At 42.5% G+C, this 143,127-nt stretch overlaps 9 protein-coding genes and 2 long non-coding RNA genes across 22 annotated transcripts in view; 5 read left to right on the top strand and 6 right to left on the bottom strand.

Moving 5' to 3' along the window:
* LOC137608594 (spindlin-1-like) overlaps positions 1–7,449 on the top strand; it is an 11,396-nt gene extending 3,947 nt beyond the window's left edge. For all 4 annotated transcript variants that reach the window (XM_068335087.1, XM_068335090.1, XM_068335088.1 and 1 more), the window contains exons 2-8: positions 608–704; positions 1,789–1,894; positions 2,284–2,332; positions 2,466–2,601; positions 2,830–2,947; positions 3,728–3,961; positions 4,293–7,449. In XM_068335087.1, coding sequence (XP_068191188.1) covers positions 1,855–1,894; positions 2,284–2,332; positions 2,466–2,601; positions 2,830–2,947; positions 3,728–3,961; positions 4,293–4,492 — 777 coding nt within the window. In that variant the 5' untranslated portion in view covers positions 608–704; positions 1,789–1,854 and the 3' untranslated portion in view covers positions 4,493–7,449. The remainder of the gene's footprint in view (positions 1–607; positions 705–1,788; positions 1,895–2,283; positions 2,333–2,465; positions 2,602–2,829; positions 2,948–3,727; positions 3,962–4,292) is intronic.
* Positions 7,450–13,215: 5,766 nt separating this feature from the next.
* Positions 13,216–20,398, bottom strand: dnajc25 (DnaJ (Hsp40) homolog, subfamily C, member 25). Its single transcript, XM_068334714.1, has 5 exons — positions 19,222–20,398; positions 15,714–15,866; positions 14,783–15,153; positions 14,573–14,672; positions 13,216–14,304 (listed from the first exon to the last, which is right to left on the bottom strand). Exons 1-5 carry the CDS (start codon positions 19,549–19,551, stop codon positions 14,182–14,184), a joined length of 1,077 nt encoding a protein of 358 aa, XP_068190815.1. The 5' UTR covers positions 19,552–20,398; the 3' UTR covers positions 13,216–14,181.
* A 3,485-nt stretch (positions 20,399–23,883) lies between these two features.
* On the bottom strand, positions 23,884–29,556 carry LOC137608370 (uncharacterized). The gene is made up of 4 exons (XR_011038181.1): positions 29,481–29,556; positions 26,293–26,830; positions 25,565–25,746; positions 23,884–24,657 (listed from the first exon to the last, which is right to left on the bottom strand). It is a non-coding gene; the product is annotated as an uncharacterized lncRNA (long non-coding RNA).
* Positions 29,557–29,682: 126 nt separating this feature from the next.
* On the top strand, positions 29,683–31,603 carry LOC137608369 (GTPase IMAP family member 7-like). Its single transcript, XM_068334711.1, has 2 exons — positions 29,683–29,727; positions 29,818–31,603. The coding sequence occupies exons 1-2, from the start codon at positions 29,700–29,702 to the stop codon at positions 30,579–30,581; spliced, it is 792 nt and encodes a 263-aa protein (XP_068190812.1). The 5' UTR covers positions 29,683–29,699; the 3' UTR covers positions 30,582–31,603.
* Positions 31,604–45,988: 14,385 nt separating this feature from the next.
* Positions 45,989–89,256, bottom strand: LOC137608364 (uncharacterized). The gene is made up of 7 exons (XM_068334698.1): positions 88,745–89,256; positions 75,806–76,343; positions 75,255–75,330; positions 75,033–75,177; positions 48,914–49,451; positions 48,147–48,322; positions 45,989–47,334 (listed from the first exon to the last, which is right to left on the bottom strand). The coding sequence occupies exons 1-7, from the start codon at positions 88,815–88,817 to the stop codon at positions 46,700–46,702; spliced, it is 2,181 nt and encodes a 726-aa protein (XP_068190799.1). The 5' UTR covers positions 88,818–89,256; the 3' UTR covers positions 45,989–46,699.
* LOC137608368 (GTPase IMAP family member 7-like) lies at positions 52,295–54,464 on the top strand. The gene is made up of 2 exons (XM_068334710.1): positions 52,295–52,339; positions 52,430–54,464. Exons 1-2 carry the CDS (start codon positions 52,312–52,314, stop codon positions 53,191–53,193), a joined length of 792 nt encoding a protein of 263 aa, XP_068190811.1. The 5' UTR covers positions 52,295–52,311; the 3' UTR covers positions 53,194–54,464.
* Positions 57,442–62,598, bottom strand: LOC137608366 (uncharacterized). 3 transcript variants are annotated; one of them, XR_011038180.1, is made up of 3 exons: positions 61,704–62,598; positions 58,776–58,986; positions 57,442–58,699 (listed from the first exon to the last, which is right to left on the bottom strand). XR_011038180.1 is itself a non-coding variant. In XM_068334707.1 (3 exons), exons 1-3 carry the CDS (start codon positions 62,593–62,595, stop codon positions 58,687–58,689), a joined length of 1,005 nt encoding a protein of 334 aa, XP_068190808.1. In that variant the 5' UTR covers positions 62,596–62,598; the 3' UTR covers positions 57,442–58,686. The 3 variants fall into 3 exon arrangements, 2 of the variants coding, with proteins under 2 accessions (XP_068190808.1, XP_068190809.1); XM_068334707.1 differs by having other exon boundaries at positions 58,887–58,986; XM_068334708.1 differs by having other exon boundaries at positions 57,442–58,986; positions 61,676–62,598.
* LOC137608367 (GTPase IMAP family member 7-like) lies at positions 79,186–81,122 on the top strand. Its single transcript, XM_068334709.1, has 2 exons — positions 79,186–79,231; positions 79,322–81,122. Exons 1-2 carry the CDS (start codon positions 79,204–79,206, stop codon positions 80,083–80,085), a joined length of 792 nt encoding a protein of 263 aa, XP_068190810.1. The 5' UTR covers positions 79,186–79,203; the 3' UTR covers positions 80,086–81,122.
* Positions 89,257–95,723: 6,467 nt separating the features above from the next.
* LOC137608365 (GTPase IMAP family member 8-like) lies at positions 95,724–113,094 on the bottom strand. 7 transcript variants are annotated; one of them, XM_068334705.1, is made up of 6 exons: positions 113,023–113,094; positions 99,485–100,022; positions 98,934–99,009; positions 98,712–98,856; positions 97,602–98,075; positions 97,242–97,377 (listed from the first exon to the last, which is right to left on the bottom strand). In XM_068334705.1, exons 1-5 carry the CDS (start codon positions 113,072–113,074, stop codon positions 97,642–97,644), a joined length of 1,245 nt encoding a protein of 414 aa, XP_068190806.1. In that variant the 5' UTR covers positions 113,075–113,094; the 3' UTR covers positions 97,242–97,377; positions 97,602–97,641. The 7 variants fall into 7 exon arrangements, with proteins under 7 accessions (XP_068190800.1, XP_068190803.1, XP_068190801.1 ...); XM_068334706.1 differs by having other exon boundaries at positions 97,602–98,072; XM_068334699.1 differs by lacking the exon at positions 97,602–98,075 and having other exon boundaries at positions 95,724–97,377.
* Positions 106,298–110,781, bottom strand: LOC137608793 (uncharacterized). Its single transcript, XR_011038240.1, has 8 exons — positions 110,424–110,781; positions 109,869–109,952; positions 109,308–109,405; positions 108,729–108,849; positions 108,077–108,644; positions 107,761–107,919; positions 107,349–107,444; positions 106,298–107,087 (listed from the first exon to the last, which is right to left on the bottom strand). It is a non-coding gene; the product is annotated as an uncharacterized lncRNA (long non-coding RNA).
* Positions 113,095–113,224: 130 nt separating the features above from the next.
* On the top strand, positions 113,225–114,500 carry LOC137608714 (GTPase IMAP family member 7-like). Its single transcript, XM_068335259.1, has 2 exons — positions 113,225–113,269; positions 113,360–114,500. Exons 1-2 carry the CDS (start codon positions 113,242–113,244, stop codon positions 114,121–114,123), a joined length of 792 nt encoding a protein of 263 aa, XP_068191360.1. The 5' UTR covers positions 113,225–113,241; the 3' UTR covers positions 114,124–114,500.
* Positions 114,501–143,127: the final 28,627 nt, after the last annotated feature.

Below are 143,127 nucleotides of genomic sequence, written 5' to 3'. Positions count from 1 at the left end.
CACGGGGAGAACATGCAAACCCCACGAAGAGACTTGCTGTGAGGCAACACTCAAGAAGGTTCTGACATGATAGCTAAAGGCTTACAACCTTTACTGAAGGTTATATATGTATATAGGTTATATATGGTTTTGCAGTATATCAATTTGTGTGAAGGGGATGGAGCATCATAACCAGACAGGAGGTGCAGATGAAGTTAGGGCAAAACTTTAACCCTCATCTGGGTGTCAGGAGTGAATGACTCGTTTTCTCTTAAAACTACAGAATTATCGAACAAAACTTTTGCACAAAGTACGAACTAATCATGCAGCCTGCAGTTAGCTGAAGACAGTTACTACATGTCAGTCATTGTTTACAGAACTCTGATGCATCAGACACATCAAAGTTGACGTGTCGCCCCCTGCTGGTTATTGCAGAAATGTTTACGGAATGGTGTGACAGATCAGTTTTTGTTTTAGAAATAAAATCATTCTCTGATTTTTGATTACCAGCGTTTATAGATCTTTATGCCACTCATTTAACTACCTATACAAATGCAGTTTTGTACAATTTTGATGTCTTTTATTTTACTCTATATTCCCTCATCTTCCTTTTATCTTCTTGTCATAGGTCTGATCCTGGTTTCGTTCTTCAGATGAACTTCCTGAATTGTGTAACTCCAGGAAACATTTAAAAACTTTGTCAGGACTTCTGAAGATCAGCCTGGGTAAATACTGCTAAACCTGTAATATACGTGATGTACTTTGATTGATTGGCAACTTTGCATGAAATAGTTTAAAATACTGATGTATTTTAAGATAGTGATGTATTTTAAAGTATAGTATTTTCTACACTATAAGGCGCACCTTCAGTGAATGGCCTATTTTAAAAAAAAAAATCATACATAAAGTACACGGGATTATAAAGCACACTGGATTATAAAACGCATCTGAGAACTCATCTTCAATGAATGGTCAATTTTAAAACTTTTTTCATATATAAGGCACATTGCATTATAAGAAATCAAGGCTTTTTGGTGCCTTATACTGCGGAGAATACTATAATTTTTTAACCGTTATAGCAGCTGTGGGAATGTTTTCTTTTTTTGATCGTACGGTATATCTTACACACGTTAACACACCATTTGAATTTGTCTTACATTTGAGGCCAACAGCATTTGACACACAGAGACATTGAGGTTAGACTTGACTGCTAGTCCAAATGTTATTGGTGAAGCTGGAGTCTGAAAAAGGGTTTTACGTTCAAACTGTTTCAAATTGTTAGAAGAAGAAGAGGAAAGACAAGTTAATGTTTCTTTGCCTTAACTGGACGGGATGATGTGCTTGACTGGTATCTGTGTCGTTACGTCCCGACATGCAGCCGTCTCAAAATCAGACGCCTTTAAGGTTTAAGGTGGGTTTTTAACTTGTTGATGGTTAACTAATAAGACGGCAATGCCGACTTTCATCATCATCATCGCTGGGACGTCATGGCGTTCAATGAGTTGAAAATCTGCAGCCGGTTCACAGTCAACATGATATAATATAACGGTGAACGTGGCAGCAGTGAGCATTTCAATGCTTTGGGAGCAAAACCTTGTCTTTCCAGCACAGTTTGTGATCACCCAATGGGGAAAATATTGATCATATTGACCAATGAGACAAAAACAAAGTCAGTGAGCGCTTGTTTATCTGTGTTTATCCTGTGTTTATCTGGCTGGTAGTCCTGTAGTTCTTCACAGGAGATGAGGTACCTGATGTGTACCTGTGTGTGTGTGTGTGTGTGTGTGTGTGTGTGTGTCGTTGTTGAAGCTCTGACCAGGTTGGTGGTGTAGCTGTGTGGCCGGACAGCCTGGCTGCCTCCTTGCCTCCAGATGAATGAAGAGCGCTCCGGGACACAGAGACACAGCTGATGCAGGTCAGAGGTCACCACACTGTGGTGTCATACACAGCTATTTAGCGTCTAACTTGCTGAATATGGTAGTGCTTGTTTTACCGTTGGATTAGTTGAATCTCTATGGCAACCAGCTTGCGTTTCCTTCTATCTTTAGTCAGCTCTTGTTGCCAAGGATTCCTTATTGTCACATGACGGCGCTGACTGCAGCATTGAAAATTTGAGGCTGCTCAGTCGACCTTTTTCTCAAGCTGTGACTGAAGGTTGTTGTTGTCCACGGCTGCTTTTCCCACTACAGAGCAACTGGTGAACTTGTGTGTTAGCAGTCACCAATGTCTGAGGATTTTCATTTTGCTCACAAGTTGAATGAAGTTGGGATGTCACGAGTTAGAATAATTGTGTTCTGCCTTCAGGACATGCTGGCATTTCTGCAAATATGATGAAGAAAAAGAATCCCCACAAGTGAGTTGTGATGCTTTGCTGCTTGTTTACAAGATTATTTGACTCATAGAAAAACTAAATGACAAACAGTTGGATGATATACAGACGCTGCTTGCGATCACAAAGCTGATGACTGTCTCTCATCTCCTGGAAGGAAGCACAAGAGCAGTTTGGGTCCGACCACCAAGGTTCTGTCGCAGCCTCGACGTAACATCGTCGGCTGCAGGATCCAGCATGTGTGGAAGGAAGGAGGAGGACACGTGGTGTGGAAGGGAACCGTGCTGGATCAGGTGAGAGAAGAGCTCCAGATGATGTCTGATCTCATGTCTTAGAGCTGCTACCTGAGAGGTGTCTCATGTTTAGAGTGTGTGTGTGTGTGTGTGTGTGTGTGTGTGTGTGTGTGTTTGTGTGTGTGTGTGTGTGTGTGTGTGTGTGTGTGTGTGTGTGTGTGTGTGTGTGTGTGTGTGTGTGTGTGTGTGTGTGTGTGTGTGTGTGTGTGTGTGTGTGTGTGTGTTCAGGTGCCAGTGAACCCATCTCTCTATCTCATCAAGTATGACGGTTTCGACTGTGTTTATGGTTTGGAGCTGCATAAAGATGAGAGGGTCCAGGGGCTGGAGGTGCTTCCTGACAGACTTGGTAGGAGTGACATGATGACATGCTATAACATATAACACTATTCACTAGTGAGAGTATAAGCAAACCTTGGTTTTCGAACGCTTTAGACATCGAACAAATCGGAATTCGACCAAAAAATTCAGGATTTTTTTGTCTTGGAAGTCGAACAAAATTTGGAAGTCGTACACGGAAGAAACGCAGTAACATCCATCCTTCTCACAAAATAAGAGGATCGTACTTAACACAACTGCTCACCACCACAAAGGTAAAAATTCTAATCTTTATTGTTCTTATGCTTTAACTGTAATGTGCTTTTTATTTTAGTTTACTGTATTCAATAATTCTTCACTTAATCTGCGTTCCGTTGCCTATGGTACGAGTTACGGTACCGGAAACTTCTGTCCAAAAGACGACGGTAACTCGTACCTCAGGCTAACCTGATTACGGCCATGTTTTTTTTTCTTTCTTTTTTCTTTTACATTTCTTTAATATGTTTCATTACTATACGATTTGATAGATAAATGATATTATGAAATAACATATGTTGAAAAAAGGTAGTTTTCTAGCGTCTTGGAACGGATTAAGACCATTCACATTATTTGGAATGGGAATAATGTATTTGGAATTCGAACAAATCGCTATTCGAACAGCCTTCAGGAACGAATTGTGATCGGAAACCGAGGTTTGCCTGTAGTAACAGGTATGTACTAATACTGTCCTCTAGGCCAGACTTTTGAAATTCACAACTACCTCGTAACTATTTAAGTTCTATTGTCTGGATTTTGATTCTCTCATCTGCAGCCAAATCTCGTCTAACGGACGTCAGCCTAGCGGACACCATGATAGGTAAAGCTGTGGAGCACATGTTTGAGACAGAGGAGGGTCCCAAAGAGGAGTGGAGGGGGATGGTTCTGGCCCGGGCTCCCATCATGACCACCTGGTTCTACATCACCTATGAGAAGGACCCCGTCCTCTACATGTACCAGCTGCTGGATGACTACAAAGAGGGAGACCTCCGCATCATGCCCGACTCCAGTGAGTTGGTTTTGTTTCAATCCACCTGGTGGGAAAATTTCTTACCTCCTCTTAGATTCTTAGACACACATGGTTTATTACTGTATTAATACGCAAAATAAATAATTCCAACACTGACAGAGCTGAAAATCTGTGGTCTATTTCAGTGTTGGAATATTTTAGCAAACTTTCGAGGAGTTACGGTATTGAGAAGCCGTGTGATGATCTCAAGATTCTTCCAAATTGTGCATCTTGAAGCGCAAATAAGCGAGAGATTACTTTACACTACTTAATTTTGAATAAATTTATTATATCGGCGCCATCCGTAATGCTTACACGTCTCTTTCTCTAGATGACAGCGTTCCGGCAGAGCGGGAACCCGGTGAGGTGGTGGACAGCCTGGTGGGTAAGCAGGTGGAGTACGCCAAAGAGGATGGTGGCAAACGAACGGGCATGGTCATCCACCAGGTGGAGGCCAAACCGTCCGTCTACTTCATCAAGTTCGACGACGACTTTCTCATTTACGTCTACGACTTGGTGAAAACATCATAAAGACCTTTGGATGTCCCCTCGCCTTCAACAGAAACACAATGCATCACATGTTGAATCATCTGAAGAATTATGATCAAGTGTTTGTTCTCCTGAACCATCAAAGACAAAAAAATACCGCCTTGGAAAAATGAGTTCTCACAAAGGAAAAAAGAAAGAATTGCCTTTTTTGTGTTCTGGAACATTTAAGCCCAGGAAAAACAACTTCATAGTGATGTTGAAGACTCATCTACAAGCCTCTTAGACCCATGGAAAAAAAAAGCCCTCGGAAAATACATTTTTAATATCTCTTAATAATGTCCAAAAAAAAAGAAAAGAAATTAAGTCGTCAAAGTAATTTTCAGTGTCTGACAAACTTGAAATTGTTCCTAAATAACTTTACACTGTGTCCACAGTAAAGAGTCCGACTGACGATGTGGAAGAGAAGAGAAAGGACAGCATCACAAACCATTAAGAGCTTTTTGGTTGTGTTTGGGGGGATACTTCAACACAAATTTGTGTCTTTTGATTACTTTTGTTTTAATCGTCATCTCTCCTCCAGCTGGACGACCGAGGAAGACCATTTTTGCAAAAAGAAAAAAGAAGATGCCTAGTTTGTAGCAAGTAATTAAGAAGGTAATTAAGTATAAGTAATTAAATGCTTACTTTTTATTTACGGTCATTCTCAAACAAAAAAATCTCAAAAGCTTAAGTGATTTATTTTTTGAAGAAATCAGAATTTGACTCAGTATTGACAATTTTGACTAAGTTTTTTGTATTTTCACATTTCTATTTTACTCATAAAATGGCATTTAAAGCCTCTTTATCAAACTCCAGAGTGGAGTGGAGGATCCTGGGTTACCGTATCGATCAAAGCAGAGATACGGCATACATCAACCTCCACTGAACATTTATGAAGGGGGGGGGTCAACAAGCCTGAGCAGGTGAAAAGTAATCCTGAAAGAAGACGGGGAGAGCTTGCTGTTGCTCTTTGCTTCAGAGTAGAGTGATTGTGATTTCACTCAAGCCTTTGAATTTGGTCTGCGTCATCGTTTCTGATTCACCAGTGAAGGAGGACGAGGATGCAAAGTGAAAATCCCGACTCGGCCAAAGCCCTCTGTGTTCTAAGCAGACTGTTTTAATGTTTGACACCTCATTTCGGGTGGAAAAAATCCAATCTGTGGTTTCTTTTTTCCTCTATTCAGAACACAGCAATGGATTCTAAATGTCACACAATTTGATTTAAGATGTGGACGACATGTTTAAATGCACCTTAAATCCTGTGAATACTATTACCTGGACCATTCATGTGTGTTGGGACAAGAGAAAACAAATCTAACGTAGTGATTCAATCTCATTTCAGAGAAGCTGAAACCTGATTCCAGGTTTCCTTGGGCCAAAACTATTAGTGAATCAAGTGTTCTAGTTTGTATTCACACATAAAGTAAAGGATTATTGCTGGTGCAGATGGGCTGCTCCTGGACCTCTGAAACAGGAAGCAGGGGTTTGTGTTTGCGGCCCCACATGACTTGTATGCAGTACGATAGACACAGCCAGCTGTGTCCGTTATATGAAGAGATTAACCACCAGTAGATGATTGAAGTTCCTTTTTCAAAAATGTACATTTTATATTTTATCTGGATTTACTCAAGACTGAAGGTTTTCCGTGAACATGATCTGTACAGATGTTTGACATGTAGTGTGTAAGTGTAAATTGGAATTATTCATGTGTGAAGTCATTTTTGGAAAACTGTTGATTTGATGTGCGTGTGTCAGTATGTGTCACATTTTTGTGTTCAAAAATTATGGCTGGCACTTTTGGCCAGATAAAGCTACTTAGTAAAGTTGTTTATTTCAAACCAGAACGAAAAGGAAAGAAATTAGTACGAGTATATGAGTCATGTGTTACATTTTTGACCAATCATATGGCTCAACTGAATCGATGTACAGAACAGTCGTGTTGCTAAAACCTTCAGTCTTTGTACTTCCTGTGATGTAGCTAGTTGTCGAGGTGGATTCCATCTCCTGTCATGGCTGCACAAAAAAAAAGTCCCTAAGATCTGTTGATTTCTGCACTTACGTATCTTGTTTCCATTAAAGATAAGTATGATCATCTCAGCAGGCGCTATTTAATCAGCTAAAGAAATTGTGTTGCAAAGACTCGATTTGTCTGAGGTTGTGTCAAATCCAGTCACAGCATATCGCTGTTACAGTAACAGATTATTGTTGTAATATTGGAATGACACAGGCCTTCTATCGTCCTTCTGCCTTGTATTGTTTGTTTTTGTATGTTTTAAAATGTATGTTAATAATTTTTATTATTGGGAAATCTTGACCTGCGTGTAGTTTATTGTCTTGCCAGCAGGGTTTACGGTCAGGTGTTTTAAAATGTGAGCAGGAGGGAGCTGAATTCATAGTTTAAATAATAATAACGCTGTCACTTTTCATCCCCTAACTGAAATGAGAAATACAAAACATCCAAAAAATAAATCCAGCATCAATCCGGCTTTTCTCCCAAATCTACAAACAACTTTCTGATTCGCCTTGAACATAAATGACCTAGAGGGTGAAGGGTTACGAGCTGATCAGGTGTCTGATGGACGCAGTCATCGTTTTCATGTCCAGCACCCTCCATCCATTTGGAGCGTTGGTGTTAAAATGAGCTGTGGTCAGGTGCTTTGGCGGTGTGTTGCCTTTATCTCTCCATATTAGATTCAGTTGTGTCGGGAAATTAACTCATTTATGAAGTTAAATGGACGTGCCTCATGCATAAATGGCACAGACACTAAAAACTATAATTTCTAGAGCTGGGTGGTCTTGGCAAATAAACATCAGAACAATCATTTTTACGACCTGTCCCTCCTGAACGGAAGACTGTCAAACAACCATTTATTAGCTAAGGATGCACAATAGCACACAACTTACTCTGATCACGTGTGTTTGTTCATTTATTCTCAGTACTAAAGATGATTTTGAGCCTGCTTAATTCTCTTCCCTTTTTTGGACCTGATCCACAGGACGTCTGTGATTTTCAGGGACGAACTGTGTCAGATTGAGAGTCGTTGAAGTGGACCTATTCGGGCGGGGATTGGTTGTCCATGTCTGTGCAGAAATTTGTTTCACATTTAGCTTAAGCTTTAATATAATTTACAAAAAAAAAGATCAGAAGAAAAACCATGAATCAGGAGAAAAACAAAGACTGATAAACATAAAAAGTTATCAAAGGAATATTATTGAAAAGAGCAATTTAAATTTTGTACTAAGTAAAATAACAAATTCTAGAACTCTACGTAAGAATGATGCGAACCGTACCTCTGCCAAGTACCAACACCCCAACTCTCCTGTCCAGCAGGTCAAACATCCTGATCAAGGATTCAGGAGTCTCATGGTTACCGTTTCTTACAGCATGGACAGGATTATTACCTGACAAACTGGGGAGATGTCAGCAGAGACTTCTTAAGCTCTGTCCTGTAGTTTGCCTGATCTCTATGAAACAAAATGCAACTAGAAATGAACCCAGAACCATATTTTTCGCACTATAAGCCGCACCTAAAAGTCTTTAATTTTCTCAAAAACCGACAGTGCACCTTATAAACCAGTGCGCCTTTTATATGAAAAAGGTTTAAAGTAGGCTATTCATTGAAGGTGCGCCTTATAGTCCAGTGCGCCTTATAGTGCGAAAAATACTGTACTTAGTAGTAAATTCTTTAGGATATCCTGTGTCTACAAGAAAATGATTCTTCACTTCAAGCAATTGATGCCTTTTCTCTTTTAGTATGAGACAGCATAAACACAAAGAACATGTCCTCTTTAACCAATATGAAGGTGTCAGGTATACGGAGCCCCTTAGGGGAGATGGAGAGAAAAAAAAGGTCCATCTTTGCGAGATTTTGCAAAACATCTGCGAGATCCTGCAAAACTTTCCGAGATCCTGCAAAACTACTGCGAGATCCTGCAAAACTTTTGCGAGATCTCGCAATAACTTTGCGGGAAAAGAATGGCGAACACCCACCCGCGTGGTTCAGTTTTATGGGATGCTGTGAATCATAAACACAATGGCAGACGGAGGAGCTGCTGTGGAGGAGGATTTGGAGAATTTCCTGCGGTCAAGAGACGTCCCTCAGGAGGACATACTGCACATGAGAAGAGACAAGGTGGGCGGAAAACATAGAATGTCCCGGTGACTTCAGCTTAGGAGAGCGCTCATCACTCCCATGCTTTAACATCAATACGTGATGCATTTATTCATTTTGTTGATTATCAGATTACAGTGTGCCATAATCAATAATAAAATAGAACTGGAAGTCCCAACTGTGGTTGTAGTATGAGCTATGAAATTGTGGATAAAGTTGTGCGATTAACTGATGTAATTTATGATCCAACGTTTCATGTTGGCAAAGCCCAGTATAAAGTACATTATTCACTGTAAATTTCTCAAAACTGTAAACGAACTGAAAATAGTTCATTACAATGGAATCTTATTGAATTACTTTGGACTCAATCTGCACCTAAATATTTATTGTTTCATTACAAAAGAAGTAGGATAGTTACAACTGCAACACAGAAAGCATCTCATGACAGGTGTTTTCAAACTTGGATGATAAGTGTGTATTCACCATTTATGTTCAATGTCAAATTTTTGTTGTGTTTACAGGTCAACAAAGCTGTGTTGTCTGTCATGACCGATGGACCGATACATCACCTCTTATGGAGACCGAGTCGCTGTTCTCTCCTTCTGCATGATGAATGTAACTCTAAAGATGAATTTGGTAAATGAAAAAGCTTTTGATGATGCCTGTGTGTCAAGAGACATTTACACAGCATTGTGGGAGCGATTTCTTTATCAATGTGAGGGTAAAACGGAGCGAGGTCCCGGTCTGAGGCCAGATTTTGGTGAGACTCTCAAAAGCTTTTGTTTTAGTCTGCATCCACTGCGTCGATACCATGGATGCATTTATGGGTCGTACCCTGAATTTTGCACTGAGTTTGACAACATCCTGTCCAGCAGCTACCTTGAAATGGATATTCTATGCATTTTTGAGAGCTGTCCTTATAAGGGCTGAATATAAACAGGCATCATTGTATGATTTTTTTATTATTAAATTTTTTGTTACTGCTTTTTTCTTTCATCATGGAAACATAGTGTGATGGCTGTCTTGAATTGTCTGTTTGTGCAATAGTAGTACTGTGTATAAAAGGCATGTTTCATTTTAAATCACCCAAATTTTACTTTCCTCAACACGTTTATAAGCAGAACAACTCCGAGAACAACAGGAGAGAGGACCGGGACGTGGGAAATTCATGTTGTTCCTCCTGGAGAACAATCTCCATCATAGAGTTCTCCACCAGCAGACAGCGCGTCCTGGTGTGACCCACAACTGGCATCTTAGGCGAGAAACATGAATGACTAAATAAATATATAAACTTTAAACTTTACTAAACTTTATGACTAAAAAAAGAAACAGACGAACAAATATTCTAGTGTCAAGCATGTTTATCAATGCATCTTCGACGTGGAGCTGTTATACTTCAGAAAATAGCCAGTTTTAACTCCGTTCCTTCTGTGTGTACATGTAGACACGGGTCACACACACTGACGTCACAGCGGTTTTCGCCTCAGGGACACGCCCCCCGGATAGAAAAAGTTGCGGATACAGCGTCCACATGACAATGCAGACCTGCAGTTTTCAAAAAATTTCACTTAGGACAGCGTTTTCAAAAAGTTGCGTTTTCGTCCCAGATGTCTGCATTGTCCTGTCGACGGAAGGCGTAACCGCAACAAAAAACTCGAAGGGATCCGACACCGTGTGGACGAGGCCCCAGAAAACGTGTTCATCACCACAGAGTGGAATGTCTTTGTTTTCTTTGTCTGTCTTGTTAAAATGTTGTAAAGAGTTTGTTTTGATGTTACCTTTGTTTTGGAGGAAGGGGCGACATCTACTGGCTAAACTTTTGTGTTGTACTGAGCAGCTGCACTACTCACCTGCCTAATTGTTAGTTCACCTGCCTAATTGATATAAAGGTGTAGCAAGGTTTGTTCTGTAACTCTTTTCACCAAGGGCCACATCAGCATAATGGATGTCCTCAAAGGGCCAGATATAACTTATATATGTAACTAAATGTAAAGTAAAATAAGTGTAACTACTCCTTAATGTTAAATAACTCTGAATTTATTACTTATTTAAGTTACAAACATTAGTTTTTTGCTCTGTTATAACATTAATTCTTTTGTTAGGTTATTAAACCCACAGAACTCCATCAATCAAGGATCAAACTATCCAAGTGAATAAAGAAAAATAACATCAAACACAAGTTAAGAGATTAACTTTGTTCAAAGCGTTTTTTGTCAAAGTTAAAATGGGTTGAATTACTGCATTGTGGGAAATGTAGTTTTGGTCAAAGAACCATTTTGACGTATTTATTTTTAGCCACTGACCTTTTATGCTCTCGCCACATAACATTATGTGGCGGGCTTCATTTGGCCCCCAGGCCTTGAGTTTGACACATGTGCCATATGGCTTCAGTTTATCATAGGACTCGATGTGCCAGATGAAGTTGGACCCTTGAGAGAAGTAGTTCCACCTTGCCCCCCTCAGGGACATTCCTGTGGGATCCAGCTCCTTCAACACCAGGTGCACATCCTCCTTCCTCACTCGTGTTCCCTGCATACATACAGCAGTACCCGTAAAGCATCCCAGACGACTGTATTTCACTGCGTATTAAGTCTATCAGTACGGGGCCCCTTAGGGACCATGGAGAGAAAAAAATAAAAGGTCCACCTTTGCGAGACCTCACAAAAGTTTTGCGAGATGTCACAATAACTTTTGCAGGATCTACAGGTATATACTGTATACTTCCGGGCCATTTTAGCTTTATGGAGAAAAAAACTCACCCATATGAGGACACCCACCCATATAAGCAGTTTATTGCATTTTATTTTGAAAATCGGCCTAAAATATAAGAAAAATCAAGTAGTGCATAGTAGGCGAAACAATTTTCGTGTAACTCAGAGACATTTGAAAAGGATTCTCACTGCAATGGGATGGGTGTCCTCCATTGTTTTCTCCATAAAGCCAAAACAGCCCGCAAGTATATACAGTGGTACCTCTACTTAAGAAATTAATCGGTTCTGGAAGAAATTTTTTACGTAGAAAATTTCGTAAGTAGAGACGCATTTTCCATGCAAATGCCCTAATCCATTCCAAGCCCCCCAAAATTCAGACGTTTTATAAAGCATAAAAATGCTTCAAAACATGTAACAAATACTTTTTACAATTATATTATTACACAATAAGTGAGAGTCGTGCATAATGTAAAAAAACAAAGAATAAAGAATAATAATGATGGTCATTTACCTTTTAACTGCTGTCCTCATTGTTTTTTACCCTCTTTGGTTCATGCCCTCTTGCCCCACCATGAACAACAGAGTGAATTCCAGTCCTCCTCCTGCACTTCTCCAACCACCCACGCGATGCCTTAAACTCCTTAAACTTCCTTTTGTTTTAATAACATGGCGATTGTAGATGCATTACGGCCATATTCTTTGGAGAGATCAACCAAACGCATCCCTTTTTCATGCTTTTCTATGATCTCTTTCTTTGTTTGTACGGACAAAAAAACTCTTTTCTTCGTCTTTTCTTTCCCTCTTTTCTCCGTCACTCTCTTGGGGTCCATAGTGAATACTCTAAAAGTTAATATATTTACGTAAAACTATCATAACACCTCATGGGTCGAGGGCCGAATGAGGTGGACCCTTCATAGACACCTATCTAGCTACACACAGAGGTCCCTCTTAGCCAATGGGATGCCAGGATGCTAAGTAATAGCGAATGGCAGAACAGCTATTTGAATGTTGCGTTCAGGAACATGCGGGAGCTGCGAGTATCAGCCCATACTGTATTTTTACCTTTCGTAACTCGAAATTTCTCTCGTAACTAGAGGCAATATTTTCCTGTTGAGTCGTTTCGTAAGTAGAAAATTTCGTATGTAAAGAAATTCGTAAGTACAAAGTACACTGTACACCTGTAGCTTTGCGAGATCTCGCAAAGATGACCTTCATTTTCTTTCTCTCAATGTCCCCTCAGGGGCTCCGTCTGTACAGTTAAGGGATAGAATGGTTGATCTTTATTTCTCTATTAGCTCAAATGAGAAACTGTAATGAGTGATTGAAATGTGATTAGTAATACTGGAGATTTGCAGAAAGTGTGTGGTCTGATGATGTCAGTTTAAGGAACATAACCAGACATGAAAATTACACCCTACACACTGTAGATTGGCCGATTTCCTTACAACGTAAGTTTAACAGTGGGTTGAGGTGGTTTTGGGCCCCAGACAATCTAAAACTGTGAGACTGAAGGCAAGCAATCCCGAGGGCTGCTGTAGAGGAACACTGGAACTACACAGTTCCATTAGTTTTGACCACCGTAACGAGGTCTGACCTGCTGTTTACACCAGGACCTTTTCCCATCCCTCCTAGATGGACCAATGCCGGTGAAGCACACATTTACACAAGACATCCAATGAATGTACCAACAAAGATTTCACCGGACAAACTACCTATAATATACTGTCATTGTCATTGACATCGGATGTTGATGTCATCAATTAATTTCCAATCATGTTGGTGTGTCCTACCGCCATCAGTTGCGTTGGACATTTTTGATCACTATATGCTTTTAATGACTACACTCAGTTGACCACGCTTAAGCAAGAACAGATTTATTTAGGACTCCATTAACCGTAAAATTTGACCTTTCAATCAGATTAGAGGAACTCGCAGATCAGATGTTATCTGTCTCGTGGTGATCCGACTGGAATTCCTGTGGCTTTCTGCATTTACTCATCCAACAGCAGCAGTACGTTCAAATGACCAGAGAGATGACGAAAACAAAATAGAGTTGACGAGTTGTCTATCATGAGTTGTCTCAAGGTCGGTTTTTTTAGCTGACATAGATCAAAACAAAACAAACTGAACATTTAGAAAATTCCTAAGTTTTGTATTTATTTAAAATATTTTTTTGGGTTCATGTAAGACTTTTACAGTATTCATTTAATGATCCATTCACACCAAAGTCAAATGAATTGGTGAAATGTGAGACAATAAATAATATTCAGTCACATCGGTGGACAGAGAGCGACTCCTGAACCCCTGAAGACACGATGACAACCTGCCTCAGGATGTTTGTTGCACGTGACTGCTTTGGTTTCCTGTTTTACACAGACTATGATTTGCAAAAACAAATGAAAATGTTTCCTTTTGCTTTTTTAGTTTCCCCCTGAATGCTCTGAAACAGCATACAGCGTGAGCCGGCGGGGAGCAATGTCTTGCTCAAGGACACTTTGATGGTGATGTTAACTGTTACAGGAGTCAGACTGGCTCCGGTTGCAAGATGGATGATGTCAGGTACGCAAGGAGAAAAAAACAACACTTCCACAAAAAAGCATTTGGCTGTTTTTCACCAGCAGGAAAGAATAACAATCAAAATTCTTTAAAATGAAATTTTTGTTTACAAAACATAGCAACATGTAAAAAAAGAGCTCACAGTTTATTCCATTTCTTCATCTGCTTCGTGACGCCTGATCTCTATAAAATATTTCTAAACAGGCGCAGTTGATCTGTCTGTACGGACGTATCTCAACAGCGTGGTGCCCGTTGTCTTTGTTTTTTTGGCACTGAGGCAGATGTGCATGTTTTCGGCGGACCTCAGCGGCCATCAGTCGTCAATGAACGTAAGCCGGCCTGGTCCCTCGTTCTTCATCCAGCGGCGATACCTCTTCATTCTCCAGTTGGTCGCCATCTTTATCTTCAACTCCTCCTCCTGCTCCTTTCTAAACACCTTTGGGACACATCGACAAACGTTAATGCCCTGGTCACATTAGCTGTGGCTCAAATCAAGTTGATCATTATTAAAACTTGTCGTAGCTTCTGTTCTTAAGTGCGTAAAAAGATGAGGACAAACTAAACCAAAGTAATCAGAAGTGGTAATGGCAGTAGACATCCACCCCCCTTCATATCTTTCTACCCTGCTTTAAGCTGGGTAGAAAATCAGTTCAGTAGTTCTTGTATAATTATGGAAACCAAAAAAATAGAAAGGGGATTCTGACCTTGTAGTTTTCTTTGATCCAGAGCTGTTTTTCCAGGAAGGACTGTTTGATGCTTTCATCCAGACTGTCAAACTGAGACTGGGACATTTTCATGTACCTCCTGAAAATTGAAGACACAAGCCTGACACTGTGGCGATGCTGAGGCAAGACAAGCGCAATTTTCTATGATTCATCCAGATCACACATACTGTGTCTAAGACAGGAGCTGACCTGATGATGTAGAGTTTCTCCTCGTCTCCGTACTCTTCCCTGCAGATGGTGAAGCGGTAAACCCAGGAGACATACCAGGACACGTAGATGGTCAGGTAGTAGGGGAACAGGACGATCTGACACAGCAGGATGTCGGACAGGCTGGGCTTCTGGCAGCCTCCTTTGATGTCGATCTTGTTTTTGATGATATCGCGGATCACTTCCTCCTCCTGCTCCCGGACCTCCTCTTTAGAGCGCCGGTTCTTGCCCTTTTCCTTGCTGCCTTTGAGGAGGCCCTGCTGCTTGGCGATCTCCATGGCTTGGATTCTGTACTTGGGGCGTGTCATCAGGTAGCTGATAGTCTCGTTGTAGCTGCTGTGCCAACTGTAGTACTGGACGGGAGACGGAGAGAGGTCTGTGATTCCTGAATCACACCACGGTTAGAGATGGACAGACCCTTGATTTACTGTTCAAGTCTTCGTCTTCTCATTTCTACTTTTCCCTTCAGGGGTCACCACAGCATATCAATTGCCTCCATCTACCCCTGTCTTCTGCATCCTCTTCTCTCACACCAACTACCTTCATGTCCTCTTTCACTACATCCATAAACCTCCTCTTTGGTCTTCCTCTAGTGCAGACTTTTCCCAACTAGGAATCATGGGCAATATCTGGCAAACAAATGTTGCAGTATGACCACAACCTTACAGACATACTGAAGCTGCCAATCACGTAGTACCTTTACTGTACAGCCACATGTACAGGAAGAAAACCACCAGAATCCAACCCACACGCCCACATACTGAAAAGCCTTTCACAGTTTACTATCTTCATAGTCTCTGTGAAGATAGTCTCTGTCCTACTCTCATTAGGAAGTATATAAAATCAGAAACTTGGTTGGGGGGCCATTTGTATCAAAGCTCCTCTGTGAAACTCTAGGAGGCAGCGGACCTACCTGAAAGATGGAGATGGCACAAATGGTGACCAGGATGACGATTCTGACGTCCACTTTGGGGGTGAGTCGTCTACGGTAGTAGGTGTAGTAGTGCTGGTAATACTCCTCAGGATGGTCCAGCATGTAGTCGTAGTCCCGCCGGGTGTCCTCATCCTAAACACACAGGACAGAACTTATGAGATACAACTGACTTGGTCCGGAGCTGGGCTTACACTATAGGACAGGGGTCATCAAATGGCGGACCACGGTCCAGATCCGGACCGCATGATGGTTGTGACAGCTCCATGATAAATTCACGAGACTAGATTTTCTTGGAGCATTTTTACTGACGGTCGAGGCTACAGACGGCGGGCGCTGCTGCTACAGTTAATACGGTAATAGCTTGTTCAGCCAATCGAATCGTTTGTTTACCTGCGCTATCAGCGCACCTGGAAGTGAGACAGCTCGCTACCGCTTTGAGTTTACCGCTACAGGAGCACAGAGGAAGGGAGACGGTGAGGACAGCATAGCTCCGAAAGAAGGGAGGTCAATGAGGAAAACCGCTGGTTAACAATGAGTGGACTGAGAAATTTATGTTTATTCCTCTGTCAGGCAGTTCAAACCATTTTACCTCATATAGTCTGAACACGTAGCATGAATTAATAAATGACGTGAAAAGCCACTACGAAACAAAGCACAGGGCCTTTGGGCAGAATTATCCCCTGAAGTCTGAGCTGAGGGCAAAATATTCGAGAAAAATGTAAACGAATGTTCACTAAAGGCATTGTGGATTTGGGGTCAACAAAAAAATTTTTTTTTAGTAAAGGGACAGTTGTGAATAAGTGCTTAAAAGCTGTTGTTGACACACTGAAGGAAAACACAAAGATGAGATGTGTTGAAAAACTCCTAATGTCAGCTTCAACAGCAACCAGAAAATCAGAAATATTAACATCTTGATGAGTTGTAGCTTTTGTGTGTGTGTGTGTGTGTGTGTGTGTGTGTGTCAGGTTCCTTCACAAAAGATACGGAGCTCTTTGCTGAGTGTAACACCACTATGAAACACACACAAGAGGAGAGGATGCAGTAATAAGAGATGCAATAAGAGATGCTGATCAAGTCCAGTGGTCTCTGTCACCAACATTACAGAGACCACCACCCTCTCTTTTCCCACCACCTTGTCATGGTGGGAGAAGGGGGGGGCTGTGCCAAACAGTCAAGGTGTGCCTGTGCAATGATCGGGTGCGTTCGGGTCACTTCGGCTATTTTCGTCGGCATGCGTGACGACGAAGAAGAATAAGAAGACGAAGAATAAGAAGACGAAGAAGAAGACGACGAAGAAGATGCGCGCCGCCTAGCGAGAGAAAAAGTTTGTCTTCTTATGTTATCGCTCGGGGATTTTCCAAAAAAGTTGTAAGTTTTAGCCTTTTTTTCCCTGAAAATAAGAACGCCACTCTGTGTGGCTACACAGGCTAAAAACCTTGTAGCCATTCTGGAATTTACTTCGCCTATGGCGAAGTGGCGAATGGCTAGCGCAAGCCCAGTGGAGGACGTCATCAGAGTTACTACTCATTCTTTCATTTATTTTCTGATGTTCTCAATCAATAATATAGATTCATTTTTAAACACGGAACCAGCGTGCATTCATTTGCTAATACAGAAATTAATTTACCCTCCCATCTACTTTAAAATTTACCAAAGCGTGAGCTTTACTGACAACATCCTTTTTACTCAATATGGGCAAAAATCCTTAAAAGCACTCAATATTTTTTCCTGAATGTTGGCTCCGGCTCCAGCCTCAGGCCATTTGCATTTTCATCCATAGAAAAACACGGATGGACTGTGACCAGAGGGGTTTACAGGCTTCCTAGTCAATGCCCTGAACGCTGTATTTTTAGCTACGTTTCAGACATGAAACTTCTCAGATGTATTTTGGGGACTTCGGGGCCATATTGTCAATAGGAGTACAATAATGGACGTTCAATGTTTACCACAAACTCTTTGTTTTGGAACAATGTCCAGTAAAAGGAAATCATGCATCAGATGTAGGTTTTTATAGGAAAGTAGAGAAAACATGAAGCAGAACGTCCAACTTAACAAAACGTTCCCTCAATGTGATAGATCATGACCCCGCTCCTGAGTTCTGTGTGTTTTTCCAAACTAAACTGCTAAAGGTGGAACAACTAGTTATGAAGTTAAGGCGATCAAATACTTTTTTACCCTGGTGATTTGTACATTACATAACCTATTTATCATATTGATTAAAATTTGGATAATTTTTTGTGTTTTCTTATGTTGCCTTTTGTTTTATGTTAATCTGAGTTGGAAAACGTGACACAGACCAAGAAACGACCAGAACTTTTTTACACCTTGCTACTTATAGTCTCTAATTGCAGTCCTTGGTTTTGCTGAGTCAAGTCAAGAAAAAAAAGCTGCACATTGTGTGACTGGTTTTGTATAATTGTGAGATTCCAACATTAAAAAAAACAGAAAAACAAAATACTTTTCCATAATAATACAGAAACAAAGTTAATGTTTCTGATTTTTACTGGTTTCGTTCATGTTATTATCTTGTACTTCTTGTTCCACTATAGCTAACGAGACTAATAATAAACGAACCCAATCTGTCACCTGAACCCCCGGTCCACCTAACTGTTCAAAAATAGATGTTACCAGCAAACTTAACAAAAAATAATGGTTTTACTTTCAAATGTAAACAATGCACTATACATAAAAGATTTTATGTGTAGTGCAATGGCACCGAAGTGCAATTTTTATATAACAGAGGGAGGATTTTTTAACTACTGAAAAAATAAGCATTTAAGAGGCCAAATTCTTTTTTTAGAGTATTGGTAGGACGTATGAGACTAAATTCTGAACACTTATATTTAATACAAACTCAAAAACACATGAAACACTTAATTTTCTGTGCCGACCACAATGTGGAAGATGATCTAATTAGGGTGAAGGTTACGGATGGAGGTAAAGATGTAAAATCCGGGTGGATGATGCTCTCACCAACAAACCGCACCATTAAAAAGTTGACTTATGAAACATTACTTCATGTAGGTAAATAGACAAACTATACAGGAGGCATTTAGGAACATAAAAACTGACTAAAAAGAAGCAGCAGCAACTTAAGGATTAGTGCAAATAGATGGTAAGCACAAGTATCAATCCCATATGAAACACTTATCGAAAGAATTTAATTTAAAAAAAAAAGATTATTGGAAGACATCACAAAATTTTGTACAAAGTTTTTTTTTTTTAAATCAAATGTCAAATTCAAATTTTTTAAATCAAAAATAAATAAAGATCTGTCAATATGAGGACAACGGTGACCTGAGGTTAACGGGTTACCAGGGAAACAACCATTGTGGTGAGTTGACGTGACGCTGAGACGCGGTGACTTCCAGACACCTTGTGAACAGTTCTGTAGTCACAGCATCAGAAAACTTTAACCATGGAACCGGACTGAGGAGAAGAAACCTCCTCTACCGCGGACCAGCCTTTAACCAGCACGACCACCGACCTTTAACGTCTCGTACGCGGTCGCCACAAGCAGGAACTTCCCCTGTGCGGACTCTTGGGTCTCCCCCTCCAAGCCTGGCTCTCCTGGCCTGAACCGGTCCGGGTGGTACCGCCGCGCCAGCTGGCGGTAAGCCCGTGCAATCTCCGCCTTGGTGGCCTCCCGGGTGACGCCGAGGACGTCATAGCAGACTTCGGTGCCGCAATAAAGGCCCTCCACGAGAGAGGCGACCGTGGGTAGAGAGGACACGAAGAGGAGAAGCCCCACGAACCGCCAGCAGGGCTTTACCGGACACACGCTGGACCCTCGCTGGCAGGGCCCAGACACCTCCATGTGTGTACAGTACGGGACTCTGTAAAGTATGGAGCACGGGATGAGCTGTCGCACCTCGCATACGTCATCGACACGCGACGATATCCAAGATCATCTCTGAATCAAGAGAACGGACTTGTTTGCCCGGGACTTTAGTTAGACTTGCGTTAAAGCGTGGATGTTATTTTTCTGTAAATTGATAATAGATATATACACCCACTACGCTACCCACTACACTACTGCCGCCACTACCTTTAAGAGGTATATTATACGGTATTTGAAAACCTTGGTATTGGTACCACATAGTGATACCAATACCATATGATTTTAGCATGTTTTCGTTTTTTATTTCCACGAAGGAAAAGAGATTCATCACTAGTTCACTATTGTGAAACACGAGTAACTCCTCTGTCGTATGTACACGATCTTTGTACCCAAAACAGAATAATGACGTACCATGACGTGGCAGATTCATAGTCAATTTAGGAGGATTTGTTGGCATTCAGGGGGGAAGAGTTTTCAATGAGACAGGAATCAACTTTTGACCCCCAAAAAGGTATGACCTCGACTCATTCTTTTAAGAATGTAAAACTTATCAATTTTAAAGTTATGGTGAATTTTTGAAAAAAAAAAAAAAGGCTCATTTGATATGAACAAATTGGTATTTAAGGAGTTAAGATCCTTGAAAGAAAATGAAGTCTGATTGGAATGATCACTACTGGTCGTTACGAAACTGACTTAATGAATGTGGAAAATCACTATTTTATGGCAGGTTGATGAGGTCTATTTTGTATGTATTCAGTTTCTGTTTCACTACGCTAGATGTCGCTGTAGAACACCAGATGTCACTGAAATTTTGTTACTCCACTACACATTTCAGGTTATTTTTAGCATTTATGTTAACCCAATAAACATGGAGATTTTTTTAAAAGAAAATTATTTTTGGCATGTGAACTGGTTCACTATACCTATGACACTTTTTCCATATGCAAATAAGATGTCTTATTCTCAAAAGTTTGTGTTCCTTTCTAAATGTACCACCATCTAAGATAGATAGATAGATAGATAGATAGATAGATAGATAGATAGATAGATACTTTATTAATCCCGGAGGAAATTGCATATATCCACTGCTCAGGCATTACATAACAAATAACAAAGGAAACACTGACATCACAGGACATACCACAAGACATACATTACACTAACAGACAGGCACATGCAGCACTAACAGGACTTATATACTAAACTATAACTAAAATATAAACAGTATAAAATTTAAAAATATTACAGTATTAAAATATAAACAGTATAAAATAAAATCTAAACAGTATAAAATTGAATTAAAATATAAAACAGTATAAAAAAAAAAATAAATAAATTATATATATATATATATACAACAGTATAAAATTAAATTTAAATTAAATTAAATTAAATCCATTTTCAACCCCGTGCTGACCTCGCCACCTCCCCCCCGCTCCTCCTGAGAGAGTCATTGTACCCCCTGATGGCAAGGGGCACGAAGGAGGACCTCAGCCTCTCTGTGGAGGCGCTGTGTGACAGCAGTCTGCCGCTGAAGGTGCTCCTCTGCTGGGAGAAGGTGGTGTGTAGGGGGTGCCTGGTGTTGTTCATTCATTCATTCATTTTCCAACCCGCTTAATCCGCTGACGCAGGTCGCGGGGTATCCAGTGCCTATCCTGGCAGTCTCAGGGCGTGAGGCGGGGGACACTCCGGGCACGACGCCAGTGTACCGCGGAGCCACATAGAAACAAACAAACAACCACTCACACACACACACACTCCTATGGTCAATTTGGGACCGGCCAATCAACCTGAAGCGCATGCTTTTGGAGGTGGGAGGAAGCCGGAGAACCCGGAGAGAACCCACGCAGACACGGGGAGAGCATGCAAACTCCGCACAGAGCGGGACTCGAACCCGGGTCCGCCGTGTTGTGAGGCAGCAGCACTAACCACTGCGCCACCGTGCCGCCCGGTGTTGTTCATGATGGCCTTAATTTTAGACATGGTCCTGCTCTCCAGAACTGTCTCCACAGGCTCAGCCCAACCACTGAGCCCGCTCTGCGGATGAGTCTGTTCAGACGGTCCATATCTCTTTTCCTGGCCCCCCCACCCCAACACACAATGGCGTATGACAGCACACTGGAGACTACGGACTGATAGAACATGAAAAGGAGCTTAGGACAGATGTTGAAGGAGGCCAGCCTCCTTAGGAAGTACATCCTGCTCTGCCCCTTCTTGTACACACAGTTGGAGTTGAGTGACCAGTCCAGTCTGCTGTCTAGCTGCAGTCCCAGGTACTTATAGTTTTCTACCACCTCCACCTCACTGCCTTTGATGATCACCGGCTGTGGAGAGGGAGGTGCCCGCCGGAAATCCAGAACCATCTCCTTTGTCTTGGAGACGTTGAGCTGGAGCTGGTTCTGTTGGCACCACACCACGAAGTCAGCCACCAATGCCCTGTACCCCCCCTCATCACCCTCCCGGATACATGCCACTATCGCGGTGTCATCGGAGTACTTCTGTATGTGGCATGTATCCGAGTTGTGCTTGAAGTCTGATGTGTAGAGGGTGAAGAGAATGGGGGATAGAACGGTCCCCTGTGGCGCCCCCGTGCTGCTGGTCACCATAGAAGACAAACAGTCCCCCATACGGACGTACTGGGGTCTGTCCGTTAGGTAGTCCGTAATCCAGCTCACGAGGTAGGGGTCCACAGCCATGGAGGTCAGTTTATCCTGCAGGAGCTGGGGCTGGATGGTGTTGAAGGCATTCGAAAAGTCGAAGAAGAGCACTCTGACGGCACAGCCCCCGGCGTCCAGGTAGGAGAGTGTGCGGTGGAGGAGGTACATGACAGCATCGTCAACCCCAACCTTGGCCTGATAGGCAAACTGGAGAGGGTCCATAGCACCCTGCACCTGTGGACGCATGACTTCCAGGACCAGTCACTCTAGGGTCTTCATTACGTGATTACTTCATTACTGTATCTAGGTTTCCTTTTGATACTAGGGCAGCCTATCCTAACCCTGACCCGCAATTATACAAATGCTGCAAACTCTGTACTAGGCCTTTGAATCAGTTCATGTAACAAAAATAGAAATCAGAAACTTTTGGTATTGTGCCAGGAACAAAAATGAAACCAAAAACGAAAACCTGATTGCCCAAACTGGTTAAATCACAAGAATATACATTTGCGTAGACACCAGCTGGCTTGTAATATTCCATTCTCATTCTAAGTTTACATAGCTTACTGGTTGATTTTAAGCAAGAGAAACAGACATAAATCTACAAAATATCGATCTTATTGATTTGCAAAAAGATGCCAAGATGTGGGGGAGTCAGGTCTCAGAAATAAAGTTCTGGGGCCCACAGTGAAGAAGCAAACCCAGAAGATAAAAAAAACATTATTTTTGACAAATTCTATGTGTGACCAAGTACAAATTAAAAAATATTAAGAAATCTTAATTACAATCATAATTTTTATGGTGTTGGAAAACAGCAGCTTGAGGTTTAGATTTTTTAAATAGATTCCTAAATACAGACCAGCAGCTCCAGCACAATTAAGATCCAGCACCAGTATCCCAGGGAAAAATTGGTTGTTCACATTACTGGCTTTGCTAATGCAAAATTCTTTACTGGGAAATCAACAAGAAATATGACCAAAAAACCCCAATTGTGCTAATAACACAAACGTGAATTTAACGGAGCACAACAACATTTTGGACGGTCACCTTGATTTCTCCTTTCCTCAGAGACGGGACAGATGTCACATTAATCTTTGTGTTTGTTACAGAAGAAGTGCCAGACAGGTGTACCATACCTTAGCATAAAGAGTGAATACAGTCTGGAACTTAAATACAATAAACTTGTACCAAAGCATCAAATATTCTTTACATGACTATATAATACAATACAACATAATCACCAATTAAATCTGTGATTAGACCTAAAAATTAAGAAGTGGCTCACCACAAGTAAAGATCAAGAAAGAAGGAAGGACAACCCTTAGTTGTCCAGAGGAGACTGATTTTACATGTGTGTTCCTTATTGAACAGCTACATCAAAGCAGATGTCCTGATCCTTTATCGTAGACACAGGACTGACTCTCATCCTATAATTTGATTCCTTTCATCCATTCATGAATTGTTTTCTTTGCATAGTGAGTAACATGGAATGGTCAAAAAGAAAAAAGATTGGAATGGTATACGTATATGCATTTTCACATAGGAGGTAGCTAGTCTAATGATTACAATAATGTAGATCCCCAATGATTTACCATTCCACAAAGTGAAGTAACCCATAAACTGGTGCATAATTAAGGAACGAATTCATAAAGTTTTATTTCATTTCCTTTTACATTGCCAGAAAAGGTTTTCTATACTTTCTCTGTTCCCCTATGCAAAAACTCCATGGATGATTTCCAGTAGAGTAGTCTTTTAACACATTTCTGAGTATCCTTCTGAGTATAGCCAAATTAAACCACAACGCATTCTGAAGTTTTTGAAATTTTTGGGAAAATTATTTTATAACTTGAAATTTTTTTGATGAGCTGTATGACTTGTTTTCTGTCCCTACATTTGTTTCTGAACACATGGCAGCGGTTGCTACATGATTCAACAATGCTCTTGAGGGGGTCACATGAGTTAATATACTGCTCCAGAGTCCCTTCCAGGTCTTCTCCATGGGTCAGCAGAACAATTGTGCTGTCTCTGATGCTCCAGCCAAGTTTGTACTCCAGTTTTTCCAATATTCCGTGCTCTTTATCCGTAAATCTTCCCAGTTGCATCACGAGAAGCACAACACATTGTCCTGGTTGACAGTACCTCCTACACTTTTCTACCTCTTCATGGTTGTTTTGCAGTTGGTCGTGAAAGAAATCTGGAGTGTCGACCACTCTTACCGGCTCTCCAAAACTTTTATGCGCTATTTTGAACTCACAATTGGTGGTGACTGGCATGGAACTAGGATGAGATGTAAAAAGCTGGTTTGTATTCAGATAAGGGTTGTCAGCTATGAGGATGGTGTTTGCAGATGCACTTTTTCCAGTCCCAGTTATTCCCAGGAGGACGATACTAAACGTGACATGCGGCGTACATTTGTCATGGCCACCTAAGGGATGCAAAGTGATTTTTCATGCACTGGTCTTCAATAAATAAGATTTCAGTATTAAAAACACACAAAAATATAATGTGAAGGAAATGCTAAATCCTTAAAAACACTTCGGGTATCAAAACAGTATACAAAATATATTTAAAAAAATATGTGTGTATATATATATATATATATATGTATGTATATATATGTATGTATGTATATATATGTATGTATGTATATATATATGTATGTATATATGTATGTATGTATGTATATATATGTATGAATGTATATATATGTATGTATGTATGTATATGTATGTATGTATGTATGTATATGTATGTATGTATATATATGTATGTGTATATATATATATGTATGTATGTACATGCCCCTGTAATACACACACACACACACACACACACACACACACACACACACACACACACACACACACACACACACACACACACACACACACACACACACACACACACTAGGTGGTCTGTAAATTTGCAGTGGGAGGCAGCTTCAACATGGTGTGCCCCAAATGAGAAACTTGTAAAAGAGGACGGTGCCTTGCTCAAGGGCGCCCCTGCAGTGACCAAGAGGTGAGCTGACACCTTTCCACAGTCAGCTCACACTACGGGTGTTTTTGGGCGGGAGCGGGAATCGAACCGCCGATCTTGGAACATTGGACGATCCACTGCCGCCCCAGTGGCTCAGTTTTATCTTTACATTGCTACGATACAGTATTAATTTAATTGACCTAAATTCTGACCAATCCAGAACAGAATAGTGTCTTCAAATTATATACAAATTTATTTAAAACATTATAACAATATAAAAATAATTAAAGTCAGAGACGTACATGCTCCCAGAGATCTGTAGATTGTCAGGCTATTTTGTCTGGAATAGTTACCATAAGGCATCACGGCGGTGCAGTGGATAGCGCTGTCATTGCACAGCAAGGTGGTTCCAGGTTCGACTCCCACTCTGTGTGGAGTTTGAATTTTCTCTCCGTGTCTGCGTGGGTTCTCTCCGGGTTCTCTCTCTTGCGCAGTAATCAGAGGGTGGCGGATGCCAAAAGACTGATCTGCAGCGCTGGTTGAGACATTGTGGGAGTAAAATTACACCCTCTTACTGTAGTTTTAGAGAGGAGGACATTGTCCAAACTAAGGGCTGTCTTGGACAATGAGTTCCACCCATGGTACAGGACACTGATGGGACAAAAAAGTACCTTCAGTAGTAGGATGACCCTTCCTAAATACACTTCTGAACACCATAGGAACTCTTTTCTGCCAGTGGTCACCAGGCTACATAATTTCTCACATTAACTCCAGGACAATAGTTGGATATGACGGTGCGCGTTTGTTAGTATCTCTGAATGTTCGTAAGTTGGATGTTCATATCTTGAAGACTGCCTGTATCTAATGTACCATAGTGCCACCCAAGCAACAACAAGCTCATCTAGTCAACCCTGGCAGCAAAGCTATATTAAGTCTAGATTATATTAGATGTTGTTTCCATATTTATCTTACTCTTATTGAGATAATGTACTGACAAACACAATATACGCCTTAGACCTCTGTCCTCTATACATACTGTATGTATATTTTCAGAACTCTTATTTAGCGAAGAGGGTCTTACCTTTTTTTCTCTAAGGATGCTCGTCTTCTTTGAACAACATCTTCACTATAATTTGTGTAGGTAAACAGGTATGCTTGTTGACCATGGCATGATTTCCTGCATTGTTCAGCCAGGTTTTTATCAGTTGCCCAACCAATAGTGAACTGTTTCTTTAGATGAATGAGTGACTTGAAGCTGTTTTGGTCTGGTAACAAGACGGTCAGGTGCCTCACCAGATCTTCTCCAAATACTGTGTTGTGCTTGTACACTTCAGAATAGATTTCTTTCTTTTGGATATTTTCTGAATCTATAATAAGTATGAACATGTTGGGACCAGGATAGGATAATGCCATGAAATCAATGATCTTCTGGTCTGGGAAATTGCAGTCTTCATCAAAGAGGTGAAGGCTAAAGATTCTGAAAGATTCGTTCTTTGCCATGACAAGGCCATTTGGCAGGGTGACAAAAGGCGTATTATCTTTGAAGATGTTGTTTTTGATGGTGTTCTTTAACTTAGCACTCTTTCCGAATAGAGCAATAGTTAAGGGTTGTGGATATGCTGTAAGACAAGAGGGGTTTTTTGTTAGTAATGAAATACAGAACTTTAAAATCCTAAACTGACCAGGGAAACACATGAAGAAATGAGTTGTACGAAATATCTCCAAACAATGAGTCTAATTTTTAATACTGTGGAAGCAGAGTCCTTCAGGAGCTCCTGCTAACGTTAGCAATCCTGAACTAGCACAGCACTCAATGGAATGCATATCTACTATGTTTGAATACCTGTTGTGTTCACAGTCACCAGTTAACTTTGAATCCTGGATCTTTTGCTGTGTGGCAACAGCCGTCCTCTCAACAACATACTAATAAAAGTACAATGTTTCTCATTGCCTTAATATTTTATATGATATGAAATGAAGTTTCAGTTAGCAAGCAATGTAGTAGTAAAAACAACAAGACAAGGTGAGATAATCTGAAAAATACAACCAGTATTTGGATAATGACTCAGTGTTCTCGTTTGCGTGACACAAGGTCGTTTGCGTGCGACCTTGTGTCTTTGACGCACTTTTTTTGACACACGATCGTCAAAACTTGGGACCCAAGTTTTGAATGCACTTCCATTCAACAAAAATATTCACAATCGTTCCATTTCTCCTCTTCAATTTCAAACCTGCAAATTGCCAGTATGTTTTCATCTCACGCAAGAAACTTGCATTATTCTACCTTATCAAAATCAACTAAACGGCAACACGACATCTGCTCGTTTTACATGCTGCAGTGAGAGAGGAATTACTTAGATCTTCCAGAGCAATCATAAGCTGTTGCTTATGCTTGGAGAGTCCTGTTGGGTTTCTCTGTCTGTTAAAGGGCTTTGAAATGTCTGCTGATGTGAATAAGCACTATACGAATAAAAGTCGATTGATTAATTATCACATGCCTCCAAAAAAGATGCAAAAGTTGGAGAAAAAGCAAGTGACACTGAGTGCTGTCTTGAATAAAAATAATCAAAAATTAATGAAGAAAAAGAGACAGATATTACTGACAGATATTACTGAAATGTGTGTGGAGAAGGTTTTGTCAGCTTGGTGCAGTGTCCACAGGAGAATATATGAATTAAAGGCAAAGAAAACTTTTGAGTCTAAAGCACAACTAAAAAAAACTGTGATACATCTTTCTTTATTTCTAAAACTGTTTTTTTTTAAATGACAACCAGGTTTTAACATTTTGATAAAACTAATGCATAATTTTACTCTTTTTTCTTTCTACTGATACAGTTATGTTGTTAATAAAAACATTAAAATTGACAGTTTGTTTAATTTTTATATTGTACTATTTGCAAAACTCAATCCTTGCGTACACTTCTACCATATATTCTCATATTACTTTTGGGATGCAGAACCGTCATGTTGGGATGCACAAAATTTTCTTGAAGCTCATCCTAGGGATGCAATGCTTTCTTGAGGTAAAATGAACTCTGATGACTATACTGCATTGATGTATTACTGCCCTCTACTGTTATTAAAGATCCCTTGGAAATGTAAAAATATCAAGCTGATATTTTTTCTCATGTGGACACTCCTAACCTTCTAAACCTGCCAGCATTTAATGTTTTTTGAAAACATTGTTGCTCTTACGAAAAATAAATATCAAGCTATTGTAGCGTACAGTATAAACTAATCCCACAAGCCGATGATTCACAGAATGTTCATATATTCCACATTAAATATGCTATTTTTACTTTATGAACCAGTATGCCATCAGAGCTGACTTTTGTTTTAATCAGTGCTTAATGTGCATGTTGTAAGTAATAGTATTTGTTTTGTGTCATAATCAAATATTTTTGAAAGCATAAACTGTGTAATACGTGTAACGTTTTACATAAGACTATTTACCAAACCTCGCCAAAATGCCAGCTTTTTACAGAAGCACTTGCATTATTTTTAGACTGTTTTCCAGTTTGAGTGAAGTGCGCATGGCAAAAAATGTTTCTCCAGATTTTCAACAACAGCTTCCTTCTTTGTCACAGGTCTAGTGATAACAACATATTTGGTGACTTAGAGCCTCAGTAACTGAACGTAGTTTCTTGTTACTGCAAATTCTGTAAAGCAATGAAAAAACATACTGTCAAGTACCGTACTTTTCGATATCTGTTCAAAAGTGAACAGGACCCAACCCTAACAAAGAAACAGTTTATAGTCAGAAGTATAATAAAAGCTAGTTGAAATGAAAAATATCTTCATGCACATTGTGTACATTTAATTTTTGGTTTAGGTCTGTAAATATAGTAAAAATTCAACAGGTCATGTACTGTGTTACTGAACAAATTCTAATGAGTAGTAGAGAATTGAAAAAGTGAGAAACATGATTCAGTGAAATGCTACTGCACATAATATATGATTATCAAAACGAGGTTTAGATTATGAATGTATCATAAAGTCTTATTTATTTATATTACCTCATAAGACAGATCAAAATTTACCTCAAGGGTATTTATGGTTGGTGCAGCAAAGAGCAAATGTCTGTTCAAATCCCCCTTACTTCAATGTAAAGTATGTCGGGGACATAATTCTTTGTCTGCTGAAGTAAATATAATTTTTTTCTTTTACATTTTATAAACATTGAAAGCATAACTTCACAATCTGTATCTGTGTCTCCACAAAAAAGCTAGAGAGTATAATGCAAAACCAGGAGAAATAAGCATCACTTACGTGGTGGTGGTCTTTTAAAATTCATGCTAGCTGACCTGGACAGAGCAGACATTAGGAAGGTTTCCCTAGAGTATCTGGATCAGTTCTGAAGCATGAGAAAGTAAAATACACTGACTTATGTTGAACCACCCCCAGGGCGGAGAGAAGTAATCAATGTCTCACAAAAATAGTAGAGAGCTGAAAGCTGTTCATTCTCCAACAAGTTGAGGATAGAGAGAGATGGGTATCCGTACTTCGATGCCTGAAGGTGAACTTTTTAAGCATTTTTCAACTTGTTGTAAATATGTGATTCTTGTTTCTCATTTTAAAACAGCTCCATTTATGTTTTTGTTTGTAGGTCCTCCATTGAGGATTGTGATGATAGGAAAAACTGGAGTTGGGAAGAGTGCTGCTGGCAACACCATTGTTGGAAAGAAGGTCTTTCATTCCTCGGCAAGTGCACAGTCTATAACGGAAACCTGTGAAAAAGAACGGGTTCAGAGTCGCAGGAAGATCTACGTAATCGATACACCTGGGATTCTGGATACTTCTAGAAGTCCAGAGAACTTAAAGACAGAAATCACTAAATGTATCCAGGTGTCCTCTCCCGGTCCTCATGCCTTCCTGCTGATAATTCAGATTGGCAGGTTCACCAAAGAAGAAGAACACTGCATCCAAGCCCTGGAGAAAATCTTTGGACCCGAGGCTTCTAAGTACATGATTGTTCTGTTCACACGTGGAGATGAGCTAAAGGGCAGAAGTATTGAGAACTATGTACAGACGGGCCACCCAAAACTTCAAGAAGTGATAAACAGGTGTGGTAATAGGTACCATGTCTTCAACAACAAGCAAAAGAGAGACAGAAGGCAAGTGGTTCGGTTGATTAATATGATTGATAACATGGTTGCAGCAAATGGAGGAAAGCACTTCAGTCAAGAATTTTTTGAAGAGGCAGAAAAGACCATCCTGCAGCAGAAGTCTCAAAGAAAAAAAGCTGAAGAGAAGATTTATGACTTCTCCTTCATGTCTGAGCTGCTGAGGAGGGTCATTCTGTTTCAGGCTATACTGAAGGCTGCTGTGCAAGGAAACACTGACAACCTCTCAAATCCATCGCCGCCTTAGCCTACAGCAACGTGATGCAGTACATTATGCAGTACATTATGCAGTACATTACATAATACATTATGCAATTTCCTCCGGGATTAATAAAGTATCTATCTATCTATTGATGGAAACAGATCATCTACCATTCCAAGCTCATGTTCTCATTTGGTAGAGAAAAGCTGAAATAATTTAAAATATGTTTGTGCAACAAGCCACAGTTTCTTGGGAAAGTGGGAGTTTTGTCAGAAAATATTGTAGAAGTATATTTGAACCTAGAGCTATTAAGAGGTTATGGGCATCATTGATTGGTCATGTAAGACTGACTAATCAGCAACAGTTTATCCAGTCAGTTAGCACTTACTTTTAGAAACACTAATGAGTATCTACTTTTCTGTGAGGATACATTGATTTTTGGTGGTTTGATATGTTTGTAAATCAAATCTGATCTTCTTTTTGAGATGTGTGAAGTTGGTGCAAGACAGTTACTTTATGATTGTATTTGACCTTTACTGAATTAGAGTCAATGAATTAGCTTGTTGACTGTGACAATGAGTAAATTTGACAATGTCAAATGCTTGAAAATCCCTTCCGATAGTGCCTCTCTTTGTTTTCCAGTTTAGCCCATAAGCCCACTATGAATATTCTTCATGCAGATCTTCTGTATCTACAGTATGTTCACGAAATATTTAATTCACACTCGTGGACAATTAGAAATAAACCAATTCACCTGAAGTGCATGTTTTTGGTAGTTGGAGGAAACCAGAGAACCCTTGGTAGGTAATACAGAAGTGAATCAAAAGGCCAGTTTATAGCCTATATATTGGATAGTTCAATTCTGAAGTTATGTATTGCCAATTTGACCTTCTTTTAAAAATGTGCACTGAGCCATTTTTTATAATGATAAATAATAACAAAGATGAAATTCTTTTCCTAAGATTTCTCTGTATGTTTCTGGGAATCTCTAATAAACAAGTAGTAGCAAGGGAGTTAGCACTGTTTTGTTAGGTTGGTGTTAATGCATCAAGAGCTTTGTACATATAGTAACCCGGTTAGTTTGATATATATATATATATATATATATATATCATTGTGTGTGCGTGTGTGTGTGTGTGTGTGTGTGTGTGTGTGTGTGTGTGTGTGTGTGTGTGTGTGTGTGTGTTACTTTTGTGATCAAGTCTATAATCACCAAATACAGGCACAGGTTGTTTCGAGTTAAGTTGTTCTCAAATACACATTACAGTATACATGTAAAAATAAAAATCTGGTTTACATCATTTCACTTGAATTTACTTTTGTCAGCCACAAGGATTGGACTGTTAAAATGCCAACAAAACTGTTAAAAGCACATGATATCACTGTTACTGTACAATAAATAAGAATAAAAACACACAATATCTTATTGAAATAAGTATGTATAATTCCAAGATATACTGTATATTTTATAATTTTCATGTTTACTACATAGGCTCTTGACTGGTAGTTCTTGACTGGCAGTTTTATGAATACTAAATGAATGAACATCTTACAGCAGTTTTTCATTTACTCTCACTGTGGTATGTGACAGATAATCTGTGAAAAAACACCTAAACACATAGAGACCCACCTAATCCTTCTAATATCATTTACAGCTATAAACTTTCACGACAATATTGACACCTACCACTGAACCCAACACAGGAATTTCAAACATTACTTTGCGTATCAAGAACACAAAACATCCCAAACATTCAGGAAGAGAGCTTGAAGAGCCTGTCAGGTAGGAACTTACTGTAAATGAACTGACAAAAAATGCAAAACAACTACCATTGTGGCAGGAGGCGGAGTTCTGCCCAGAAGTTCACGGCTGTACCTAACTAGACTGATTAGCCTGAGACTTTTTAAGCTGGTTCCACTTTTGGTTTTCTGCCAGATTGTTTTCTACCCTTGGCGACGCCTCTATTTCCTGGATTTTTTTCTGTTTGGATCAAACCTAGTGTTCTGCTTATGGGTCTGAACCCTGTCCATGACAGACGTACATGCACATTTTGCAGATCATAAGGGTGTGTAGCCTGTGTCAGTCATCCAAGTCAAGAGATAAATCAAGAGCAAAAACAATCAACTGAGCAAAACAGAGAATCTTTATCCTTCCTGATTTAGAGATTGGGGAAGAGTTCCACAAACAAAAGTCTCATTATACACATCTAATAATAATAGCCATTGGGTCTTGGGCGCTTTCCATCCTGAAGAGACCTTACAACCACACTGAGCTCTGGTAACATGATAGGTTTCCCAAGATTGTCAGCAGTTTCTGGACCAACAATAGGCACATTAAAATAAGCAAAGAACCCATCAAAGTCATCAAGACACAGAATCAGATAAATATAATCATGTATAAAAGTTCTCCCCTGGTGGCCGGGCCTCTGCTCACAGGGCCGGCCGGGCTCAGCCCGAAAGGACAACGTGGGCCCGACCTCTGAGGAAACTGTAGTGGACGGGTGCAGTGTGGATTGGGTGGCAGTCGTCGGCATGGGGCTCGACGACCCAATACCCGAACAAAGAGTTTAGCTCTAGGGCATGGAATGTTACGTCGCTGGGGGGAAGGAGCCAGATCTTGTGAGGGAGGTTGAGAGGTACTAAATTATCAGGCTCACCTCCACTCACACATTGGGCTCTGGAACCCAAATCCTTGAGAAGGACTGGACTCTCCACTTTTCTGGTGTTTCCTACGGTGAGAGCCTGCTTATAGCACCACAGCTCAGCTGTCATATGTTGGAGTTCACCCTGGTGAACGAGAGGGTCATGTCCCTGCGCCTTCGGGTTGGGGACAGGTGTCTCACTGTTGTTTCAGCTTACAGACCAAACAGCAATGTGGAATACCAGGCCTTTTTTTAGTCCCTGGGAGGGGTACTGAATAGTGCTCCGACTGGGAACTCCATTGTTCTTCTTGGGAACTTCAACGCTCACGTGGGAAATGACAGTGAGACATGAAAAGGAGTGATTGGGATTAACGGCCTCCCCATCTGAGCACAAGTGGTGTTCTGTTATTGGACTTCTGTGCTAGTCACAGTTTGTCCATAATGAACACCGTGTTCAATCAGGGATGTCCATATTTGCAATTGGTCCCAGGACACCCTAGGCCGGAGGTCAATGATCGACTTTGTTGTCGTATCATCAGAAGTCTGACTGCGTGTTTTGGACACTCGGGTGAAGAGAGGGGCGGAGCTGTCAACCGATCACCACCTGGTGGTAAGCTGGGTCCACTGGCAGAGAAGGGGGCGAGAAAAACTCAGCAGACCCAAACACATTTTGAGAGTCTGTTGGGAAGCATGGCAGAACCCTCTGTCAGTGAGGTCTTCAACTCCCATCTCCAGGAGAGCTTCTCCCAGATCCCGCTTGAGGCTGGGGAGATTGAGTCAGAATGGACCATGTTCTTTCGCCTCCATTGTCGAAGCGGCTGCTTGGAGCCGCGGTCCCAAGGTCTCTGGTTCCTGTCGCGGTGGTAACCCCCAAACCCGGTGGTGGACACCGGAAGTAAGGGATGCTGTCAAGCTGAAGAAAGAGTCCTATCAAATGTGGGTCTCAAGAGGCAGCTGACGGGTATAGGCAGGCCAGGCGTAATGCAGCTTGAGTAGTCGCGGAGGCAAAAACTAGGGCCTGGGAGGAGATCGGGGAGGCCATGGAGGAGGAGTATCGGTCAGCCTCGAAGAAATTCTGGCAAAAAGCGTTGCACAGCCAACACTGTTTACAGTAGAGGCAGAGAGCTGCTGACCTCGCCTGAGGATATTGTCGGGCAGTGGAAAGAATACTTCGAGGATCTCCTTAATACCACCACCATGTCTTACACAGAAGAAACAGAGGCTGAGGTCTCAGAGGTGGACTCGTTCAAGCTGAAGTCACCGAGGTGACCGAAGAATACATTTGTGGTAATGTGGGGTACACACCACATTACCACAAATGATACAGATGAAAAATCAATGGAAATCACTTGTCTTTACCTTCAATTGTGGAGGTTCGCAGGAACGAGGCAAGGGTACAGGTGAGTTCAGTGTCTTTATTAACAAGCGTGCCACAACAACCAACACAGTCTCTTTAAATACCTGCTTCCCCTATCACATCCTTTAACCATGTGACGTCACACCTTCCTTGTGCCTGTCTGGTATGAGACAGCTCTCCCAAGTGTCCACTACACAGCCCCCCCCGAACACTCAGAAAAGGCCAACCACTAAAACAGCGGTTCCCAAACTTTTCAGTCCGCGCACCCACTTCTACCTCCCGACTTAGCTGACGCACCCCCAATGCCCAAAACATGAAAAAAAAGAAAGAAAAGGCGTAGTCTTTATAGCCATACAGGTATCAAGTTTAATAATATAGGCTCCTGTTAACACAGAACAGATTGTGCAATAATGGGCCTAATGATCTCTCACTTTAGAAACAGTGGCGAGAATAATAGTAACAATATAAAAATGACAATAATAATATTTTAAGTCAAAATGGTCGTCGAGCGAGCCTACTCATCACAGATGAGTGATGACCAGCAGTTATTACTATGCAGGGCTCAAAATTAACTTTTTTTCTTGGTAGCACTGGTGCTCCCAAATGTAGAAGTTAGTACCACCAGCAAAGACTTCAGGAGCACCTACCCAAAAGCAAGGCAGTGACGGAGTGATAGAGATGCTCTGTCCATCTCCCTTCCTCCTCTCTCCCTCCCCCAGGAGAGCAGCCGCAGCTGCGCTCTCATTGTTTCCTGTAAGGAGCGCGGTCTCACAAAAAAAAGCGCACCAGATTTTTTTCACTAGTTGCACCGGTGCTCCCAAATATATTTAATAGTCGCACTGATGAAAATTTGGGCGCATACACGACCAAAATGGGCGCAATTTTGAGCCCTGCTATGTAACAAATAGGCCTATTTAACAAACTATAACAGTTACTAATGGTAACAAATATGCTATTCTGCCACAAAGAATCAAAATAACATAGGCCCAAGTTCAACATCATATTTTCTCTTTCGAGTACGAGTCTCATTGTGTTCTTTACCCCCTTCTCCTGTTGAAGTGTCCGAGTGAGTTTTCTGTGTTCTGTGCTCCTCATTTTCAGTTTCCCCTGTCTCGTCATCATCACTCTCTTTTTCCTGCTGGATTTCTTCATCCTGGTAGACTGCACAGCTCTCAGCTGGGCCAATGTATCCTGTCCTCTTTCATTTCTCCCAGATTTAATACCGGACAGAATGCCCGTTTTCAACCAGTTATGCATTTCGGCATATTATTGTTGTTGCTATCACAACAAGCTAGCACAGAGTTAGGAGAAAACCAAGTGCATTTTGTTTTTGTTTTTTTAATTTAAAATTTTCCTAAAACGTTTTTTAATTGAAAATGATTTGCATGAATGAATTTAAATAATTAAACTGTTAATCCTCCATTACAAAGTGTTTAAATTATTTATTTAATTATTTATGTATTTCAAGGTGCTCAGCTGCCATTACACTCGCGTACCCCCTAGCGGCAGCTCGCGCACCACAGGGGGTGCTTGCACCACACTTTAGGAATCCCTGCACTAAAAGAGTCTCAGCCCCGCATGGGCGGCCTGATAATCCGGCCCCAACGGAAACACATAAAGGCAGGCAGGGGCTGTGCAGGGGTCGGGGGGCAGCTCCTCTGGCCGCCAGGCAGGTTTAGAGGCACGATCTGAAACAAGAGCAGAAGTTTTATGTGGAGCTGATGAAGCAAGGGGTGGCTGGCCGCCGCGTGTGGGCTGAGCCACATTTACTGTTTCTTCTGACATTACGTGCGCAGCCTTGAGGTGGTCCACAGAAACCTGCTCTGAACGTCCCCCCACTTCCACTGTGAAGGACTTCGGCCCTGCCTCAATCACCTTGAAGGGCCCGTCATAAGGAGGCTGGAGCGGAGAACGGTGAGCATCATGCCGGATGAAAACATATTCCACTGAGAGAAGCTTTCGGGATGTACGATCTGGGGAGACAGTGGTGAAAAGGCACAGGGACAGCATTAGGGGACACGGGCTGGGTAGCCACTGCTGGCCCGGAGGCCGAAGCCTCAGGCAGGAACTCCCCCGGGACCCTCAGCGGCTGGCCGTGGACAAGCTCCGCCGATGAAGACTGCAGGTCCTCTTATGGAGTGGAACGCAGGCCGAGCAAGACCCATGGCAGATGATCGATCCAATTGGCGTTTGTGAGTGTTGCTCGGAGCGCTGCCTTCATGGATCGGTGAAAACGCTCACACAGCCCATTGGCCTGTGGGTTGTACACCGTGGTGCGATGGAGCTTCACACCCAGGCTCCCCGCTACTGCCGTCCAGAGCTCAGAGGTAAGCTGTGGCCCCCGGTCGGATGTGATGTCAGAGGGCGTACCAAACCTGGCCACCCAGGCAAAAATGAATGCCCGGGCAACCTCCACTGTTGCAGTGGAACACAGGGGCACCACTTCCGGCTCCCTGGTTGTCCTGTCTACCATGGTGAGGAGGTGAGTAAAACCCCCAGATAGGGGAAGTGGACCCACCAGGTCCACGTTGACGTGGTCAAACCATTTCTGTGGGATGAGAAACAGCTCCAGAGGTGCTTTAGTGTGCTTGTGCACCTTGGCATGCTGACAGGGCACGCAGGCAGCAGCCCTTCCTCGGACGTCCTTCCGGACCCCCGGCCAGACGAACCTCGCCCCCACCAGCTTTACCGAAGCTTTAACGCCCGGGTGTGAAAGGGCATTCACAGAGTCAAAAACCCAGCGGCGCCATCTAGAAGGGACCAATGGGCGGGGCTGCCCTAGGGAAACATCACAGAGAAACGTGGCCCCGCAGCCCTGAAAAGCCACATCCTCCAGGTGCAGCCCAGTCACAGCCGACCAGAACACCTGGATCTCCCTGTCTGTGAGCTGGTCAGCGGCCATGGCAGAGTAGTCCACCCCCAAATGCACAGAGGTGACCTGTGCCCTGGAGAGACAGTCAGCAACCAGGTTATCCTTCCCTGCCACATGGCGAATGTCAGTCATAAATTCCGAAATGACAGAGAGGTGGCGCTGCTGCCTCGCAGACCACGGCTCAGTACTCTTGGCCATGGCAAAGGTGATAGGCTTGTGGTCCACAAAGGCGGTGAACTCGCGACCCTCTAGCACAGGGCTCGAAATTGCGACCATTTTGGTTGCATATGCGCTCAAATTTGTATCAGTGCGACTATTAAATATATTTGGGAGCACCGGTGTGACTAGGGAAAAAAATATGGTGCACCTTTTTTTGTGAGACTGCGGTACTGCGGTCCTGCCAGGAAACAATGAGAGCGCAACTGCGGCTACTCTCCTGGGCGAGGGAGAGAGGCGTGCGGAACGGCGATGGACGGAGCAGTCTCTATTGCTCCGTCACTGCCTTGCTTTTGGGTAGGTGCTCCTAAAGTCTTCGCTGGTGCTACTAACTTCTAAATTTGGGAGCACCAGTGCTACCAAGAAAAGAAGTTAATTTCGAGCCCTGCTCTAGCAGGAACCTGAAGTGACGTAGCCAGGAAAAGAGCCAGCAGCTCCCTGTCAAATGCACTGCACCGCCTCTCAGTGTCCCTCAGCGTCCGGCTGAAGAAGCTGCTATGCGCCTCTCACTCACTGCTCGCAGACCACTCCCACTGCAGAATCTGAGGCATCTGTCGTCAGGGCCACAGGAGCAACCGCTGATGGGTGTGCCAGCAGGGCAGCATTGGTGAGTGCAGCCTTGGCGTCAAAAGCCTACAACCTCTCCAGTGACCAGTCCACAGATACGCTAGCCTTTTGACCCTTCAGCACCTCGTACAGCAGGCACATGAGGTGAGCTGCCCTGGGAATAAACCGGTTATAAAAGTTCACCATGCCGAGGAACTCCTGCAGGGCCCTAGCAGTCTGGGGCTGAGGATAGGCAGAGAAGGCCTCAACTTGGCAGGCAGGGGGACGGCCCCCAGGGGTGAGACATGGTGTCCCAGGAAGTTAATAGCAGTCAGGCCAAACTGGCACTTGGCCGGGTTCACGATCAGTCCATGTTCACTTAGCCGAGCAAACAGCAAACTAAGATGTGACAGGTGCTCGTCTACAGAAGCACTGGCCACCAGGATGTTATCCAAGTAAACAAAAATAAAGGGCATGTCTCGCAGGACATGCATCCTTTGAAAAGTCTGCGCTGCCACTTTTAGGCCGAACGGCATCTGCAGAAACTCGGATAATCCGAACGGAGTGATGACAGCAGTCTTAGGAACGTCCTGCGGGTGAACTGGCACCTGATGGTAACCCTGCACCAAATCCTCCTTCGAAAAGATTACTGCCCCTGCCAGGTGCACAGAGAAATCCTGGATGTGTGGGACGGGGTACCTGTCCGGGGTAGTGGCATTATTGAGGCGCCGGAAATCCCCCCAGGCACCAACCCCCTGCCCTCTTCCGGACCTTATGCAGGGGGGATGCCCATGGGCTGTCTGAGTGGCGCAAGATGCCAAGCTATTCCATTGTGGCAAATTCTCTCTTTGCGATTGCCAGCTTGGTGGTATCCAGACGCCGCGCCCGGGCAAAAACCGGTGGACCGACTGTGGTGAGGTGATGCTCCACACCATGCTTCTCGACCACAGTAGAGAATGGAGGGATGGTCAGGGCCAGAAACTCAGCAAGGAGTCGCTGATATACATCCCCTCTAGCAAGGACGTTGGTGAGGGCAAGCGGCGCGAAGCTCCCCAGCGTGCAGGGGTAGGTGGCAAACAAAACGGCGTCAATCAGGCGGCGATTTGCTCCGTCCACTAGCAGTCTTTGCACGCACAAGAAATCCGCACCCAGTATGGATACTGAGACAGAAGCTACAATAAACTCCCACCCGAATAGTCGTCCATTAAAAGACACAGTCACAAACCTTGAGCAGAAGGTGCGAATAGGCATACCGTTCGCGGCGTTGAGCGGAGGTCCAACGCTGCCAGCCAGGGCATCCACGGCTGACGCTGGCATGACCCTCAGCTGAGTGCCTGTGTCCACCAGCAGGTGACACCTGGAAAACTCGTCCTCCACGAAAAGCAGCCGTTCCGCCGCACCAGTTCCCCAGCTGCTACTGAGCACCAGCCCTGGTATTTCCCTGGTTGCAGAAGGGCAGGGCAGAATACAGCGCCTTGCCTTGGCTCCAAAACGGCGATGATAAAAACAGAGCTCCCGATTTTCCGTCTGGCACACCGCCACCGTGGCCATGGCTGGCGCAGCCCCATCCTGTAGCGGGGGCTGCAGCTGTCCCGGGAGCGCAGCGTGCACGTCAGAGCAACGGGATGCCAGCAGAATCCTGTCGGCCTCCTCCACCAACCCTCAGTAATCCTTTGAGCACGTGAGAGGCGATGTGTCGAGAGCTGTGTGCACCGGCGGTGGAAGCTGGCGGAGGAACAGCTGGATAAAGAGGAAGGAAGTATCACCGGATCTCATCAGCGCCAGCATGTTCTCCACCCGTATCTTTGCTGTGGGCTTTGCGTTCTCCAAGCCGTTGAGCGACAGCAGCCGCACCGCCCGCTCGGCGTCAGATAGCTGGAACACTTGCAGCAACATGGCCTTCAGCGCACCGTACTTCCCTGTCAGCGGCAGGTCTTTCAGCAGCCCCATGATGCGGCGGGTGGTGGAGGAGTCCAGGGTTGAGGAAATACATGGAAATACCTGGTCTCATCGGCTGTAATCCCACGGAGGTGAAACTGCGCGTCAGTATGTTGGAACCAGGGATCTGGGTCGTGCTGCCAAAACTCCGGCAGCTTAACTGTCGCCACAAAAATCACGGGAGAAGCGGCAGGAATCTGTGCCGAATTACACAGCTGGGTGTCGTGACTGGCATCCATGATCACATCAGGGTCACCAATGTGGAGGTTCACAGGAACGAGGCAAGGGTACGGGTGAGTTCAGTGTCTTTATTAAGAAGCATGCCACAACAACCAACACAGTCCCTTTAAATACCCGCTTCCCCTATCACACCCTTTAGTCCCGTGACATCACACCTTCCTTGTGCCTGTCTGGTGTGAGACAGCTCCCCCAAGTGTCCACTACACTATCAATGCTGCTACACTGAAATGCTTCTGAAATGCCTGGGATAAAATTCACAATTAAACACTTCTGATTTCTGCTTCAATTAATGTTTACTGCATACACACAATCCATCATAGGTTCTCTAACAAGGATTGTTCTCAATGCCACTACAGTATATTAGGAAAAACAAATCTCGCAATGTTGTAGGCTGTAGGGTTGAGAGAGAGAGAGAGAGAGAGAGAGAGAGAGAGAGAGAGAGAGAGAGAGAGAGAGAGAGAGAGAGAGATTGAATATGTCGACTGAGAAGAGTGGTGATGTGGTCGGCTGCGACGCCTCCATCATGAGGAACGCCTGGGAGATCAGAGAGAAAGAGTATGAGATGGAATTTGCAGTATAACTTTGAAGGAACAGAGAAGAGTGCTCTGAAGTCGTAAGACCAAAGATTTATTCATATGTACTGGTTGTGTCAAACTAATTACACTCATTCAAATAAATTCCTGGGATTTACCTTAAACTTAAAAAGCACGCTTGTTTTATTCCTCGTTTGGTGGACGTGACAGATAGTGATGACAAATATTCCTCACATAACTGAACATAAAATGAGGACTCCAGTAAACTCCAGTAAAAGTATGTCTTCAATTTTTCAAATTGTAATGGTAATGGTAGCAGTAGTATGCTTCACTCCTAAAAATGCTGATATAAAACCTTTAAAGTACTGTACATACTTTTTCACGAATGTTGGCTATTTATTGGTTATTTATCTGTACATTGATAATATACATATATTCACATCATTAAACGTAAAAGCATTAACCCGAAGCACATGTTTCTGGAGGTGGGAGGAAGCCGGAAACCCCCGGAGAGAACCCACGCAGACACGGGGAGAGCATGCAAACTCCGCACAGAGCTGGACTCTAACCTGGAATGGCCTTGTTGTACGGAGACAGCGCTACCCACTGCACCACTGCCACCACTACTTTTAAGAGGTATATTATACGGTATTTGACAACCTTGGTATTGGTACCACATAATGATACTAATACCATATGATATTTAGTTTTTGTTGTCATTTCCACAAAGGAAGAGATTAAAAAGACTCATTGGTTGCCCCAGCACTAGTTCACTATTGTGAAACATGAGTAACTCCTCTGTCGTATGTACACGGTCTTTGTATCCAAGACAGAATGATGATGTACCATGACGTGGCAGATTCATAGTCAATTTAGGAGGATTTGTTGGCATTCAGGGGGGAAGAGTTTTCAATGAGACAGGAATCAACTTTTGACCCCCAAAAAGGTATGACCTCGACTCATTCGTTTAATAATGCAAAACTTATCAATTTTAAAGTTATGTTGAATTTTTTTAAAAAAAAAGGCCCATTGATATGAACAAATTGGTATTTAAGGAGTTAAGATCAAAAGACAATGAAGTTTGATTGGTATGATCACTACTGGTCGTTACGAAACTGACTTAATGAATGTGAAAAATCATTATTTTATGGCAGGTTGATGAGGTCTATTTTGTATGTATTCAGTTTCTGTTTCACTACGCTAGATGTCGCTGTAGAACACCAGATGTCACTGAATTTGTTTTATTACTCCACTACACATTTCAGGTTTTTTTTAGAATTAATGTTAACCCAATTAGCATGGACATTTTTTGGCATGTGAACTGGTTCACTCTACCTATGACACTTTTTTCCATATGCAAATAAAAAGTCTTATTCTCAAAAGTTTGTGTTCCTTCCCAAATTTACTGCCATCTAGTTTTCCTTCTGATACCAGGGCAGCCTATCCTAACCCACAATTATACAAATGCTGCAAACTCTATACCAGGGCTTTGAACCGGTTCATGGAACAAAAATAGAAATCAGAAACTTTTGGTATTTTGCCAGGAACAAAAATGAAACGAAAAACAAAAACCTGATTGCCCTCTTCTTCTTCTGTTCCTTTTGGCTTTTCCCTTCAGGGGTCGCCACAGTGAATCAATTGCCTCCATCTAACCCTGTCTTCTGCATCCTCTTCTCTCACATCAACTACCTTTATGTCCTCTTTCACTACATCCATAAACCTCCTCCTTGGTCTTCCTCTAGGCCTCCTGCCTGGCAGTTCAAAACTCAGCATCCTTCTACCAATATATTCACTATCTCTCCTCTGGACATGTCCAAACCATCTCAGTCTGGCCTCTCTGACTTTATCTCCAAAACCTCTAACATGTGCTGTCCCTCTGATGTACTCATTCCTGATCCTATCCTTCCTGGTCACTCCCAAAGAGAATGTCAGCATCTTCATCTCTGCTACCTCCAGCTCTGTCTGCTGTCTTTTCTTCAGTGACACTGTCTCTAGACCAAACAAAACCGCTGGTCTCATCACAGTATTTTACACCTTTCCTTTCATTTGAGCTGAAACTCTTCTATCACACATCACACCTGACACTTTTCTCCACCCGTTCCATCCTGCCTGGACACGCGTCTTCACCTCTTTTCCACACTCTCCATTGCTCTGGACTGTTGACCCTAAGTACTTAAAATCCTCTACCTTCTTGATCTGTTCTCCCTGTAACCTCACTCTTCCACTTGGGTCCTTCTCATTCACACACATGTACTCTGTCTTACTGCGGCTAACCTTCATTCCTCTCTTTTCCATCAGAAACCTCCACCAGGGTTCAGTTGGGTTTCTCTGTCTGTTAAAGCGCTTTGAAATGTCTGCTGTCATGATTAAGCGCTATATAAATAAAACTTGATTGATTGATTGACCTCTCTAGTTTCTCCTCCACCTGTTCCCTGCTCTCATAGCTGATCACAATGTCATCTGCAAACATCATAGTCCATGGAGATTCCTGTCTAACCTCGTCTGTCAGCCTGTCCATCACCATAGCGAACAAGGAGGGGCTCAGAGCTGATCCCTGATGCAGTCCCACCTCCACCTTGAACTCCTCTGTCACACCTACAGCACACCTCACCACTGTCTTACAGTCCTCATACATGTCCTGTAACGCTCTCACGTACTTCTCTGCCACTCCAGACTTCCTCATACAATACCACAGTTCCTCTCTGGACACCCTGTCATCAGCTTTCTCCAGATCTAGAAAAACACAATGCAGCTCCCTCTGGCCTTCTCTGTACTTCTCTATCAACATCCTCAAAGCAAATACTGCATCTGTAGTACTCTTTTTTTGGCATGAAACCATACTGCTGCTCACAAGTGCTCACTTCTGCCCTTAGTCTAGCTTCAACTACTCTTTCCCATAACTTCATTGTATGGCTCATCAGCTTTATTCCTCTGTAGTTGCCACAACTCTGCACGTCTCCCTTGTTGCTAAAAATGGGCACCAGCACACTTCTCCTCCATTCCTCAGGGATCTTCTCACTATCTAAGATTCTGTTGAACAACCCAGTCAGAAACTCTACTGCCACCTCTCCTAGACACTTCCAAACCTCAACAGGTATATCATCAGGACTGTCTGCCTTTCCACTCTTCATCCTCTTCAATGCCCTCCTCACTTCATCACTAATCTTTGCTACATCCTGGTCCACAACAGTCACCTCTTCTAGTCTTTGTTCTCTCTCATTTTCCATGTTCATCAACTCTTCAAAGTATTCTTTCCATCTTCCCATCACACTACTGGCACCTGTCAATAGACTTCCATCCCTATCCTTAATCACCCTAACCTGCTGCACGTCCTTCCCATCTCTGTCTCTGTCTCTGTCTTGCCAACCTGTATAGATCAGTATCCCCCTCTTTACTGTCCAACCTAGCATGCAAGTCATCATAAGCCCCTTGTTTGCCTTTGCTACCTCTACCTTCCCCTTATGCTGCATCTCCCTGTACTCCTGTCTACTCTCCTCAGTCCTCTCAGTGTCCCACTTCTTCTTAGCTAACCTCTTTCTCTGTATACACTCCTGTTCCTCCTCATTCCACCACCAAGTCTCCTTATCTACTTTCCTTCCAGATGACACACCAAGTACTCTCCTACCTGTCTCCCTGATCACATTAGCTGTAGTTCAGTCATCTGGGAGCACCTCCTGACCATCCAGAGCCTGTCGTAACTAAAAGCAGCAGTCTTTCTTTTTCAGCTTCCACCATTTCCTCTTCTGCTCCGCCTTTGCCCTCTTCATCTCCTTCACCACCAGAGTCATCCTACACACCACCATCCTATGCTGTTTGGCTACACTCTCGCCTACCACTACTTTGCAGTCACTGATCTCCTTCAGATTACACCGTCTACACCAGATGTAGTCTACCTGTGTGCTCCTACCTCCACTCTTATAGGTCACTCTATGTCCCTGCCTCTTCTGGAAGAAAGTATTCACTATAGCCATTTCAATCATTTTTGCAAAGTCAACTACCATCTGTCCTTCTGCGTTCCTCTCCTGGATACCAAACCTGCCCATCACCTCCTCATCACCTGTTTCCTGCACCAACATGTCCAATGAAGTCTGCACCAATGACAACACTTTCACTTCTAGGTTTGCTCTGCATCACTTCATGAAAGTACCAACCAGAATTTCTCCTCCTCCAGCTTACATCCTACCTGTGGAGCATACCCACTAACAACATTGAACATCATATCTTCTATTTCTAGCTTCAGACTCATCACTCTATCTGACAATGTTTTCACCTCCAGGACATTCCTAACAAACTCCTCCTTCAAGATAACTCCTACTCAATTTCTCTTCCCATCTACACCATGATAGAACAAGCTGAACCCTGCTCCTAAACTTCTAGCCTTGCTACCTTTCCACCTGGTCTCCTGGACACACAGTATGTCTACCTTCCTTCTCTGCATCATGTCAACCAACTCTCTACCTTTTCCTGTCATAGTTCCAACATTCAACGTCCCCACTCTCAGTCCTATACTCTTGGCGTTCCTCTTCTCTCTCTTCCTACAAACACACTTTCCTCCTCACCTTTTCCTCCTCTCTTCTCCTTCTTCGGCCAACAGTCCAATTTCCACCGGCACCCTGTAGGTCAACAGCACCGATAGCGGTCGTTGTTAACCCGGGCCTCGACCGATCCAGTATGGGAGTCGTAGGTTTGATTTGCATGTTTGATTTGGCAAAACTCTTACGCCGGATGCCCGTCCTGGCGCAACCCTCTGTATTTATCCGGGCTTGGGACCGGCACAATAAGACACTAGCTTGTGTCCCCTTGTGGCTACATTGAAAACCTGATTGCCCAAACTAGTTAAATCACAAGAATATACGTTTGCGTAGACACCAGCTGGCTTGTAATATTCCATCCTTATTCTAAGTTTTCATAGCTTACTGGTTGATTTTAAGCAAGAGAAACAGACATACATCTACAAAATATAGATCTTATTGATTTGCAAAAAGATGCCAAGATGTGGGGGAGTCAGGTCTCAGAAATAAAGTTCTGGGGCCCACAGTGAAGAAGCAAACCCAGAAGATTAAAAAAACAAACAAAACTTTATTTTTTGACAAATTCTCTGTGTGACCAAGTACAGATTTAAGAGATGTTACGAAATCTTGATTACAATCATAATTTTTATGGTGTTGCCAAACAGCAGCTTGAAGTTTAGATTTTTAAATAGATTCCCAAATACAGACCAGAAGCTCCAGCACAATTAAGATTGAACACCAGTATCCCAGGAAAAAATTGGTTGTTCACATTGCCGTGTCTCCGTGGTGCACTGGCGTCATGTGTCCCCTACCTCACACCCTATGCTGCCGAGATAGGCTCCGGCTCCCCGTGACCCGCTACAGCGGATACAGCGGTGGTAATCTGAAAATGACTGACTGACATTATTGCCTTTGCTAGTGCGAAATTCTTTACTGGGAAATCCACAAGACATATGAAAAAAAACAAAACAATTGTGCTAATAACACAAACGTGAATTTAATGGATCACAACAACATTTTGGAAATTGGAATGGTATACGTATATGCATTTTCACATAGGAGGTAGCTAGTCTGAAGATTACAATAATGTAGATCCCCAATGATTTACCATTCCACAAAGTGAAGTAACCCATCAACTTTGGTGCATAATTAAGGAATGAACTCATAAAGTTTTATTTCATTTCCTTTTACATTGCCAGAAAAGGTTTTCTATATTTTCTCTGTTCCCCTATGCAAAAACTCCATCGATGATTTCCAGTAGAGTAGTCTTTTAACACATTTCTGAGTATCCTTCTGAGTATAGCCAAATTAAACCACAACGCATTCTGAAGTTTTTGAAAATTTTGGGAAAAGGATTTCATAACTTGGAATTTTTTTGATGAGCTGTATGACTTGTTTTCTGTCCCTAAATTTGTTTCTGAACACATGACAGCGGTTACTACATGATTCAACAATGCTCTTGAGGGGGTCACATGAGTTAATATACTGCTCCAGAGTCCCTTCCAGGTCTTCTCCATGGGTCAGCAGAACAATTGTGCTGTCTCTGATGCTCCAGCCAAGTTTGTACTCCAGTTTTTCCAATATTCCGTGCTCATTATCCGTAAATCTTCCCAGTTGCATCACGAGAAGCACAACACATTGTCCTGGTTGACAGTACATCCTACACTTTTCTACCTCTTCATGGTTGTTTTGCAGTTGGTCGTGAAAGAAATCTGGAGTGTCGACCACTCTTACCGGCTCTCCAAAACTTTTATGCGCTATTTTGAACTCACAATTGGTGGTGACTGGCATGGAACTAGGATGAGATGTAAAAAGCTGGTTTGTATTCAGATAAGGGTTGTCAGCTATGAGGATGGTGTTTGCAGATGCACTTTTTCCAGTCCCAGTTATTCCCAGCAGGACGATACTAAACTTGACGTGCGGCGTACATTTGTCATGGCCACCTAAGGGATGCAAAGTGATTTTTCATGCACAGGTCTTCAATAAATAAGATTGCAGTATTAAAAACACACAAAAATACAATGTGAAGGAAATGCTAAATCCTTAAAAACACTTCGGGTATCAAAACAATATACAAAATATATTAAAAAAATAAAATTATATTATATATATATATATATATATATATATATATATATATATATATATATATATATATATATATATATATATATATATATATATAGTATACTGTTTGATACCCGAAGGGAAATTGAGATCACTCTCTAGTAATTCAATCAAACACATGCATATATATACCGGTATATTAGTATGTACAGGCCCCTGTAACACACACACACATACATACGCACACACTAGGTGGTCTGTAAATTTGCAGTGGGAGGCAGCTCGACATGGTGCGCCCCAAATGAGAAACTTGTAAAAGAGGACTGTACCTTGCTCAACGATGCCTCGGCAGTGACTGGGAGGTGAGCTGACACCTCATACAGTCAGCTCACACTCCGGGTGTTTTTGGGCGGGAGCGGGAATTGAACCGCTGATCTTGGAACATTGGACGATCCGCTCTACCGCAGAGCCACTGCCGCCCCAGTGGCTCAGTTTTATCTTTACATTGCTACGATACAGTATTAATTTAATTGACCTAAATTCTGACCAATCCAGAACAGAATAGTGTCTTCAAATTATATACACATTTATTTAAAATATTATAAAAATATAAAAATAATTAAAATCAGAGAAGTACATGCTCCCAGAGATCTGTAGATTGTCAGGCTATTTTGTCTGGAATAGTTACCATAAGGCATCACGGCGGTGCAGTGGGTGGCGCTGTCATTGCACAGCAAGGTGGTTCCAGGTTCGACTCTGTGTGAAGTTTGAATGTTCTCCCCGTGTCTGCGTGGGTTCTCTCCGGGTTCTCTCTCTTGGGCAGTAATCTGAGGGTGGCGGATGCCAAAAGACTGATCTGCAGCGCTGGTTGAGACATTGTGGGAGTAAAATTACACTCTCTTACTGTAGTTTTAGAGAGGAGGACATTGTCCAAACTAAGGGCCGTCTTGGACAATGAGTTCCACCCACTGTACAGGACACTGATGGGACAAAAAAGTACCTTCAGTACTTGGATGACCCTTCCTAAATACACTTCTGAACACCATAGGAACGCTTTTCTGCCTGTGGTCACCAGGCTGTACAATGCCTCACAATAACTCCAGGACAATAGTTGGATATGACGGTGCGCGTTTGTATCTCTGAATGTTCGTAAGTTGATTATTCATATCTTGAGGACTCCCTGCATCTAATATACCATAGTGCCATCCAAGCAACAAGCTTATCTAGTCAATCCTGTCAGCAAGCTACATTAAATCTAGATTATATTAGATGTTGTTTCCATATTTATCTTACAACATTGAACCACAAGGACATTTTGATATTCAACAAAACATGATGATAGAAACCCTTATTGAGATAATGTACTGACAAACACAATATACGCCTTAGACCTCTGTCCTCTATACATACTGTATGTATATTTTCAGAACTCTTATTTAGCAAAGAGGGTCTTACCTTTTTTTCTCTAAGGATGCTCGTCTTCTTTGAACAACATCTTCACTATAATTTGTGTAGGTAAACAGGTATGCTTGTTGACCTTGGCATGATTTCCTGCATTGTTCAGCCAGGTTTTTATCAGTTGCCCAACCAATAGTGAACTGTTCCTTTAGATGAATGAGTGACTTGAAGCTGTTTTGGTCTGGTAACAAGACGGTCAGGTGCCTCACCAGATCTTCTCCAAATACTGTCTTGTGCTTGTACACTTCAGAATAGATTTCTTTCTTTTGGATATTTTCTGAATCTATTGCAAGTATGAACATGTTGGGACCAGGATAGGATGATGCCATGAAATCAATGATCTTCTGGTCTGGGAAATTGCAGTCTTCATCAAAGAGGTGAAGGCCAAATATTCTGAAGGATTCATTCTTTGCCATGACAAGGCCATTTGGCAGGGTGACAAAAGGCGTATTATCTTTGAAGATGTTGTTTTTGATGGTGTTCTTTAACTCAGCACTCTTTCCGAATAGAGCAATAGTTAAGGGTTGTGGATATGCTGTAAGACAAGAGGGGTTTTTTGTTAGTAATGAAATACAGAACTTTAAAATCCTAAACTGACCAGGGAAACACATGAAGAAATGAGTTGTACGAAATATCTCCAAACAATGAGTCTAATTTTTAATACTGTGGAAGCAGAGTCCTTCAGGAGCTCCTGCTAACGTTAGCAATCCTGAACTAGCACAGCACGCAATGGAATGCATATCTACTATGTTTGAATACCTGTTGTGTTCACAGTCACCAGTTAACTTTGAATCCTGGATCTTTTGCTGTGTGGCAACAGCCGTCCTCTCAACAACATACTAATAAAAGTACAATGTTTCTCATTGCCTTAATATTTTATATGATATGAAATGAAGTTTCAGTTAGCAAGCAATGTAGTAGTAAAAACCACAAGACAAGGTAAGATAATCTGAAAAATACAACCAGTATTTGGATAATGACTCAGTGTTCTCGTTTGCGTGACACAAGGTCGTTTGCATGTGACCTTGTGTCTGACGCACTTTTTTTGACACACGATCGTCAAAACTTGGGACCCAAGTTTTGAATGCACTTCCATTCAACAAAAATATTCACAATCGTTCCATTTCTCCTCTTCAATTTCAAACCTGCAAATTGCCAGTATGTTTTCATCTCACGCAAGAAACTTGCATTATTCTACCTTATCAAAATCAACTAAACGGCAACACGACATCTGCTCGTTTTACATGCTGCAGTGAGAGAGGAATTAGTTAGATCTTCCAGAGCAACCATAAGCTGTTGCTTATGCTTGGAGAGTCCTGTTGGGTTTCTCTGTCTGTTAAAGCGCTTTGAAATGTCTGCTGATGTGAATAAGCACTATACGAATAAAAGTCGATTGATTAATTATCACATGCCTCCAAAAAAGATGCAAAAGTTGGCGAAAAAGCAAGTGACACTGAGTGCTGTCTTGAATAAAAATAATCAAAAATTAATGAAGAAAAAGAGACAGATATTACTGACAGATATTACTGAAATGTGTGTGGAGAAGGTTTTGTCAGCTTGGTGCAGTGTCCACAGGAGAATATATGAATTAAAGGCAAAGAAAACTTTTGAGTCTAAAGCACAACTAAAAAAAACTGTGATACATCTTTCTTTATTTCTAAAACTGTTTTTTTTTTATAAAACTAATGCATAATTTTACTCTTTTTTCTTTCTACTGATACAGTTATGTTGTTAATAAAAACATTAAAATTAACAGTTTGTTTAATTTTTATATTGTACTATTTGCAAAACTCAATCCTTGCGTACGCTTCTACCATATATTCTCATATTACTTTTGGGATGCAGAACCGTCATGTTGGGATGCACAAAATTTTCTTGAAGCGCATCCTAGGGATGCAATGCTTTCTTGAGGTAAAATGAACTCTGATGACTATACTGCATTGATGTATTACTGCCCTCTACTGTTATTAAAGATCCCTTGGAAATGTAAAAATATCAAGCTGATATTTTTTCTCATGTGGACACTCCTAACCTTCTAAACCTGCCAGCATTTAATGTTTTTTGAAAACATTGTTGGTCTGACGAAAATTAAATATCAAGCTATTGTAGCGTACAGTATAAACTAATCCCACAAGCCGATGATTCACAGAATGTTCATATATTCCACATTAAATATGCTATTTTTACTTTATGAACCAGTATGCCATCAGAGCTGACTTTTGTTTTAATCAGTGTTTAATGTGTGTGTTGTAAGTAATAGTATTTGTTTTGTGTCATAATCAAATATTTTTGAAAGCATAAACTGTGTATTACGTGTAACGTTTTACATAAGACTATTTACCAAACCTCGCCAAAATGCCAGCTTTTTACAGAAGCACTTGCATTATTTTTAGACTGTTTTCCAGTTTGAGTGAAGTGCGCATGGCAAAAAATGTTTCTCCAGATTTTCAACAACAGCTTCCTTCTTTGTCACAGGTCTAGTGATAACAACATATTTGGTGACTTAGAGCCTCAGTAACTGAACGTAGTTTCTTGTTACTGCAAAACCTGTAAAGCAATGAAAAAACATACTGTCAAGTACCGTACTTTTCGATATCTGTTCAAAAGTGAACAGGACCCAACCCTAACAAAGAAACAGTTTATAGTCAGAAGTATAATAAAAGCTAGTTGAAATGAAAAATATCTTCATGCACATTATGTACATTTAATTTTAGGTTTAGGTCTGTAAATATAGTAAAAATTCAACAGGTCATGTACTGTGTTACTGAACAAATTCTAATGAGTAGTAGAGAATTGAAAAAGTGAGAAACATGATTCAGTTAAATGCTACTGCACATACTATATGATTATCAAAACGAGGTTTAGATTATGAATGTATCATAAAGTCTTATTTATTTACATTACCTCATAAGAGAGATCAAAATTTCCCCTAAAGGGTATTTATGGTTGGTGCAGCAAAGAGCAAATGTCTGTTCTTTATTCATGATGATGACAACTCCCCCTTACTTCAATGTAAAGTATGTCGGGGACATAAGTCTTTGTCTGCTGAAGTAAATATAATTTTTTTCTTTTACATTTTATAAACATTGAAAGCATAACTTCACAATCTGTATCTGTGTCTCCACAAAAAAGCTAGAGAGTATAATGCAAAACCAGGAGAAATAAGCATCACTTACGTGGTGGTGGTCTTTCAAAATTCATGCTAGTTGACCTGGACAGAGCAGACATTAGGAAGTTTTCCCTGGAGTATCTGGATCAGTTCTGAAGCATGAGAAAGTAAAATACACTGACTTATGTTGAACCACCCCCAGGGCGGAGAGAAGTAATCAATGTCTCACAAAAATAGTAGAGAGCTGAAATCTGTTCATTCTCCAACAAGTTGAGGATAGAGAGAGATGGGTATCCGTGCTTCGATGCCTGAAGGTGAACTTTTTAAGCATTTTTCAACTTGTTGTAAATATGTGATTCTTGTTTCTCATTTTAAAACAGCTCCATTTATGTTTTTGTTTGTAGGTCCTTCATTGAGGATTGTGATGATAGGAAAAACTGGAGTTGGGAAGAGTGCTGCTGGCAACACCATTGTTGGAAAGAAGGTCTTTCATTCCTCGGCAAGTGCACAGTCTATAACGGAAACCTGTGAAAAAGAACGGGTTCAGAGTCGCAGGAAGATCTACGTAATCGATACACCTGGGATTCTGGATACTTCTAGAAGTCCAGAGAACTTAAAGACAGAAATCACTAAATGTATCCAGGTGTCCTCTCCCGGTCCTCATGCCTTCCTGCTGATAATTCAGATTGGCAGGTTCACCAAAGAAGAAGAACACTGCATCCAAGCCCTGGAGAAAATCTTTGGACCCGAGGCTTCTAAGTACATGATTGTTCTGTTCACACGTGGAGATGAGCTAAAGGGCAGAAGTATTGAGAACTATGTACAGACGGGCCACCCAAAACTTCAAGAAGTGATAAACAGGTGTGGTAATAGGTACCATGTCTTCAACAACAAGCAAAAGAGAGACAGAAGGCAAGTGGTTCGGTTGATTAATATGATTGATAACATGGTTGCAGCAAATGGAGGAAAGCACTTCAGTCAAGAATTTTTTGAAGAGGCAGAAAAGACCATCCTGCAGCAGAAGTCTCAAAGAAAAAAAGCAGAAGAGCAGATTTATGACTTCTCCTTCATGTCTGAGCTGCTGAGGAGGGTCATTCTGTTTCAGGCTATACTGAACGCTGCTGTGCAAGAAAACACTGACAACCTCTCAAATCCATCGCCGCCTTAGCCTACAGCAACGTGATGCAGTACACTGATGGAAACAGACCATCTACCATTCCAAGCTCATGTTCTCATTTGATAGAGAAAAGCTGAAATAATTTAAAATCTGTTTGTGCAACAAGCCACAGTTTCTTGGGAAAGTGGGAGTTTTGTCAGAAAATATTGTAGAAGCATATTTGAACCTAGAGCTATTAAGAGGTTATGGGCATCATTCATTGGTCACTGACTAATCAGCAACAGTTTAACCAGTCAGTTAGCACTTACTTTTAGAAACACTAATGAGTATCTACTTTTCTGTGAGGATACATTGATTTTTGGTGGTTTGATATGTTTGTAAATCAAATCTGATCTTCTTTTTGAGATGTGTGAAGTTGGTGCAAGACAGTACTTTATGATTGTATTTGACCTTTACTGAATTAGAGTCAATGAATTAGCTTGTTGACTGTGACAATGAGTAAATTTGAAAATGTCAAATGCTTGAAAATCCCTTCCGATAGTGCCTCTCTTTGTTTTCCAGTTTAGCCCATAAGCCCAATATGAATATTCTTCATGCAGATCTTCTGTATCTACAGTATGTTCACGAAATATTTAATTCACACTCGTGGACAATTAGAAATAAACCAATTCACCTGAAGTGCATGTGTTTGGAAGTTGGAGGAAACCAGAGAACCCGGGGAGAAACCACGCAGACACGGGGAGAACATGTTAACTCTGCACAAAGAACTCAAAGCCGGAACCTGAATACATAACATGAAGCATAATACATTGGTAGGTAATACAGAAGTGAATCAAAAGGCCAGTTTATAGCCTATATATTAGATAGTTCAATTCTGAAGTTATGTATTGCCAATTTGACCTTCTTTTAAAAATGTTCACTGAGCCATTTTTTATAATGATAAATAATGACAAAGATGAAATTCTTTTCCTAAGATTTCTCTGTATGTTTCTGGGAATCTCTAATAAACAAGTAGTAGCAAGGGAGTTAGCACTGTTTTGTTAGGTTGGTGTTAATGCATCAAGAGCTTTGTACATATAGTAACCCGGTTAGTTTGAGATTATATATATATATATATAATCTCATTATGTGTGTGTGTGTATGTGTGTGTGTGTGTGTTACTACTGTGGTCAAGTCTATAATCACCAAATACAGGCACAGCTTGTTTCGGATTAAATTGTTCTCAAATACACATTACAGTATACATGTAAAAATAAAAATCTGGTTTACATCATTTCACTTGAATTTACTTTTGTCATCCACAAGGATTGGACTGTTAAAATGCCAACAAAACTGTTAAAAGCACATGATATCACTGTCACTGTTCAATAAATAAGAATAAAAACACACAATATCTTATTGAAATAAGTATGTATAATTCCAAGATATACTGTATATTTTATAATTTTCATGTTTTACTACGTAGGCTCTTGACTGGTAGCTCTTGACTGGCAGTTTTATGAATACTAAATGAATGAACATCTTAGTACAATCACCAATTTTACAGCAGTTTTTCATTTACTCTCACTGTGGTATGTGACAGATAATCTGTGAAAAAACACCTAAACACATAGAGACCCACCTAATCCTTCTAATATCATTTACAGCTATAAACTTTCATGACAATATTGACACCTACCACTGAACCCAACACAGGAATTTCAAACATTACTTTGCGTATCAAGAACACAAAACATCCCAAACATTCAGGAAGAGAGCTTGAAGAGCCTGTCAGGTAGGAACTTACTGTAAAAGAACTGACAAAAAATGCAAAACAACTACCATTGTGGCAGGAGGCGGAGTTCTGCCCAGAAGTTCACGGCTGTACCTGACTAGACTGATTAGCCTGAGACTTTTTAAACTGGTTCCACTTTTGGTTTTCTGCCAGATTGTTTTCTACCCTTGGCGACGCCTCTATTTCCTGGATTTTTTTCTGTTTGGATCAAACCTAGTGTTCTGCTTATGGGTCTGAACCCTGTCTATGACAGACGTACATGCACATTTTGCAGATCATAAGGGTGTGTAGCCTGTGTCAGTCATCCAAGTCAAGAGATAAATCAAGAGCAAAAACAATCAACTGAGCAAAACAGAGAATCTTTATCCTTCCTGATTTAGAGATTGGGGAAGAGTTCCACAAACAAAAGTCTCATTATACACATCTAATAATAATAGCCATTGGGTCTTGGGCGCTTTCCATCCTGAAGAGACGTTACATTCACACTGAGCTCTGGTAACATGATAGGTTTCCCAAGATTGTCAGCAGTTTCTGGACCAACAATAGGCACATTAAAATAAGCAAAGAACCCATCAAAGTCATCAAGACACAGAATCAGATAAATATAATCATGTATAAAAGTTCTCCCCTGGTGGCCGGGCCTCTGCTCACAGGGCCGGCCGGGCTCAGCCCGAAAGGACAACGTGGGCCCGACCTCCGAGGAAACTGTACTGGACGGGTGCAGTGTGGATTGGGTGGCAGTCGTCGGCATGGGGCTCGACAACCCAATCCCCAAACAAAGAGTGTAGCTCTAGGGCATGGAATGTTACGTCGCTGGGGGGAAGGAGCCAGAGCTTGTGAGGGAGGTTGAGAGGTACTTACTTATCAGGCTCACCTCCTCCCACAGCTTGGGCTCTGGAACCCAAATCCTTGAGAAGGACTGGACTCTCCACTTTTCTGGTGTTTCCTACGGTGAGAGCCTGCTTATAGCACCACAGCTCAGCTGTCATATGTTGGAGTTCACCCTGGTGAACGAGAGGGTCACGTCCCTGCGCCTTCGGGTTGGGGACAGGTGTCTCACTGTTGTTTCAGCTTACAGACCAAACAGCAATGTGGAATACCAGGCCTTTTTTTAGTCCCTGGGAGGGGTACTGAATAGTGCTCCGACTTGGAACTCCATTGTTCTTCTTGGGAACTTCAACGCTCACGTGGGAAATGACAGTGAGACCTGGAAAGGAGTGATTGGGATTAACGGCCTCCCATTCTGAGCACAACTGGTGTTCTGTTATTGGACTTCTGTGCTAGTCACAGTTTGTCCATAATGAACACCTTGTTCAATCAGGGATGTCCATATTTACAATTGGCCCCAGGACACCCTAGGCCGGAGGTCAATGATCGACTTTGTTATCGTATCATCAGAAGTCTGACTGCGTGTTTTGGACACTCGGGTGAAGAGAGGGGCGGAGCTGTCAACCGATCACCACCTGGTGGTAAGCTGGGTCCACTGGCAGAGAAGGGGGCCAGAAAAACTCAGCAGATGTTCTTTCGCCTCCATTTCGTCGAAGCGGCTGCTTGGAGCTGCGGTCCCAAGGTCTCTGGTGCCTGTTGCGGTGGTAACCCCCAAACCCCGGTGGTGGACACCGGAAGTAAGGGATGCTGTCAAGCTGAAGAAAGAGTCCTACCAAATCTTGTTGAATTGTGGGTCTCAAGAGGCAGCTGACAGGTATAGGCAGGCCAGGCGTAATGCAGCTTGAGTAGTTGCGGAGGCAAAAACTAGGGCCTGGGAGGAGATCGGGGAGGCCATGGAGGAGGAGTATCGGTCAGCCTCGAAGAAATTCTGGCAAAAAGCGGTGCACAGCCAACATTGTTTACAGTAGAGGCAGAGAGCTGCTGACCTCGCCTGAGGATATTGTCGGGCAGTGGAAAGAATACTTCGAGGATCTCCTTAATACCACCACCATGTCTTACACAGAAGAAACAGAGGCTGAGGTCTCAGAGGTGGACTCGTTCAAGCTGAAGTCACCGAGGTGACCGAAGAATACATTTGTGGTAATGTGGGATACAACACTCTCACCACATTACCACAAATGATCCAGATGAAAAATCAATGGAAATCACTTGTCTTTACCTTCAATTGTGGAGGTTCGCAGGAACGAGGCAAGGGTACAGGTGAGTTCAGTGTCTTTATTAACAAGCGTGCCACAACAACCAACACAGTCTCTTTAAATACCTGCTTCCCCTATCACATCCTTTAACCATGTGACGTCACACCTTCCTTGTGCCTGTCTGGTATGAGACAGCTCTCCCAAGTGTCCACTACACAGCCCCCCCCGAACACCCAGAACAGGCCAACCACTAAAACAGCGGTTCCCAAACTTTTCAGTCCGCGCACCCACTTCTACCTCCCGACTTAGCTGACGCACCCCCAATGCCCAAAACATGAAAAAAAAGAAAGAAAAGGCGTAGTCTTTATAGCCATATAGGTATCAAGTTTAATAATGTAGGCTCCTGTTAACACAGAACAGATTGTGCAATTATGGGCCTAATGATCTCTCACTTTAGAAACAGTGGCGAGAATAATAGTAACAATATAAAAATGACAATAATAATATTTTAAGTCAAAATGGTCGCCGAGCGAGCCGACTACAGATGAGTGATGAACAGCAGTTATTACTATGCAGGGCTCAAAATTAACTTTTTTTCTTGGTAGCACTGGTGCTCCCAAATGTAGAAGTTAGTACCACCAGCAAAGACTTCAGGAGCACCTACCCAAAAGCAAGGCAGTGACGGAGTGATAGAGATGCTCTGTCCATCTCCCTTCCTCCTCTCTCCCTCCCCCAGGAGAGCAGCCGCAGCTGCGCTCTCATTGTTTCCTGTAAGGAGCGCGGTCTCACAAAAAAAAGCGCACCAGATTTTTTTTCCCTAGTCGCACCGGTGCTCCCAAATATATTAAATAGTCGCACTGATGAAAATTTGGGCGCATATGCGACCAAAATGGGCGCAATTTTGAGCCCTGCTATGTAACAAATAGGCCTATTTAACAAACTATAACAGTTACTAATGGTAACAAATATGCTATTCTGCCACAAAGAATCAAAATAACATAGGCCCAAGTTCAACATCATATTTTCTCTTTCGAGTACGAGTCTCATTGTGTTCTTTACCCCCTTCTCCCGATCAAGAGTTTTCTGTGTTCTGTATTCCTCATTTTCAGTTTCCCCTGTCTCGTCATCATCACTCTCTTTTTCCTGCTGGATTTCTTCATCCTCGTAGACTGCACAGCTCTCAGTTGGGCCAATGTATCCTCTTTCATTTCTCCCAGATTTAATACCGGACAGACTGCCCGTTTTCAACCGGTTATGCATTTCGGCATATTATTGTTGTTGCTATCACAACAAGCTAGCACGTAGCTAGGAGAAAGCCAAGTGCATTTTGGGTTGTTTTTTTTTTATTTAAAATTTTGCCAAAACGTTTTTTAATTGAAAATTACCAATGATTTGCGTGAATGAATTTAAATATTTAAACTGTTAATCCTCCATTACAAAGTGTTTAAATTATTTATTTAATTATTTATGTATTTCAAGGTGCTCAGCTGCCATTACACTCGCGCACTCCCTAGCGGCAGCTCACGCACCACAGGGGGTGCGCACACCACACTTTGGGAATCCCTGCACTAAAAGAGTCTCAGCCCCGCATGGGCGGCCTGATAATCCGGCCCCAACGGAAACACATAAAGGCAGGCAGGGGCTGTGCAGGGGACGGGGGGCAGCTCCTCTGGCCGGCAGGCAGGTTTAGAGGCACAATCTGAAACAAGAGCAGAAGTTTTATGTGGAGCTGATGAAGCAAGGGGTGGCTGGCCGCCGCGCGCGGGCTGAGCCACCTTTACTGGTTCTTCTGACATTACGTGCACAGCCTTGAGGTGGTCCATAGAAACCTGCTCTGAACGTCCCCCCACTTCCACTGTGAAGGACTTCGGCCCTGCCTCAATCACCTTGAAGGGCCCGTCATAAGGAGGCTGGAGCGGAGAACGGTGAGCATCATGCCGGATGAAAACGTATTCCCCAGAGAGAAGGTCCTTCGGGATGTATGATCTGGGGAGACAGTGGTGAACAGGCACAGGGACAGCATTAGGGGACACGGGCCGGGTAGCCACTGCTGGCCCAGAGGCCGAAGCCTCAGGCAGGAACTCCCCCGGGACCCTCAGCGGCTGGCTGTGGACGTGCTCCGCCGATAAAAACTGCAGGTCCTCTTATGGAGTGGAACGCAGGCCGAGCAAGACCCATGGCAGATGATCGGTCCAATTGGCGTCTGTGAGTGTTGCTCGGAGTGCTGCCTTCATGGATCGGTGAAAACACTCACACAGCCCATTGGCCTGTGGGTTGTACACCATGGTGCGATGGAGCTTCACACCCAGGCTACCCGCTACTGCCGTCCAGGGCTCAGAGGTAAACTGTGGCCCCCGGTCGGACGTGAGGTCAGAGGGCGTACCAAACCTGGCCACCCAGGCAAAAATGAATGCCCGGGCAATCTCCACTGTTGCGGTGGAACACAGGGGCACCACTTCCGGCCACCTGGTTGTCCTGTCTACCATGGTGAGGAGGTGAGTAAAACCCCCAGATGGGGGAAGCGGACCCACCAGCTCCATGTTGACGTGGTCAAACCGTTTCTGTGGGATGAGAAACAGCTCCAGAAGTGCTTTCGTGTGCTTGTGCACCTTGGCACGCTGACAGGGCACGTAGGCAATAGCCTATCCACGGACGTCCTTTTGGACCCCCGGCCAGACGAACCTCACCCCCACCAGCTTTACAGAAGCTTTAACGCCCGGGTGTGAAAGGGCATTCACAGAGTCAAAAACCCAGCGGCGCCATCTGGAAGGGACCAAGGGGCGGGGCTGCCCTAGGGAAACGTCACAGAGAAACGTGGCCCCGCAGCCCTGAAAAGCCACATCCTCCAGGTGCAGCCCAGTCACAGCCGACCGGAACACCTGGATCTCCCTGTCTGTGAGCTGGTCAGCGGCCATGGCAGAGTAGTCCACCCCCAAATGCACAGAGGTGACCTGTGCCCTGGAGAGAAAGTCAGCAACCAGGTTATCCTTCCCTGCCACATGGCGAATGTCAGTCATAAATTCCGAAATGACAGAGAGGTGGCGCTGCTTCCTCGCAGACCACAGCTCAGTAGTCTTGGCCATGGCAAAGGTGATAGGTTTGTGGTCCACAAAGGCGGTGAACTCGCGACCCTCTAGCACAGGGCTCGAAATTGCGACCATTTTGGTTGCATATGCGCTCAAATTTTTATCAGTGCGACTATTAAATATATTTGGGAGCACTGGTGTGACTAGGGAAAAAAATCTGTTGCGCCTTGTTTTGTGAGACTGCGGTCCTGCGGTCCTGCCAGGAAACAATGAGAGCGCAACTGCGGCTACTCTCCTGGGGGAGGGAGAGAGGCGTGCGGAACGGTGATGGACGGAGCGGTCTCTATTGCTCCGTCACTGCCTTGCTTTTGGGTAGGTGCTCCTAAAGTCTTCGCTGGTGCTACTAACTTCTAAATTTGGGAGCACCAGTGCTACCAATAAAAGAAGTGAATTTCGAGCCCTGCTCTAGCAGGAACCTGAAGTGACGTAGCTCCCTGTCAAATGCACTGCACCGCCTCTCAGTGTCCCTCAGCATCCGGCTGAAGAAGCTGCTACGCTAGCCTTTTGACCCTTCAGCACCTCGCACAGCGGGCACATGAGGTGAGTTGCCCTGGGAATGAACTGGTTATAAAAGTTCACCATGCCGAGGAACTCCTGCAGGGCCCTAGCAGTCTGGGGCTGAGGATAGGCAGAGACGGCCTCAACTTGGCAGGCAGGGGAACGGCCCCCAGGGGTGAGACACGGTGTCCCAGGAAGTTAATAGCAGTCAGGCCAAACTGGCACTTGGCTGGGTTCACGATCAGTCCATGTTCACTTAGCCGAGCAAACAGCAAACGAAGATGTGACAGGTGCTCGTCTACAGAAGCACTGGCCACCAGGATGTTATCCAAGTAAACGAAAATAAAGGGCATGTCTCGCAGGACATGCATCCTTTGAAAAGTCTGCGCTACCACTTTTAGGCCGAACGGCATCTGCAGAAACTCGGATAATCCGAACGGAGTGATGACAGCAGTCTTAGGAATGTCCTGCGGGTGAACTGGCACCTGATGGTAACCCTGCACCAAATCCTCCTTCGAAAAGATTACTGCCCCTGCCAGGTGCACAGAGAAATCCTGGATGTGCGGGACGGGGTACCTGTCTGGGGTGGTGGCAATATTGAGGCGCCGGAAATCCCCCCAGGCGCCAACCCCCTTCCCTCTTCCGGACCGTATGCAGGGGGGATGCCCATGGACTGTCTGAGCGGTGCACGATGCCAAGCTGCTCCATTGTGGCAAATTCTCTCTTTGCGATTGCCAGCTTGGCGGTATCCAGACGCCGCGCCCGGGCAAAAACCGCTGGACCGACTGTGGTGAGGTGATGCTCCACACCATGCTTCGCGACCACAGCAGAGAATGGAGGGATGGTCAGGGCCAGAAACTCAGCAAGGAGTCGCTGATATACGTCCCCTCTAGCGAGGATGTTGGCGAGGGCAAGCGGCGCGAAGCTCCCCAGCGTGCAGGGGTAGGTGGCAAACAAAACTGTGTCAATCAGGCGGCGATTTGCTACGTCTTTGCACGCACAAGTAATCTGCACCCAGTATGGATACTGAGACAGAAGCTACAATAAACTCCCACCCGAACAGTCATCCATTAAAAGACATAGTCACAAACCTTTAGCAGAAGGTGCGAATAGGCATACCGTTCGCGGCGTCGAGCGGAGGTCCGCCGCCGCCAGCCAGGGCATCCACGGCTGATGCTGGCATGACCCTCAGCTGAGTGCCTGTGTCCGCCAGCAGGCGACGCCTGGAAAACTCGTCCTCCACGAAAAGCAGCCGTCCCGCCGCACCAGTTCCCCAGCTGCTACTGAGCACCAACCCTGGCATTTCCCTGGTTGCAGAAGGGCAGGGCAGAATACAGCGCCTTGCCTTGGCTCCTAAACGGCGATGATAAAAACAGAGCTCCCGATTGTCCGTCTGGCACACCGCGGCCAAGGCTGGCCCAGCCCCATCCTCTAGCGGGGGCTGCAGCTGTCCCTGGAGCGCAGCGTGCACGTGAGAGCAACGGGATGCCAGCAGAATCCTGTCAGCCTCCTCCACCAACCCTCGGTAATCCTTTGAGCGCGTGAGAGGCGATGTGTCGAGAACTGTGTGCACCGGCGGTGGAAGCTGGCGGAGGAACAGCTGGATAAAGAGGAAGGAAGTATCACCAGATCTCATCAGCACCAGCATGTTCTCCACCCGTACCCTTGCCGTGGGCTTTGCGTCCTCCAAGCCGTTGAGCGACAGCAGCCGCGCCGCCCGCTCCGCGTCGGATAGCTGGAACACTTGCAGCAACATGGCCTTCAGCGCACCGTACTTCCCTGTCAGCGGCAGGTCTTTCAGCAGCCCCATGATGCGGCGGGTGTTGGAGGAGTCCAGGGCTGAGACCACATGGAAATACCTGGTCTCATCGGCTGTAATCCCACGGAGGTGAAACTGCGCGTCAGTATGTTGGAACCAGGGATCCGGGTCGTGCTGCCAAAACTCCGGCAGCTTAACTGTCGCCGCAAAAATCACGGGAGAAGCGGCAGGAATCTGCGCCGAACTACCCATCTGGGTGTCGTGACTGGCATCCATGATCATGTCAGGGTCACCAATGTGGAGGTTCACAGGAACGAGGCAAGGGTACGGGTGAGTTCAGTGTCTTTATTAAGAAGCATGCCACAACAACCAACACAGTCCCTTTAAATACCCGCTTCCCCTATCACACCCTTTAGTCCCATGACATCACACCTTCCTTGTGCCTGTCTGGTGTGAGACAGCTCCCCCAAGTGTCCACTACACTGTCAATGCTGCAACACTGAAATGCTTCTGAAATGCCTGGATAAAATTCACAATTAAATACTTCTGATTTCTGCTTCAATTAATGTTTACTGCATACACACAATCCATCATAGGTTCTCTAACAAGGATTGTTCTCAATGCCACTACAGTATATTAGTAAAAACAAATCTCGCAATGTTGAAGGCTGTAGGGTTGAGAGAGAGAGAGAGAGAGAGAGGGAGAGAGAGAGAGATTTAAGGCTTGTCATATTTTTAGATAGGACAGCCCCCAACATCGCAAAGCTGATTAATGACTCTTGGGCGGACGGTATATAGGAGCAGAGCTGCCTGCAGCATCTCAGCACAGATCATCATCACTGTAAGGTACCCGACCTCTATTTCTGAAGGGTTCAGGTTATGGCAAACATCATCAGCATGTGAAGTTAAACTAAATGTAGATGTGAAATTAATGTTTCTTTATATTTTCCTGTGTTTTTGCAAGGAGCTTGAATCCATTTGAATATGTCAACTGAGAAGAGTGTTGATGTGGTCGGCTGCAACGCCTCCATCATGACAAATATTCCTCACATAACTGAACATAAAATGAGGACTCTAGTAAACTCCAGTAAACGTATGTCTTCAATTTTTCAAATTGAAGACATAAGTCTATGTTTTACTGGTGTATTTAATGAATTGTGCATTAATGTAACATTTTTCAAAGAACAGAACCAAGACAGTGCATGAACTCACATGAAATTACCAACCTGCAAGTCAGTGTGACTTTTTTAATTTTTATTTTATATACTCGATTAATCCCCAAACAACACTCCAGTTAGTCAATTCAAATCAAGTCACATGCATATGTTAGTGTGTACAGGCCCTGAACAACAAACACACACACAAGGGGCCTGTACGCATGCAGAGGGAGATAGAGTAGCATGCAGCTCCTGCTTGGTGTGCCCCAAATGAGCAACTTGTAAGGGGGCGCCTTGATCAAGGGTGCTTCGGCAGTGCTCCGGAGGTGAGCTGAGACATCCGAATCTCAGCCCACCTCCGGGTTTTTTTTAGGGCGGGAGAGGGGATCGATTCCATTTTTAAACATGGAACCAGCGCGTATTCATTTGCTAATATAGACCTTAATTTCCCCCCCACCTACTTTAAAATTTACCAAAGCATGAACTTTACTGACAACATCCTTTTTACTCAATATGGGCACTAAAGAGGGCACAGGCCTTCATTGGTCCATTTCAGAAAAATAAAACCCAAACACGACACTCCAGTCATCACAACAGCGGTCTCAGGGTTCTCTCCTGGATCCACTCAAGAGATTGTGCATCACTCTTAAATGAACTTCCATCAAAATCTGTAGTCATAATGGTAGCAGTAGTATGCTTCACTCCTAAAAATGCTGATATAAAACCTTTAAAGCACTGTAAATACTTTTTTATGAATGTTGGCTATTTATCGGTTCTTTATCTGTACATTGATAATATACATATATTCACATCATTAAACGTAAAAGCATTAACCCGAAGCGCATGTTTCTGGAGGTGGGAGGAAGCCGGAAACCCCGGAGAGAACCCACGCAGACACGGGGAGAGCATGCAAACTCCGCACAGAGCTGGACTATAACCTGGAATGGCCTTGCTGTACGGAGACAGCGCTACCCACTGCACCACTGCCACCACTACTTTTAAGAGGTATATTATACGGTATTTGACAACCTTGGTATTGGTACCACATAATGATACTAATACCATATGATTTTTAGTTTTTGTTGTCATCTCCACAAAGGAAGAGATTAAAAAAACTCATTGGTCGCCCCAGCACTAGTTCACTATTGTGAAACACGAGTAACTCCTCTGTCGTATGTACACGGTCTTTGTACCCAAGACAGAATGATGATGTACCATGGCGTGGCAGATTCATAATCAATTTAGGAGGATTTGTTGGCATTCAGGAGGGAAGAGTTTTCAATGAGACAGGAATCAACTTTTGACCCCCAAAAAGGTATGACCTCGACTCATTCGTTTAAAAATGCAAAACTTATCAATTTTAAAGTTATGTTGAATTTTTTTTTTTTTTAAAAAGGCCCATTGACATGAACAAATTGGTATTTAAGTAGTTAAGATCAAAAGAAAATGAAGTCTGATTGGTATGATCACTACTGGTCGTTACGAAACTGACTTAATGAATGTGGAAAATCATTATTTTATGGCAGGTTGATGAGGTCTATTTTGTATGTATTCAGTTTCTGTTTCACTACGCTAGATGTCGCTGTAGAACACCAGATGTCACTGAATTTGTTTTATTACTCCACTACAAATTTCAGGTTATTTTTAGAATTAATGTTAACCCAATTAGCATGGACATTCTTTGGCATGTGAACTGGTTCACTCTACGTATGACACTTTTTTCCATATGCAAATAAAGTCTTATTCTCAAAAGTTTGTGTTCCTTCCCAAATTTACTGCCATCTAGTTTTCCTTCTGATACCAGGGCAGCCTATCCTAACCCGCAATTATACAAATGCTGCAAACTCTATACCAGGGCTTTGAACCGGTTCATGGAACAAAAATAGAAATCAGAAACTTTTGGTATTTTGCCAGGAACAAAAATGAAACGAGAAACAAAAACCTGATTGCCCTCTTCTTCTTCTGTTCCTTTTGGCTTTTCCCTTCAGGGGTCGCCACAGTGAATCAATTGCCTCCATCTAACCCTGTCTTCTGCATCCTCTTCTCTCACATCAACTACCTTTATGTCCTCTTTCACTACATCCATAAACCTCCTCCTTGGTCTTCCTCTAGGCCTCCTGCCTGGCAGTTCAAAACTCAGCATCCTTCTACCAATATATTCACTATCTCTCCTCTGGACATGTCCAAACCATCTCAGTCTGGCCTCTCTGACTTTATCTCCAAAACCTCTAACATGTGCTGTCCCTCTGATGTACTCATTCCTGATCCTATCCTTCCTGGTCACTCCCAAAGAGAATGTCAGCATCTTCATCTCTGCTACCTCCAGCTCTGTCTCCTGTCTTTTCTTCAGTGACACTGTCTCTAGACCAAACAACACCGCTGGTCTCATCACAGTATTTTACACCTTTCCTTTCATTTTAGCTGAAACTCTTCTATCACACATCACACCTGACACTTTTCTCCACCCGTTCCATCCTGCCTGGACACGCGTATTCACCTCTTTTACCACACTCTCCATTGCTCTGGACTGTTGACCCTAAGTACTTAAAATCCTCCACCTTCTTGATCTGTTCTCCCTGTAACCTCACTCTTCCACTTGGGTCCTTCTCATTCACACACATGTACTCTGTCTTACTGCGGCTAACCTTCATTCCTCTCTTTTCCATCAGAAACCTCCACCAGGGTTCAGTTGGGTTTCTCTGTCTGTTAAAACGCTTTGAAATGTCTGCTGTCATGATTAAGCGCTATATAAATAAAACTTGATTGATTGATTGACCTCTCTAGCTTCTCCTCCACCTGTTCCCTGCTCTCACTGCTGATCACAAGGTCATCTGCAAACATCATAGTCCATGGAGATTCCTGTCTAACCTCGTCTGTCAGCCTGTCCATCACCATAGCGAACAAGAAGGGGCTGAGAGCTGATCCCTGATGCAGTCCCACCTCCACCTTGAACTCCTCTGTCACACCTACAGCACACCTCACCACTGTCTTACAGTCCTCATACATGTCCTGTAACGCTCTCACGTACTTCTCTGCCACTCAAGACCTCCTCATACAATACCACAGTTCCTCTCTGGACACCCTGTCATCAGCTTTCTCCAGATCTACAAAAACACAATGCAGCTCCCTCTGGCCTTCTCTGTACTTCTCTATCAACATCCTCAAAGCAAATACTGCATCTGCAGTACTCTTTTTTGGCATGAAACCATACTGCTGCTCACAAATGCTCACTTCTGCCCTTTGTCTAGCTTCAACTACTCTTTCCCATAACTTCCATAAATCATTCTGTTGAACAACCCAGTCAGAAACTCTACTGCCACCTTTCCTAGACACTTCCAAACCTCTACAGGTATATCATCAGGACTGTCTGCCTTTCCACTCTTCATCCTCTTCAATGCCCTCCTCACTTCATCACTATTCTTTGCTACATCCTGGTCCACAACAGTCACCTCTTCTAGTCTTTGTTCTGTGTCATTTTCCATGTTCATCAACTCTTCAAATTATTCTTTCCATCTTCCCATCACACTACTGGCACCTGTCAATAGACTTCCATCCCTATCCTTAATCACCCTAACCTGCTGCACGTCCTTCCCATCTCTGTCTCTGTCTCTGTCTTGCCAACCTGTATAGATCAGTATCCCCCTCTTTACTGTCCAACCTAGCATGCAAGTCATCATAAGCCCCTTGTTTGGCCTTTGCTACCTCTACCTTCCCCTTAAGCTGCATCTCCCTGTACTCCTGTCTACTCTCCTCAGTCCTCTCAGTGTCCCACTTCTTCTTAGCTAACCTCTTTCTCTGTATACACTCCTGTTCCTTCTCATTCCACCCCCAAATCTCCTTATCTACTTTCCTTCCAGATGACACACCAAGTACTCTCCTACCTGTCTCCCTGATCACATTAGCTGTAGTTGTCCAGTCATCTGGGAGTACCTCCTGACCACCCAGAGCCTGTCGTAACTCTTTCCTAAAAGCAGCAGTCTTTCTTTTTCAGCTTCCACCATTTCGTCTTCTGCTCCGCCTTTGCCCTCTTCATCTCCTTCACCACAAGAGTCATCCTACACACCACCATCCTATGCTGTTTGGCTACACTCTTGCCTACCACTACTTTGCAGTCACTGATCTCCTTCAGATTACACCGTCTACACCAGGAGTAGTCTACCTGTGTGCTCCTACCTCCACTCTTATAGGTTACCCTATTTTCCTGCCTCTTCTGGAAGAAAGTATTCACTACAGCCATTTCAATCGTTTTTGCAAAGTCAACTACCATCTGTCCTTCTGCGTTCCTCTCCTTGATACCAAACCTGCCCATCACCTCCTCATCACCTGTTTCCTGCACCAACATGTCCAATGAAGTCTGCACCAATGACAACACTTTCACTTCTAGGTTTGCTCTGCATCACTTCATCAAAGTACCAACCAGGATTTCTCCTCCTCCAGCTCACATCCTACCTGTGGAGCATACCCATTAACAACATTGAACATCATATCTTCTATTTCTAGCTTCAGACTCATCACTCTATCTGACAATGTTTTCACCTCCAGGACATTCCTAACAAACTCCTCCTTCAAGATAACTCCTACTCAATTTCTCTTCCCATCTACACCATGATAGAACAACTTGAACCCTGCTCCTAAACTTCTAGCCTTGCTACCTTTCCACCTGGTCTCCTGGACACACAGTATGTCTACCTTCCTCCTCTGCGTCATGTCAACCAACTCTCTACCTTTTTCTGTCATAGTTCCAACATTCAACGTCCCTACTCTCAGTCCTATACTCTTGGCGTTCCTCTTCTCTCTCTTCCTTCAAACACACTTTCCTCCTCTCCTTTTCCTCCTCTCTTCTCCTTCTTCGGCCAACAGTCCAATTTCCACCGGCACCCTGTAGGTCAAAAGCACCGATAGCGGTCGTTGTTAACCCGGGCCTCGACCGATCCAGTATGGGAGTCGTAGGTTTGATTTGCATGTTTGATTTGGCAAAACTCTTACGCCGGATGCCCGTCCTGGCGAAACCCTCTGTATTTATCCGGGCTTGGGACCGGCACAATAAGACACTAGCTTGTGTCCTCTTGTGGCTACATTGAAAACCTGATTGCCCAAACTAGTTAAATCACAAGAATATACGTTTGCGTAGACACCAGCTGGCTTGTAATATTCCATCCTTATTCTAAGTTTTCATAGCTTACTGGTTGATTTTAAGCAAGAGAAACAGACATACATCTACAAAATATAGATCTTATCGATTTGCAAAAAGATGCCAAGATGTGGGGGAGTCAGGTCTCAGAAATAAAGTTCTGGGGCCCACAGTGAAGAAGCAAACCCAGAAGATTTAAAAAAAATAAAAATAATTTTTTTTGACAAATTCTCTGTGTGACCAAGTACAGATTTAAGCGATGTTACAAAATCTCGATTACAATCATAATTTTTATGGTGTTGCCAAACAGCAGCTTGAAGTTTAGATTTTTAAATAGATTCCCAAATACAGACCAGAAGCTCCAGCACAATTAAGTTTGAACACCAGTATCCCAGGAAAAAATTGGTTGTTCACATTGCCGTGGCTCCGTGGTGCACTGGCGTCATGTGTCCCCTGCCTCACACCCTATGCTGCCGAGATAGGCTCCGGCTCCCCGTGACCCGCTACAGCGGATACAGCGGTAGTAACCTGAAAATGACTGACTGACATTATTGCATTTGCTAGTGCTAAATTCTTTACTGGGAAATCAACAAGACATATGAAAAAAAACAAAACAATTGTGCTAATAACACAAACGTGAATTTAATGGATCACAACAACATTTTGGAAAGTCACCTCGATTTCTCCTTTCCTCAGAGACCGGACAGATGTCACATTAATCTTTGTGTTTGTTATAGAAGGAAGTGCCAGACAGGTGTACCATACCTTAGCATAAAGAGTGAATACAGTCTGGAACTTATATACAATAAACTTGTACCAAAGTATCAGATATTCTTTACATGACTATATAATACAATACAACATAATCACCAATTAAATCTGTGATTAGACCTAAAAATTTAGAAGTGGCTCACCACAAGTAAAGATCAAGAAAGAAGGAAGGACAACCCTTCGTTGTCCAGAGGAAACTGATTTTACATGTGTGTTCCTTATTGAACTGTTACATCAAAGCAGATGTCTTGATCCTTTATCGTAGACACGGGACTGACTTTCATCCTATAATTTGATTCCTTTCATCCATTCATGAATTGTTTTCTTTGCATAGTGAGTAACATGGAATGGTCAAGAAGAAAAAAGATTGGAATGGTATACGTATATGCATTTTCACATAGGAGGTAGCTAGTCTAATGATTACAATCATGTAGATCCCCAATGATTTACCATTCCACAAAGTGAAGTAACCCATCAACTTTGGTGCATAATTAAGGAATGAACTCATAAAGTTTTATTTCATTTCCTTTTACATTGCCAGAAAAGGTTTTCTATATTTTCTCTGTTCCCCTATGCAAAAACTCCATCGATGATTTCCAGTAGAGTAGTCTTTTAACACATTTCTGAGTATCCTTCTGAGTATAGTCAAATTAAACCACAACGCATTCTGAAGTTTTTGAAAATTTTGGGAAAAGGATTTCATAACTTGGAATTTTTGTGATGAGCTGTATGACTTGTTTTCTGTCCCTAAATTTGTTTCTGAACACATGACAGCTGTTGCTACATGATTCAACAATGCTCTTGAGGGGGTCACATGAGTTAATATACTGCTCCAGAGTCCCTTCCAGGTCTTCTCCATGGGTCAGCAGAACAATTGTGCTGTCTCTGATGCTCCAGCCAAGTTTGTACTCCAGTTTTTCCAATATTCCGTGCTCTTTATCCGTAAATCTTCCCAGTTGCATCACGAGAAGCACAACACATTGTCCTGGTTGACAGTACCTCCTACACTTTTCTACCTCTTCATGGTTGTTTTGCAGTTGGTCGTGAAATAAATCTGGAGTGTCGATCACTCTTACCGGCTCTCCAAAACTTTTATGCGTTATTTTGAACTCACAATTGGTGGTGACTGGCATGGAACTAGGATGAGATGTAAAAAGCTGGTTTGTATTCAGATAAGGGTTGTCAGCTATGAGGATGGTGTTTGCAGATGCACTTTTTCCAGTCCCAGTTATTCCCAGCAGGACGATACTAAACTTGACGTGCGGCGTACATTTGTCATGGCCACCTAAGGGATGCAAGTATCTTCTGTATTGAGTATCTTAAACTGACTATAAACTGACTTTAGTATCTTCTGCGCATGCGCGAGCAGGCTGCAGTTTCCTCTGCTCAGAGCGAGTTTGTTTGCATAATTTTGCGTTTTTTTTCTATGTTTCTGCGTGTATTTTTCTAACGTAAAATTATATAATGTATAGTGATATGCTGGTGTACTCCAGGGAGGAGTTGATGTCCATGAGGGTCAAAGGAGACCCCGCAACACGCGATCTCATCCCCGCTGAGCTCCGACGGAGATTTCGCGGATGCCGAGCGGGTCGCGTTGAAAGGACTAGACTAACGGCTAGAGCCGCTAACCGGAGGAGAGTCAAGCCCTCCGTCCCCTCCGTCATCATGGGGAACGTGAACTCTCTACCCAACAAGGTGGACGAACTGACGGCGCTGTGCAGGACTGATCATCGCTACCGGGAGACCAGCTTGTTGGTGTTCTCAGAGACGTGGCTAACTGGCGACGTGCCGGACACTAACGTCAGACTAACCGGCTTCTCCTCCGTCCGAGCGGACCGGGACACGAACACCGCCGGTAAGAAGAAAGGAGGTGGATTAATCATCTACACCAATGATAGATGGTGCCATCCGGGACATGTGACGGTGAAATCAACACTGTGTGACCGCGACCTGGAGCTAACAGCTGTTAGCATCAGACCCTACTACCTGGCGCGTGAATTCTCACACGTCATCGTCCTCGCCGTCTACATCCCTCCACGGGCGGACCCTGAGACGGCACGAGAGACCATCTGTGGGACCACCTCTGCTCTTCGGACCCGGCACCCGGAGGCGCTCGTCATCATCACCGGTGACTTTAACCACATCACCCTGGACTCATCTCTCCCCACAATGGTCCAGTGTGTAGACTGTCCCACACGGAAGAACAGAACCATCGATCTGTTCTACACTAATGCTAAGGAGGCATACACCGCCACCCCCCTCCCTCCACTAGGTAAATCAGACCATAACCTAGTGTACCTACAGCCCACCTACATCCCGCTGGTGAAACGGCTGCCAGCAACAACACGACAGGTCAGGAGGTGGTCCCCGGAAACAGAGGAGATGCTGAGGAACTGCTTCCAGATCACCGATTGAGATGTTATTGTGGGCTCACATGGGGAAGACATTGAGGGGGCAGCTCAGTGTTTTACAGACTACATAAACTTCTGTGTGGACACCGTGGCCCCTGTCAGGACAATCAGGTGTTACCCCAACAACAAACCATGGGTAACCAAGGAAGTCAAGGCTGTCCTGAACAGGAAGAAGCGGGCGTTCAGGAGCAAGAACGAGGAGGAGATGAGGAAGGCCCAGAAGGAAGTGAGACTCTGCCTGAGGGAGGCCAAGGAGGCGTACAGGAGGAAGCTGGAGAAGCAGCTGGGGCGCAACCAAGTGCGGGAGGTCTGGAATGGGATGAGAACCATCACCGGACACGGGAAAGGGCGCAGCACTGTGGAGGGGAATATTGAACGAGCGAATGAACTTAACAGCTTTTTCAATCGGTTCAGCTCCCCCACCACTCCCGGCTCCTCGTCCCAGGCCTCTCCTGGCCTACAGGCCTCTCCTGGCCCTACAGACCGCTCCACTGATGCTCCCTCCTCCTGTGCTTCCTCTCCTTCCACCCTTGCCACTTCTCCCGAGCCCACTCCAAGAACTGCGAAGCTCAACGGCCCCACCTCAACCACTGGACTTCCAACCTCGCCACAACCTCCTGCTCCCACCACGACCGAGACCATCATCACTGCAGACCTGGTGACGACAACGCTGAGGAGGCTCCGTCCCTACAAGGCGGCTGGACCAGATAAGGTCTCCCCAAGACTCCTCCGAGCCTGTGCTACGGAACTAGGGGACCCCCTGCAACAATTGTTCAACCTCAGTCTGCGGCTGGGGAGGGTCCCGTCACTGTGGAAGACCTCCTGCATTGTCCCTGTACCCAAGAAAGGACGCCCTACTGAGCTCAACGACCACCGACCGGTCGCTCTTACCTCCCACGTAATGAAGACCCTAGAGCGACTGGTCCTGGAGCTCATGCGTCCACAGGTGCAGGGTGCTATGGACCCTCTCCAGTTTGCCTATCAGGCCAAGGTTGGGGTTGACGATGCTGTCATGTACCTCCTCCACCGCACACTCTCCTACCTGGACGCCGGGGGCTGTGCCGTCAGAGTGCTCTTCTTCGACTTTTCGAGTGCCTTCAACACCATCCAGCCCCAGCTCCTGCAGGATAAACTGACCTCCATGGCTGTGGACCCCTACCTCGTTAGCTGGATTACGGACTACCTAACGGACAGACCCCAGTACGTCCGTATGGGGGACTGCTTGTCTTCTATGGTGACCAGCAGCACGGGGGCGCCACAGGGGACCGTTCTATCCCCCATTCTCTTCACCCTCTACACATCAGACTTCAAGCACAACTCGGATACATGCCACATAAAGAAGTACTCCGATGACACCGCGATAGTGGCATGTATCCGGGAGGGTGATGAGGGGGGGTACAGGGCATTGGTGGCTGACTTCGTGGAGTGGTGCCAACAGAACCAGCTCCAGCTCAACGTCTCCAAGACAAAGGAGATGGTTCTGGATTTCCGGCGGGCACCTCCCTCTCCACAGCCGGTGATCATCAAAGGCAGTGAGGTGGAGGTGGTAGAAAACTATAAGTACCTGGGACTGCAGCTAGACAGCAGACTGGACTGGTCACTCAACTCCAACTGTGTGTACAAGAAGGGGCAGAGCAGGATGTACTTCCTAAGGAGGCTGGCCTCCTTCAACATCTGTCCTAAGCTCCTTTTCATGTTCTAACAGTCCGTAGTCTCCAGTGTGCTGTCATACGCCATTGTGTGTTGGGGTGGGGGGGCCAGGAAAAGAGATATGGACCGTCTGAACAGACTCATCCGCAGAGCGGGCTCAGTGGTCGGGCTGAGCCTGGACTCTGTGGATATGCTTCTGGAGAGCAGGACCATGTCTAAAATTAAGGCCATCATGAACAACACCAGGCACCCCCTACACACCACCTTCTCCCAGCAGAGAAGCACCTTCAGCGGCAGACTGCTGTCACACAGCGCCTCCACAGAGAGGCTGAGGTCCTCCTTCGTGCCCCGTGCCATCAGGGGGTACAATGACTCTCTCAGGAGGAGCGGGGGGGAGGTGGCGAGGTCAGCACGGGGTTGAAAATGGATTTAATTTAATTTAAATTTAATTTTATACTGTTGTATATATATATATATATAATTTATTTATTTTTTATACTGTTTTTATATTTTAATTCAATTTTATACTGTTTAGATTTTATTTTATACTGTTTATATTTTAATACTGTAATATTTTTAAATTTTATACTGTTTATATTTTTAGTTATAGTTTAGTATATAAGTCCTGTTAGTGCTGCATGTGCCTGTCTGTTAGTGTAATGTATATCTTGTGGTATGTCCTGTGATGTCAGTGTTTCCTTTTCTCCTGGTGTTTATCCAGTATTATTTGTTAAGTAATGCCTGAGCAGTGGATATATGCAATTTCCTCCGGGATTAATAAAGTATCTATCTATCTATCTATCTATCTATCTATCTATCAAAGCAACTTGTCATGCACAGGTCTTCAATAAATAAGATTGCAGTATTAAAAACACACAAAAATAGAATGTGAAGGAAATGCTAAATCCTTAAAAACACTTCGGGTATCAAAACAGTATACAAAATATATTAAAAAAAAAAAAAAAATATATATATATATATATATATATATATTGTATACTGTTTGATACCCGAAGGGAAATTGAGATCACACTCTAGTAATTCAATCAAACACATGCATATATATATTAGTATGTACAGGCCCCTGTAACACACACACACACACACACACATACACACATACGCACACACTAGGTGGTCTGTAAATTTGCAGTGGGAGGCAGCTCAACATGGTGCGCCCCAAATGAGAAACTTGTAAAAGAGGACTGTGCCTTGCTCAACGATGCCTCGGCAGTGACCGGGAGGTGAGCTGACACCTCATACAGTCAGCTTACACTCCGGGTGTTTTTGGGCGTGAGCGGGAATCGAACCGCCGATCTTGGAACATTGGACGATCTGCTCTACCGCAGAGCCACTGCCGCCCCAGTGGCTCAGTTTTATCTTTACATTGCTACGATACAGTATTAATTTAATTGACCTAAGTTCTGACCAATCCAGAACAGAATAGTGTCTTCAAATTATATACAAATTTATTTAAAATATTATAAAAACATAAAAATAATTAAAGTCAGAGACGTACATGCTCCCAGAGATCTGTAGATTGTCAGGCTATTTTGTCTGGAATAGTTACCATAAGGCATCACGGCGGTGCAGTGGGTGGCGCTGTCATTGCACAGCAAGGTGGTTCCAGGTTCGACTCCCGCTCTGTGTGAAGTTTGAATGTTCTCCCCGTGTCTGCGTGGGTTCTCTCCGGGTTCTCTCTCTTGGGCAGTAATCTGAGGGTGGCGGATGCCAAAAGACTGATCTGCAGCGCAGCTTGAGACATTGTGGGAGTAAAATTACACTCTCTTACTGTAGTTTTAGAGAGGAGGACATTGTCCAAACTAAGGGCCGTCTTGGACAATGAGTTCCAGCCACGGTACAGGACACTGATGGGACAAAAAAGTACTTTCAGTACTGGGATGACCCTTCCTAAATACACTTCTGAACACCATAGGAACTCTTTTCTGCCTGTGGTCACCAGGCTGTACAATGCCTCACAATAACTCCAGGACAATAGTTGGATATGACGGTGCGCGTTTGTATCTCTGAATGTTCGTAAGTTGAATGTTCATATCTTGAGGACTCCCTGTATCTAATATACCATAGTGCCATCCAAGCAACAAGTTTATCTGGTCAATCCTGTCAACAAGCTACATTAAATCTAGATTATATTAGATGTTGTTTCCATATTTATCTTACAACATTGAACCACAAGGACATTTTGATATTCAACAAAACATGATGATAGAAACCCTTATTGAGATAATGTACTGACAAACACAATATACGCCTTAGACCTCTGTCCTCTATACATACTGTATGTATATTTTCAGAACTCTTATTTAGCGAAGAGGGTCTTACCTTTTTTTCTCTAAGGATGCTTGTCTTCTTTTAACAACATCTTCACTATAATTTGTGTAGGTAAACAGGTATGCTTGTTGACCATGGCATGATTTCCTGCATTGTTCAGCCAAGTTTTTATCAGTTGCCCAACCAATAGTGAACTGTTTCTTTAGATGAATGAGTGACTCGAAGCTGTTTTGGTCTGGTAACAAGACGGTCAGGTGCCTCACCAGATCTTCTCCAAATACTGTCTTGTGCTTGTACACTTCAGAATAGATTTCTTTCTTTTGGATATTTTCTGAATCTATTGCAAGTATGAACATGTTGGGACCAGGATAGGATGATGCCATGAAATCAATGATCTTCTGGTCTGGGAAATTGCAGTCTTCATCAAAGAGGTGAAGGCCAAATATTCTGAAGGATTCATTCTTTGCCATGACAAGGCCATTTGGCAGGGTGACAAAAGGCGTATTATCTTTGAAGATGTTGTTTTTGATGGTGTTCTTTAACTCAACACTCTTTCCGAATAGAGCAATAGTTAAGGGTTGTGGATATGCTGTAAGACAAGAGGGGTTTTTTGTTAGTAATGAAATACAGAACTTTAAAATCCTAAACTGACCAGGGAAACACATGAAGAAATGAGTTGTACGAAATATCTCCAAACAATGAGTCTAATTTTTAATACTGTGGAAGCAGAGTCCTTCAGGAGCTCCTGCTAACGTTAGCAATCCTGAACTAGCACAGCACTGAATGGAATGCATATCTACTATGTTTGAATACCTGTTGTGTTCACAGTCACCAGTTAACTTTGAATCCTGGATCTTTTGCTGTGTGGCAACAGCCGTCCTCTCAACAACATACTAATAAAAGTACAATGTTTCTCATTGCCTTAATATTTTATATGATATGAAATGAAGTTTCAGTTAGCAAGCAATGTAGTAGTAAAAACAACAAGACAAGGTAAGATAATCTGAAAAATACAACCAGTATTTGGATAATGACTCAGTGTTCTCGTTTGCGTGACACAAGGTCGTTTGCATGTGACCTTGTGTCTTTGACGCACTTTTTTTGACACACGATCGTCAAAACTTGGGACCCAAGTTTTGAATGCACTTCCATTCAACAAAAATATTCACAATCGTTCCATTTCTCCTCTTCAATTTCAAACCTGCAAATTGCCAGTATGTTTTCATCTCACGCGAGAAACTTGCATTATTCTACCTTATCAAAATCAACTAAACGGCAACACGACATCTGCTCGTTTTACATGCTGCAGTGAGAGAGGAATTACTTAGATCTTCAAGAGCAACCATAAGCTGTTGCTTATGCTTGGAGAGTCCTGTTGGGTTTCTCTGTCTGTTAAAGCGCTTTGAAATGTCTGCTGATGTGATTAAGCACTATACGAATAAAAGTCGATTGATTAATTATCACATGCCTCCAAAAAAGATGCAAAAGTTGGAGAAAAAGCAAGTGACACTGAGTGCTGTCTTGAATAAAAATAATCAAAAGTTAATGAAGAAAAAGAGACAGTTATTACTGACAGATATTACTGAAATGTGTGTGGTGAAGGTTTTGTCAGCTTGGTGCAGTGTCCACAGGGGAATATATGAATTAAAGGCAAAGAAAACTTTTGAGTCTAAAGCACAACTAAAAAAAACTGTGATACATCTTTCTTTATTTCTAAAACGGTTTTTTTTAAAATGACAACCAGGTTTTAACATTTTAATAAAACTAATGCATAATTTTACTCTTTTTTCTTTCTACTGATACAGTTATGTTGTTAATAAAAACATTAAAATTAACAGTTTGTCAATCCTTGCGTACGCTTCTACCATATATTCTCATATTACTTTTGGGATGCAGAACCGTCATGTTGGGATGCACAAAATTTTCTTGAAGCTCATCCTAGGGATGCAATGCTTTCTTGAGGTAAAATGAACTCTGATGACTATACTGCATTGATGTATTACTGCCCTCTACTGTTATTAAAGATCCCTTTGAAATGTAAAAATATCAAGCTGATATTTTTTCTCATGTGGACACTCCTAACCTTCTAAACCTGCCAGCATTTAATGTTTTTTGAAAACATTGTTGGTCTGACGAAAATTAAATATCAAGCTATTGTAGCGTACAGTATAAACTAATCCCACAAGCCGATGATTCACAGAATGTTCATATATTCCACATTAAATATGCTATTTTTACTTTATGAACCAGTATGCCATCAGAGCTGACTTTTGTTTTAATCAATGCTTAATGTGCGTGTTGTAAGTAATTGTATTTGTTTTGTGTCATAATCAAATATTTTTGAAAGCATAAACTGTGTAATACGTGTAACTTTTTACATAAGACTATTTACCAAACCTCGCCAAAATGCCAGCTTTTTACAGAAGCACTTGCATTATTTTTAGACTGTTTTCCAGTTTGAGTGAAGTGCGCATGGCAAAAAATGTTTCTCCAGATTTTCAACAACAGCTTCCTTCTTTGTCACAGGTCTAGTGATAACAACATATTTGGTGACTTAGAGCCTCAGTAACTGAACGTAGTTTCTTGTTACTGCAAAACCTGTAAAGCAATGAAAAAACATACTGTCAAGTACCGTACTTTTCGATATCTGTTCAAAAGTGAACAGGACCCAACCCTAACAAAGAAACAGTTTATAGTCAGAAGTATAATAAAAGCTAGTTGAAATGAAAAATATCTTCATGCACATTGTGTACATTTAATTTTAGGTTTAGGTCTGTAAATATAGTAAAAATTCAACAGGTCATGTACTGTGTTACTGAACAAATTCTAATGAGTAGTAGAGAATTGAAAAAGTGAGAAACATGATTCAGTGAAATGCTACTGCACATAACATATGATTATCAAAAAGAGGTTTAGATTATGAATGTATCATAAAGTCTTATTTATTTACATTACCTCATAAAACAAATTAAAATTTCCCTCAAGGGTATTTATGGTTGGTGCAGCAAAGGGCAAATGTCTGTTCTTTATTCATGATGATGACAACTCCCCCTTACTTCAATGTAAAGTATGTCGGGGACATAATTCTTTGTCTGCTGAAGTAAATATAATTTTTTTCTTATACATTTTATAAACACTGAAAGCATAACTTCACAATCTTTATCTGAGTGTCTCTACATGCCACCTCCACAAATAAGCTAGAGTATAATGCAAAACCAGGAGAAATAAGCATCACTTATTTCTTCTATAATTCATGCTAGTTGACCTGGACAGAGCAGACATCAGGAAGTTTTCCCTGGAGTATCTGGATCAGTTCTGAAGCATGAGAAAGTAAAATACACTGACTTATGTTGAACCACCCCCAGGGCGGAGAGAAGTAATCAATGTCTCACAAAAATAGTAGAGAGCTGAAAGCTGTTCATTGTCCAACAAGTTGAGGATAGAGAGAGATGGGTATCCGTGCTTCGATGCCTGAAGGTGAACTTTTTAAGCATTTTTCAACTTGTTGTAAATATGTGATTCTTGTTTCTCATTTTAAAACAGCTCCATTTATGTTTTTGTTTGTAGGTCCTCCATTGAGGATTGTGATGATAGGAAAAACTGGAGTTGGGAAGAGTGCTGCTGGCAACACCATTGTTGGAAAGAAGGTTTTCCATTCCTCGGCAAGTGCACAGTCCATAACGGAAAGCTGTGAAAAAGAACGGGTTCAGAGTCGCAGGAAGATCTACGTAATCGATACACCTGGGATTCTGGATACTTCTAGAAGTCCAGAGAACTTAAAGACAGAAATCACTAAATGTATCCAGGTGTCCTCTCCCAGTCCTCATGCCTTCCTGCTGATAATTCAGATTGGCAGGTTCACCAAAGAAGAAGAACACTGCATCCAAGCCCTGGAGAAAATCTTTGGACCCGAGGCTTCTAAGTACATGATTGTTCTGTTCACACGTGGAGATGAGCTAAAGGGCAGAAGTATTGAGAACTATGTACAGACGGGCCACCCAAAACTTCAAGAAGTGATAAACAGGTGTGGTAATAGGTACCATGTCTTCAACAACAAGGAAAAGAGAGACAGAAGGCAAGTGGTTCGGTTGATTAATATGATTGATAACATGGTTGCAGCAAATGGAGGAAAGCACTTCAGTCAAGAATTTTTTGAAGAGGCAGAAAAGACCATCCTGCAGCAGAAGTCTCAAAGAAAAAAAGCTGAAGAGCAGATTTATGACTTCTCCTTCATGTCTGAGCTGCTGAGGAGGGTCATTCTGTTTCAGGCTACACTGAACGCTGCTGTGCAAGGAAACACGGACAACCTCTCAAATCCATCGCCGCCTTAGCCTACAGCAACGTGATGCAGTACACTGATGGAAACAGACCATCTACCATTCCAAGCTCATGTTCTCATTTGATAGAGAAAAGCTGAAATAATTTAAAATCTGTTTGTGCAACAAGCCACAGTTTCTTGGGAAAGTGGGAGTTTTGTCAGAAAATATTGTAGAAGTATATTTGAACCTAGAGCTATTAAGAGGTTATGGACATCATTGATTGGTCATGTAAGACTGACTAATCAGCAACAGTTTAACCAGTCAGTTAGCACTATCTACAGTATTAGAAACACTAATTAGTATCTACTTTTCTGTGAGGATACATTGATTTTTGGTGGTTTGATATGTTTGTAAATCAAATCTGAGCTTCTTTTTGAGATGTGTGAAGTTGGTGCAACACAGTTACTTTATGATTGTATTTGACCTTTACTGAATTAGAGTCAATGAATTAGCTTGTTGACTGTGACAATGAGTAAATTTGAAAATGTCAAATGCTTGAAAATCCCTTCCGATAGTGCCTCTCTTTGTTTTCCAGTTTAGCCCATAAGCCCACTATGAATATTCTTCATGCAGATCTTCTGTATCTACAGTATGTTCATGAAATATTTAATTCACACTCGTGGACAATTAGAAATAAACCAATTCACCTGAAGTGCATGTTTTTGGAAGTTGGAGGAAACCAGAGAACCCGGGGAGAAACCACGCAGACACGGGGAGAAAATGTTAACTCTGCACCGAAAGAACTCAAAGCCGGAACCTCCTTTTTGTGAAGTGACAGCACTACCCATTGCACCACCATGCCACCCACAAATCAACATAAAGAAAAGTCATAGAAAATAAGTCAAGAATAGTATAGACTGAATACATAACATCAAGCATAATACATTGGTAGGTAATACAGAAGTGAATGAAAAGGCCAGTTTATAGCCTATATATTGGATAGTTCAATTCTGAAGTTATGTATTGCCAATTTGACCTTCTTTTAAAAATGTTCACTGAGCCATTTTTTATAATGATAATAATGACAAAGATGAAATTCTTTTCCTAAGATTTCTCTGTATGTTTCTGGGAATCTCTAATAAACAAGTAGTAGCAAGGGAGTTAGCACTGTTTTGTTAGGTTGGTGTTAATGCATCAAGAGCTTTGTACATATAGTAACACGGTTAGTTTGATATATATATATATATATATATATATATAATATATATATATATAGATATATTATATATATATCATTGTGTGTGTGTGTGCGTGTGTGTGTGTGTGTGTGTGTGTGTGTGTGTGTGTGTGTGTGTGTGTGTGTGTGTGTTACTATTGTGATCAAGTCTATAATCACCAAATACAGGCACAGGTTGTTTCGAGTTAAGTTGTTCTCAAATACACATTACAGTATACACGTAAAAATAAAAATCTGGTTTACATCATTTCACTTGAATTTACTTTTGTCAGCCACAAGGATTGGACTTTTAAAATGCCAACAAAACTGTTAAAAGCGCATGATATCACTGTTACTGTACAATAAATAAGAATAAAAACACACAATATCTTATTAAAATAAGTATGTATAATTCCAAGATATACTGTATATTTTATAATTTTCATGTTTTACTACGTAGGCTCTTGACTGGTAGTTCTTGACTGGCAGTTTTATGAATACTAAATGAATGAACATCTTAGTACAATCATCAATTTTACAGCAGTTTTTCATTTACTCTCACTGTGGTATGTGACAGATAATCTGTGAAAAAACACCTAAACACATAGAGACCCACCTAATCCTTCTAATATCATTTACAGCTATAAACTTTCACGACAATATTGACACCTACCACTGAACCCAACACAGGAATTTCAAACATTACTTTGCGTATCAAGAACACAAAACATCCCAAACATTCAGGAAGAGAGCTTGAAGAGCCTGTCAGGTAGGAACTTACTGTAAATGAACTGACAAAAAATGCAAAACAACTACCATTGTGGCAGGAGGCGGAGTTCTGCCCAGAAGTTCACGGCTGTACCTAACTAGACTGATTAGCCTGAGACTTTTTAAGCTGGCTCCACTTTTGGTTTTCTGCCAGATTGTTTTCTACCCTTGGCGACGCCTCTATTTCCTGGATTTTTTTCTGTTTGGATAAAACCTAGTGTTCTGCTTATAGGTCTGAACCCTGTCCATGACAGACGTACATACACATTTTGCAGATCATAAGGGTGTGTAGCCTGTGTCAGTCATCCAAGTCAAGAGATAAATCAAGTGCAAAAACAATCAACTGAGCAAAACAGGGAATCTTTATCCTTCCTGATTTAGAGATTTGGGAAGAGTTCCACAAACAAAAGTCTCATTATACACATCTAATAATAATAGCCATTGGGTCTTGGGCGCTTTCCATCCTGAAGAGACGTTACAACCACACTGAGCTCTGGTAACATGATAGGTTTCCCAAGATTGTCAGCAGTTTCTGGACCAACAATAGGCACATTAAAATAAGCAAAGAACCCATCAAAGTCATCAAGACACAGAATCAGATAAATATAATCATGTATAAAAGTTCTCCCCTGGTGGCCGGGCCTCTGCTCACAGGGCCGGCCGGGCTCAGCCCGAAAGGACAACGTGGGCCCGACCTCTGAGGAAACTGTAGTGGACGGGTGCAGTGTGGATTGGGTGGCAGTCGTCGGCATGGGGCTCGACAACCCAATCCCCAAACAAAGAGTGTAGCTCTAGGGCATGGAATGTTACGTCGCTGGGGGGAAGGAGCCAGAGCTTGTGAGGGAGGTTGAGAGGTACTGACTTATCAGGCTCACCTCCACCCACAGCTTGGGCTCTGGAACCCAAATCCTTGAGAAGGACTGGACTCTCCACTTTTCTGGTGTTTCCTACGGTGAGAGCCTGCTTATAGCACCACAGCTCAGCTGTCATATGTTGGAGTTCACCCTGGTGAACGAGAGGGTCACGTCCCTGCGCCTCCGGGTTGGGGACAGGTGTCTCACTGTTTTACAGACCAAACAGCAATGTGGAATACCAGGCCTTTTTTTAGTCCCTGGGAGGGGTACTGAATAGTGCTCCGACTGGGAACTCCACTGTTCTTCTTGGGAACTTCAACGCTCACGTGGGAAATGACAGTGAGACCTGGAAAGGAGTGATTGGGATTAACGGCCTTCCCATCTGAGCACAAGTGGTGTTCTGTTATTGGACTTCTGTGCTAGTCACAGTTTGTCCATAATGAACACCTTGTTCAATCAGGGATGTCCATATTTGCAATTGGCCCCAGGACACCCTAGGCCGGAGGTCAATGATCAACTTTGTTGTCGTATCATCAGAAGTCTGACTGCGTGTTTTGGACACTCGGGTGAAGAGAGGGGCAGAGCTGTCAACCGATCACCACCTGGTGGTAAGCTGGGTCCACTGGCAGAGAAGGGGGCCAGACAAACTCAGCAGACCCAAACACATTTTGAGAGTCTGTTGGGAAGCATGGCAGAATCCTCTGTCAGTGAGGTCTTCAACTCCCATCTCCAGGAGAGCTTCTCCCAGATCCCGCTTGAGGCTGGGGACATTGAGTCAGAATGGACCATGTTCTTTCGCCTCCATTGTCGAAGCGGCTGCTTGGAGCTGCGGTCCCAAGGTCTGTGGTGCCTGTTGCGGTGGTAACCCCCAAACCCTGGTGGTGGACACCGGAAGTAAGGGATGCTGTCAAGCTGAAGAAAGAGTCCTACCAAATCTTTTTGAATTGTGGGTCTCAAGAGGCAGCTGACGGGTATAGGCAGGCCAGGTGTAATGCAGCTCGAGTAGTCGCGGAGGCAAAAACTAGGGCCTGGGAGGAGATCGGGGAGGCCATGGAGGAGGAGTATCGGTCAGCCTCGAAGAAATTCTGGCAAAAAGCGGTACACAGCCAACACTGTTTACAGTAGAGGCAGAGAGCTGCTGACCTCGCCTGAGGATATTGTCGGGCAGTGGAAAGAATACTTCGAGGATCTCCTTAATACCACCACCATGTCTTACACAGAAGAAACAGAGGCTGAGGTCTCAGAGGTGGACTCGTTCAAGCTGAAGTCACCGAGGTGACCGAAGAATACATTTGTGGTAATGTGGGATACAACACTCTCACCACATTACCACAAATGATCCAGATGAAAAATCAATGGAAATCACTTGTCTTTACCTTCAATTGTGGAGGTTCGCAGGAACGAGGCAAGGGTACAGGTGAGTTCAGTGTCTTTATTAACAAGCGTGCCACAACAACCAACACAGTCTCTTTAAATACCTGCTTCCCCTATCACCTTCTTTAACCATGTGACGTCACACCTTCCTTGTGCCTGTCTGGTATGAGACAGCTCTCCCAAGTGTCCACTACACAGCCCCCCCCGAACACCCAGAACAGGCCAACCACTAAAACAGCGGTTCCCAAACTTTTCAGTCCACGCACCCACTTCTACCTCCCGACTTAGCTGACGCACCCCCAATGCCCAAAACATGAAAAAAAAGAAAGAAAAGGCGTAGTCTTTATAGCCATACAGGTATCAAGTTTAATAATATAGGCTCCTGTTAACACAGAATAGATTGTGCAATAATGGGCCTAATGAGCTCTCACTGTAGAAACGGTGGGGAGAATAATAGTAACAATATAAAAATGACAATAATAATATTTTAAGTCAAAATGGTCGTCGAGCGAGCCGACTCATCACAGATGAGTGATGAACAGCAGTTATTACTATGCAGGGCTTGAAATTAACTTTTTTTCTTGGTAGCTCTGGTACTCCCAAATGTAGAAGTTAGTAGCACCAGCAAAGACTTCAGGTGCACCTACCCAAAAGCAAGGCAGTGACGGAGCGATAGAGACGCTCCGTCCATCTCCGTTCCTCCTCTCTCCCACAGGAGAGCAGCTGCAGCTGCGCTCTTATTGTTTCCTGGCAGGACTGCAGGAGCGCGGTCTCACAAAAAAAAGCACACCAGATTTTTTTCCCTTATCGCACCGGTGCTCCTAAATATATTTAATAGTCGCACTGATGAAAATTTGGGCGCATATGCGACCAAAATGGGCGCAATTTCGAGCCCTGCTATGTAACAAATAGACCTATTTAACAAACTATAACAGTTATTAATGGTAGCAAATATGCTATTCCGCCACAAAGAATCAAAATAACATAGGCCCAAGTTCAACATCATATTTTCTCTTTCGAGTACGAGTCTCATTGTGTTCTTTACCCCTTCTCCCGTTGAAGTGTCCGGGTGAGTTTTCTGTGTTCTGTGCTCCTCATTTTCAGTTTCCCCTGTCTCGTCATCGTCAATCTCTTTTTCCTGCTGGATTTCTTCATCCTGGTAGACTGCACAGCTCTCAGTTGGGCCAATGTATCCTGTCCTCTTTCATTTCTCCCAGATTGAATACCGGACAAACTGCCCGTTTTCAACCAGTTATGCATTTCGGCATATTATTGTTGTTGCTATCACAACAAGCTAGCACAGAGCTAGGAGAAAGCCAAGTACATTTTGTTTTTTTGTTTTTTATTGAAAATTTTGCCAAAACGTTTTTTTATTGAAAATTACCAATGATTTGCGTGAATGAATTTAAATATTTAAACTGTTAATCCTCCATTAAAAAGTGTTTAAATTATTTATTTAATTATTTATGTATTTCAAGGTGCTCAGCTGCCATTACACTCGCGCACCCCCTAGAGGCAGCTCGCACACCACAGGGGGTGCGCGCACAACACTTTGGGAATCCCTGCACTAAAAGAGTCTCAGCCCCGCATGGGCGGCCTGATAATCCGGCCCCAACGGAAACACATAAAGGCAGGCAGGGGCTGTGCAGGGGTCGGGGGGGCAGCTCTTCTGGCCGGCAGGCAGGTTTAGAGGCACGATCTGAAACAAGACCAGAAGTTTTATGTGATGAAGCAAAGGGTGGCTGGCCGCCGCGCGTGGGCTGAGCCACCTTTACTGGTTCTTCTGACATTACATGCGCAGCCTTGAGGTGGTCCACAGAAACCTGCTCTGAACGTCCCCCCACTTCCACTGTGAAGGACTTCGGCCCTGCCTCAATCACCTTGAAGGGCCCGTCATAAGGAGGCTGGAGCGGAGAACGGTGAGCATCATGCCGGATGAAAACATATTCCGCAGAGAGAAGCTTTCGGGATGTACGATCTGGGGAGACAGTGGTGAACAGGCACAGGGACAGCATTAGGGGACACGGGCCAGATAGTCACTGCTGGCCCAGAGGCCGAAGCCTCAGGCAGGAACTCCCCCGGGACCTTCAGCGGCTGGCCGTGGACAAGCTCCGCCGATGAAAACTGCAGGTCCTCTTATGGAGTGGAACGCAGGCCGAGCAAGACCCATGGCAGATGATCGATCCAATTGGCGTTTGTGAGTGTTGCTCGGAGCGCTGCCTTCATGGATCGGTGAAAACGCTCACACAGCCCATTGGTCTGTGGGTTGTACACTGTGGTGCGATGGAGCTTCACACCCAGGCTCCCGGCTACTGCTGTCCAGAGCTCAGAGGTAAACTGTGGCCCCCGGTTGGACGTGATGTCAGAGGGCGTACCAAACCTGGTCAAAACCTGGTCAAAAACCCAGCGATGCCATCTGGAAGGGACCAAGGTGCCCTAGGGAAACGTCACAGAGAAACGTGGCCCCGCAGCCCTGAAAAGTCACATCCTCCAGGTGCAGCCCAGTCACAGCCGACCGAAACACCTGGATCTCCCTGTCTGTGAACTGGTCAGCGGCCATGGCAGAGTAGTCCACCCCCAAATACACAGAGGTGACCTGTGCCCTGGAGAGACAGTCAGCAACAAGGTTATCCTTCCCTGCCACATGGCGAATGTCAGTCGTAAATTCCGAAATGACAGAGAGGTGGCGCTGCTGCCTCGCAGACCACGGCTCAGTAGTCTTGGCCATGGCAAAGGTGATAGGCATGTGGTCCACAAAGGCGGTGAACTCGCGACCCTCTAGCACAGGGCTCGAAATTGCGACCATTTTGGTTGCATATGCGCTCAAATTTTTATCAGTGCGTCTATTAAATATATTTGGGAGCACCGGTGTGACTAGGGAAAAAAATCTGTTGCGCCTTGTTTTGTGAGACTGCGGTCCTGCAGTCCTGCCAGGAAACAATGAGAGCGCTACTCTCCTGGGGGAGGGAGAGAGGCGTGCGGAACGGTGATGGACAGAGTGGTCTCTATTGCTCTGTCATTGCCTTGCTTTTGGGTAGGTGCTCCTAAAGTCTTCGCTGGTGCTACTAACTTCTAAATTTGGGAACACCAGTGCTACCAAGAAAAGAAGTTAATTTCGAGCCCTGCTCTAGCAGGAATCTGAAGTGACGTAGCCAGGAAAAGAGCCAGCAGCTCCCTGTCAAATGCACTGCACCGCCGCTCAATGTCCCTCAGCGTCCGGCTGAAGAAGGCCAGGGGCTGCCATGCGCCTCTCACTCACTGCTCGCAGACCACCCCCACCGCAGAATCTGAGGCATCTGTTGTCAGGGCCACAAGAGCAACCGCTGATGGGTGTGCCAGCAGGGCAGCATTGGTGAGTGCAGCCTTGGCGTCAAAAGCCTACACCGCCTCTCCAGCGACCAGTCCACAGATATGCTAGCCTTTTGACCCTTCAGCACCTGGCACAGCGGGCACATGAGGTGAGCTGCCCTGGGAATGAACTGGTTATAAAAGTTCACCATGCCGAGGAACTCCTGCAGGGCCCTAGCAGTCTGGGGCTGAGGATAGGCAGAGACGGCCTCAACTTGGCAGGCAGGGGGACGGCCCCCAGGGGTGAGACACGGTGTCCCAGGAAGTTAATAGCAGTCAGGCCAAACTGGCACTTGGCTGGGTTCACGATCAGTCCATGTTCACTTAGCCGAGCAAACAGCAAACGAAGATGTGACAGGTGCTCGTCTACAGAAGCACTGGCCACCAGGATGTTATCCAAGTAAACGAAAATAAAGGGCATGTCTCGCAGGACATGCATCCTTTGAAAAGTCTGCGCTGCCACTTTTAGGCCGAACGGCATCTGCAGAAACTCGGATAATCCGAACGGAGTGATGACAGCAGTCTTAGGAACGTCCTGCGGGTGAACTGGCACCTGATGGTAACCCTGCACCAAATCCTCCTTTGAAAAGATTACTGCCCCTGCCAGGTGCACAGAGAAATCCTGGATGTGCGGGACGGGGTACCTGTCCGGGTTGGTGGCATTATTGAGGCACCGGAAATCCCCCCAGGCGCCAACCCCCTTCCCTCTTCCGGACCGTATGCAGGGGGGGATGCCCATGGACTGTCTGAGCGGTGCACGATGCCAAGCTGCTCCATTGTGGCAAATTCTCTCTTTGCGATTGCCAGCTTGGAGGTATCCAGACACCGCGCCCGGGCAAAAACCAGTGGACCGACTGTGGTGAGGTGATGCTCCATACCATGCTTCGCGACCACAGCAGAGAATGGAGGGATGGTCAGGGCCAGAAACTCAGCAAGGAGTCGCTGATATACGTCCCCTCTAGCGAGGATGTTGGCGAGGGCAAGCGGCGCGAAGCTCCCCAGCGTGCAGGGGTAGGTGGCAAACAAAACGGCGTCAATCAGGCGGCGATTTGCTATGTCCACTAGCAGTCTTTGCACGCACAAGTAATCCGCACCCAGTATGGATACTGAGACAGAAGCTACAATAAACTACCACCCGAACAGTCGTCCATTAAAAGACATAGTCACAAACCTTTAGCAGAAGGTGCGAATGGGCATCCCGTTCGCGGCATCGAGCGGAGGTCCGACGCCGCCAGCCAGGGCATCCACGGCTGACGCTGGCATGACCCTCAGCCGAGTCCCTTTGTCCGCCAGCATGCGACGCCTGGAAAACTCGTCCTCCACGAAAAGCAGCCGTTCCACCGCACCAGTTCCCCAGCTGCTACTGAGCACCAACCCTGGCATTTCCCTGGTTGCAGAAGGGCAGGGCAGAATACAGTGCCTTGCCTTGGCTCCTAAACGGCGATGATAAAAACAGAGCTCCCGATTGTCCGTCTGGCACACCGCGGCCAAGGCTGGCCCAGCCCCATCCTCTAGCGGGGGCTGCAGCTGTCCCTGGAGCGCAGCGTGCACGTGAGAGCAACGGGATGCCAGCAGAATCCTGTCGGCCTCCTCCACCAACCCTCGGTAATCCTTTGAGCGCGTGAGAGGCGATGTGTCGAGAGCTGTGTGCACCGTTCACCACAATCCATCATAGGTTCTCTAACAAGGATTGTTCTCAATGCCACTACAGTATATTAGTAAAAACAAATCTCGCAACGTTGAAGGCTGTAGGGTTGAGAGAGAGAGAGAGAGAGAGAGAGAGAGAGAGAGAGAGAGAGAGAGAGAGAGAGAGAGAGAGAGAGAGAGAGAGAGAGAGATTTAAGGCTTGTCATATTTTTAGATAGGACAGCCCCCAACATCGCAAAGCTGATTATTGACTCTTGGGTGGATGGTATATAGGAGCATTGCTGCCTGCAGCATCTCAGCACAGATCATCATCACTGTAAGGTACCCGACCTCCACTTCTGAAGGGTTTAGGTTATGGCAAACATCATTATCATGTGAAGTTAAACTAAATGTAGATGTGAAATTAATGTTTCTTTATATTTTCCTGTGTTTGTACAAAGAGCTTGAATCCATTTGAATATGTCAACTGAGAAGAGTGTTGATGTGGTCGGCTGCAACGCCTCCATCATGAGGAACACCTGGGAGATCAGACAGAAAGAGCATGAGATGAAAATGCAGTATAAGTTTGAACAAACAGAGAAGAGCGCTCTCAAGTCATAAGGACCAAAGATTTATTCACGTGTACTGGTTGTGTCAAACTAATTACACTCATTCAAATAAATTCCTGGGATTTACCTTAAACTAAAAAAGCACGCTTGTTTTATTCCTCGTTTGGTGGACGTGACAGATAGTGATGACAAATATTCCTCACATAACTGAACATAAAATGAGGACTCCAGTAAACTCCAGTAAACATATGTCTTCAATTTGAAAAATTGAAGACATAAGTTTATGTTTTACTGGTGTATTTAATGAATTGTGCATTAATGTAACATTTTTCAAAGAACAGAACCAAGACAGTGCATGAACTCACATAAAATTACCTACCTGCAAGTCAGTGTGACTTTTTAAATTTTTATTTTATATACTCGATTAATCCGCAAACAACACTCTAGTTAGTCAATTCAAATCAAGTCACATGCATATGTTAGTGTGTTCAGGCCCTGAACAACAAACACACACACAAGGGGCCTGTACGCATGCAGAGGGAGATAGAGTGGCATGCAGCTCCTGCTTGGTGTGCCCCAAATGAGCAACTTGTAAGGGGGATTGTGCCTTGCTCAAGGGTGCTTCGGCAGTGCTCCGGAGGTGAGCTGACACATCCCAATCTCAGCCAACCTCCGGGTGTTTTTTAGGGCGGGAGAGGGGATCGATTCCATTTTTAAACATGGAACCAGCGCGCATTCATTTGCTAATACAGACATTAATTTTCCCCCCACCTACTTTAAAATTTACCAAAGCATGAACTTTACTGACAACATCCTTTTTACTCAATATGGGCACTAAAGAGGCACAGGCCTCCAATGGTCCATTTCAGAAAAAGAAAACCCAAACAAGACACTCCAGTCATCACAACAGCGGTCTCAGGGTTCTCTCCTGGATCCACTCAAGATATTGTGCATCACTCTTAAATGAACTTCCATCAAAATCTGTAGTCATAATGGTAGCAGTAGTATGCTTCACTCCTAAAAAATGCTGATATAAAACCTTTAAAGCACTGTACATACTTTTTCATGAATGTTGGCTATTTATCGGTTCTTTATCTGTACATTGATAATATACATATATTCACATCATTAAACGTAAAAGCATTTACCCGAAGCGCATGTTTCTGGAGGTGGGAGGAAGCCGGAAACCTCGGAGAGAACCCACGCAGACACGGGGAGAGCATGCAAACTCCGCACAGAGCTGGACTATAACCTGGAATGGCCTTGTTGTACGGAGACAGCGCTACCCACTGCACCACTGCCACCACTACTTTTAAGAGGTATATTATACGGTATTTGACAACCTTGGTATTGGTACCACATAATGATACTAATACCATATGATTTTTAGTTTTTGTTGTCATTTCCACAAAGGAAGAGATTAAAAAAACTCATTGGTCACCCCAGCACTAGTTCACTATTGTGAAACACGAGTAACTCCTCTGTCGTATGTACACGGTCTTTGTACCCAAGACAGAATGATGATGTACCATGACGTGGCAGATTCATAGGCAATTTAGGAGGATTTGTTGGCATTCAGGGGGGAAGAGTTTTCAATGAGACAGGAATCAACTTTTGACCCCCAAAAAGGTATGACCTCGACTCATTCGTTTAAAAATGCAAAACTTATCAATTTTAAAGTTATGTTGAAATTTTTCTTTAAAAAAGGCCCATTGATATGAACAAATTGGTATTTAAGGAGTTAAGATCAAAAGAAAATGAAGTCTGATTGGTATGATCACTACTGGTCGTTACGAAACTGACTTAATGAATGTGGAAAATCATTATTTTATGGCAGGTTGATGAGGTCTATTTTGTATGTATTCAGTTTCTGTTTCACTACGCTAGATGTCGCTGTAGAACACCAGATGTCACTGAATTTGTTTTATTACTCCACTATACATTTCAGGTTATTTTTAGAATTTATGTTAACCAAATTAGCATGGACATTTTTTGGCATGTGAACTGGTTCACTCTACGTATGACACTTTTTTCCATATGCAAATAAAGTCTTATTCTCAAAAGTTTGTGTTCCTTCCCAAATTTACTGCCATCTAGTTTTCCTTGTGATACCAGGGCAGCCTATCCTAACCCGCAATTATACAAATGCTGCAAACTCTATACCAGGGCTTTGAACCGGTTCATGGAACAAAAATAAAAATCAGAAACTTTTGGTATTGTGCCAGGAACAAAAATGAAATGAGAAACAAAAACCTGATTGCCCTCTTCTTCTTCTGTTCCTTTTGGCTTTTCCCTTCAGGGGTCGCCACAGTGAATCAATTGCCTCCATCTAACCCTGTCTTCTGCATCCTCTTCTCTCACATCAACTACCTTTATGTCCTCTTTCACTACATCCATAAACCTCCTCCTTGGTCTTCCTCTAGGCCTCCTGCCTGGCAGTTCAAAACTCAGCATCCTTCTACCAATATACTATATTCACTATCTCTCCTCTGGACATGTCCAAACCATCTCAGTCTGGCCTCTCTGACTTTATCTCCAAAACCTCTAACATGTGCTGTCCCTCTGATGTACTCATTCCTGATCCTATCCTTCCTGGTCACTCCCAAAGAGAATGTCAGCATCTTCATCTCTGCTACCTCCAGCTCTGTCTCCTGTCTTTTCCCCAGTGACACTGTCTCTAGACCAAACAACACCGCTGGTCTCATCACAGTATTTTACACCTTTCCTTTCATTTTAGCTGAAACTCTTCTATTACACATCACAAATGACACTTTTCTCCACCCGTTCCATCCTGCCTGGAAACGCGTCTTCACCTCTTTTCCACACTCTCCATTGCTCTGGACTGTTGACCCTAAGTACTTAAAATCCTCCACCTTCTTGATCTGTTCTCCCTGTAACCTCACTCTTCCACTTGGGTCCTTCTCATTCACACACATGTACTCTGTCTTACTGTGGCTAACCTTCATGCCTCTCTTTTCCATCAGAAACCTCCACCAGGGTTCAGTTGGGTTTCTCTGTCTGTTAAAGCGCTTTGAAATGTCTGCTGTCATGATTAAGCGCTATATAAATAAAACTTGATTGATTGATTGACCTCTCTAGCTTCTCCTCCACCTGTTCCCTGCTCTCACTGCTGATCACAATGTCATCTGCAAACATCATAGTCCATGGAGATTCCTGTCTAATCTCGTCTGTCAGCCTGTCCATCACCATAGCGAACAAGAAGGGGCTGAGAGCTGATCCCTGATGCAGTCCCACCTCCACCTTGAACTCCTCTGTCACACCTACAGCACACCTCACCACTGTCTTACAGTCCTCATACATGTCCTGTAACGCTCTCACGTACTTCTCTGCCACTCAAGACCTCCTCATACAATACCACAGTTCCTCTCTGGGCACCCTGTCATCAGCTTTCTCCAGATCTACAAAAACACAATGCAGCTCCCTCTGGCCTTCTCTGTACTTCTCTATCAACATCCTCAAAGCAAATACTGCATCTGTAGTACTCTATTTTTGCATGATACCATACTGCTGCTCACAAGTGCTCACTTCTGCCCTTAGTCTAGCTTCAACTACTCTTTCCCATAACTTCATTGTATGGCTCATCAGCTTTATTCCTCTGTAGTTGCCACAACTCTGCACATCTCCCTCGTTGCTAAAAAAGGGCACCAGCACACTTCTCCATTCCACAGGGATGTTCTCACTATCTAAGATTCTGTTGAACAACCCAGTCAGAAACTCTACTGCCACCTCTCCTAGACACTTCCAAAGCTCTACAGGTATATCATCAGGACTGTCTGCTTTTCCACTCTTCATCCTCTTCAATGCCCTCCTCACTTCATTCTGATTATTCTTTGCTACATCCTGGTCCACAACAGTCACCTCTTCTAGTCTTTGTTCTCTCTCATTTTCCATGTTCATCAACTCTTCAAAGTACTCTTTCCATCTTCCCATCACACTACTGGCACCTGTCAATAGACTTCCATCCCTATCCTTAACCACCCTAACCTACTGCACGTCCTTCCCATCTCTGTCTCTGTCTCTGTCTTGCCAACCTGTATAGATCAGTATCCCCCTCTTTACTGTCCAACCTAGCATGCAAGTCATCATAAGCCCCTTGTTTGCCTTTGCTACCTCTACCTTCCCCTTATGCTGCATCTCCCTGTACTCCTGTCTACTCTCCTCAGTCCTCTCAGTGTCCCACTTCTTCTTAGCTAACCTCTTTCTCTGTATACACTCCTGTTCCTCCTCATTCCACCACCAAGTCTCCTTATCTACTTTCCTTCCAGATGACACACCAAGTACTCTCCTACCTGTCTCCCTGATCACATTAGCTGTAGTTCAGTCATCTGGGAGCACCTCCTGACCATCCAGAGCCTGTCGTAACTCTTTCCTAAAAGCAGCAGTCTTTCTTTTTCAGCTTCCACCATTTCGTCTTCTGCTCCGCCTTTGCCCTCTTCATCTCCTTCACCACAAGAGTCATCCTACACACCACCATCCTATGCTGTTTGGCTACACTCTCGCCTACCACTACTTTGCAGTCACTGATCTCCTTCAGATTACACCGTCTACACCAGATGTAGTCTACCTGTGTGCTCCTACCTCCACTCTTATAGGTTACCCTATTTTCCTGCCTCTTCTGGAAGAAAGTATTCACTATAGCCATTTCAATCGTTTTTGCAAATTCAACTACCATCTGTCCTTCTGCGTTCCTCTCCTGGATACCAAACCTGCCCATCACCTCCTCATCACCTGTTTCCTGCACCAACATGTCCAATGAAGTCTGCACCAATGACAACACTTTCACTTCTAGGTTTGCTCTGCATCACTTCATCAAAGTACCAACCAGGATTTCTCCTCCTCCAGCTCACACCCTACCTGTGGAGCATACCCACTAACAACATTGAACATCACATCTTCTATTTCTAGCTTCAGACTAATCACTCTATCTGACAATGTTTTTACCTCCAGGACATTCCTAACAAACTCCTCCTTCAAGATAACTCCTACTCAATTTCTCTTCCCATCTACACCATGATAGAACAACTTGAACCCTGCTCCTAAACTTCTAGCCTTGCTACCTTTCCACCTGGTCTCCTGGACACACAGTATGTCTACCTTCCTCCTCTGCGTCATGTCAACCAACTCTCTACCTTTTCCTGTCATAGTTCCAACATTCAACGTCCCTACTCTCAGTCCTATACTCTTGGCATTCTTCTTCTCTCTCTTCCTACAAACACACTTTCCTCCTCTCCTTTTCCTCCTCTCTTCTCCTTCTTCGGCCAACAGTCCAATTTCCACCGGCACCCTGTAGGTCAACAGCACCGATAGCGGTCGTTGTTAACCCGGGCCTCGACCGATCCAGTATGGGAGTCGTAGGTTTGATTTGCATGTTTGATTTGGCAAAACTCTTACGCCGGATGCCCGTCCTGGCGCAACCCTCTGTATTTATCCGGGCTTGGGACCTGCAGAATAAGACACTAGCTTGTGTCCTCTTGTGGCTACATTGAAAACCTGATTGCCCAAACTAGTTAAATCACAAGAATATACATTTACGTAGACACCAGCTGGCTTGTAATATTCCATCCTTATTCTAAGTTTTCATAGTTTACTGGTTGATTTTAAGCAAGAGAAACAGACATAAATCTTCAAAATATAGATCTTATTGATTTGCAAAAAGATGCCAAGATGTGGGGGAGTCAGGTCTCAGAAATAAAGTTCTGGGGCCCACAGTGAAGAAGCAAACCCAGAAGATTAAAAAAAAAAAAAAAAACTTTATTTTTTGACAAATTCTCTGTGTGACCAAGTACAGATTTAAGCGATGTTACGAAATCTTGATTATAATCATAATTTTTATGGTGTTGCCAAACAGCAGCTTGAAGTTTAGATTTTTAAATAGATTCCCAAATACAGACCAGAAGCTCCAGCACAATTAAGATTGAACACCAGTATCCCAGGAAAAAATTGGTTGTTCACATTGCCGTGGCTCCGTGGTGCACTGGCGTCATGTGTCCCCTGCCTCACACCCTATGCTGCCGAGATAGGCTCCGGCTCCCCGTGACCTGCTACAGCGGATACAGCGGTGGTAATCTGAAAATGACTGACATTATTGCATTTGCTAGTGCGAAATTCTTTACTGGGAAATCAACAAGAAATATGAAAAAAACAAACAATTGTGCTAATAACACAAACGTGAATTTAATGGATCACAACAACATTTTGGAAAGTCACCTCGATTTCTCCTTTCCTCAGAGATGGGACAGATGTCACATTAATCTTTGTGTTTGTTACAGAAGGAAGTGCCAGACAGGTGTACCATACCTTAGCATAAAGAGTGAATACAGTCTGGAACTTATGTACAATAAACTTGTACCAAAGCATCAGATATTCTTTACATGACTATATAATACAATACAACATAATCACCAATTAAATCTGTGATTAGACCTAAAAATTAAGAAGTGGCTCACCACAAGTAAAGATCAAGAAAGAAGGAAGGACAACTCTTAGTTGTCCAGAGGAGACTGATTTTACATGTGTGTTCCTTATTGAACTGTTACATCAAAGCAGATGTCTTGATCCTTTATCGTAGACACGGGACTGACTTTCATCCTATAATTTGATTCCTTTCATCCATTCATGAATTGTTTTCTTTGCATAGTGAGTAACATGGAATGGTCAAGAAGAAAAAAGATTGGAATGGTATACGTATATGAATTTTCACATAGGAGGTAGCTAGTCTAATGATTACAATCATGTAGATCCCCAATGATTTACCATTCCACAAAGTGAAGTAAGCCATAAACTTTGGTGCATAATTAAGGAATGAACTCATAAAGTTTTATTTCATTTCCTTTTACATTGCCAGAAAAGGTTTTCTATATTTTCTCTGTTCCCCTATGCAAAAACTCCATGGATGATTTCCAGTAGAGTAGTCTTTTAACACATTTCTGAGTATCCTTCTGAGTATAGCCAAATTAAACCACAACGCATTCTGAAGTTTTTGAAAATTTTGGGAAAATGATTTCATAACTTGGAATTTTTTTGATGAGCTGTATGACTTGTTTTCTGTCCCTAAATTTGTTTCTGAACACATGACAGCGGTTGCTACATGATTCAACAATGCTCTTGAGGGGGTCACATGAGTTAATATACTGCTCCAGAGTCCCTTCCAGGTCTTCTCCATGGGTCAGCAGAACAATTGTGCTGTCTCTGATGCTCCAGCCAAGTTTGTACTCCAGTTTTTCCAATATTCCGTGCTCTTTATCCGTAAATCTTCCCCGTTGCATCACGAGAAGCACAACACATTGTCCTGGTTGACAGTACCTCCTACACTTTTCTACCTGTTCATGGTTGTTTTGCAGTTGGTCGTGAAAGAAATCTGGAGTGTCGACCACTCTTACCGGCTCTCCAAAACTTTTATGTGTTATTTTGAACTCACAATTGGTGGTGACTGGCATGGAACTAGGATGAGATGTAAAAAGCTGGTTTGTATTCAGATAAGGGTTGTCAGCTATGAGGATGGTGTTTGCAGATTCACTTTTTCCAGTCCCAGTTATTCCCAGCAGGACGATACTAAACTTGACGTGCGGCGTACATTTGTCATGGCCACCTAAGGGATGCAAAGCGATTTTTCATGCACAGGTCTTCAATAAATAAGATTGCAGTATTAAAAACACACAAAAATAGAATGTGAAGGAAATGCTAAATCCTTAAAAACACTTCGAGTATCAAAACAGTATTCAAAATATATTAAAAAAATAAAATTATATTATATATATATATATATATATATATATATATATATATATATATAAAAAAAAAAGTCCCTCTCACCCTTGTGGGGTGGTATCTGTCATCCTCCAGCTCGGGTCCTCTACCAGAGGCCTGGGAGTCTGAGGGTTCTGCGCAGTATCTTAGCTGTTCCTAGGACTGCGCTCTTCTGGACTGAGGCTTCAGATGTTGTTCCAGGAATCTGCTGGAGCCACTCTTCCAGTTTGGGGGTCACTGCCCCAAGTGCTCCTACTACCACGGGGACCACATTAACCTTAACCTTCCACATCTGTTCCAGCTGTTCTTTCAACCCTTGATATTTCTCAATCTTTTCGTGTTCCTTCTTCCTGATGTTGGCATCAGCTGGAATCGCCACATCTATCACCACTGCTCTCTTCTGCTCTTTGTCCATCACCACAATGTCCGGTTTGTTAGCCAGTAGCTGTTTGTCGGTCTGGAAGCTGAAGTCCCACAGGATCTTAGCCTTGCCGTTCTCAACCACCTTCGGTGGTATGTCCCATTGGGATTTGGGTACTTCTAGTCCAAAAAAAAATAAATAAAATAAATAAATATATATATATATATATATATATTATATATATATATTGTATACTGTTTGATACCCGAAGGGAAATTGAGATCACACTCTAGTAATTCAATCAAACACATGCATATATACATTAGTATGTACAGGCCCCTGTAACACACACACACATACACACATACGCACACACTAGGTGGTCTGTAAATTTGCAGTGGGAGGCAGCTCGACATGGTGCGCCCCAAATGAGAAACTTGTAAAAGAGGACTGTGCCTTGCTCAACGATGCCTCAGCAGTGACCGGGAGGTGAGCTGACACCTCATTCAGTCAGCTCACACTCCGGGTGTTTTTGGGCGGGAGCGGGAATTGAACCGCCGATCTTGGAACATTGGACGATCCGCTCTACCGCTGAGCCACTGCCGCCCCAGTGGCTCAGTTTTATCTTTACATTGCTACGATACAGTATTAATTTAATTGACCTAAATTCTGACCAATCCAGAACAGAATAGTGTCTTCAAATTATATACACATTTATTTAAAATATTATAAAAATATAAAAATAATTAAAGTCAGAGACGTACATGCTCCCAGAGATCTGTAGATTGTCAGGCTATTTTGTCTGGAATAGTTACCATAAGGCATCACGGCGGTGCAGTGGATAGCGCTGTCATTGCACAGCAAGGTGGTTCCAGGTTCGACTCCCGCTCTGTGTGGAGTTTGAATGTTCTCCCCGTGTCTGCGTGGGTTCTCTCCGGGTTCTCTCTCTTTGGCAGTAATCTGAGGGTGGCGGATGCCAAAAGACTGATCTGCAGCGCTGGTTGAGACATTGTGGGAGTAAAATTACACTCTCTTACTGTAGTTTTAGAGAAGAGGACATTGTCCAAACTAAGGGCCGTCTTGGACAATGAGTTCCACCCGCTGCACAGGACACTGATGGGACAAAAAAGTACCTTCAGTACTGGGATGACCCTTCCTAAATACACTTCTGAACACCATAGGAACTCTTTTCTGCCTGTGGTCACCAGGCTGTACAATGCCTCACAATAACTCCAGGACAATAGTTGGATATGACGGTGCGCGTTTGTATCTCTGAATGTTCGTAAGTTGAATGGTCATATCTTGAGGACTCCCTGTATCTAATGTACCATAGTGCCACCCAAGCAACAAGCTCATCTAGTCAATCCTGTCAGCAAGCTACATTAAATCTAGATTACATTAGATGTTGTTTCCATATTTATCTTACAACATTGAACCACAAGGACATTTTGATATTTAACAAAACATGATGATAGAAATCCTTATTGAGATAATGTACTGAAAAACACAATATACGCCTTAGACCTCTGTCCTCTATACATACTGTATGTATATTTTCAGAACTCTTATTTAGCAAAGAGGGTCTTACCTTTTTTTCTCTAAGGACGCTCGTCTTCTTTTAACAACATCTTCACTATAATTTGTGTAGGTAAACAGGTATGCTTGTTGACCATGGCATGATTTCCTGCATTGTTCAGCCAGGTTTTTATCAGTTGCCCAACCAATAGTGAACTGTTCCTTTAGATGAATGAGTGACTCGAAGCTGTTTTGGTCTGGTAACAAGACGGTCAGGTGCCTCACCAGATCTTCTCCAAATACTGTCTTGTGCTTGTACACTTCAGAATAGATTTCTTTCTTTTGGATATTTTCTAAATCTATAATAAGTATGAACATGTTGGGACCAGGATAGGATGATGCCATGAAATCAATGATCTTCTGGTCTGGGAAATTGCAGTCTTCATCAAAGAGGTGAAGGCCAAAGATTCTGAAGGATTCATTCTTTGCCATGACAAGGCCATTTGGCAGGGTTACAAAAGGCGTATTATCTTTGAAGATGTTGTTTTTGATGGTGTTCTTTAACTCAGCACTCTTTCCGAATAGAGCAATAGTTAAGGGTTGTGGATATGCTGTAAGACAAGAGGGGTTTTTTGTTAGTAATGAAATACAGAACTTTAAAATCCTAAACTGACCAGGGAAACACATGAAGTAATTAGTTGTACGAAATATCTCCAAACAATGAGTCTAATTTTTAATACTGTGGAAGCAGAGTCCTTCAGGAGCTCCTGCTAACGTTAGCAATCCTGAACTAGCACAGCACTCAATGGAATGCATATCTACTATGTTAGAATACCTGTTGTGTTCAGTAACCAGTTAACTTTGAATCCTGGATCTTTTGCTGTGTGGCAACTGCAGTCCTCTCAACAACATACTAATAAAAGTACAATGTTTGTCATTGCCTTAATATTTTATATGATATGAAATGAAGTTTCAGTTAGCAAGCAATGTAGTAGTAAAAACCACAAGACAAGGTAAGAGAATCTGAAAAATACAACCAGTATTTGGACGCATATCTTTGACGCACATTTTTTGACACACGATCGTTAGACAGCGTGCATCCCAGGGACCCAAGTTTTGAATGCACTTCCGTTCAAGAAAAATATTGACAATTTTTCCATTTCTCCTCTTCAATTTCAAACCTTTCAAACCTTGCCTAAACAGCAACACGACATCTGCTTGTTTTACATGCTGCAGTGAGAGAGGAATTAGATCCTCCAGAGCAATCATAAGCTGTTGCTTATGCTTGGACAGTCCTGTTCGGTTTCTCTGTTAAAGCGCTTTGAAATGTCTGCTGATGTGATTAAGCACTACACCAATAAAAGTTGATTAATTATCACATGCCTCCGAAAAAGATGCAAAAGTTGGAGGAAAAGCAAGTGACACTGAGTGCTGTCTTGAATAAAAACAATCAAAAATTAATGAAGAAAAAGAGACAGATATTACCAAAATGTGTGTAGAGACAGTTTTGTCAGCTTGTCACAACTCAACCCCGAATGAATCGTTCTTAACACGCACAAGGGGTACTTTATGGGGATGATAGCAAGTTCTTAAATAAGTATGTGTAAGAAATAATACCAAACAAACACCACCTGCTTTACGTGCTCTAGACGCAGTGTATTTGTGAACATAGGAACAACAAAAAAACAAACTTAATAAACAACACGCACCTTTTCCAAGAATAAAGTCATAATCCCCCAAAATCAATTGTTCAAGATCAGTTTACGCATCCACCGCTGCACGCCCCAATATCCACGCTCAGATGCGAGTGATGATCGCGTCACTGGATGGTTCAGTCAGAGGGGGGAAAACGAATACCAAAAAAACTTGTAATCCTCAAAAAATGGAAAACTGAAAACCCCCTGTCCCGGCCGGGAACACAAAAGTCACTATAAAAAACAAAACAAAAAAAAAGGTTCGGTCTCACCGGGGAGGGAGATGCGCCCGCTGCCTGGTAGGATTCGAACATCCACTGCGCTGACTGCTGCGACGGGACCATTTCCTCCGTCTCACGCTGTGAGGATCAATTTTCGTTTTGGAATCCAGTTATTTTACCATCAACACAGGTGTCTCTACTCGGGTACTGGACCACTTCCTTCTTCCTCCCCCCTCCTCTCACCTGGGACACTCGGTTATATGGCCTCTGGTTCACGCCTCCCTGGCAGGTGCGACCATTTCCCTGGCCATTTGTCCATCATTGATAATTACAATGGAATCTTTAGTCCTTTATGTGCCGTCTGACATGCATAGCAAGAATATTTGTATTACACCATACCTTTATCGCACATTTTACCCCAATTTAATGTTCCATACATTCAACATCACATTAATGTGACAGTGTCACAGATTCCCCCAGCCGGAGGCACAGGAGGCTGAACCCCAAAGTAGGGTTTCAGGTTCACCACATTAATAATGTCAATTTTTTTCTTATGGTCATTCCACTGTATTTGATAATTAATGGGCCCAATTTCTTCATCACAGTAGCTGGTCCCGACCACTTGGGTGCAAGCTTTGATGAAAAGTGTTCAGTTGCGGTAGAGAGTGGGTGAGCGCGGACCCAGACCAGTTCTCCCGGCAGGAGCTGCGCACCTCTCCTGTGGGTATTATAATACCTGGCTTGTCTGGATTGACACACTTCAACTCTCTTCTTGACATGATTCATCAGTTTGTTTTGCCTCTCTAGTAGGGAATACGGAGGTTGATGGGGTGACGGTGGTGTGATTACCCTTTCCAGCGGTCCTTTCAGAGATCTTCCCAATAGTAACACGGCAGGCTGTTGTCCAGTGGTCTCCTGGTAGGCCGTGTCGATGGCAAAACAGAATTATCTGATCCATTGATCCCAGTCTTAATGGTCCGGTTTGAGCGTTCTGTGAAGTTGGTTTGGGGGTGATAGCTGGTGGTGAACTTTTGGGTCACTCCCCAAGCCCTGCAGAGGTTTTCCATCTCCTTACTCGTAAACTGTGGCCCCCGATCTGAGACCACCTCACGTGGAACACCAAACCGGGTGAAGATCTCATCCTTCAAGATGGTGACAAGGCGATGTGTTTTGCTGTCCTTTAAAGGAAACATCTCCACCCATTTTGTAAAATAATCCACAATCACGAAAAAAAAGACTCCTCCTTCCTTGCTTCGGGAAAATGGCCCCATCAAATCCACCCCCAGCTTCTCCCAGGGAGCCTCAACGGGAGTAACCTGCATGAAACCCGCTGGTCGTTGGTTGTCAGGTTTGTAGTCTTGGCAGATGTTACATTCCTTAACATGCTTCCATACATCTTTACGAACAGACGGCCACCAGGCCACTTCAAGGACTTTCAAAAGGGTTTTCAGTTGACCCAGGTGTCCACTTAACGGATGGTCATGGAAGTATTTAAGAAAAATACTCACAAGATCTTTGGGGACAAGTTGGTGCTTGTTTCCTCCGTTTGCAGGTGACCGCCGGTATAGCAACCCCTGCAAAACGGTGAATCCCACTCGGTTTGGCCTGGATCCCGAATCGCTGGAAATGGCCTCTTTGGCCCATTCACTGACCTCTGCATCCTTTTCCTGCATATCTCCTATCTCATATAAAGAAATGGGCAGATCGGCAGAACAATGAGACATGTTCAGGGCAACGTACGCTGCTGTCAAGGAGGTTGGAGGAACACTTCTGGAAAGAGCATCAGGCACGATGTTATATAAACCTCTGCGATAGTGGACTTTAAAAGAGAATTGCTGAAGTCGGAGTATCCAGCGGGTCAACCGGGAAGATGTCCTAGGACAATTGAATGCCCAGGTTAAAGCTGCGTTGTCAGTATGTACCGAGAATTCAACCCCCTCATGGTAGTGTCTCCACTTTTCAACTGCCCACACAATGGCAAGACACTCCTTTTCCAAGGTGGAGTAATTACATTCAGCTTTGTTTAAACCCCTGGAGGCATAGGAAATGACCTTCTCTTCATTAGTCCTTTGGATGAGCACAGCTCCTGAACCTAGATCGTTTGCATCGGTGTGGACTTCGAAGGGAACAGCATGATCAGGTTGGGCCAGGACAGGAGCATTAACAAGTGCCGATTTTAGTTGGTTGAAACTGCTAACAGACTTCATCCCATACCCATGGTACATCCTTCCTCTTCAGGCGGTTTAAAGGGGCTGCCAAATCGGCAAAATGGTTAATGAATTTGTGGTACCACCCAACAAGACCAAGGAACCGCTGAAAAGACTTAACGCTGGTGGGGGTTGGATAACTGGTCACAGCCCTGGTCTTCTCAGGGTCTATATGCACTCCTTTCTCCGAGACCACATGGCCCAAGAAAGTCCGTTTACGCGGGAAGAAGAGACATTTCTTTAAATTGAGTGTTAAATTTGCCCCATGTAGCTTCTTCATAACTGCATTGAGATACATAATATGTTGCTGAGTGGTGGCTGAGTACACGATAACATCATCAATATATACACAGCAAATGTGACCCCTTAACTCGCCTAAGACCTTCTCCATTAGCCTTTGAAATGTGGCCCCAGCATTTTAGAGACCGAAAGGCATGGTTTTGAATTGGTAAAGGCCCATAGGTGTGATTACCGCTGTCTTGGCCCTACTTTCTGGTGATATGGCCACCTGCCAATAAGCCGATTTTAGGTCCAGTGTGCTGAAGAAGGCTGCTCCATGCATGGACTCCAACAGTTTGTGAATAAGGGGAATGGGGTAAGCATCTGAGTGCGTTTTTGTATTCAGGCAACGGTAATCCACACAGAATCTCAGTGACCCATCAGGTTTGGTTACTAGAACAACCGGAGCACCCCAACCCGACTGAGAAGGTTCAATAATGCCATCCTTGAGCATCTGCTCAATATGCTCAGCAATAATTTGCCGTTTGTATGGAGAAACACAGTATGCTTTGCAGCGGACAGGGACTTCGTCCGTGGTAAAGATCTTGTGCTCTTCCACTGTTGTGCTTCCAAGTTTCCCTGAACACACCTTCGGTCAGGACTGCAGCAGTACACCAATCTCAGGAGGATATTCAATACCTGTAAAAGCAGTTGATTCAGATGGGGGGATAGACACTGAAGGTAGATTAGCTGGAACAGCTACGTAAAGACTTGCATTGCGGTGCGTTACTTTGTCGTGCTCTAAAGAGGGTGGTAGAAATGGATGGAAATCATAACCACTGGCCCCCTTGACCCCATATGTCTGGTCTCCCATATTGATGATAGTGGAGGTCTTGGTGAGAAAGTCCAAACCCAGGACGGTGGAGAAGGCGAGATGGTCTTCAGCCATGATGTAGGTATCCAATGACCACAAAGTACCATGCCAGCAGAAAAATAACTGCACCTTGCCTAAGGCACTATAAAGTGGTCCGTCAGCAAGGGCAAAGTGCTGATTTTCACTCGGCACCAGTTGCTCACGTTCACGTGCCACTTCCAGCCATCTGTCTCGACGCATAAGACAAAATGTACACCCGGTGTCAAACACGGCCTGAAACAGCTTCCCTCTGACCTCTATGGGGACGTGCAAAAGAGTTAATGGAGCTCTCTTTACCTGGTGAACCATAGATACCTCTGCATGCTTTTTCTTAACACTTTTCTCACCCGGTTTTCTCATTTTCGCTTTCTGTTGATCCACCTTGCCCCAGTATTCCTTGGAAGAACTGCAATCTTTCTCTACCAAGGTACCAATATGAACAAGCTGGTCCACATTACTGACAGTACCTCCAAGGCAGCCAGCCTTTCTGGGGTTACAGTTATTCAGTATTTTGCGCACCAGCTCTGCTTCTGTAATATCAAGTTTCCACCGGAGACAGTGCCCGATAATCATATGTTTCTCAGCTTTTCTTCCACTTCAGAGAGATAATCAGGGGGAAGGAAGGCAGCTTTGAAAGACTCTTTGAACTCTGTCCAGGTATGTACGTTGTTCTTTGCCACAGTCCACCAGCTATGCGCGGGCCCTTTAAGGACACCAGAAAGAGCGCCCATTAGTTCTTTGTCTGGTAATGGATGCACAGCAAGGTAAGTTTCGCAGCAATCCACAAAGTTAAGAATGTCATACACCTCATTCGATCCACTAAATGATGGGAAATCCATCTGAATAGCAGGCTTAGACAAAACCACTGGAACGGTAGCGGGAATCTGGGTGAAAACACCGCCCTCCTTTGGTGACAGTGTAGTGGTGGATGTGACAGACACACTGAAAAAAAGAAAAGCTGGGTCAACTCAAAATCTCAAGGCAACAAACTTCGATAAAATTTTAAGTTGGACAATTATACTAAATATTTTAAGTTTTGCTTCTGAGTTTGCTCAACTCTGAATTTTGATTGTTATCAACTCAACAGTAAATTCTACTAACTTATTATTTTACATTGTAATAACTTATAATCCTTACTTCAGCTAACTCTTTCCTAAGTTGGACTAACTTATAATTTTACGTTGTAATAACTTTTAAACCTTACTTCAACTAACTCTCTTCTAAGTTGGACACACTTATAATTTTACATTGTAATAACTTTTAAATGTTACTTGTGCTTACTCTCTCCTAAATTCTAACTTAATATTTTACATTGTAATAACATTTAATCTTTACTTCTACTAATTGTCCTGTAAATTGTATAACTTATAATTTTACATTGTAATGACTCTACTGTAAGTTCTTAGACAGAATGCACTTTAATTGGGTTAAGTTAGTATATAGAAGAATGATTCAAGAGGAATTTAAACTTGCACCCATCAGGTTTGGTTTGAGCTATATTATAAACTGCAATAGTTTATAATATAGCTCAAATGTGTAATTTAGAACCAATAATGTATAATCAAATGTATAAATAATTACAGATGCAACACATACATTCAAAACATTTGTTTTATTTAAACTGTACCAGCATCAAATCCCTTCCAACAGGGCCAAGTACATTCAAACTAATGAGACCCAACTGTCTCAATAGTAGCTGTTTACTTGTGCTGCATTGTCTTCTTTTAAACTTTGAGATTGAATAAAAGATCAAACACGAGTCATGTATACATGACCACACAGAATCAGTATGATACACAACTATGAATCTGATAAATCTGTTAACAAGGTTACTGAGCACCATAACTTCTGGTCTCAAAATATCAAGCATAAATCATTTATACAAGACCATACAGAACCCATATGATACACAAGAATGAATCTAAATTTGTTAACAAGGTAACCAAGTGCCACAACTTCTGGTCTCAATATATCAAGCGCAAGTCATGTATAAAAGACTGTGCATAACCCGTATGATACACAACTATGAATCTAAAGCATAAAACATGGTGTTGGCTGGACAGAAGGGAACTTTTAGAGGTCAACAACTCCAGATCCAGAACTTGTGGATTCACTGAAGGAGTTTGTTTTTGAGAGATCTGACCCTTGCAGAGAGGTCTGTACCAAGTTCCATGAAAACCTTCTGAACAGTTTCAAATGTGTACCTGAGATCCTTTGGGTACTTGAGGTTTAAAGCATAGATCAGTCCAAAGAGATAAGCAAAAGCAGTTGGCAGGTCAGGGAGATCTTTAAGGACAATCTCTTCCTCCACAACAACAGCAACACTCATGACACTTTGAGGCGCTGTGCTGTCATCATCCTCCAGCACAGTGAGGATACCCACGGTGAGGTCCTTCGTCTGCTCCACTTCTGGGTCAGTGTCCTTGTGTTAACAGACAGGAAAAGACCAACACATGGATTACACCCCATACCCCACAATCAAAAATTGAACCCCCATAGACACATCAAATGACATTAATTACGCTACATCAAGTCACAGCCAGGAAAGTACAACTATAAGACACATTGTTAGGGAACAAGTAGGACAGGGAGGTAATGGTTCAAGTCAACATTAAGTATAGTACTATATGTAAATACAGTATAATAACATAATTTACAATTTCTGTTCATTAATACAACTCACAATACAGTTCCTGAAGAGCTTCACTTGACTGTCACAGAGATACAAGGGAAGGCCCTTTTAAGCTGCAGTTAGTCGATGTGCTGTGATGTCAGATGTCTGAAACAAGAGTGGCACAAAACATTACAAGAAATAGAGTAAGCAGGCAGGCAGATGTCCTCTTCTATATAAAAAAAAATTATCTTTTTAAAAAAAGATTGATACCTTTTGTTTAATGAGGAAAAAGTCACTATATCACAGTAATTTTATGTCTTTGATCATTGATCATTTGATCATCATTGGTTCGCTCATTTGTGCTATTGTGTCCCTTAGAAACCCATGGAATTATTTTGAGGGTTTGTCACAACAAGGTGACCCTAACCCTAAACCTATCCATAATGTTCAGCGTTATTAAATTACTACATATAGAATTCACCTCTTGATCCAGGCTGTTGAGGAGCTGATCCATCTCAGACGAAAAAGCTGTCCTTCTCGCCTGATAGAGTCTCAGGAGCCTCAAGGTGTGCTGATGAAGGGCTTCCTTGAAGTTGTCCATTAGGTTCTTGTTTGTGATCCGATAAAACTCTTCTCTAATCTGTTGAAAAAATGTGTACAGGAAATTTGAATCCTCATTACAAAGTCAAAACAATTTCAATGTTTTCTTTGTGTTAAAATGGACATTGAGATCAACACACTTTCAAAAATTATTAAACATAAACACAACATGATATATTCTTAGTTCACCTGCTTACCTCTGCCTCACAAAACAGAGCAGGCCAATGTTCCAGAACCTCTGAGACCATAGGCTGCAACTCCACAATCTCCCTGCACCTCAGGGAGAAAGTCAGCTCCATCTTTTGTCTAATGAGTGCAACATTCTCATTCTTAACTCCTCAACCTCATCCATCACACCCTGTTTCACTGCTTGGTTCTCGAAGACAGGGGTGTCTACTGAGCAGAAGCAACTGACTCAATCTGGTCTTGATCAGGATAGGCTTTCACTTCAAAAACTGCCTGAGCAATCTTGTCCAAAATGTCTATCTTCATGTCTCTTGTTAAGGTGATACCTTTCTTGGTTTGTTCATATGCCTCATTGCCTTTGCGCAACTTCAACTCCCTATCGTAGGAGAAGGACGGGATGGAAAAAGGTGAAGGCCACTCTGAGACACTTCACAGATGGTTCCTGATGAAAGCTGAGGGACTCTGGAGTGACTCTGCTGGATAAACTGGCTGTGTCCGGGGAAGACTCTGAACCAACAGAGTCTGACTCTTGCTGAACATGTGGAGATGTCTCATCCCAAAGAATGTGCAATACAGCACCTTTAGGTGACAAATCATGGATGTCAATCAAATTACACAGAGCATTATTAAAGTCTGAGTCCACATATTATAGAGTAAAGCTACCTTGAAGTTCAAGTTTTTCCTTAAGAATGTTTTGCAACTCATCATTTGATTCAGGTACCTCAGGAATTGCCACTTCACGGGACATTCGTGGAGAGATTTTTACTAGCAGCAGCATTTCAGCCTGTGTCACAAGAAACAAGGATAAAACACAGAAGAGTTAAGTTGCAAAGGGTATAAAACAAGTTAAATTTATAAACAATGTAGCAAGGCCTTAGATGGTGTTACTTCTACCTGCAAAGCAATATATTATTATAAATGTTTATGTTGTTCTAGTAAGCAGATCAAATTTTAACACAAAAAGCAATGTCCATAAGCAGAGCAAGCTGGTCCAGAAAAAAAACCAAACATCATACACAAGGTTCCAGCAAAAGTCGAACTGAGCATGCACGTGGGGGTGGGGGGTGCAAACAGGATACTGGTAAATGAAACAAGACACAGGTGAAACAAATTAGGAAATCAACTCAGTAAGTAAAACAGAAAAAAATATCAAAATAATATGAAAGACTGCATCTTGCTTGAATGGGAGAAAGGGTCAGAATGAGAGTGAGTTAGAGCAACATTTAATCAGGGTTCACTTACCATTCTATGTCACTTCAATGGAGTAGACACACTTTTGGAGTCACCAGCACCTTCCCTCCCACTGTGTACGCAACCAATGGATGATAGTCGTTGAGAGCCTGAGGATCAAAAATTTCCATATCTGTGTAGATGCTTTCCACAAGCTCAAAAGACCCAAAATGTTCAAGGTACCAAGATGTGAGCTTTTTGCCAACAAAGGCTACTTCTTAAGGGTTAACTAATATGTTCACAATTTTGTAGAATTCTGGCAGACCACTGCAGTGTCCAGATGACAGAATCATACCCTCCACATATCGGGTCTCAAGAAAATAAATGTCTTTAGAAAGGGACACAGTTTCAAGATGTGGATACTTTCTCTTAATCACTGTGCGCAGATCAGCATCCAAAGAAGATATTTTGATGTCAGTTACTTTCTCCACATGTAACATTGGCTTTAAAAGGCTCTGGCTATCAAACTGGTATGCCATCATCTGTTGGTGTATTAACGACTGCGTGAGGAGTACATTTTTAAAGTTTTGAACATCATGAATAGTTTTGAAGAAGCTGTGTTTGGATTCAAACCTCATCGTCCATAATTCCACCAATGGACCAAACCAGTGTAGAAGATAAGGATAATGGTCAGCAAAGTGGTGCTTTGGGCGCAAACTAAAATCAGGAAAAGTGTCTGTGAGCAGGCTTCTGTGATCAGACAGTTTGATCTCCAAGTATTGCAATATTTCCTATACGTAAAACAGCATGCTCACCTGCTGCCGTCAGGGAGCAGAGATCGAGCATGCATTTATTGCCCTGTGTAATAACACCTTCAACATTTATGAAAGATGAAATAAAATGTCGGCTAACGTTGCGACCACAGTTTTGAGTTAAGCATGAATTAACACAATACCAACCAGTCAGAAGACAACATGCCGTCATATTTGAATAGGATTTGCCCAGACAAGCTAATGTTACTGGCTTAACTGCTGCAGCCCTGCTAGCATCAGTTAGTGCTAAGGACTGAAAAGCCTTGTGTTTAAATGTTGAAAATGTGTAGGTCGCTTTCTCCATTATGACACAACTCAAAATAAAATACCTGTATGATTTAAGGTTAAAATAAATTAAAGGTTGTTTAAAACTTACCTGTGCAGACTTCTGCCCAAGGCAACAACACTCCAGCTCCTCCCAGCAGCACACAGCCACGAGACTTGAAACGAAAAATGCCGACTCGGAAAGTTGGCTTTCCCGCATTTCACAACAAAGAAAAATGAGTTGGCAGAACTGTTGTCCCTTGTATTGAACAACAACGTAAGGATTTAAGTATTAACAACTCACCAAATAATTTTGGAGCATACAACTGTCTTGCTTTGTTGTGCTAACTTAGATAATTGTCTTAAATGTCAATAATTTATATTTTCAAGTTTTACCAACATAAATGACCGTTTTAGGCCAAAAAATACAAGTAGGTTTTTTTGCAGCTGTTGGGTGGAGGAAGCTGTGAGGGGTGTCAGAATCGTTGACTCCGCAATCAAGCGAGATGCAGGGATTGATTTTTGTTGTCCAGCAAATGAGACTGATCGCTGAGGAACACCATGAGAGGTCAACGGCTCCCCAGAAGGAAGCAAAGAGGAGAGAGACGATGCAGAGAAGTTTTCTGATCTTAGAGTGAAGCGGGGCATGCCCCAAAGAGACAGCAGTGGGTTGGTGCTCTGTAACTGGTGTCAGAAGGGAGCAAGTAAGTTGGGTGGCCTTCAGGAGAGTGAGACGTAGTAAATGAGTGTGGGAGAAGTCTGGTAGAAGCAGCTAGGCTGGCGCGCTTCAGCCGTTGTATCTCTGACTTCCACTTCTGATCTCTCCGCTGTAAGCCCTCCACTAATTTCCCCTCAAACTCCTGTAGGCTGGATATCATGGATTGTTCAATTGCATTAACACTGCGGTCAATGTAGCCCCTAATATTTTCCTCTCTGTTTAAGGCACTGTCAACAGACTCTCTCACAGTTGTCTCCAGTGTACTTAATCTGTTAATTGTCCCACATCAGCAATGATTGATTTTATAACAGGTAGATCAAGGTAAGATGTTACATCATCATTCATGTCCAGCTCATCATCTTCTGGGTCAGAAATGTACAGTGAACTGATTAAAGATGTAATTTCACCAACTGGATTTCATGGTCACCCATGAATCTCTAGGCATTGCCTCCTCCTCAGCCTGTCTACCATTGCTGGGTGTGGATGATCTGGATCCAACCTCCTGTGCCTCCTCCGCTGGCGCCTCGGAGTCAACCAGTAGCTCCTGGTTACTCCCTTCAGCCATGACTACTATTATACTGAGCAGAATGTGCTACACGTAATATTTGATTTTTCAGCTGTTGCCTTATTTAACACTTTTAATCAGACACACAATGCAAACATATATCCCATTTATGCAAAATATTCAAAGTAGAGTTATGCAAAACAACAGATATTTATCTGGTTAAATGCGGAATTTATGATGCTGTAAATTTTAAACATCACATATACATAATAATATCACAACCCTTAAAAAAGAAGAAAGCATTTCAATCCCCGTAGGACCCACCATCTGTAACAACTCAACCCCGAACGAATCGTTCTTAACACGCACAAGGGGTTCTTTATTGGGATGATAGCAAGTTCTTAAATAAGGATGCGTAAGAAATAATACCAAACAAACACCACCTGCTTTACGTGCTCTAGACGCAGTGTATTAGTGAACATAGGAACAACAGAAAAACAAACTTAATAAACAACACGCACCTTTTCCCAGAATGAAGTCATAATCCCCCAAAATTAATTGTTCAAAATCAGTTTACGCATCCACCGCTGCGCGCCCCGATGTCCGCGCTCAGACGCGAGTGATGATCGCGTCACTGGATGGTTCAGTCGGGGGGGGGGGGGGGGGGGGCGAATACCAAAAAAACTTGTAATCCTCAAAAATGGAAAACTGAAAACCCCCTGTCCCGGCCGGGAACACAAAAGTCACTACAGTATAAAACACAAAACAAAAAAAAGGTTCGGTCTCACCGGGGAGGGAGATGCGCCCGCTGCCTGGTAGGATTCGAACATCCACTGCGCTGACTGCTCCGACGGGACCATTTCCTCCGTCTCACGCTATAAGGATCAATTTTCGTTTCGGAATCCAGTTATTTTACCATCAACACAGGTGTCTCTACTCGGGTACTGGACCACTTCCTTCTTCCTCCCCCCTCCTCTCACCTGGGACACTCGGTTATATGGCCTCTGGTTCACGCCTCCCTGGCAGGTGCGACCATTTCCCTGGCCATTAGTCCATCATTAATAATTGTAATGGAATCTTTAGTCCTTTGTGTGCCGTCTGACATACATAGCAAGAATATATGTAGTACACCATACCTTTATCGCACATTTTACCCCAATTTAATTGTTCCATACATTCAACATCACATTAATGTGACGGTGTCACAAGCTTGGTGCAGTGTCCACAGGAGAATGTATGAATTAAAGGCAAAGAAAACTATTGAGTGAAAAGAAAAACAAAAAAACCCCCACTGTAATAAATCTTTCTTTATTTCTAATTCAATGTAAAGTATGTCGGGGACATAATTATTTGTCTGCTGGAGTAAATATAATTTTTTTTCTTTTACATTCTATAAAAATTGAAAGCATAACTTCACAATCTGTATCTGTGTCTCCACAAATAAGCTAGAGAGTATAATGCAAAACCAAGAAAATAAGCATCACTTACATGGTGGTGGTCTTTTAAAATCCATGCTAGTTGACCTGGACAGAGCAGACATTAGGAAGTTTTCCCTGGAGTATCTGGATCAGTTCTGAAGCATGAGAAAGTAAAAGACACTGACTTATGTTGAACCACCCCCAGGGCGGAGAGAAGTAATCAATGTCTCACAAAATTAGTAGAGAGCTGAAAGCTGTTCATTCTCAAACAAGTTGAGGATAGAGAGAGATGGGTATCCGTGCTTCGATGCCTGAAGGTGAACTTTTTAAGCATTTTTCAACTTGTTGTAAATATGTGATTCTTGTTTCTCATTTTAAAACAGCTCCATTTATGTTTTTGTTTGTAGGTCCTCCATTGAGGATTGTGATGATAGGAAAAACTGGAGTTGGGAAGAGTGCTGCTGGCAACACCATTGTTGGAAAGAAGGTCTTTCATTCCTCGGCAAGTGCACAGTCTATAACGGAAACCTGTGAAAAAGAACGGGTTCAGAGTCGCAGGAAGATCTACGTAATCGATACACCTGGGATTCTGGATACTTCTAGAAGTCCAGAGAACTTAAAGACAGAAATCACTAAATGTATCCAGGTGTCCTCTCCCGGTCCTCATGCCTTCCTGCTGATAATTCAGATTGGCAGGTTCACCAAAGAAGAAGAACACTGCATCCAAGCCCTAGAGAAAATCTTTGGACCCGAGGCTTCTAAGTACATGATTGTTCTGTTCACACGTGGAGATGAGCTAAAGGGCAGAAGTATTGAGAACTATGTACAGACAGGCCACCCAAAACTTCAAGAAGTGATAAACAGGTGTGGTAATAGGTACCATGTCTTCAACAACAAACAAAAGAGAGACAGAAGGCAAGTGGTTCGGTTGATTAATATGATTGATAACATGGTTGCAGCAAATGGAGGAAAGCACTTCAGTCAAGAATTTTTTGAAGAGGCAGAAAAGACCATCCTGCAGCAGAAGTCTCAAAGAAAAAAAGCTGAAGAGAAGATTTATGACTTCTCCTTCATGTCTGAGCTGCTGAGGAGGGTCATTCTGTTTCAGGCTACACTGAACGCTGCTGTGCAAGGAAACACCGACAACCTCTCAAATCCATCGCCGCCATAGCCTACAGCAACGTGATGCAGTACATTGATGGAAACATTCCAAGCTCTACCATTCCAAGCTCATGTTCTCATTTGATAGAGAAAAGCTGAAATAATTTAAAATTTGTTTGCGCAACAAGCCACATTTTCTTGGGAAAGTGGGAGTTTTGTCAGAAAATACTGTAGAAATATTTTTGAAACTAGAGATATGAAGAGATTATGGGCATCATTGATTGGTCATGGAAGACTGACTAATCAGCAACAGTTTAACCAGTCAGTTAGCACTATCTATTAGAAACACTAATGAGTATCTACTTTTCTGTGAGGATACATTGATTTTTGGTAGTTTGATATGTTTGTAAATCAAATCTGAGCTTCTTTTTGAGATGTGTGAAGTTGGTGCAAGACAGTTACTTTATGATTGTATTTGACCTTTACTGAATTAGAGTCAATGAATTAGCTTGTTGACTGTGACAATGAATAAATTTGAAAATCAAATGTCAAATGCTTGAAAATCCCTTCCGATAGTGCCTCTCTTTGTTTTCCAGTTTAGCCCATAAGCCCAATATGAATATTCTTCATGCAGATCTTCTGTATCTACAGTATGTTCACGAAATATTTAATTCACACTCGTGGAAAATTAGAAATAAACCAATTCACCTGAAGTGCATGTTTTTGGAAGTTGGAGGAAACCAGAGAACCCGGGGAGAAACCACGCAGACACGGGGAGAACATGTTAACTCTGCACAAAGAACTCAAAGCCGGAACCTCCTTGTTGTGAAGTGACAGCACTACCCATTGCACCACCATGCCACCCACAAAATCAACATAAAGAAAAGTCATAGAAAATAAGTCAAGAATAGTATAGACTGAATACATAACATCAAGCATAACACATTTGTAGGTAATATAGAAGTGAATGAAAAGGCCAGTTTATAACCTATAGATTAAATAGTTCAATGCTGAATTTAGGTATTGCCAATTTGACCTTCTTTTAAAAATGTTCACTGAGCCATTTTTTATAGTGATTTTCCTAAGATTTCTCTCTATGTTTCTGGGAATCTCTAATAAACAAGTAGTTAGGTTTTGTTAGGTTGGTGTTAATGCATCAAGACCTTTGTACATATAGTAACCCGGTTGGTTTGATTGAACTTTTTTTTACAGCTGCCTGAACAACAAACGGCCAGCACAGCATATATATATATATATATATATATATATATATATATATATATATATATATATATATATATATATATATATATATATATATATATATATATATATATATATATATATATATATATATCCTATGTATGTCTATGTATGTTTCTGGGAATCTCTAATAAACTCTAATCTCTAATATGTGTGTGTGTGTGTGTGTGTGCGTGCGTGCGTGCGTGCGTGTGTGTGTGTGTGTGTGTGTCTATGTGTGTGTGTCTATGTGTGTGTGTCTGTGTGTGAGAGAGTGTTTGTGTGTGTGTTACTATTGTGATCAAGTCTATAATCACCAAATACAGGCAAAAGTTGTTTCGAGTTAAGTCGCTCTCAAATACACATTACAGTATACACGTAAAAATAAAAATCTGGTTTACATCATTTCACTTGAATTTACATTTGTCGGCCACAAGTATTGGACTGTTAAAATGCCAACAAAACTGTTAAAAGCACATGATATCATGTTACCGTACAGTGAATAAGAAAAAAAAATCATATTCTTATCCAATAGCAACCCGTGTTACCTGCAATGCAGAAAAGGTGGTTGATGATGAAATTGCAATGTATGAGATGTATACTGGACTCTTGAAAATCACCAGAAAACTGTTAAAAGCACATTATATCATGTTACTGTACAATAAATAAGAAAACACACAATATCTGAAATATGTATGTATAATTCCAATATATACATTTCTTAATTTTCATGTTTTAGTATTGGGTGATGTAGTGCAATTCTTCTGTTATTCTGCTATGATAAGAGGGGAAACACTACATGGCTAATTTTTGCAGCACAGAAATAATTTGTGTTATAGAACAATTCCGTGTTTCTACATTTTATCTAATTTCACATTTGAACAAACAAACACACAATATGCATCACATCTATCAATTGGAGTCTGGGAGACACATTCTCTGTTCTCCCAAATGAAGAAATAACCCTAACACACATAGATCAACAAAGCAATGCCAAAAATACCCTCACAGACTACAACCATAATAACAAAGGAACTAATGCGGAAGTAAAGATTATAAAAGAATGATGGATCATTTGAGGACAACAGCCAACAAACCTGTCAGGCAAGAACCAAATCTAAAATTACATAACAAGGACATTCTTTGTGGTTAGAACATGGACATTGAAAACAAAAGGTAGAGGTAGCAAAGGCCAAACAAGGGGCTTATGATGACCTGTATGCTAGGTTGGACAGTAAGGAAGGAGAGACTGATCTATACAGGTTGGCAAGACAGAGAGACAGAGATGGGAAGGACGTGCAGCAGGTTAGGGTGATTAAGGATAGGGATGGAAGTCTATTGACAGGGGCCAGTAGTGTGATGGGAAGATGGAAAGAGTACTTTGAAGAACTGATGAACGTGGAAAATGAGAGAACAAAGATTAGAAGAGGTGATTGTGGTGGACCAGGAAGTAGCAAGGATTAGTCAGGATGAAGTGAGGAGGGCATTGAAGAGGATGAAGAGTGCAAAGACAGTCGGTCCTGATGATATACCTGTAGAGGTTTGGAAGTGGCTAGGAGAGCTACTGGAGATATTTTATAAATGTTTTTACGACCAGATTATCGCACAATTATACTGTAACTACTTGGATATCTCTGTCAGAACGTGATTCAGATGAAGACACCTGGGATGAGTCGCTAGATGGTTTACTGTGTCATTACAGTAAACCATCTAGCGACTCATTCCAAGTTTTCCATTGATCGGTAGCCAGTCAATGGAAAATCCCATTGACCGACTACCAATGCTAACCTGCTAGCGGGTCAATGGGATTTTCCATATTTACGAATGTATAAGGATCATGGCCTGACATGCTGTTTTTGTATGTTTTCTTCAAATGTCACAGATCTTCTCAGTAAAATTACCTCTTTATCATTTTTGTTTATGTTTCGCGAGTGCCATAATCTTGCAATAATCTGGTCATAAAAACATTTATATAACACCTCCAGTAGCTCCAGACATGAATTAATTATCCACTAAACCCTGGGAATTCAGAATAAATACGATGGGTTGTCCGAAAACGATCTTACCTTCAAATCTCTGTGGAAATCCTCTGAGGTAAAGTGCTCATGACAGATCCTCGGATCCTTGGTCATATTGACCCGGTTATTCCGTACTCTCCATCTCCTTCCTAAGTTCCCAGAAGGTATTCTAAAGAACGACAGGTCCTTGTCTGTGTTTTCTTGATGTTCTGTTGACACTACTGTTCACCGCGCAGGTAACCATGATATTTTTGGAGTTAATCTCGACGTGGATTGCATTGTTTCTTATGGCTGCAAAGCTATGTTGGGCGCCAGTGACATATGACACCCACGTGACCACTGAATGTGGAAGCTGCTGCGGCGCAGATTTTAAGGTTTTCTGACCGAAGGGATGATGCGACACATATAAAATGTATGTTTTCTTCTATTTTTTTATAATGTTTAATTACATACAGTATTTGTCACTTAAAATTAACTGTACTGTCCCTTTAAGATGCATTGATACTGAATTAAAACTCATATTACTGGTTTTCATGTCCAAACTTTCAGTCACTATTTAGACATTGAGAGGAGAGGTTTCAGGGAGGCACAGAGAGTTTCACTTTCACTACTAGACAATGTGGCCTCATAAAAATTCATTGAAATGCGAAAAAAAGTTGTGGCAACAACAGAGAAATAAAGCTGATGAGCCATACAATGAAATCATGGGAAAGAGTAGTTGAAGCTAGACTAAGGGCAGAAGTGAGCATTTGTGAACAGCAGTATGGTTTCATGCCAAAAAAGAGTACTACAGATGCAGTATTTGCTTTGAGGATGTTGATAGAGAAGTACAGAGAAGGCCAGAGGGAGCTGCATTGTGTTTTTGTAGATCTGGAGAAAGCTTATGACAGGGTGCCCAGAGAGGAACTGTGGTATTGTATGAGGAAGTCTGGAGTGGCAGAGAAGTATGTTAGAGCGGTGCAGGAGGATTGTAAGACAGTGGTGAGGTGTGCTGTAGGTGTGACAGAGGAGTTCAAGGTGGAGGTGGGACTGCATCAGGGATCAGCTCTGAGCCCCTCCTTGTTGCTATGGTGATGGACAGGCTGACAGATGAGGTTAGACAGGAATCTCCGTGGACTATGATGTTTGCAGATGACATTGTGATCTGTAGTGAGAGCAGGGAACAGGTGGAGGAGAAGCTAGAGAGGTGGAGGTTTGTCCTGGAAAGGAGAGAAATGAAGGTTAGCCGCAGTAAGACAGAGTACATGTGTGTGACTGAGAGGGACCCAAGTGGAAGAGTGAGGTTAGAGGGAGAAGAGATCAAGAAGGTGGAGGATTTGAAGTACTTATAGTCAACAGTCCAGAGCACAGGAATTTTAAACATTACTTTGCGTATCAAGAACACAAAACATCCCGAATATTCAGGAAGAGATCTTGAAGAGCCTTTCAGATAGGAAACTTACTGTAAATGAACTGACAAAAAAAGGCAAAACAACTACCACAAATTTCCCCACTGTGGGGCAATAAAGGTTTATCTTATCTTATCTTATTGTGGCAGGAGGCGGAGCTCTGCCCAGAAGTTCACGGCTGTACCTGACTAGACTGATTAGCCTGAGACTTTTTAAGCTGGTTCCACTTTTGGTTATATGCCAGATTTTTTTCTACCCTTGGCAACGCCCCTAATTCCTGGACTTTTTCTGTTTGGATCAAACTATGAATGTGGACTTCTCCCTAATGTTCTGCATATGGGTCTAAACCCTATCCATGACAGATGTACATGCATATTTTGCAAATCATAAGGATGTGTAGCCTGTGTCAGTCATTCAGCTCAAAAGATAAATCAAGAGCAAAAAGAATCAACTGAGCAAAAAAGAGAATCTTTATCCTTCTTTAGCAGATGATAGATTGTAGCCTGATTTAGAGTTTGGGGAAGAGTTCCACAAGCAAAAGTCTCAGTATATACTGTACATCTAATAATAATAGCCATTGGGTCTTGGGCGCTTTCCATCCTGAAGAGATCTCACAGCCACACTGAGCTCTGGTGACATGATAAGTTTCCCAAGATTGTCAGCAGTTTCTGCACCAACAATAGGAACATTAAAATAAGCAAAGAACTCATCAAAGTCATCAAGACACAGAATCAGATAAATATAATCACGTATAAAAGTTCTCCCCTGGTGGCCGGGCATCTGCTCACAGGGCCGGCCGGGCTCAGCCCGAAAGGACAACGTGGGCCCGACCTCAAAGGAAAATGTAGGGGATGGGTGCAGTGTGGATTGGGTGGCAGTCGTCAGCATGGGCCTCGACGACCCAATTCCCAAACAAAGAGTTTAGCTCTAGGGCATGGAATGTCACCTCACTGGGGGAAAGGAGCCAGAACTTGTGAGGGAGGTTGAGAGGTACCGACTTATATATAATTGGGCTCACCTCCACCCACAGCTTGAGCTTTGGAACCAAAGTCCTTGAGAGGGACTGGACTCTCAACTTTTCTGGTGTTGCCCATGGTGAGAGCTTGCTTATAGCGCCGCAGCTCAGCTGTCATATATTGGAGTTCAGCCCAGTGAACGAGAGGGTGATGTCCCTGCTCCTTCGGGTTGGGGACAGGTGTCTCACTGTTGTTTCAGCCTACAGACCAAACAGTGGTGCGGAATACCAGGCCTTTTTGGAGTCCCTGGGAGGGGTATTGAATAGTGCTCCGACTGGGAACTCCATTGTTCTCCTTGGGGACTTCACCCCTCACGTGGGCAATGACAGTGAGACCTGGAGGGGGGTGATTGGGATGAATGGCCTTCCCGATCTGAACACGAGTGGTGTTCTGTTATTGAACTTCTGTGCTAGTCACAGTTTTTCCAGAACGAATACCTTGTTCAATCACAGGGATGTCCATATTTGCAAATGGCTCCAGGACACCCTAGTGCTGGAGGTCGATGATCGACATTGTTGTCGTATCATCAGACATCCGACCGCGTACGTTGGATACTCAGGTGATGAGAGGGGCAGAGCTGTAAACCGATCACCACCTGGTGTTGAGTTGGGTCCGCTGGCAGAGAAGGGGGCCGGACAAACTCAGCAGACCCAAACACATTTTGAGAGTCTGTTGGGGACGTCTGGCAGAACCTCTCTGTTTTTTTTTACACAGCTTCTGCCGACATCCTTACTGTCCACTGCTCCTGCCTCACTATTGCCTGCACACCTCACTGCACAGCATCGTGACGGTTCGGCCTCCCAGCATCAGAGGTCTTTTGCCACTCATTGCTTGTGGAGCTTCAGCTGAAACATTTCCCAGAACAAGTGCCCCAGACACTTTGTCTAAGTTCTAATGTTATGTTTAATAAGGTTGGGTTATCTCACTATTTTTTATATCCAGAACAATAATGGGGCATTGGTATGTACTTCATGTGAAATTACGAGTTCAAACCGTACAATTTTTTTTGCCTTGAGTTTTTGAATAACTGTTCTCCTGAACCCGTCTCTCTACCCTTTTACGGACTTTACTTACCTTCATTGCACTGCCCTAGCAATCTGACCCTTGCCTGCACATTGGACATAGATTTAAATGTTTCTTTGCAACATATAAAAAAAAATCTGTATTTCCTGTTATTTGTCCAGGGTGCATCCCCAACTCTTGCCCGTAGCCACGTGTGATAGGCTCCAGCATAAACCCGTGACCTGGATTTCAGATGAACAAATATTTTTTTTCTTCCTCTAAGTGCAGAAGAACTGAGGCGTGGGTGAACGAAGACATGTTGGAACTATTTCCATTTTATCACTGAAGCAAATCAAACTTTATCAATGATAAGTTATCTTCTCTGAAATGTCAATTCTTCTTCGGTTGTGAAACATGGCGGTGTACATGTCACAGATGAGACATGTACAGACTGTTCAGCTCTATTTTTACCCCCAGAACCCCCACCATATGTCACCAGTATAACTGTGGCTCACATATACATCACTGCTTTAAATCATTAAGGATATCCAGTGCATATGGAAATGGGTCAAATACTTGAACATGCTGTTCTGTCTTTCTGTAAGACAGTTTGTTCTCCTTTCAAAGTCAAAGTCAAGTTTATTGTCAAATGTACCATGTATGCACGGCATACAGCACAAATTACAGTCCTCTCAGACCCAACAGAACCCAACAAACTGAGAACAAACTGTTTTACTTTTCCTTTTCAACTCACCAGTTAGCTATCAAAAACAATCAGAAAATCAGACAGTACCTTAGCTCCATTAAATTTCTCCATATTTTACATATAGATATAAAAGAAACTGAGAAACCCTTCTAAAAAAGAACAGTTTAGTAACAGTTTTAAAAAAAAAACAGTCAATGCTGCTACACTGAAATGCTTCTGTTCTCCACTCAATGCCTGAGATAAAATTCACAATTAAACACGTCTGATTTGTGCTTCAATTAATTATTACTGCATACACACAATCCATCATAGGTTCTCTAACAAGGATTGTTTTCAATGCCACTAAGATTAATACAGTATATTAGTAAAAACAAATCTTGCAATGTTGAAGGCTGTAGGGTTGAGAGAGAGAGAGAGAGAGAGAGAGAGAGAGAGAGAGAGAGAGAGAGAGAGAGAGAGAGAGAGAGAGAGAGAGAGAGAGAGAGAGAGACAGAGAGACAGAGAGAAATTTGATTTTTCAAATCACAAGAACCCAATTACAAAGTTATCACACTGACTCAAAATCCAAAAGAGATTCACGCAAAAATAAATTCACATTAAAAAAAAAAAAAATAGCAGGAGAATGATAAAGAATCTAAACAAAATATACGTGAATTAAACCAATCAATGACTGAACACAAGCTCCTCAGACAACACAGAACATAAGACATCCTTGACACACCACAAGTTTGTAAAAATATCTCAATAAAGAGAGAGAGAGAGAGAGAGAGAGAGAGAGAGAGAGAGAGAGAGAGAGAGAGAGAGAGAGAGAGAGAGAGAGAGAGAGAGAGAGAGAGAGAGAGAGAGAGAGAGAGAGAGAGAGAGAGAGATTTAAGGGTTGTCATATTTTTAGATAGGACAACCCCCAACATCACAAAGCTGATTAATGACTCTTTGGGGGGACGGTATATAGGAGCAGAACTGCCTGCAGCATCTCAGCACAGATCATCATCACTGTAAGGTACCCGACCTCCACTTCTGAAGGGTTCAGGTTATGGCAAACATCATCAGCATGTGAAGTTAAACTAAATGTAGACGTGAAATTAATGTTTCTTTATATTTCCCTGTGTTTGTGCAAGGAGCTTGAATCCATTTGAATATGTCGACTGAGAAGAGTGTTGATGTGGTCGGCTGCGACGCCTCCATCATGAGGAACGCCTGGGAGATCAGAGAGAAAGAGTATGAAATGAAAATGCAGTATGAGTTGGAACGAACAGAGAAGAGCGCTCTCAAGACGTAAGGACCAAAGATTTATTCATGTGTACTGGTTGTGTCAAACTAATTACACTCTTTCAAATAAATGCCTGGGATTTAGCGTTAAACTAAAAAAGCACGCTTGTTTTATTCCTGGTTTGGTGGACGTGACAAATATTCCTCACATAACTGAACATAAAATGAGGACTCCAGTAATAATTTGGCCTCTTCCTACTTCAAAATGCTTTTACACAGTTGCCAGTTAAAGCTCATCCCACCTGATAAAATTCATTACAGCAGTCCTGCAATAAATCAATACATAAATAAATGAGTAAAATAATGATGGAAAAAATCCAGTTCTTGGACCATCATGAATGATGTTGTTTGTTGTGCTAATAAGATATCATATGATTATTTTGTCCCACCATTTATATCAATTAGAATAGAGGTAATGACAAAAATGTTTGTCTGTATAATGCATTAAAAGTTCACTACTATAAAATTTAATTAACATCTTATTAAACCAGTTTCAAAAGTGTGTAGGAAGAGATCCATCAGCAAATATATGAGTGGTTAACACCAATAACAGATCTAACGGAGTAACCACACCGTTTGGGCTATACACTATCTGGCTCCATGCCACGGCCCTTTAGGCAGCTTTGCTAGATTTACAGCAAAGTGACAAAAATAGGATTTTACAGTCGTACTGTAAAAAGGAAGGAGGGGAGCTCAGGGTAGAATTACTGCTCACCACGTGGCAAACATGTTGGTCATTGACCTGTGTGCACTTTACATTTCACGCATTAAAAGCAAAGCTGCCCACCGTTTTAACAACTGTCACTTTAATTTCATGATTACTGCTTTTCCAATATTTATGTTGCATAACTGCTAACAGTATAGGTTAGAAATCATTTTGTAGAAACATTGGCCTTTATTGATTATAAATGGAGACTTTGGAGTTTAATCCTTCATTTTTAAAAAATATTTCTGTGACACGTTTTACCCATGTTTAGGTGAAATATAATTTTTAACTGACTTGATATATTATTTTCATAATATTAAGAAAAGTAAGATGAATATGCTCAGTCTAGTTTGGTTTGGTAATAATGGTGGGACCTTTTCATTGCTGGTGTTAATGCTACTGTAGATACTGTAGATATTTTTTATTTTAAAAAAATGTCACATTTTAAAAAAACTGTACCATGTCCTCGCAAAAGCACACAAGAGATAATCTGCGAGAATCGTATCCCTGTAGCTCCCTCTAGTGCTCCTAATACCATCTGCAGGATTCCATCATGATGGGATGTAAACCACCAATCAAGATTCAAGATGAGTGTCAGAACTTCTGAAGCCCCTCCTCCAGCCTGCTGTGCTTCTTTAAGTTATCATAATATATCAGAGGTCAATTGAAAGCCTGTTAACATTGAGATACTTTTCTACCTGTTAAAAAGCTTGGTAGAAGAGAAGTTTTTTGGGGGGGTGAGCACATTGCTGTAGGATGCAGGTGTAGAGAGCTCCCAGGTGTTGCAAACAATTTTCATTTTTTACTCTTTTTATCCATGCTATTGCAAACTCATATTGTTATTTTCGAACTTACATAGCTTTTTTGTTGCTATTTGAATGGAGAAGCAACTTCGGCAACAAGTTATCACCACAACTTTGCCTGCTTTGAATAAGAACTCGGACCATGCTCGTGCTTCTGCTGGTGCTAAGGACACCGGCTCTGTCAAACTACCTGTGGATCTGGACAATCTCCGTTCTGTTTTGATGTCCAATCTAACCTCTGCTATTACCAAACAACTGAAACTGGTGATTGACACTGCTTTTGCACCCATTGCTGTCGCGATTGAAGAATTTGCAGCAAAGATTGACTCTCAAGATCGTCGTATCATTGATCTGGAGCAACACCTGTCCTCATACAGCGACCGGGTCGTGTTGCTAGAAAAAGAGATTGAACATCTTTCTGCGACAAACAAACAATTTATGGATAGTATGGAAGATTTTGAAGCCCGCTCCCACCAATGTAATCTTCGAATCATTGGCACACCTGAGGGGGCAGAAGAAGCTGATCCAGTAGCATATACTGTATGTCCCACTTTTTCGTGGATGTTTTTGGGACAGATGTGTTCTTGTCGCCACCGCTTCTGGACCTTGCTCATCGTATTGGCCCTAAACCACTGAATCCCAACGCAGAAAGGCTCAGGCCGACGGTTTTCATCGTTTGGTTCCATTACCATCAGGACAACGACCGAGCCTGGTGCTGGAGGATCGTCAACAAGAAGCAGCTCATTCATGATGGGCGAAATGTTTACATTTTCCCGGACTTCAACGTCAGCGTTGCCAAGAAGAGGGCTGCTTTCACCAATGTGAGGCGGTGTCTGAAGGAGAAAGGTGTGCGCTTTTCCCTGCGTTTTCCTGCAAAACTCTGCATCGACCATGGTACTGACAAACTCTACTTCAATTCGCCTATGGATGCGCAGAGCTGGTATGACAGTAAATTTCCTTCGTGATAATGTAAGACTTATTTTCCTATTTATCGGTTTTGATTTAAATTGGTTAATGTTTAAGTTATCTAACTACATGGTGGTTGCTCAAAGATTATCACGGTTAGCTGTGGCCCTTTTGTTTTTGTTTTTATTTAAGCATATACTGCATGCTGTCTTTCTGTTTGTCATTACAATGGTTCTTTACTCTTCTCGATGTATGGTATGAGTGATTATGTTAAAGATGATTTATCCTTGAGATACCTGAGTTGGAATGTGAAAGGAATGAATAGTCCTGTGAAGCGAACTAGAGTGTTCTCTCACTTAAAACAATTGAAGGTAGATGTAGTTTTTCTTCAGGAGACTCACTTGCGTGTTAAGGACCAACTTAGAGTAAAACCCCCTTGGGCTCACCTTTCTTTTCATTCTAATTTTGACTCCAGGGCCAGAGGAGTTGCCATCTTAATCAACAACAATGTACACTTTTGTCATATTAAGGTTATAGCTGATAAAAATAGCTAGTTTCTTCGTCCATTGATACTTTTCTCAAAGTAAATAAAACTCCTGACATATCTTACTCTATACCATGGGACACCCTCAAAGCTTACCTCAGAGGAGTCATTATATCATATGTTTCTTACCAAAATAAAATTAGGAAAACTAAACAGCTGGACCTTTCCAGTGCCATTCTCAATAACAATCATCTGTACACACTGAACCCATCACCTTTATAAACAACGTCTTAACCTTCAGACAGAATTTGACCTCCTGTCAACAGGGGCAGCAGAAAAGTTACTGTTAAAATCTCGTGGTTCTTACTATGAATATGGTGACAAAGCCAGTCGTCTTCTAGCTCATCAACTAAAGCGTCATGCAGCAGGGCGCACTATTCCACAGATGAAAAGACTGTCCAGTGCATTGACAACCGATCCTGTTGAGATAAACAATATTTTTAAATCATACTACTCTTTATTCCTCTGAGTTCCTACCCAACTCTGATAATATGATCCAGTTCCCTAATAACTTGGATATCCCCAATATAGACCCCATTCTCTCTGTCCAACTTGAAGCACCTATAAAATTGGATGAGGTTGTATACTCTATCATGTCTATGCAGTCAGGCAAAACCCCTGGTCCAGATGGTTTTCCCCCTGAATTTTATAAGAAATTTTATATTTATTTAGCTCCATCTTTCTGTATTTGAGGAATCAATGAAGCAAGGTTCACTCCCCCACACACTTAGACAAGCTTCAATATCTCTTCTAAAAAAAGGAAAGGAAAGACCCTGATCTTTGAAGCTCTTATAGGCCTATCAGTCTTCTCAATACGATATTAAGATTTTAGCTAAGCTGCTGGCTACACACATCGAAAAGGTTCTTCCATATGTCATATCTCAAGAGCAGACTGGTTTCATGAAAGGCAGACATTCCTTTTTCAATATCAGAACACTGTTGAATACGATCTACTCCAAAGACACGACAGAAACCCCTGAAGTTATAATCTCCTTGGATGCTGAAAAGGCTTTGATGGAGTTTAGTAGGAATACCTTTTCACTGTTTTGAAAAATGTTTGGCTTTGGGAACACATTAATATCTTGGATACCCCCCCCCCCAGGTAACCACCTGCCCCTGACCACCCTGTAAAGACAGTTTAGTCTTTGAACTTCTCTTCTTCACCTGTAAACACCAACCATATATACCTCATCTCACTGGAATGTAAATTGTATATACTTTTTATTTTATTATTTTATTCCTTATTATTCCTTATTGCTTCTCTTCCACCTTTTGATGCACCGACACCACGTCAAGTTCCGTATGGTAAACTTTGCTGTGCTTGGCAATAAAACTTTTTCTGATTCTAATTCTATTCACTTCACCCCTCGCCTCTGTCAACACCAATAATATTAGGTCTGAATACTTCAGTTTATCTCGTGGCACTCGTCTGGGTTGCCCACTCTCCCCCTTGCTTTTTGCCATTGCTATAGAACCCCTCGCTACAGCTATTAGGAATTCACCTTCATTTTTGGGGATGACTCGCAGGGGTTTTGAACGTAGACTTGCATTGTATGCAGATGATTTGCTTTTGTACATGACTGACCCTCTATCTCAATTACCTAACATTCTGTCATTATTACAAAACTTTGGTTCCTTTTCCGGGTACAAACTTAATCTACAAAAAAGTGAATGTCTCCCTATTAACTCAAAGGCTCTTGTGCTCTCTGCGTCTGATCTACTGTTCCAACTGAATACATATAGCATCAAATACTTGGGAGTAACTGTTACTTGGACATTGTCTGCTTTATTAGATGCCAATTTTACCCCTGTACTTTGCTATATAAGGTCTGCCTTTCAGAAATGGTGTAATCTTCCCCTGTCAATGCTTGGTAAAATTAATGCAGTTAAGATGAACATTCTACAAAATTCCTATATCTTTTTCAAAGCATTCCTTTTTTTTTGCCAAAATAAAACTTAAAATCCATTTATCAAGCCATAATTTTTTTTATATGGAGTGGAAAGCCCCCTAGGATCAGGAAGTCCCTCCTGCAGCAGTGTTCACTTAGTGAAGGCCTGTCTCTGCCAAATTTTATGTATTATTACTGGGCAGCAAATATGAGTAAATTACTGTTTTGGGTATACAACCCCCAACCCATGTGGTGCCAACTTGAGTTGAGGTCATGTGTGTCATCCTCTCTCCCGGCTCTCCTATTCTCATCACTTCCGACATCTCCCTCTCGTTACACAGACAACCAAATTGTCTGTAACTCTTTGAAAATCTGGTACCAATTCAGGAGTCATTTTAAGTTATTCTCTCCCTCAACACTTATGCCAGTAACCCATAATCATCTTTTTCCACCCTCTTTTCAAGACGTTACATTCCAGTTGTGGGAGAGAAACGGTATACAGACTTTTAATGACTTACACATAGGTGGAGTCTTTGGTAGTTTTACAGAACTATCTGCATCACATAAATTGCCTAAGACACGTATTCCGATATTTACAATTTAGGAACTGTGCCTTCAAAACGTTTCATGGCTTCCCCACCCAACCCTCTGAACAGCCATGGAAGAGCCTCTTTAATTTCCGACCAAACCAGAAGTCACTCGTCTCCCATATTTATCAGGGTCTTCTATCATTCAATACAGAGCAATGCTCTAAAACCGCTATCGCCTGGGAGCAGGAGTTGGGTGTAGATTTCAAGGAAGACTTCTTGGAGAGAGCCATCAACACAATACGTAACTCTTCATCATGTGCTCGTTTGAGTTTGATGCAATTTAAAATTGTTCATAGATCACATCTGTCAAGTTCAAGGCTATCTAAAATATATCCTGACACTGAAGACATTTGTGTTAGATGCAGAGGTACACCCTGCCACTTGACCCATATGTTCATATCTTGTCCGAAACTTGATCATTACTGGAATTCCATCTTTAAAATCCTCTCAGAAATTTTAGGAGTCACTCTGGAACCATGCCCGATTACAGCTATATTTGGTGTTTCACCCATACACGTCCTTAACAACATCCAGGCAAATGCTGTGGCTTTTACCACTCTACTGGCTAGGCATAGAATTTTACTTAATTGGAAATCACCAGAATCCTCCCTTGTATCTGTTTGGTTGAAAGATTGTTTTTTTTTTAATTATAAAAAATTAAATTTACACTACATGGGGACACAAGTAGATTTTTCAAGCAATGGTGTTCTTTTATACAATATTTTACAGATTTACAAACCCTCCCATAATCTGAATTTTCTTTTTTAATTCTATAGGCCTAGCATGTACAGGACATAAATCTATATCAATTATTGGGCAATGTTAACCCCTTAACTAAGGGCCACTGTTCTCCAGATTTTGCCATATACCATCCTGTGGCTGTTATGTAACAACCCACCAATGCAATCTGCTTAAATTCATCTTTTGGTTTTTATTTATTTTTCATTGCTGTTGTTGTTGGGTTTTTTTTTGTGTGTGTTTGTTTTGGGTTTTTTTTGGGGGGGGGGGGGGGGGTCGGTGTTGTATGTGTATCTGTATATTTGTGTGATAGACTCACCTCTATCTTACACATGAGTTGTGATATTATTGTGAATTTGTTATCCTGTTATGTGAAGGGAAGGGGTGGTTGGGTGGGTGGGATTTTTTTTTTCCTCTTCTTTCTCTGATTTACATTATTGTACAAAATCTTTTCATAACTTGGGAAATCAATAAAAAATACCTTGTATAAGAAAAAGCTTGCTAGTATGATCGTCAACCACCAATTATTATTGCTGGTTTTTGTGTTGCCATTGTGATTTGTTTGTTATGCTTTCTTGTTGCCAATTTGAATTTGAATTTGTTTCTATGTTTAGCGGGTTGTTATGTTTTTGGATTTAGCTCTGTTTTTCTCTATTTTTTATTTGAATTTTTAAATTTAATTTTAATGAACTGTATTATCGCCCATAGGGGAAATTATCTTTCCACTCTGGCACACACAGTATATATACAGTATATACTGATGATATAGACACCATCACACAGTCCTAGTTTGTCCTACAGGATGATATGGAAAGAATATTTAAGTGTGACTAAACATTATGAACTTTTTCTCACTGGTGTATTTCAAGATATTTTGACTTTGTAGGTATTCATAATTTCTCTGGGCATTTAATGCTTTTTCCTAATGTTTTGCTTCTTTTATGTTTCCACAGTATTAACAAAGACTGGGAAAATCGCATGGGTGTCAGACTTGGAAAAGGGAAAAGGGTAGCGAGAAAACTTAAAGCACCTGAGAGTCAGCTAGACAGTATCTGGAAGGACAAGCAACCCCCTCCTACACTCCCTCATGGTGCAGGTTCAAATGTTGTAGGCAAACCAGGAGGACAGATGAGAGGATTGTCCAGTTCTTCCCTCAAAGAGAAGGACAAAATGGGACAGGATAAGTACGTAAACAGGCTGAAATTACTCATGTTCATCAGCCAAACTCAGCCTTCTGCCATGGTGTGGGGGAAGTCATGGAAGCAAAATAAACCTTTGCCATCACCAGAAGAGGGTGCTGCAGCTCCACCAGACTGGGGCAAGTGCTGGATGTTTGCTACTCACCAACCATACACGGAACCGGGCAAACCGTGGCTAAACGGGCCTAATTTGATGGATCCTCAGGGGCTTCATGTCTGGAACAAACCCGAGTACAGGTTGCTGGAATCACAAGAGCTGGATTTAATTCTTCCAACTCTGGAGTGGCAGATGTCATGGAGAAAATCAGATAAAAACAATGAGGGAAATACATCTTCTGAAAATAACGAGAGTGTCCACAACTCTGGATTGTTGACCTTGTTGATGGAGACTCAGCATTACAATGAAACTTTGTGGTCTTCAGACTGGAGTGATTCATGGAAATCCACCAAACCAGGCAGTCAGAAGGATAATTTTACAATTCCAGCTTCATCCTCAGCTAAAAAGCAAGATGAGGTTGGAAACAGGAACTCTACATGGGAAGAGTGTTGGAAGTTAGTCAACCACCTTGGCTGCAAAGAAATTAAGTCGCCTATAAATGAGCAAATTCTCGGTTCACAATGGGAACATTCATGGAGAGCTGCCACGAATGGTCACAGTGATACTCGTGATGATCATGGCCAGCAAAAAGAATCACATCTCCACAAAATCATTCTTCTGTCTCATGAACAGAAGCACAGGGATCAGTACCTACATCATTTGAATGAATTTATATCTTTCTCTGAGTGGAGCAAGGCATGGCAGGTGACCAAAAACAACTCTAAACCCAGTGAAGAAATAGAAAAACTGCTGAAGATGGAGAAGATGGCAAAGAGGCATGACTCACTATTAGAAGCAAACAAACCATCCGATGAACAAATGAAATATGATGTGATATATTCAAAGAGAGAATTCAATAAAATTAGCCTGCTACATAATAAACACCTGACAAAAGTGTTATTACCCTCAGAATGGAGGAACTCCTGGAAGACATTGAAACACAGAATGAGAATGGAAAGACGATTGAGATCTGATGCCTTTCAGCCTTTCAGAGAATCTGATAAAGGGGGAGATTTGAAGCCCACTCCCACGGTGTGGAAGAACTCATGGAAATTCACCTGCCAGCCATTACATCAGGAGCCAGAACAGTGGCAGCAGCGCTGGTTGACTACTCCACAAAACAGAGCAGAACGTGTAAGAGGCCAGAATCATTTTGCCCCTGTTGAACTCCCTAAAAATGGGCCTACTGGGGACCGGAGTTGGGGAGAATCGTGGAGGCTCCAAAGGATCCAGCGTCGATCACAACCAATGCAGGATAGAATGCAAACCAACCTTGAGCGATCAAATATGGCTCGTCATGGTCTTGATGGTTCCATATCGCACAGGTCAAACAGATATTCAGGTTACAGTCAATCGGTTTCTGACTGGCAGGAAGCCTGGATGGTCTCAGAAACTCAATTTCACCATGATAGGCCCTCTTTAACCCAGTGGAGGGAAGCCTGGAAGTGTTCATTTTTCAATATAGAGCAATGGTCTCATCAGCTGTGTGGAGAGAGTGTTTTTGGCGCACTTATGGAGATTCAATCTCAAAGAGAGATTACTTTGCAGAGAGCTAAATATAAATTGAGCCGAACTTTTGATGAACAAGTGTTTAGAAAAAGATATCCTGAGAAAGAGTGGGACGCTTCATGGAGAGGTGGCTCACTTTTCAACCATCAACAAAGTAATTACAGATCTCCAGGAAAATCTTGGAAAAGCGGCACAGCTCAGCAGGAACATGTCAGCGACAATGGGCATGGCTCTCCTTGGGGAATGTCATTCAGGATTGCCAATCCTATGCCCCAGGTGAATAAGCCCTGGGTGGAATGCTCCCCTAATTTAAGTCCCTATAGAGTTATGCAATCAAGGGGAAAGAAGATACAAAATAGCGTCATAGATAACTTCAGGATCACTCCTTCGATCTTCATGCTTTGGAAGAAGTCCCATCGCTTCCTACAGGAGGCCAATGCTAAAATCATAGACAAAACTAAAACTAAAAAACCTGTTGACCCTCGGGTGATTATAAGAAAAACACTTAAAATAAGACTATATTTGTATTCTAAAATTGAGCAAGAGAAAAAATCTGACAGGAAGTGGTCAGGATGCCACTTATTGGGCAAAACTCAACCACGGCCCAAGAAAGGCCTTGCTTCAGGCCAGAAGTTTAGGATGGAGGATGAAAACCAAGAGTTCTTCACAAAGTGGGCAGAATCTTGGAGATTCCAGCATAATAGTCTGAAAAAGCAGATGTCCATCAAGTCCCTTGCAGGATGGGAAGAATCATGGAAGTTCCTCCTTCCAATGTGTCAGCCAATGAATGGCCCCAAGTCCAAGTAAAAGGTGACCATAGTCAGCTTCTTCTGACTTTGATTAGCTGAGTCATTGAAAGGCTTCATATGAATCGATGTCAATAAATTCTGAAATATAAATAAAATGATTTGTTGTTCTATCTGCAGTTTTTCTTTTTCTAATCTCTTGAGAATTTACAAGGTTGTTGAATTTACAATTGTTGCATCCAACACTGGAGAGTTAACAAAAAGAACAATTAGAAGTCAGTTTGCATTTTGAAACTTAGTTTCCATTGATATATTTATAAATTAGGCACCTCCCTCTGAAGGTTCATTTTGGAGTGCTAATCCATCCCTCCATCCATTTTCTTTTAATGATTCATCTGCTGTAGCGGGTTGCGGAGAGCTGGAACCTATCCCAGCTGGCTTAGGGCATGAGGCGGGGGACACTCCAGGCATGATGCCAGTGCGCCGCAGAGCCACATAGAGATGCAGACAAACATGCTTGCACACAGTCACACCTACGGTCAATTTGGGACCGGTCAATTAACTTGAAGCTCATGTTTTTGGAGGTGGGTGGAAGCCGGAGAACCCGGAGAGAACCCATGCAGACATGGGGAGAACATGCAAACTCTGCACAGAGCAGGATGTGAACACAGAACCGCGTTGCTGTGCTGCGACAGCGCTAACCACTGTGCCACCGTGCCACCCTGTCCTGCTCATCAGAGATAAAATTAATGGCGTCCTGTCCTCCACCAACTCTAGTCTTTCTTTAAATCCCTTAGATTCAGAAAACACACAGTTGACTCCTCGTTCCCACAACTTCATTGTGTGACTCATCAACTTTATCACTCTGTAGTTTGCACAACTCTGCACATCTCCTTTGTTCTTAAAAATGAACATGAGTGCACCTTTCCCCCATTCCTTGGACATCTTCTCACCTACCCTCACCTACCCACCTACCCAGTACATTGCTGGCACCAGTTAATGCTTTTCCATCCCTATCCTTAATCACCCTAACCTGTTCCTTCCCATCTCGATCCCTCTGTCTGGCCAGCCTGTAAAGATATTTCTCTCCTTCTGAAGTGTCCAACCTGGCACACATGTCATCATATGCCTCTTGTTTGCCCTTTGCCACCTCCAATTCGGACATACTTCACATCTCAATGTATTCCCCTCTTCTCTCCTCGGTCCTCTCAGTGTCCAACCTCTTCTTCACTAGCCTCTTTCCTTTTATGCTTTCCTGTACTTTACAGTTCCACCTACTTGCCTCCTTTCCTAGCAGAAGATACCCCAAGTAGTCTCCTGCCTGTTTCTCTGATTGCCTTGGCTGTAATGTTCCAGTCTTCTGGGAGCCTCTCCTGTTCACCAATAACCGATCTCACCTAAAAGTTGTATGACACTCTTTCTTCCTTTCCTTCTGGTCAGGTTTCGTGAACCTGAGAAGTTAGAACTGAGAAGTTTGGGATTGCAGGTCCTTTGCTATCAACTACATAATGATTCGATAAAACACTAAATAAGATTTTTTTTCTTCTTTTTTTACTGAACCCACAAGGCTTCAAGAGACCCCAGCTGGAGTACTTCAGGGCTTGGACAAACAGGAAACTGGACTTTCAGCTTGTTACCACTATACTAACATAAATGTTTAGGATGAAGGAAATATCATTACTGTAGTTTGAATGTATTGTTGTCAGTACTGGTAATAATAATGATGGTACTGGATGGAAGGTCAGAGCAGTGGCAGGTACAGGCTGTCTGAGGAATTGCAGAGGGCAGGAGAAGGGTAAATTATGAGATGTGTTGTCTTATCAGGCCACCTTAGTGGCTAACTTTTCATATTTTATCTACTATAGAGGTATCTCAGTAGACACTTCCTGCTGGATGCACCAGAGGATCCAGCGAGTTTTTCAATATAATCAGATAGTTCTTCTTTTCCTTTTGGCTTTTCCCTTCAGGGGTCGCCACAGCGAATCAACTGCCTCCATCAAACCCTGTCTTCTGCATCCTCTTCTCTCAAATATGATCACATACTAATGTCAGTAAAGAAAACAACAACGACATAATTTGTAGTTACAGAATTCTTTTTCAATGTGATTGAAAGTGGTAGACCAGTGTACCAACGTAAACGCCCCTGGACCCATGACACTAAAATGGCCTCAAAGACAATAATAATAAAACAGAAGCACCCAAGTAACACAAAATAGGTCTTAAAACTTACAAAATCTGCAACATCTATTCACCAACTTTAATATTGTTAATGAATGCATTGCCAGATTATGTAATTGACATTCCTCTACTAGCAGCTTTTTTCAAAGACTGACAAGTTACCATCTAAGAGCATAATCAGATTGACCAGAAGTAGGAGTCTGCTACACTGATCACATCACACTGACACAGACAATATGACAAAATGATTGATTTTCAACTAAATTAAGACCGTCTAATGCCAATGGTAACAAAGATAAATGGTGGCAGCCTTCGGACTCTCAAAAACATTTCATTGTCTTTCTAAATGTCATGAAATCTCTTGTCTGGACATAAAAGCCCACGAAAACATTAAAATGCTGTGTCATTGGATGCTTCAGGATTCACTCAGACCGGTAAAAATAGTCATGAAGCAGCCTGCTCAGAGAGACCTGCCAGAGTGGCCTGAGGATCCTGTTTCATTCAAGGAGTCTAATGCCACCACAAGACCTCACAGAATCTCACCTTCCTCCATACTCCTTAATATCAAACTTGTCTTCACTGTTGTTGTTTTTCCAGAGGAAGAACTTATTGTCATTTATCACTAATGTTAATCATTTATCGTTTGAGCACTGTTTCATCAAATATTTTATATTTTGTGTAGTTGTCGTGCTGATATTATTATTCCTAGTTAATTCAAAAGTTGCTGGATTGATTAAGTCTTTATTTCTGACTGACAATACCTGTTTGTATATAGCCAAATATTTAAATTTTATCATGTTTTACCATGTGTAGTGATGACTACCCCGTACTATGGGCTCTAAGATGTCTGTTCTGTTTTCTGTTGCACATCATGTCCGTGTTATTAGATGATAAATTATGCACCGTTTTTTAAACCTAGTTTGAAACTAACCCTAACCAACCCCAAATTTACCCCAAAGGAATGGAAGATGTCATTTAGCAATGACTTTGTTGATCAGTGCTTTGGAGTTATGTCATGCTCAAATTGTTTGTTCATCTTCTGTACTGATGTTCAATATCTGCCCAAGTTCTGAATTATTTGAACTACTGTTTCATTCTGCTGAAATCTGACAGCCCTCACTGTACTGTATACCAGCCTCTGATTATTCTCACCGTGACTGGCGGCTCTTACTAGAGAGCTAGTTGAAACTCTGCCAACTTAACATATGCCACTGCTGTGTTTTAGTGAGCAAGAGGACTCCGGGCAGCGCTGAGCTCTGACTGACTCCATTCCTTATTGACGTTCCTCCAGCTGCCTTATGTTTTGTTACACCTGTTGAACAAATTAAGTTCACATACATAAGTATTTTCATTCAGTTCAAGTCGCATTTCACCATTTCATTGCAGTCGACTCTCCTCATGCTTACCCCCACACTAAATTTAGAGCTGCAGGACTGTATCCGTCAATGTGTGATGTAAAAATAGCAAGCAGAGGGAGGCCGGCTCAGATATATCTGGTAGACTAAGTGTACGCTGGTAAGAGCTAATAACAGAAAAACAAACAGAGCAGTAGACAGACAGACAGGTACTTCTGTGAAGATAAGAAACAAGTAAAGAGAAGGAGACAGGTTTTGTCTTAATGTGTACTATACTGGTTACCACTGGGGATACAAACAGACAGAAAGGCAGACGGTGAAAGAGACAGAGAGATATCAGGTAAGTCAGGATTGGTTTGCTGGTTTCTGTACATTCAGTGACACTGAACATCTGTTTGAATTACTCTGTTCTGAGTAAGAAAACTCTAGAATGACTATTTGGAACAGGCTAATTCAGGGTCATGTGACCCACAAAGGGAGTCAAAGATAACTTAAAGCTAATTTTACACATGACAGAGCTACTTCACCATGGTGTCATTAAATATAGTTGCATAAAGCCTTGGGCAGCAAATAAGTAATCAAAATCTCTCAAATAATCACAGGTTGACAGAGAAAACAAAACTTGAAAAACAAACAAAAAACAAACAAACTTTAATCTCAAACTAGAGTGAAACAAGTTCGTCAGTCATGGTAAACACTCTGAGGCTAGCGGCACAATTAGCTACTACTAGCACTGACATGACAGATTCACATCTGTCATGATATCAGTCCACTCTGGATTTAATCACATCCTCCTCTATTTGACAAAAGCCCCGAATGGAGAGTTCCCAAAACCTTTCTTCACTTCCTCTTATGACATCACTAACTAGCTAGCTCTTATTTGTGGTTTGATGAAGAGTATTGTCATCAAATTCACTCTTGATGCTTTAGAAGCTACACAAAATACATCTTATGCAAGATGCAAATTGCCTTCCATAATTAACGCTCCTATTACTAAACGGGTAAAAAAAATTTTTTTAAAAATTCCATCAGTTAACTAATTTCTGTGTTATTTTTTGAGGCTGTCAAATTTCTTTAAAAATAAAAAACAAACCCTTATTTGCACTAAAAATGCATACTTATGAGGAATGTAAGAGTTACTAATCATTACTGATGGATAGAGCTGAAGTTAGATTATCTATCAAGACCAATATAAACAATATTAAGGGGAAAAAATGTTTCTATGTTTACCACATGCTCCATCATACAGAGTATATATTTGACAAGAAAATGTTTAATTTTCCTACAAGAACTCTACTGAATATCTTTGGGTGCAATGGTTGTGGTTATTATGCATGGAGATGAATCTCATTCTGTAAATGCTGTTATATTTCATGGAACCACGCAGTGGAGGATTATGGGAACATAATCATCGAGGCTTTTGATTTCATCTAAAGGTTTTCATCACATATACTAATCGTTAGCCGCATCTGTTTGTATGTCTACTGTGTTCTATCCACATAAAATGACATTGCACGTATGTTACACTCATACAAGCCTTTGCATTTTAAAAGCTGATACAAAAGTCTTTGGGTCTGGTGAAGACAAGGTGGTCCTAAGCTATATCCCCTTGACAAGAAGGATATTGAAGCTTTTTCAGAAAATAAGTTTGTTTTCAGAGTTATTTAATTAGATTTTGTCAAATTAACTTGGTATGATGAATTGCTAATGTGTATCTAGGATTAAAGCTAAAGATTTAAGTTTCATGTCTCTCTGTCTCATGAGGGGAAGTCCAGTCTGTGCTTGGATAAGCTTAGCATACCCCCGAAAGAAATGGTTAGGTAGTGCCACTAAAACTGTTTCTTAATCACTGTTATTTAATCAGCTGTTAAGTAGAGATGTCTCCATGTGCAGTGACTTGATGAAAAGAGACCTGAAGTCATTTCCTAATTTTAAACCTTCGTTCTTTGGAGCATCAGTCTTATTTATCAACAGAGACAGTTGTAAATCCCCAAGTCCACCCTCTAGACAGACAGGGATTAAAGTCTGACCTTTGTTTCAACCTTGATCTCCATATAAAGATTCTATGGCTGACCAATTCAACCCACCAAATATACATGACATCAACATCTCTGTTTATCTCATCAAAGTCATGTTATTTTTGCTTACTAAAGCATCCCAGAGAGGGATGTGCTTTAGTTATGCATTCATGGCATTTATTCCTCAATGTTCAGTAAAGCTCTAAATATTGACAAAAATTATAATGTAAATAATGAGAATGTAAATAATGAGCAAGGTTTGGACAACTAATTTTGTAAATTAATGAATAAAATAATACATTTGCCTTTGGGTCATAGCAGTTTTCATAATTCATAAAAGTGATTAATTTAAACTTGCAAGATATATCATTGCAAATTCATATTTGCGATGTAAATTACACAAAATCCACTGACTGGCCTTTGAGGAAAATAACAACTAATGTACAGAAAAGTTAAGCCTTGTAGTTTTGTGGTGGTGTGTTCGTGTCTTTATGAAATCTCTGGAAGTTCAAGATCCTGCTGATTGACAGCATATCTAAGGGACCTGATATGCTGTCAGACAGGCTGAAAGGACACACAGGTATAAGGAGGAGGAGGATCTGAGGGAGCGGGAGGGAGTGGTAACATGAAGAAGGTCAGACAGATATGGGGGGGGCGAGGTTGTGGATGGTTTTGAAAGATAGGAGGAGAATTTTGAAATGATTTGGAACTGGACCGGAAGCCAGTGAAGCTGTTGGAAGGACAGGAATGATGTGGTGAATCACAGGGGGTTGGAGTTATGATGCGGGCAGCTTAATTCTGGACCAGCTGTGTTTGTGAAGGGATTTGTGAGGGAGCCCAAAGAAAAGGGAATTGCAGTAGTCGAGACGAGAAGTGATCAGACTGTGGACAAAAATGGCAGCAGTGTGGGGTGTGAGGAACGGGTGGAGATGTTATGATGTTATGTAGGTGGAAGTAGGGAAGTAGGCAGACCTGGTGATGTTGCTGATGTGTGACTGGAAGGATAATGTGCTGTCAAGGATGACGCACAGACTCTTAACCTGGGGAGAAGGTGAAACGGTGGAATCATCGATAATGAGAGAAAAGCGGTCCGTTTTGGAAATAGTGGATTTGGTGCCAATGAGGAGAACCTCGGGATGTTGCTGTTTAATTTAAGAAAGTTTTGGGTGAACCAGATTTTTATTTCAGCAATGCAATCAGTAAGAAGGTGGGTGGAAGAGTGGGCGAGGGTTTAGTATTGAGGTAGAGTTGGGTATCATCAGCATAACAGTGGAAATGAATGTTGAATTTACTAAATATATTTCCGAGGGGAAGGAGGTATATGATGAAAAGAAGGGGCCCCTGGACAGAACCCTGGGACACGTCTGAAGTGACAGGGGTGGGGGAGGATTTAATGGACTTGAGTTGGATGAACTGAGTGCGGCCAGAAAGGTAAGATGAGAACCAGGCTTACGGAGTGTGGGTGATGCCAATAGAAGATAGTCTGTTGAGGAGGGTGGAATGACAGATGTATCGAAGGGTGTACCCCGGCCAAGCAGGACGAGGATGGTCAGGAATCCAGAATCAGCTGTCATGGTGAATCATTGGTGATTTTGTTGAGGGCAGTTTCAGTGTTGTAGAGTGGGCAGAAACCAGACTGAAACTGTTCATACAAGTTATTATGTTACAGGTGAGAATGAAGTTGGGAGCCAACTGTTTTTTCAAGGATTTTGGACATGAAGGGTAGATTGGAAATGGGATGGAAGTTGTTGAAGTCAGAGAGGTTGGCACGAGGCTTTTTCATTATTGGGGTGATGGCAGCAGTTTTGAACGAGGGACAGTTCCAGTGGTGAGAGAACAGTGACTTTGAGTTTCCCTTATTGGTGGTGATTATGCTGGTAAAGTATTGGGTGGATTGGTTGAGGATTTCTGGGGGGTACAAGGAATGGATACTTGAGGTGAGTGTGGCAAGGTTTATGTTCTTTATGTTCCGAAATGAAATGAGATGCGGTATTTTAGAAGAGGAGAAGGTGAGTTTTACAGTAAATGAGAGAAGAAAGTGGTCAATTATGGGGAATTCATCGGCTGTTAGGTCAAGAGGAGTGACACCAGAGCAGAATAGGTCCAGAATGTGTCCTTTGGAGTGTGTGGGGATAGTGGTATGTTGCCGACATCCAAAACTCTCCAAACAGGTCGTGAAGTCTTTGATAAGAGGAAGATCGTTTTTTTTCCATGTGGATTTTGAAATCACCCGGCAGTATTATGTTTGGTGAGAGAGAGGATAGATGGGTGAGGAAAGCAGCAAAGTCACTTAAAAAGTCACAGTTCGGTTTAGGGGGGCGGTAGAACATGACAATGATGGTTGGAGTGGGACCAGACAACTCACATTCCAACGACCTGAAGGCTTTCCACTTCTTGAGGTAAATGATCGCAAGACCTCCTTCCCGACCGAATCCACAGGGTCGACAGATGTGAACAAACCCACTAAGAGTGGATTCGATGAGTTGAGAGAAGTCGATGGGCTGCTGCCATGTCTCGGTTAAACAAAGTGGGTCTAGTTTACAGTCGGCGAACAGGTCCGGGATAAGTTGTCCGTTGCAGGTGAAGTGTTTGCTTTGTTTCAGCACCTGACATACAGTAACAACACGTCATCAATGATGAGGCGTTACCGGGTGACACATGAGAATGAAGCCAGTGGTGCTGCCGTGACGAGGTATCCACATTCCGACTTTCATCTCACAACATAGACCTTGTTTTTTTTTCCAGTGGCCCTAAACATCTGATGTATTTCTCACACACACATACACATATGTGTATATTTTTATTACATAGACATGCATGAACATGTAATCTGTATCTCTTATTGCTTTATTGAACCCTGCAAGGATCAATAATCATAAACCAACTTCCTATAATAAATGGCTACAATATAACAAGCAAGGATTAATACGTTGAATTAAATTCTGTTTTATTCAGAAAATATATGCAATACAGGAAACGTCAAAGCGCTGTTTTCTGGACTCATCAATCATTGTGTGGCTGCAGTACAGACACCCTGCCAGCAGAGGGCGCCCACATTCACAATGAATGGGGCGCTGAGTAATGAAACAGTTTTTGGCACAAATGTCACAAACGGTTCAAAGCCCCATGGGGGCCATTCAGACATCATTATCAAAGGGTTCTACAAGTACAACGCTGTGGAAAAGACACTTAATGTCATGAGTGACATGCTTGTTGATGGTCCGTTAATCTGTCCCGCAGGAAACACGATGCTGTCCAAGAAGGAGGAGCGAAGAACGTTCAGCAATGGGCCGCTGAGGGACAAGTGGGAGAAGAGAGCTCAGAGCATGGAAGACCAGTGCAAACAGGAAGCTGAGTGGAAGGAGAAAAGTTCCCTCAAACTGTGAGCATATGGACTTTCAGAGAGTATCACATAGTTGCTCTTCTGCCAGTAACCAAATCTACCCCCCATTCATAAAAATGACCTTTGTGCATAGTACTAATTGCAAGTCAAGTATCCTGAGCTGCAGTGCAGTGTCTTACTAGTTTGCAACTTTCACTTACACCACAGGGTTTTTACCTTGATTCAACCGAACAGCTCAGACATTGACTGGACAAGAAGTCCATCCCCATTCATGTACATATGTTAATTAACTAACCCTGCCATATGTGTTTGATGAATAGATGCCACTGTTGATTCACGGCATCAAAGTCATCTTAAACATCAAATTATTATCTGTGGAGCAATCTTTAAAAAAAAAAGACTAGGAAACCAGGACCTCTGTAAAAGCTTCATAATGATTAGAGAATTAGATTAGATTATGGTTAGAGAAGAGAAACATGCAGAACCAGGACTGGATTGAAAACCTTACTTGAAGTCAAAAGTCCTTTTCAGATCCTGCATTTCCAATATGAAAAGTGTCCACACAAGCATCTTGGTTAGCAGTTAGCATTGTTTTTGAATCAGAGTTGCATGGTGACTTTTTTTTTTACATTGGTGTAAACTTAAAACAACACTTTTACAGTAAATATCTTGAAGGTAATACCAATATGTAGCTACAGTCACCCTAAAAATGAGTTAATGAGCAGTCAGTAAGCTCCCGAATGCCTCTTCGATTTGAGCTACATACCACAGACCAGCTACTTGTTCTTTTTACAGAAAAGTCCATTGCATTTCCATGGTAATGTATGTACAATTAAAAACAATTCCCACAAAGCGCTTTCAAAGCAGAGACATTTACGTTCCATTGTCAGAAAATTGTTTTTACCCAAATGCTTCAAAACTAATCCAAGATTAATGGTGTGAAACTGAGTTTTTACCATGTTTACATGCCTTCAACTATCAAAAGTAATTACTAACTATGAAAAAGCCACAAATCTCAGTTTTCTGCTGAGTTTTACCGTTTGTAAGCCAAAATTATTGCCTGTACCTGTCGGAGCAAAGTTTCTCAGTGCCTTTCTTTGCCTTTTGAATCTGCAGATCTGACTCAAAGTGGAATTATCACTGGTCGATTGTTCCTAAAGGAGAGTACCACCAGATCACTGCAAATGAAGCAGAAAAACAGAAGCCGAAAATCAAATTTAAAATTGTCCCCCCTGCTCCCAAACCTAAAGCAGAGCCTCCTCCTCCTCCACCTCCCAAGAAACCACCGTCACCAAAAATTCGCAGGGAAAAACGCAAAGTTGAGGTAGATGTGTTCCGGCTGTGCTGGAAAGATTCCTGGATGAGCCTGAAGCCTCCAAAGTATCTTTTCCTGAAGACCAAAGAGTTGACAACCAGAATCCTTGGGTTCACAAACATAGAGATGTCTGACAAGAGCAAGTCCAAACCAATGGTCTGTGGATCTGAGGACGCATGGGTGTCTCCCGATGCTAACTGGAGTCTTTCCTGGAAGCAGGTACAATAGTAGAAGAAGAGGAAGAGGAAAAGAAAAGTACTTCAATAATCCCCTTGGGAAATTTAGTTTTTCCACTCATGGTCTATATATTTCACACGCGTATATACTGTATTTCACACAAGGGTGAGAGGTAAAACAACAGATAGCTCCTTCTTCGTGCGCCCCAATGAACAATTTGTTCTTCCATGGGTTTTTTTAAATTAATTTTCAAGTTATGAAAAGAGTTATACAGTACAATACAGATGTAAATCAGTCTGAAAAAATTCCCACCCACCCAT

Source organism: Antennarius striatus, chromosome 15 (assembly GCF_040054535.1).
Source record: "Antennarius striatus isolate MH-2024 chromosome 15, ASM4005453v1, whole genome shotgun sequence".
Lineage (NCBI taxonomy): Eukaryota > Metazoa > Chordata > Actinopteri > Lophiiformes > Antennariidae > Antennarius > Antennarius striatus.
Note: the sequence above shows the minus strand (reverse complement) of the source record. Positions and strands in the feature narration are given on the sequence as shown.

What these genes read in the sequence shown, in the direction of transcription:
- dnajc25 (XM_068334714.1), bottom strand. Translation starts at nt 19,551, where the DNA reads ATGGAGGTGTCTGGGCCCTGCCAGCGAGGGTCCAGCGTGTGTCCGGTA. An exon ending in GTGCCATCTCCATCTTTCAG is followed by an intron (nt 15,154 to 15,713) that starts GTAGGTCCGCTG and finishes TCTCCCGTCCAG; the next exon opens with TACTACAGTTGGCACAGCAG. An exon ending in GGATCAAAGAAAACTACAAG is followed by an intron (nt 14,305 to 14,572) that starts GTCAGAATCCCC and finishes TGTGTCCCAAAG; the next exon opens with GTGTTTAGAAAGGAGCAGGA.
- LOC137608369 (XM_068334711.1), top strand. Translation starts at nt 29,700, where the DNA reads ATGGGTATCCGTACTTCGATGCCTGAAG. An exon ending in CCGTACTTCGATGCCTGAAG is followed by an intron (nt 29,728 to 29,817) that starts GTGAACTTTTTA and finishes TTTTGTTTGTAG; the next exon opens with GTCCTCCATTGAGGATTGTG.
- LOC137608368 (XM_068334710.1), top strand. Translation starts at nt 52,312, where the DNA reads ATGGGTATCCGTGCTTCGATGCCTGAAG. An exon ending in CCGTGCTTCGATGCCTGAAG is followed by an intron (nt 52,340 to 52,429) that starts GTGAACTTTTTA and finishes TTTTGTTTGTAG; the next exon opens with GTCCTTCATTGAGGATTGTG.
- LOC137608366 (XM_068334707.1), bottom strand. Translation starts at nt 62,595, where the DNA reads ATGGGTAGTTCGGCGCAGATTCCTGCCGCTTCTCCCGTGATTTTTGCG. An exon ending in TCCGCTCGACGCCGCGAACG is followed by an intron (nt 58,987 to 61,703) that starts GTATGCCTATTC and finishes CTGTCTCCCCAG; the next exon opens with ATCATACATCCCGAAGGACC.
- LOC137608367 (XM_068334709.1), top strand. Translation starts at nt 79,204, where the DNA reads ATGGGTATCCGTGCTTCGATGCCTGAAG. An exon ending in CCGTGCTTCGATGCCTGAAG is followed by an intron (nt 79,232 to 79,321) that starts GTGAACTTTTTA and finishes TTTTGTTTGTAG; the next exon opens with GTCCTCCATTGAGGATTGTG.
- LOC137608364 (XM_068334698.1), bottom strand. Translation starts at nt 88,817, where the DNA reads ATGCCCTGGCTGGCGGCGTCGGACCTCCGCTCGATGCCGCGAACGGGA. An exon ending in ATTCGCACCTTCTGCTAAAG is followed by an intron (nt 76,344 to 88,744) that starts GTTTGTGACTAT and finishes CTTGTCTTACAG; the next exon opens with CATATCCACAACCCTTAACT. An exon ending in CACCGCCGTGATGCCTTATG is followed by an intron (nt 49,452 to 75,032) that starts GTAACTATTCCA and finishes CTTGTCTTACAG; the next exon opens with CATATCCACAACCCTTAACT.
- LOC137608365 (XM_068334699.1), bottom strand. Translation starts at nt 113,074, where the DNA reads ATGTCTGCTCTGTCCAGGTCAACTAGCATGGATTTTAAAAGACCACCA. An exon ending in TTTTAAAAGACCACCACCAT is followed by an intron (nt 100,023 to 113,022) that starts GTAAGTGATGCT and finishes CTTGTCTTACAG; the next exon opens with CATATCCACAACCCTTAACT. An exon ending in GCGTCCTTAGAGAAAAAAAG is followed by an intron (nt 99,010 to 99,484) that starts GTAAGACCCTCT and finishes TTGTCCCATCAG; the next exon opens with TGTCCTGTGCAGCGGGTGGA.
- LOC137608714 (XM_068335259.1), top strand. Translation starts at nt 113,242, where the DNA reads ATGGGTATCCGTGCTTCGATGCCTGAAG. An exon ending in CCGTGCTTCGATGCCTGAAG is followed by an intron (nt 113,270 to 113,359) that starts GTGAACTTTTTA and finishes TTTTGTTTGTAG; the next exon opens with GTCCTCCATTGAGGATTGTG.